We start from the raw sequence: 115,806 nt of genomic DNA, 5'->3' as shown, positions 1-115,806 counted from the left end.
AGTCATGTGACCGTGCTGTAGTTCCTTTATAGCCCAACATTAGCCACCTTTAGCTTAGCGGTGGTGAGGTGAAGTCATGTGACCGTGCTGTAGTTCCTTTATAGCCCAACATTAGCCACCTTTAGCTTAGCGGTGGTGAGGTGAAGTCATGTGACCGGGCTGTAGTTCCTTTATAGCCCAACATTAGCCGCCTTTAGCTTAGCGGTGGTGACGTGAAGTCATGTGACCGTGCTGTAGTTCCTTTATAGCCCAACATTAGCCGCCTTTAGTTTAGCGGTGGTGACGTGAAGTCATGTGACCGTGCTGTAGTTCCTTTATAGAACCAACATTAGCCGCCTTTAGCTTAGCGGTGGAGACGTGAAGTCATGTGACCGTGCTGTAGTTCCAATTTTGTTTTGCAATATACTGAAATCCTATGGGGATATCCATTAGTTTGCGTTGCGAACATTTGGAGCCTACAAAAGTACGTCATTACTGCACCACTCTAATTTGGCGTACACAAAAGGTTATTTAAAATATTTCCTGTACAGTTCACGATGAGGATTCTGCGGTTGGTTAAGTCCACAAACATCTATTTTACAGTACTGCTACTTACCTGTATAAATACTTCGGCCTACACAATAAATACAAGTAAAAAGAAGTGCAATTCGTCATAGCTCAGTCTCTCTTCAGAGAGGGCGACCAACATCCGGTCATTTGTGACACGTATAAAAGAGACTATACACAACACGTGACAGAGTGAATATAAAACAGTCAGAGTGGAAGAACAGAGGAATGATAATTAGTGCTTCTGCTACGGAAACATGCTCCAATGCGAGGTTAAATGTGATCGTTATGAACAGGAATCAATGACACGGTGCGTTTACAGAGTATTTGATCCGATAAGAATAAACATGTGGATATGAAATCAGTTTTGTGGGGTCATGAGGATCTGACTTGTGATGGGATTCAAACAATTGCTATCGTTGAAATCCTTACATGGTTTCCGATACGACTCCTTTCTTACAAAATAAAAACAAATCTGATGAATGAATTTCAGTCTTAGGATGAAACATGATTAAAGTCAGAATTTAACATTTTGAAAAACATGCTCATTTGCTTTCTGGCGGAGTTAGTAGAAAAATAATTGATACCGCGTCCAAGTTTGTCCGCTAAATATGAAGCTACAGCAAAGCTAGCTATTTAGCCTAGCTTAGCATAAAGACTGGAAACAGGGGTTAGCCTTGCTGTACTAAAGATAACACATTCACAGAGGCTTTAAAAAGGTCAAAACTGAGTTTACAAGAAGTAGACTAAAGGTCGTGTCTGGATCAAAAACCCCTCGATTTGTAGAACTTTACCAGAACGTTAGCATGACTCGCTACTTAGCAATTCACCAAACCTTAACCTTCATCTGACTAATTTCAAATCCAGTGAGCATCTATCAGACAGCTTTGACTAAACTCTGCTTTTTGAGGTCAAACTTAACTATCTTGCAAGTTTTTTTAATCGAGGGTTTCCGTAAAGCTGCATCTATCTATTATGAGCCAAAGTCGATGCCAACTACTCTAGAAGCGTTTCCACAAATCAAAGTTTACCATCCAGCCAATGAGATCTTCTAACGTTAGCCATTCGGGGTACAGGCCTAGCCTTCTTGTGATTGCAAATCGAGGTTTACCATATACATACAACCCTTATTTTGCCTGGGGGCCGTGACCTCCTGGAGTGACTTAGTAATCTTGAGAGGTGGTGGTGGGTTGGTTTGTCCCCTTCGTCACAGCACGAGCTAACTGCCTGCACACACAACAGGGTGGTATGATTTACCTTCCTTACTTTTTCTCTGCCAGAAAGCAACTTCTGTAGGAATGTTTCCCACTTAACTGTCCCTTCAGTTGATTTATTCATGTGTTCTTCAGTTGATCAGTTGTCTTCAGTGCTGGGTCTCCACCTCCACCACGGTCCAGTCTCCGGGCGGGGAGCTGCCCCTGCTGTCGGGGGAGAAGCTGCTGACGGAGGTGACGGTCGCTGCAGGAGGAGGGCTGAGCTGCAGGTCAGGCCACATGCTGCTCTCCAGGGGGCTCAAGGTGCCTCCTGTCCCCACGGGGAGGAGCAGGAGGGGAGGGCAGCCTCTGTCTCCGGACAGCATCAGGGTTTGGTTGATGAGCTGCTGCACCATGTCCACCTTCCTGTTCCACTCCAGGTCCTGAGGAGGCACCGGGCGCAGCTGCATCTGGAAATCCTGAGCGACTCCCTGGGCGGCCGGCTGCCTCTTCCTGTTGTGCTCCCCGTCCTCCTCGTCGCTGGTCTCCATGGCCTCATAGATGGTGCAGAGGCCGGAAGACGGGGACAGCATGACTCCGGTGGGGCTCCTCCTCAGCTGCTGCTGCTGCTGGATGTGTTTCTGCTGCATACGGTACTGCTGCTCCAGCTCCAGCTGCCACTGCAGGACCTGCCTGCGGTGTCGGTGCTCCTGCTGCTGCTGCTGGAGCTGCAGCTGGAGGAGCTCCCTGCGCTGCTTCTCCAGCTGCTTCTGCTGCTCCAACCTCAGACGCTCCTCCTCCAGCCACTGCCTCTTCTGCCGCTCCTGCTCCTGACGGTGCTGCATCTCCTTCAGCTTCTCCTGGTGCTGCTCCAGCCTCTTTAGCTGTTCTCCTCCGGCAACTTCTATCAGAGGAGACCTGGGGGCCATGTTGGCGAAATGCGCCGCCACAGTCGGATCGATGGGCCTCCTGTTACCCGGCACCAGAGCCAAGTAGTGACCGTTACCTACGGGATCGTCGTCGCTGTGGTTCTGATTCCAGTTGTCTTCCTGCGAGTACGTTTGCATATCTTCGTCCATGTGTTCGTCCGTCTTCTCGTCTCCTGTGAGACAGTCAAGATCACTTGGTGCATCCGTTAGAGATGCATGCATCAAACAGAACGGGTGGCACGACAACAGGGACCGGGAAGAACAGGGTTCAGGAGAGAGTCGACACGAGGGCGGAGGTGCAACGAAAACCAAAGAATATACGGGGCTCTCAAAATAAAGGGACATCCATGACAGGAGCAAATACAGTTTGTACAAATCATAGAGGTAGCTACCGCATGATGTTTTCTCTCTGAAGTTGCTTCTCTTTGATACGAGCATATTTCCCTTTGGTTGCTTTAGTACTCTGGGCTATATTTCACAGGTATAGCACACTCATATCTGCTGCCCTGTCGCTGATGAGGTCGTAGGTTATCATGCAGGACAGCAGTCACACACAGGACAGACATTTGAAAAGACGAATGACGAGATGGAGGACTTCACCGACACAAAACACCACAGAGGAGTCATGTTTGTTTTCACCGAGTCATGTCAATGATGCTGAAGGCGGCTCATTGGCCTTGTTTCGAATGCCCGTAAGTGATGTAGATTTTCAGAATAAAAGCAGTGGTGTCCCAAAACACAAACCTTGATCAGGACTTTAGAAAACGTTTTTATATGAGGGGGTCGTTTTCCATATCAGGGTTTTGATGAGGAGGAGGAGCGAGCAGGAAAGAGGCACGAAAGGGTTTGGAAGTTCTTCTGGAGTTTCAACATTCGGGTGCATTCAAGGGTACGAAGAAGGGCTGGTTCAGTACGTACGTGTGTGTGTGTGTGTGTGTGTGCGTTTGGGGAACATTCAGGAGGATGCAGACAGACCTGTCACCTATGCTTTTAAATGGGTGTGTTTCCTGGTTAATTTATTTTAGGCACCCTCTGAAGTTCAGTAGTGTTACCCCTATCCGTCTGATTAGGACGGTAACCATCCGTTTGAAGCTTCGTTTATAAGCTGACACTGAACTCCTTAATCCAAATCTTAATATTGATTAATTTGCCTATGACTTTGATTGTTTGGTTCATAAAATATCAGAAAATAATTGTCCATCCCAGTTTGACATAGAGCAAGTTGATGCCTAAGATATATAAGAAAGCAATCTCCATATTTAAGAGGTTAACTGCTTTTTGCAATTAGTTCATTATTGAATGAATCATTCTTCAATAATTGATTGGAGAGAATAATCATTGCAGCTTTGAGGATCTTATGAAGGATGAGGTAAACATTATTAGTAATATACGTATTATTTAATGAGTTATATTGCTCGGGCAGGTTTGGTTTAAGAACGTTGATTTAAAAAAAGGGCTAGCTCATTTAATCTGATTAAATCACTCGACTCAAAATCAGGATCTAGTTAAGGTCTACATATATTTCGACAGACGTCAAAATAAATCTTGAACATTTTTACCAGTCCCCTGATTGGCTGTCGGTGACGATAAAACTCCCAGCAAAATAAGTCATTCACCAACCAAGGCAAAGAAGACTACAATCTAGAGGACATGGACGTAGAAAACCAAAGGATTCCAGTCGTATAATCACCTTATAAAGGGTTCTATGTTATATGACGCTGCTATTAAAACCTACACAGGGCACCTTTAGGTGAGCGACACCTGTTTTATCTGAGGGCATGAACATGCTGGAGAACAGGGCACAGGGACACCATCACCTCTTTGATTCAACCAAAATTCCATTTTGTATACAACACCATTGTACAATGTTGCATCACTTCCTGTTTACCGGTTATTCCCATGGTGGAGAGCAGGAGACGCCCTGGGGAACGGGTTGTGTGGACAGACAGACACAGCGACTCGGACACGAGGACAGTAAGTTCAGCATGCTGGATCCACGGGGAAATAAGAAACAGGAACAGAATGCCTTGTAATGATGTTTTAATGGAATTTTGAAAGATAACCTAGTGTGAACCATTCATTTATGAACATGTCTAGTGTAGAATTGTTTCAAAGTCAAGGTAGTACACAGTCTTTATGTTAGTTAAACATGCAATATACTGTTGAAATAGTAAACCAAACGCTCGCTATGAGTAAAGCTCGGCGGTGATAGCGATGGAGGACAATGCAGGGTCTCATCACAAATAAAAGGCTAGTGTTAGTCTCTTCTGGAACACTTATGATCAGCTAACCGAGGCTGGAAGCTTAGCCACTTAAACCAAACAGCTGAAACACATACTGTACGTGACTGCACGTTATATACCGGAACAACCAATGCAACAGCCTCGTAAAGCACATTTAAAACTTCACCAACTGCTTCTAACACTCCCACACTACCTCAGCCCTGTTAATACCTAGCCTTTATTTTGATAGCTAAAAGTCTTTAAACACAAAGAAGGAGTATGTGACTATCGCTATGGTGCTGTCGAACATGGAGCATGTGTACACAGGGTGGGGGAGACCAGGTTTCAACAGAAAAAATAAACACAAATAAGCAAATACAAAACAAAAACAAATCATCGACATTTGATCGGTAAAAACAGCAGGATAAATACACAGAGTCCATTTCATTCCGTCTGTTTTTTTTCTTTTCTCGGTTTTAAAGGCTCAGTCCCAGCGGACCGATCAGTCAGTCAGTGCCCCGTCGGGGGCTACAGGGTATGCAGTGTTACTGAAAAAGAACATTCTACTAGAAAATGGTAGTAGCTATTGTACAGAGAGGAGCCGTACGCTCATCACCGTCTGAGAGGAGGCGGCATTAGAAACTGCTACAGTCACTCTTACTCCTTCTCCTTTGTTCACTTTTTAAATCTTTTCCTACGATCTTGCTCTCCTTTTTTTTCTCTAAGCCTTCTAACCCAACTGGAGAGAAAACAAACAACAGGTAACTGGGTGTGGGGGGGCGGGTTGCGGGGAAAAGGTGCATTCAGGGGGTGAGAGGAGGGACTTATACGTTACCTGCCAGAACACTATCAGTCTTATCACAAATGGTAGAGTAGTACGGCGGCTGGCTGTCGCCGGGGTCTCCGGACTCCACTGCCCCCCCGAGGTGGTGACGGTGCTCCAGCGGGTCGACCTCTTCCAGGTGGTCCGCTGGCATCTTCCCCCCCAGCATGTACTCATCTAGACTCCCCGGCTGGACGTCTCCCGGGAAGCCGAAAGGCGTCAGGTCCACGGCGGCGGCGGAGGGCAGCGTAAGCTCCTTGATGAGGGAGGGGTCCTTGGCCTCCTCCGGCAGCTGCTCCTCGTTCTCCAGGCTGAAGATGCCGGGGCTCTTCCCGCAGCTCTCGGCCATGGAGTGGGCATTGGAGTTGGACGTGGTGCAGTCAAAGCCGTAAGACGCCACCGAGTTGGCTGACTGCGGGGTGGTGCCGCCTCCGTCCTCCTCGCCCTCCCCGGCGTGAGTCTCCCCTGCCTCCTCGTCCTCCGTCAGAGCGGGCAGACTGCAGGTGGGAGGGGGGCTCTCGAACCGGGCGCTCTCGTCCATCATGGCCGGTGTGTCGGGGTCGTTGATCTGCATCTCGCCCTCCGTGTCGCTGGCCTCGTCTCCTGAGGTGGAGGGGGAGGAGGGAGCGGAGGCAGGAGCGGTCGGGGGTCCCGTTCCTAGGACTTCGTCGGCGGGGAGCGTCTCGGCCTCCTCCTCCTCCCCGTCTCCTTTCTCCAGGTGGATTCCCAGGTCCTGCTCCATGTCGGCCTGGTGGGGGGGCACCGGGGTCTGCTGCTTGTCGGAGCGGGACTCCACCCCTGAGCTGCTGTCATAGTCCCGGAGATCCTCGGGCGTACTGGTCTCGCTGTTGCTCCGGGCGGCGGGGGCCGCGCCGGGCTCACACAGACCTTCTGCTGGGCCGGCAAACAATCCCTGAGCCCCCTCGTCTGCAGAATCCTTCCTCTCCTCGGACCCAGGAGCACGGGAGGGGCCGCTGCGGGCCAAGAAGGCTGGGGACAGGACGGGGGTTTCTGATTCTTCCGCCACATGGTCAGAGAGAGGGCTGGGGGAGGAGCCGGGGGCTGGCTGAGCCCAGGTATCACAGAATGGGTTGGTTTGACCCCAGGAGGAGGTGGGGGGGGTGCAGGGAGGTGCAGCAGAGCGGTTCAGGTTGTCTAAGCGCTCCTCCTCGTTGAAATCGTCTTCATCTACGTTCCCCCCGCTCTCCGTCACTCCCTCACTGTGCATCTCCACATCTTCGTCCTCCTCATCCTCCTCCTCTTCCTCCTCCTGCTGCTGCTGGAACCCTTTGTGATGCTCCTCCACTCTCTCAGAGCTCAGGTCCATGTCGTCGACACGCTCGTCCTCCTCCTCGTTGGCCAGGGTCTCCACGTTGGGGGAGCTCATGATGTTCCCGTCCCCCTCGGACCCCCGCAGGCTGGAGTCCACCAGGGCGTCGGAGCTCTGCGTCCCCTCCAGCAGCGCCGTGTGCTGCGTGCTGCTCAGGTCCGACTCGCCCAGCTGCCGGCTGCTGGTGCAGCTGCTCACGTCCTCCGAGTCCAGCCCGGACAGCAGGTCATCGCCGTGCCAACCCACGGACCCCCCGAAGGCAGAGGGACGCACGGCAAACTCCTCGGAGGGCTGGGACGTGCTCATGTCCGTGCCCAGGGAGGACGGCTGGTGGCCCAGTCGCCTCTGCTCCTCGTCTTCATCGTCCTCCTCCTCATCGTCCTCGTTTATCTCCTCGTCAGCCTTTTCCACCGCCTCCTCCTTCTCATGGGGGGAGAGCAGGTCCCGGGAGGGGAAGTCGTCCGTGTGATGCTGGGCCCCCGCAGATGGAGCTTTGGGGGAAGGCATGAACAGGTTCTCCTCCTCTTCCTCCTCCTCCCTGGTCTGCTGGACCTCAAACTGGTCCTTCTTCTCCTCCTCTGTGTGGACTAGACTCTCGGGAGCAAGGTGAGATGGAGCCATGTCCTGGTTCCGGTCCCAGGGATCCGACAGGACCTGCATGTCCAGCAGAGAGGAGGCGCTCTGTGGTCCTCTGACCGGGGAGACCGGACCCAGGGGAGAAGAAGGGGGAGACATGACGGTGGTCCCCAGGGAGGTGTCTTTAGCAGACTCTGAGAATTTAAAGCGGTCCAGATCCGCCGACAGCTGATCCACGGAGGCTGCTCCGTGGACTGGTTCTGCTCCAAGCTCTGCATCTGACAGGGGTTCTGGGAGGGGCTCTGGAGAGGTTTCTCGCACTTTGAATGATTCTGGTTCTGGTTCAGGCTCTGGTGTTAGTTCCCTCACAGGCTCTGGTGTTAGTTCCCTCACAGGCTCTGGTGTTAGTTCCCTCACAGGCTCTGGTGTGGGTTCTGGAGCTTTTTCTTGGACCACTTCGGCCAGGCTGGACATGAGCTGTGGTTCCTCAGCAGCAGCTAGTTCTGGTACCTCTGGCCCAGCTATGACAGCAGCAGCGGTAGCGATAGCTGCAGCGGCGGCTACAGCCGCGGCTAGTTCCTTCTCCGGCGCTGGTTCAGACACCGCTTTGGGGCCCCGCTTCACTGGAGTGGGGGTGCTGCTGCCCACAGTCTTCTTGGGGGCGGGGGTCTTGGATGCAGATGTTTTAGAGCCAGGAGTCTTGGCAGGAGTGGGCTTACTCTCAGCTTTAGGCCGGGCGGGGGTCTTTGAGTCCTTACTGGCAGCAGGCTTCTTGGCCACGGCGTCTGATTTGGAGGCTGATTTGGGGGTCTCCGGTTTTGCCGACTTTGTGGTGGCGGAGGGGCGGGTGAGGGGGGAGTCAGATGGCTTTTTGGATGCTGACGCAGCAGGTTTGGTAACATCTGGGGGAAACAGAGCACAAGGTTCAGAATGACATCATCTATACAGCTTATTAAAACAGGTGTCAGATCAGAGGCTTAGTCGGCAGCTACCTTTCTTCACAGGCGTTGTGGTTCTGGATGTCTGTGATGCTGGAGGTTTGCCACCAGAGGGGGTGCTGGTGGTTAGTTTGGAGGCCGCCGGCTTGGCGGTGGTGGTGGAAGAAGTTTTCGGGGTGGTAGTTTTGGGTGTAGCTGGGGAGCTCTTGGCTGTGCTGGAGGTGGGGGGCCGGGTTGAGCCGGTGGCAGGGCGGGATGAGGCCGGCGTGCCGACTGAAGGCCTGGAGAAAGAAGAACATAGAAAAAGAAATACTGAAAGAGATCTGGGGAAACATTCATATCTCTGCGGCTGTAATCTGGACCCGTCAGTCAACACTACCCCCTCCACGTTACAGACCTCTTTAATGAGCTTACAAAGATGGTGATTTCCTTATTTACAATTGGAGAGGATTAGGAGTAATTGAAGGTGACTGAAGCTAAGAGCTGTCACGCTATGGCTCAGGGTCTACATCAGGTCCATGAGGCAGGTGGTCCTACCCTCAGAGTGGCCCAGAACGGATGTGACAGGCAGCAGGACCTGGTGGTGTCACTCATTAGTCACTTATAGAGCCATGGGGAACCCTCAGAGGTAGCGCTGACAGGAGCAAGATGTAGACGTAAAAATAACAATACATGCAGGGAGAAAGAGAGGCTGCTCCTAACAGGCGCTGACCTAAATAGCCCTTCACAGATCTGGCACCGGCCCAGATCACTGAAGATTACACCATCAAAAGACACAGCGCAGACCCACAGCCGGATTATTATTGATCTAAACTCAGAGCAGAAGCAGAGAACACATTGGGGTGGCTTTAAAGTCCTGACATCGGTTCCCTGTCAAGTCTGTGGATTGATATAAAACTCAATGTTCTCAAAGCTCCTGCCGATTTGTCTGGCATGCTTGCGATGTATGAACCAGGACCCCCCCTCTGTCCTGCCTGAGTCTTGTAGTTACCAAAGAGCAGCACAGAAAAGTTTAGTAAGACGGCATGTTTTTTAAAGTGTGTCTTCTCTCTCATCTGTTGCATATATTTGAATTGGTTTCAGTATTTCATTTTATTTTAATTGTTGAAATAGGGCAGCACAATTTTGGAGAAATAATCTCAATGCGTTTAATTTGAATGATATTACAAATGTGAAATAATTTGTAATATTGGAGAAGTTAAGATTTGTGCAAAATTATTTTCATCAACGTTTTTGTAAAAATATCATTATGTGTTCTCTAACTACACGTGTACTAAACAAAGATGTTTTCTTGAGTCCAGACATTTCTCACACACATCAAAACTATAGTTAAAGTCCATATTGCGACTTTGATGAAACTTCAATTAATGTGCAGTCTTCGTAAATAGTTTGAAATGCATTCACCTGTATGGTAGGCTAAACAGTTTGAAATGCTTTCCCTTTATCAGTTCTGTCTATGATGTAGCAGCATCCACAGCATCTGAGCCGCAGACCAAGCTCCATCGGCCTGTGACAAACCCCCCTGAGGGTAGAGGAAGTGAAGCAGTCTGGGAGTTGAGTCACTGCGGGCCCCGAGAGGCATCACAGCCCCAGTGGACCCTGTCCCTGATCTCCGTCTAAACTCCAGAGAGTGTGCATCAGCATGGCCCAGAATCGGGCTCCTACGTCATCTCTGAGTGAAGTAACCTACATCCACCCTGACAGCCTGCTTCTAAATAAAGAGCAGAGCGAGTACGGCAGAAAGAGAACAGCGAGTGAGGAAGGGACCGTGTTAATGTTTCATACTGAAAGGAGAACAGAAATAACTTTCTCCATACCCCCCCGCTGGAACCGTGCTGCAGTTTTAAAAGCATTGTGTGAGGGAGGAGGAAGTGGCCGCCAGGCAGATGTAGAGGAGTATATGAATAGAGATTAGAGCAGGGAGCAAACGGGAGGAGAGGCACACAGGGTGCGGCCCGTCGGAAGTTCAGACGGGCTTTCACAGCTGATCCAGAGTTGGCTGCCGGGCAGTGAAAGGTGTTACTCACGCTGGTGTTGTTGGAGCATGTTGATGCAGCATCTCAAAGCCGTACAGATCTGGGTATGGAAAACCCCCAACACACTCACCGGTGACACACTGATTTAGTACGTGAAGAGCCGAGTGTGTCTACTGGAAGCGTGTTGAGTTCTTGTAGCAAAACAAAAGAGATGCTGAATCTGATCCTGACTATCAGCTGGAACGGTGCAGTAATGTGAGCCAGAGAGGCAGGGTGTGGGGAAGCAGTTCCTAACAGGCCAAAATATGAACGTCTTCATTTAGACACACGAGTCTGAGCGACTGCACTCCGTGTTCAATTTCAGTAACAGTTTCTATGACACAAATGTGTGTGTTGTCTTTTTGCACGGGCCATGCTAATCTTCTCTGTATTGTCATGTGCGCTGCCTGCGCAATCTCCCAGTCTCTAATGCAGTTTACATGAACTCGTATTGTGTCATAATCTGCTTAGAGCACCCTATAATTATAGTTCCAAGCACTGATGAATACTCACACTGCTTTATAACAATAATAAATCCTAATAAGACATTATATAGCATTCTATAACTAACAAAAGGTCAGGTATCATAATAATTCAGAATGATTGGTCACTGATTGGAATACATTATACGTTCGGTTAATGCATTATTATGATACTATATTCAGTAAAATCATATCATTCACTGTAGAGCTTGCAAAAAAGGTCAGTAAATGACCATCAATAATGAAGTATTATGAATAAACTGTGCTTTAAGCAAATGATAACACATTGTTTGTTTGCTTATGATTCATTACGGACATTAAGACTACTGCCAAGATATACTCACTACATGATCTAAAGATTCCTGAACTTAAAATAGGAAGCGCTAATAGAGATTTTAAGACTTGAGCCTAAAACTGATGTTAAACGGTGAGGTGAGACTGAGCCTGAACGAGAGGAACAGAGGAGAGGAATTACAGGGAGAATGGGGAGACTTCAGAATCATCAGAGAGGGAATATGCTGAGGAGGGATATTCAGAGAGCCTTCACAATAATCTGTCTGATAACAGGAAAATGGATCATCCAAAATGGCAGGGCTACTTTAGGAAGTGCTGGAAATGAACCCCTGGCACAGAGGAAGACAAAGGAAAAAAGGGAGATAGAGACCAGGAGATGGGACGGAGGGGGCAGATCATATCCATTACACATTATCTGATATCAATGTCTGGCCTAACAGAGGAGGCAGTGTGCACAGAGGAAAGTCTATCACAATACTTAAGAGACCTGCCAGAGGAACATCAGATCTTGTGTGGTGAGATTAGAAGCTGTGGAGCAACACTTGGCCGTGATGACAACGCCTGAACACAAGATGCATGCAGAGGTGCAGGGGTGACGTATGTATGCAGAACCACTGGGACTGGGAGAAATGCTAAATCATTTCAGGGTTTTAGGACTCAATCCAGCTCATTCTGGCATCTAACCAAAAACAACTTAAACCGCTTTGAGAGGATTGAACCATGAAGTGCTAAATGCTGACTCATTTCTGGGTTCGGGACTCATTCCTGCACCACTCTATTAATATATCTGCTATTTTTAGCCTCTAATCACACTCAGCTGAATGGCAGAGGAGCTGTTTGTTAGTCTTTAAAAGATGATCTTTAACTTGTCTTAGCAGGAGGCTCATTGTTCATATTCCCCCGCAGGCTCTGCCAAGAGAAACAGCACCACACATCGGGGTTAGAGCGAATGTTGGACAGAAAGCCCAGAAAAGCACTCAAGCGGAAAACTCTGATCACTGCTAGTCGCTACAGGCACTCAGAAAAATAGTTAAAGTCTGCCCTGTTTGCCTGAGGATCATTCATTACTATCAAGTTGTATTGCTGCTACACACTCCCTCAGTCACCGGCTGAGGAGGCAGGGTGTGTGTGTGAAGCAGTGGCTGCCTTCTGGTATCTCGGCTGAGATTTAAATAATCAGACGCATCATGAAAGAGGCCAATGAGTAAGCAGGAGGCTAAGCAAGCAAGCAAGCAGGCAGACATCTTCCCTCCAGCACTGTGGTGGAGCCCCCCCCCTCCTCTGGAGACGAGCAGCAAATTAAAGATGATGCTGCGTTAATGAAGCAGCAGGAATATGGAGGCAGGTCCTCTCAAGAAGCATGGGACTGAGGGGGACATGTGTACGGTTAAATGAACCCGATCAGAGCCCTCCTCTTGATGAGATTATATATTCACTAATGTTTCTTTACGGGACAATGAGAGTTCACTTTGGAAGCCCTCAGCTCTGCAGCAGCAGAACAGGAAGTGCAGCTCTCGGCTCATTTATAAAGTATGCAACATCTCAGCTGAATCTTGATCTCATTTACTGTAACGCAAAATAACTCCAAAACATAAAACATCTGCTTTACTCGTATAAGATATTCACTTTAATATGACAAAGACAAAGGGAAAGCAGGACAACTCATTATTTAAATACCCCATGTTATATTCTGTAGTAGAATGTGCACATACTTTTTATGTTTATTCAAAATATTTAAATGGTTTTTATCCTTTATTGGACATTTTACTGAAACTATGTTTGAATATTTAGTATTTTATCTTTTTATTCTTACTTAATAAGTTGTTTTATGACGCAGCACTCAGAGTCCAGATCCCTCTTATTTTTCTGCCCCTGATTTTAAGTGACAGAAAACTTGACTAAAGCATAAGGTTTGAATGGGAACTTTACAGCTCTCTGAAAAGGTCCGCTTCATGATGTTTGATATTCAGGTCCATGTAGAAAAGAAGAGAAATCAGGTCACAGTATTTCCATCTCTACAGAATGTACAAAGTGTACAAAAGAGAGAGGAGTGAGGTCACTGCAGCTCTGTTCAATGTTTCATTAAATATCGATGGGCAGATCTCAAACAGGCGATGTTCAAGAGGAACTGCAAAGCACGTCGTTATTGTAGGAATGAAGACAGAACAGCTGATATTTATTCTACATCCATCACATGTCTGTGAACACACCAAACCTTTGTCTCACACTCAAACACACACACACACACCTCCTCTCTCTTTCCCCCTATCCATTTGATAATTGGCTCTGCCAATGCTCCCCCCCCCATAACATCATGGCAGCTGATGACTGCATCACGGAGTCACCTGCCACACCCAGAGCCGGACGGAGGATTTACAGCCTGCGCAACACGTCCACTGCCTCCCATCGGACTGTAGGGTAATGTCTGGGGCGAGGAGCCTGATGCTACACACACACACACACACACAGTAATCTGTGAGATCATAAGGAGGGTTGCAGTAAGAGTGTATTATCCCTGAGGGACCCTCGGTGGGGAGAAGAGCGTGACTAATGTGGGAACAGAGGTTGGCACGGAAGGACGGCGAAAATGGAAAAGCATCTGATCACATGACAGCGAGCGCGTCCCATTTCCTGTCTGTACAATAACAACTCAATACCCTTCCTCTGTCCTCTGATCTATAGGCGACATCACACTCTGCCTCACACAGAAACCCTCTGGTCTCCTCTTTTTTTTTTTTACCTCGGACACACACACACACACACACACACACACACACACACACACACACACACACACACACACACACACACACACACACACACACACACACACACACACACACACACACACACACACACACACACACACACACACACACACACACACACACACACACACACACACACACACACACACACACACACACACACACACACACACACACACACACACACACACACACACACACACACACACACACACCTCTGTATCTCCTGGCAGCAGTGATGGGTTGCTCAGTGGGGACGTATGACTTATTCAGCCGTGCAGCTTCCACACTCCACTGCCTCCATTTTTGTTTCACTTCACTCTGCTGCATCGGCATGAGAAAGCGGCTCGGCGGCACGTGCTCTACCAGCCCCCCCCTCTTTCTACCTCCACATCACACTGAGTAATACACCGGTAAATGAACACATGTTCGGCATTTTAATGACATGCTGCTGCTGCTGCTGCTGCTATGCAGGGTCCATATCAGACCAGTCCAGCAGTGGCTCAGTCAGTAGGGGCTTGGACTGGGAATCGTAGGGTTGCCGGTTCAAGTCCCCGAACAGACCCAGTCCCAGTCACCTCCTAGGCCCTGCTGTGGTGCCCTTGAGCACCGGACACCTCCAACCCCCCCTCCCCATTGCTGCACAATAGCTGCCCACTGCTCCTAGCACTAGGATGGGTTAAATGCAGAGGACCAATTTCACTGTGTGTGCTCTGCTGTGTGCATGTATGTGACTGATAAAGAGGGTTTCATCCTCCGATTCTATCTAAACCTGCACACAGTGAAGGAACACACAGAGGGAATGGTCCGTGCTACACATCAGGAGAGACAAGGCAGAAGTCGGGCATTATGTCAAAAAAAGAACGCCAGCCAATGAACGAGCCATAATAAATAGTTCCTGGCATCAACAACTAAAAGACCTAATTCAATTCCACTAAAACCTCCAGCTTCATCAGATTGATGTCGCTAAGTGAAGCTGCGTCTCTCTGCACTTTTATTTGTCCGCCTGCAGCTGATGGAATTAAATCGATTCTGCCTTAAGAGTAACAGTGAGTGAATTGAGAGGGCCTCTTATGGTTGTGTGTGTGTGTGTGTGTGTGTGTGTGTGTGTGTGTGTGTGTGTGTGTGTGTGTGTGTGTGTGTGTGTGAGACAGCGACAGGGAAAGCAGGGTGTGTGTTTGACGTGGCATTAATGTGTTTCCATCTCCAACACACCACTGATAGCAGGCTGAATTAAGGGATGAGTGAGGTTGGGAAAGGGCAAAATGTAATTAAAGTGGAAATGTATGGCCCTGTCAAAACATATCACACACACATATGCTGACGAGCACACACACACATATGCAGACGAGCACACACACACATATGCAGACGAGCACACGAGCACACAAGCGCACACACACACACACGAACTGTCAGAGGAGCCCATCGTCAGTAATGGCTCTCTGTTGGGGATTCAGAGGCAGATAAATCCTTCTCTGGGCGAAACATCCACCAACACATCTCCCTGACGCACTCCATCGCTGCATAGAAAGAGCGCTCACACGCACTAATAATCCAACCTTAACCTGATTACTGTATTAGCTTCGGCTAGATTTCCGCTTAGTGTTTTGACAAATCTGCTCATAATTCGTTTATTTATTTGAAGGACAGATAACCCTTTTCCACTGGATTGAGTTCAGTTATAGTCTTTGCTGGGTTTAGTTTAGTTCACAGTTGGTCTAACAACTTAAGAACCAGTTTGCTTCTCCACCAATGAGAGCCATAGAAGGTTCGGGTTTAGGGTTGTGGTAATGATAGCAAACGGGTTGTCATTAAAAGTATGGTGAATGGGACTTTTGTATATAATGCGTTGTATGTTCGTTATGTATGTTGTTTCGGCACTAATAACGCTTCAACAACTTTCTACTCCCCCCATAACCTTGCGTTGGCACTCTGTAGGGACTTGGCTTGGAAACCAAAGGGAAGCTGGTTCAAGTCCAAATTGGAGTAGTATTTTAAGAATAACGAGATTAAAAACGGAATTTCGTCTCAGGGATTTATAAATGATGTCTAAATCTTAACCCTTGTTACTAATTACCCCCTGCCTCTGACGTACGCAGCTCACGGTTTTTGGTGCCAGCTGAGGAACTAGTTGGAAGTTCTACCACTAGATTTGCTTCTCTAAAGCCCCGCTGTCTGAAACATATCCAGAGGTAGAGGACGGGTGTGATGGATGTAATGCTTGATAATTTAATGACCAATAGTGTGAGAGTTGATCTAACAGGGTTCGTGTGTGTGTGTGTTAAACCACGTGGCACTGAGCGCTCTGTGCTACAGTGCCACTACCAACGTGCCCTTGTGTAATGCGTCCTAATTAGATGTTTGCACAGCAACCATTTGTGTAAAGCTTTAATCTGAGCATAATCTCAACTGCCAGCCGTGGCACAAGCAGAGTGTGTGTGGGGTCACTTAAGGGATGTCAGGTTTGTCTAATGGCAAGAACAAGTACAGAAGAAGAAAGGCATGTTAGTGATGCCGTCTTTTAATTAAAGCAAAACTACGGTGGCCCACAGGTGCAAACGCGCTCCAACGGACCAATTATGAGATTCCTTCCGATATTATAGCAGATCTGCTGTAAGCTAGCTAGCGTAGCTAACCTGGTCATTTCAAATATACTGAGAAAACAATAATGAAACTTTCTCTGAGTGTGTCCGTTGGCCAACTTTCTAATCCCTGAACGTCAACAAGCGCTCCGGTCCCAGCTGTGTGTGTCACTTTTTACTGTCCCCTGGTTTGCGTTGTGCTTTGATGTTCTTGCAGTGCTTTTGTAATCACAGTGTTTTGTGTTTGCTTTTAGTCAACAGTGCACATGTGATGTCAAGACGTTTTGTATTTGCATGTGTTTTGGCAGACTTTCTATATTTGCATTGTTTTTGAAATTGCAGCGCGTTTCTCCCAATGGATGTTTCAGGCCGTTTCAGCGAGTTTGCACCTGTCGGCCACCGTACCAACAGTCCCAAAAGAATAGTAGACTTACTATCTGAACACATATCCCCAAAATGTCAGACTATTCCTTCAGGCACCTTCCTCGGGTTGCCTGCAGTGTGTAGGGTTACTTCCTGTGTCTATGTGTTATAACAAGTCTGCAACAGAGTTGGTTTGACACAAGAGTTCCTGACGAGACGAGGTTCCTCCTCAGAAACATACCAACACGCTGACAAAACCCGACATACAGTGTGGATGTGATGAAGAAAGAGGCTATTGCTCTAAAACAAAGAAACAAACAACCCAGAGGAGAGGATGATATCTGGAAGGAGGCAGTATCTGATCATCAGTCCCTCACACAAAGAACTCCTTCAGTCCCGAGCCTCCTCCGGACCGACACCATGCTCACAGTGTGACTCAGGTGAGGAACACATGCTGACCCGATTGCACAAACACTTTAAAGACAGTAAACATTAGGTTCTCGCTCACAGTTTAATCCTCTAACAACCCCCTCCCCCCTCTCTTTCCCTAACATAGCTTCATTAATAATTCTGCTGTGTGATGGCTGCTCTGGTGAAACCCTACGAGGCGTTGCTCTCAGGCTTGTTCTGACATTAGCTCCTCGCTGGCCTACTTTACACCCGGCCTCCCTATCCTGTGTGTGGGGGATCATTGTCCCTCGTTCCTCCGGGGTGTTCTTTATTAAACGGGGGCCGTCTTTGAACCTGGAGCCAAGCGAAGCCTTTTGAACCTGCTGCTTCTCGCTTAAACCCAGCAGTTTGTTCAGTTCTGGAGCTGTTCTGAAGGAGGTGTGTGAGTAAACTGGAAAGTGGACTTATAACGGTTTGCAGCTGCCTGTGTTATCTACACACACACACACACACAGAAAGTCTCTGTCAGGGGTGTGTGTGACTGTTCATATGCACAGACACACACTCACTACCTTCTACAGGTCACACCTACCTGGTTGTCTTGGAAACAGGGGGCTTGGTGGGAGTTGCAGAGGCAGTCTTAGGAGCTGGAGGAGAGAAGGAAAGAGGAGAGGGGAGGAGACGAGACAAGGAGAGGTAGAAGGAGAAGACAAAAGAGGAGGAGGAGAGGTTAGAGGAGACGAGCGGAGGCAAGATGATAGGACGTGAGAGAAGAGGAGGAGAAGGTTAAAAGCAGCGTGAAAAAAAAGTCATGAGAAGATGACAGAAGAAAAGGGGAGAGGAGACATCAGAAGAAGAGGCGAGAGGAGAGGACGCAAGATTAGATCAGAGGATAGGTTAAAGCAGATGAGTGGAGTCCACATGAGAGGATACAAGAGAAGAGAAGTCGAGGAGAGATTAAAGGAGAGGCGATAAGAGAAGGAAAGGTTAGAGGAGATGAGAGAAGATGAGTGGAGGCGAGATGAGAGGATACGAGAGAAGAAGAGGAAAACAAAATGTTAAAAGTAGACGACAAAATAGGGCGAGCAGAGGACAGAAGAGAAGTGGAGAGGTGGAAGGAAAGGAAATGAGGAGTAGAGGTATGAGGATTCGAAAAAGAAGAGTGAAGGCAAGATGAGAGGATAAGAGAGGAGAAGAAAGGTTCAAAGTAGAAAATAATAGAGGAGACAATAGAAGGAGAAAAAGTGAAATGACACAAAACGAGAGAAGATAAAAGTATGAGATGAGAGGACACGAGTAGATGATACGTGGAAAAATAGTGGGGAGGAGACATGACAAGAGGAGGACAGGTTAGATCAGATAAGAGGAGACAAGATGGAAGGACAAGAGAGAATAGGAACAGAACGGTTTAAGAGGAGAGGAGACAAGTGAGGAAGAGAGGAGACGAGATAAAGGGGGAGAGACAGAGTAGTCATCATTAGAACAGCGTGACACTACAGTGTAAAACAGTACAGTAACACACAGAGTGATGTAGGTCATGCCACAGGGATGTAGGGCAGCCTCTCCAGATACCCAGCAGCCCCTGCGGCATGTGTGATGTGTGCTGATCCATCAGCTCACACTGCTCATCAGTGCTGTGAAAACACGTCATGCCCCCCCCCATGAGTTATTGTTTTATGGTGACATTTCCAACCAACCTGGGGGCTTCTTAGCGGCGGCTGCGGCAGTGCTGGTTTTGACACCGTTGGTGGTGGCGGGCACCGTCCTCTTGGCGGCGGCTGTTCCGGTCGTTGACTTTGCGCCGTTGGTGGCGGGAGACGCCCCCGTGGGTTTCTTCTCCCCCACTTTGCTCTTCAGGGCCGGGGACGGTGTCGTGCCTGTTGGTTTCTTGGCGGGGGCTGGGGTGGGGGTGGTCTTTTTAACTGCGGCAGGGGCCGGTTTCTTAGCCATGCCGTTAGTCTGGAGCTTATTCGTGCCGTTTGAGAGGCGGCTCTGGGTTGTGTTGGGCTTGGACCCGGTGGTGGTCTTACTTGGGGCCGTGGTGCCGGGTTTTGTCTTGGACGGGGCCTTGTTGGTAGTCTTGGCTTTGGGGTCTCCTGAAGTCTTGTTGCCAGTCTTAGCGGGGGTCTCCTTAGCCTGGTCCGGCTTTGCTTCTCCCGTCTCTTCTATGGTGGGCTGTGGCACCCCCTCCTCTGCCACAGGGCTGGCCGCCTGGTTGGCGTCCTGTCCTGCTGCGTCATTCACCGGGTTGGATTCCAGTGTTTCCATTGGCTCCAGTGCGGCCGTGGCAACCCCATCCGGCTTCATCTCCCCTCTGGTGGTGGTGGTCCGTCTCTGCAAGGCAGGGCCGACGTAAATCTGGCAGGATGGCCACGGGTCTGCAGGCTTTCTGGAGACGGCGAGGTCTGGTCTGCGGAGAGGAGATCAGGAACAGAGTGAGAGAGCAGCGAGACCAGACATGAAGAGAGCGCCAGGAATGCTGACAACGCCGAGAATCAGATAACGAGACGGCTGGGATCTGCTTACAGCTTCAGCATCACTTGCCCACACAGGGTTATTTGCTTTAGGCAGGTTAGGACTTTTTATTGAATAATTTCAAGACCAATTTTACTCTAACCAAAGTTGAGGAAAAATTGCTGTTTCCAGTCGTGCAAAGTTTCTGCACAAACTTAAAGTACTGGATCCCTGACATACAGAGCGTCCAAGTATTAGCAAACTGATTTTAAGACAGTAAAGGAACAGGATGAGCCAGAATACCGCAGATTCTACAGTGGCAGATTCCCAGGAGAGCCTGAAGTCCATGCAGGATATGACGTGATGTTTTATGTCTGAGGGACCACAGGAGGAGGATGAGAGACAACACATCCTACAAATAGTCCTTCATTAATTTCAACGCCAGCCGCAAAGACAAACGCCCCCTCTGAGGGCAGAAAGCTCAGTGACACACTTGGCTGCCACGGTAAAGCTTTTCCTTTTTTTCCTCTGTGCAAAATGGCATTGGACTCACTAGCGTGGAAGACTGGCGTTTTTTCTGGGATAGTACACTTGAGGGAGGACAAAAAGCTTAAGCACGCAAACTGTGAACACACACACGCATGTATACGCCACCTGTAATAATGTCAAGCGTGCAACTTTTCAATGTGCACATTCATGACAAAAGCTAGCCTGCTTCTCACTATGAGGCTAAAAAGAAAAGTCTGGTGAGGTGGGAAAAAAGACTTGGATGTTTTCACTAAGTGGGTCAAGGCGCGTACAATAAACCCAAATGTAGGAGGACAGTTTGACTCATGGGCCACAAACGGAGCAGTCACAGACATGAGGAAGAGGAGGACATGAAACATATGAGGCTGATAGAAGGGCAACCATCTGTAACACGGGCTGTCATGCATTGTCTCCGTCAACGTGAGACAAATGTGTCTTATTTTATTTCCTCCGCTAGTTAAAGTAAGGATGAGGAAACGGATTTAAGAGACGCAGAGGAGGGAAGGAAGGGGGGGAGCAGGAAACAGGCTTGTCCAAATTTACAAACAGGGGCAGGGGGGATGCTAAGTGCTGGGATACACTCAGAGACCAGCCCAGAGGAAGGGGCTTGGCCTGAGGAGCATGGGAACAGACAGACAGAGAAGGAGGGACAGAAGGAGAAAACAAGATGTAGAGTGAGCTCATTATTGGCTGATCTTTGCTGCTTAAATCCAGACAACACCAGTCATCTTACTTTCCACTGACCTAAACACACTCGCTGCCCTATTTCTAGAAGACAGACATCATCTTATGCCGCCGGCCTCTGGAAACAATTCTCGAACACACTCCTCCTCGTCTTTCTTTCCCCTCTTCTGTCATCCTTTACTCATCCTCAGTACTAAATCAAAAAGGCCTTCTTTCATTCTCTTCCTCCAAAACATGTTACCCTCCTCCTCGATATCTTTCCTCCCCTCCACCGCTCCTTCATCCCTCTGTTCTCTGTTTGCCTTTGCACAGATGGCCGGAGCAGCTGAGCAGAGCCGGAGGGGGAGAAGCGGAGGAAAAAATATCTGTGGTGTATCCCGAATAACACATTAGAGCAGATAGACGCACACGGCTAGCGCAACAGGCCGCCACCCAAAAACGACCGGAGAGGCGGAGAGGGAGGCGGCGGGTAGCAACGAGAGGCGGTCACAGGGGGTTTCTAAAGCCAGTGAGGCTATAAATTGTGGACGATTAGCTTAATTATGTTACCAACCACAACCAGTCACTGTTAGAAGAGAGAGTGGTGGAAGAGAAAGCTTTTGCAGACCATTTACACGCACAAAAAAAGAAGCAGCATAATTTGGCCTCTTTAAAAGGCAAGTAGAGAACCATGGGCCAATCAGGTGCTTCTCACACAACGGTATGTCATCACTTGAGTAACAACATTGCAGTGGATATATTGTCTAGGTGACAAATGCATATAGATCTTATGAATGTTAACATGGAATTCCAACCGGTCCACAGTCTTCAATCCAATCATAACACTGAGACCTAATTCGACCAGGCAGTTACCCAGGAAATGGGACCGTCCAATCACCATTCCCTCCTCTTTATGTCAGACTCTTCCCACAGTAAAGCATCTGGCCTGGCGTGTCATTTAAATGCTCTTCTATACCGCCTGTGTGTGTGTGTGTGTGTGTGTGTGTGTGTGTGTGTGTGTGTGTGTGTGTGTGTGTGTGTGTGTGTGTGTGTGTGTGTGTGTGTGTGTGTGTGTGTGAGAGTGAAAGTGTGATGAATCCTGATTGCACGGCCTCAGTCAGAGGGAAGACTCTCCAGACAGCTGTGATATTGCATTTCTCTTTTCGGCTCTATTGCTCACTCACCCGGCATTACATCATCAGGCCCATCAGTCAGCGGTTAGCATAAACAGGCTAGCAACCAGGGCAGGAGCGTGCTTTTGATCTACTCTTCATATGAGGTGAAGGTAGTATTGAAGACCCTCTTTTTGCAGGCAAATGGACAGAAAGGAACATTAAGAATACAAAGTGTGTTTCGCTGCTAAAGTGAATGTCTCATCCTGGTACATTTCCAGTGGCGTCTTCTTACCAATTTCCTTTTCAATTCACATTCGTGCTTCGATAATTGTGACCACCGTAAGATATATTAAGTCATTAATAATAGGGATGTACCGATACATCGGTGAGACATCGGCATTGGCCGATGTTAGTCCTATTTACCACCATTAGCACATCGGTAAAATAAGGGACATCCCCGATGGCAGTCGCCGATGTTTATGTTTTGCTACGTGAACAGGAGAAGTTGCATTAGCGTTGCTGTTTTTAAATCTGACGGACCAAATCTGAAGTCAGGGCATCATTTTAAAGGATTAGAACAGTGACTGTAGGTCTGTAACTTTAAAGTCATTCGGGGGGGGGGGCATCTCCTCTCCTCTGTGAGGAGCTGCTGCTGCACGCTGTGCATGCTGCAGGACTTCTGCCCCGTGTACCGGGATTCTTCAGTGTTCTTGGGAGGCCGTCGTATATATTTGTGACTTGTTATACTTGCTGCTACTCCCGTTAACTTCCAGAAACTTACTATGGCTCGCTCAACCTCTCTCTCGCGCTTACACATGCACACACGTATCCCCCACTCTCTCTCTTAAAGGGATAGACTGCCTTAGTCTGCATTGTGCTACCATTACAGTTTACAAAACATCGGTATCGGCGGACATTTTTGCAATCGGTGCATCCCTAATTAATAAGCTGCAGTGTGTATTGTTCCATCTTTAAGGCTTTGACTTTCATATAATAGTTTCTTCAATTCTGAAACAGCTTCATATTATCTTGAATTGCATCCCTAATTACCGTGGCACTCCCTACTGAAACATCTAACCCGTTAAAGCTATTACAGGTTTTCATTAAACCTAATCAGATTGGAGAGAGTCGTTTCCATGCAAACAGCATGAGTGAGCTACTGGAACACACTGAGTTAAAATATATAAGAGAGACAAAAGAGCTCAACAGTGAGCGACTAGTCTCAGGTTTGAGAAGTGAATATCCCTTTCAATTATTAAACTAATCCAACCAACTCCCGCCAACGCTACAACCTAGGCTGCAGCACACAAGCTGCCATCGGGGCAGGAATTCAATGACCTGATGCATCATGGCTCGTGCATGTTTCCAGCAGCTAATTCCAGACAGATGGCTGTGTCAGCTACATTAGGTCCAATTCAAAATATTTAGGAACAGTGTGTGAAATGTTAAGGACATAAAATGGTTTAATCTGAAGAGAATTGCTGGTCAAGCTACTCCAGACCAAACAGCCGGTCAGCTGTCCTGACCTCATTTGGCCTGAGACAAACACACAATGTAAAATAGCTAAGTAAACAGGCTGCAGTATTTGTCCTCAGAATTCAGATAAAAACACGAGTGGTACTTCAATTATTTATTTTTGTTGGCAAACTCGTCAGTAAGCATCGCAAGATTAGTCTCGATAAAAACTGGGACTTTTCCGTTTGACTTTTGAGTATTGCAGAAAAGACGCTTCAATAAATAACAACTTTAAAATAGCCCAGTACAGTCTCCAGATGAAAGAAGCCTAAACTAGGGTATAAAGGAACTACAGCACGGTCACATGACTTCACCTCACCAGGGCTAAGCTAAAGGCGGCTAATGTTGGGGGTGATGGCTTTTAGCCGTCTCATTTAGACACTTTGTAGCATCCGCCATCTTTAAAGACATGTAAAAGCTTCAGATGTTTACCAGTGAGGTTTTTCCTGAAGCATTTTATGTCATAGACTAAAGCGTAAAAATCTCTTAAGCTCGTTTTAACCACAGAAGTTTTTTCAGGCATCCAACCAAAAAATGTTTCCAAAAAAAACATTGACTTGCGAGGATGGAACGTGGACGTGCCAAACTGCCAACCTCCTGGTTTATGGACTCATTCCTGCACCACTGTATGCCTGGAGACGGGACAAAGTAGTTTGAAAGTGGCGTGGGTCTTTTATACTTTAAATGTCTGAATTTAGTTGACTTAGCAACAATGTGTTAGCTGAACTTCACAATGTGTCCAAATCATGAGGTTTCAAGCAGCGGCCCACTCCAAATTCCCTGCAAGCCTCAGTGATGATGACACAGCTGCGAACAAAGGGAAGCCGCACAAACAACAGCGGTCAGAGCACCGGATCAGGAAAGACAGGAAAGTAAAGTACTCCTCCTCCTCCCCCGCACCCCCCGCCCCCCCCCCCTCCTCCTCCTACACTGTTTACATTCTTTGTATGATAATGAATCAGTCACACACTCGGTCTGCTCATCAACTATGTCTGCTCTATTTTCTTAAGTGCACTTTCTTAGACGGTCTCTACTGTTTGCTGCTGTTTTGTTTCTCATATCTACGTGTTTATCTTCTCCGTGTATGTGCACGCAGTATATAACAGTTGGTGTGGGATTTATCTCATTCTTGGGTGTTTTATAAATATTTTCTTATTCTGCAACTTACTTTTATTTTAGGGATTTTTTCTTCATGTTAAGAACATGAAAAGTTGTATTGTTGGAGAATTACCCTGTAACTATTGTGAATATTACAAATAAAGCCTCTAAATCCTTAGAAATCCTTTTTGAATCATGTCATATTAGCATGGAGTTTTCATTTTTTCATAAAGGGGGTCTTTCTTGTCTTTTATTTACCATTATTAGAACAAGGGTTTTGTATTTTAAGACCTTTTTTATGACATTTCCTTTAAAGGAATGTCTGTAAATGTTATGTTTCAGTTTTGAGCAGGATTATGGAAAAATACTGGCCTGATGTTCCTGTAATTTGGTAGAAGGGGGTTGCATTGCCCGAGGAAGAACCCCAAAACAAGCGTAATCAAATCATGGGGCAGACACACAGATTATTTCACACTTTTGAAACAGTGCGAGAGGCTTTTGGCCTTGGCGCTGAGTGAGTGCCCTTCTGGATTCTCTTTTTGTTGTCATTATTATCATTACACTAAATTGGCCTCAAGCTGTAAGCTTATGATGGCCATCCAGCTCTGCAGGGTGAGACCATCCTCCCAGGCATCATCCCGTCCTAATCCCCACACTGGGAGACAAACAAAATGTGTGTTTTCTCACTTGTGTGTGTATATCTGACCCACAACAGCCGATACTGTCAATAACTGGAAGGCATCCAGCTCCACGGAGGGATCCAAGCTTCTCTGCCTGTCTAGACAAAAAAGATGCTGTGAATAATCAGGTCATCAGCATATTCAAACAGAAAACTGCTACTTTGACCCTGTTCTTTCTGCTTCAAGTACAATCTACTACAGTGTTTGTGCATGTAATTAACATGCCTGTAGTAAGTATATTTCTGAATATTTATGAAGGGAAATGTTGCTACGGGTAGCTGCGGTTCACTAAGCAGATTAAAATGAAGAGGCTGCAGCGCGTGTTACTGAGCTAAATGTTACGTTAATGTCAGATCTGCTCCTGGGCTGTGGTTCTTCCCTTCTCATCCCATCATGAGAAACAAGAGACGGTTCTCCGCACAACAGGGCCGAAAATCAAAGCGCTGGTCCAAGGCAGTGTCTGAATCGCTGGTAGAAAGTCTGCAGAGCTTTCACAGTAAACAACCGTGTACACACATGTGCATTCTGTGAGCCCCCTTCTATCCTCGGGGCCTACTCTAAATAGGACTGAAAGACACGGATTGTGGGGGAAGGAGGCAGCGGCCGTGGGGGTGGGGTGGCGGGAGAAAAGATGCAAAAAAGAAAGTGAGCTTTTGTGGACAATGTCACACTCCGCTAACGAACCAAAGGGGGCTTCATGGAATCATTCAAGACGTAACTAAGGCCTCCGTAAGAGGATTGAGGGTTTGAGGGAGGACAGAGGATGTCAAAGGGGAGGGTTTGGTTTTGGAAGGCATTTTTAACGAGCAGCCGGCGGCCTCTGACCCTGTAATTGAGATGCTTTTATCTATACAAGCAGCAAACGCAAGATAGTGATCTGTGGTGGTTGCTCTCTGACACCGCTCATCAAACATCTTCCTTCCTGTGATGCTGTCCAGGTAAGATGTACAAAGCAAATCAAATCACAACATTTTAATGCCGGATTCTGTTTCTAATAACTAATACTTTATTTACTTTACAATACATGTTATATAGCTTATGCCTTTATCCAGAGCCACCTACATATACTTCTATATCATAGACAAGGAGCAACACAGGTTACCTTCGTCATGTAGACCGCAGGTACTGGGAATCTGAGCTAGCCCCTATGCTGAAGTTGTTTATTTAAATATGAACACATACTTACATACAGTTTATAATGCACTGCTTGAAACAAAGTTTGGCCACTTTTTACACTACTTGTCATATAGGATCCAATTTATTTCAATCAAATCATTCATTGTAAACAAAAGGTTTTACCGGTGCTTTTCACATTAAAATGGCCTTCATAACAGTCTGTAATAAATGTAGTAAGTCTTTGAAGAGTGGTGCAGGAATGAGTCCAAAGAACCCGAAATGAGTAAGCATTTTACAACATCTGAATTCCCTCCTCTCAAAGCCTTAATCTTTTTTTTTCCACAACCCTAAAATATGTCAGTGAATACCCCACTGGTGAATTCAAAAACAGCGGTTGATAACAAGTATCTAAATGAGACGCCTAAACATCATCACACATCTGTTGGACCCTTTAGTCCTCCCTCTCTTGGTCACCACTCCACAGCTCTGCTACATAGCGCTGCTTCAATAATTCACGGCTGTCTTGCGCACGGCACCGATGCACATGGGCTTATGCAAGGCCTTGGATTTGACGCAGTGTTTCTTGTGACTGTGTCCAAACATAACAAAATAGAGCTGGAATGTGAGTGTGTGTTCATGTGTGTGTGTGTGTGTGTGTGTGTCACGCCTCCTCTTTTCAAGGAGGAGAATGTCAGATTCAAGACGCCACATGTTGGCATGGGGCCTGACATTGTCCATTCAACTTCCTCCAAAAACACAACAGTAGTCTCAGTCAACATCTCCACGCCATTTAGGGAACGTGAGCCCCTGTTTCTATAGCATAAAGTAATCCATACAGTTTAATAATGCATTCATTTCTTATAAAAAAACACAAACATTGTCATGTCCCTCATTGTGTGTCATCGCCTGCTGAACCGGCCCCAAAATGAATCTTTAAGTTATAAATAAATTGTTCAATTTATTATTAAATGATGTTTTCTCATTTTCAATGAAACGTCTGGTTCATCTTTCTCCAACGGTAGGAGTTTGATGCCTTTCCTTGTTTTATATTACTGTTAAGTGATGCATTTGATGCGAAAAGTTAGAATCAATACTGTATGCATTGCTACAGGGACCGGGGTAGAGAGATCCATCGACATTTCTTAGAGAACTGAATCAAAGATGTGCAGCAGTGACGGCCAGCTGCTGAATCTTTCATTTACTCTGGGCTGACTCTTGGCAGAACACCAGCTCCAGACTAATGTTAGTCACAGGCATCACTGTTTGAACAGGCCTAAGAAATAAAGAGTTATGTGTCACTGAAGCCGTCTGTCTGAGCTCTCTCTGTGCGGCTCGTCAGAGTTACATAACAGCGGTCCAGGATCACAGCAAAACATTTCAAAGCCATTTCTACCCTACTCTACTTAGTGGGATGGTCTCTCTGTGTGTCACTCCCCTTCCTCAGCCTCTACACACATCATTACGGATCACTGCAGATTTGCAAGGTCACTGAAGCCTCTCAAAGCAGCCCATGACACGGCGCGAACTAAAATAAAATCATTAAAAATAGAAAATGTTTGGTATTTAAACATTATCAATTCAATATGATCACAAATGTTTATTTTGTGGCTGCACAAATAAAAACATTGTAAGGGAATTGCAATATGAAGTATCTAAACTTTTGGCCAAATACGTAAATGTTCTAAAGGTTCTGAAGGTACATGACACCCAGTTCAATCTAGCTGGGGGATACAAGTGCTGCCTTCAAGCTAATCACAGCTCTCACATTCTCCAAACACCCCCGACCTGAGGTCAGGAAACGCCTCTGTCCTGCACACAAATAAACTCCAAACAAAGCCGCCGCTCTGACGGCATTCCCTATGGACTGTGGGAGGGCTGAGCAACCGTGGAGAGTGAGGGAGGAAGCAACAGAGAGGGGGGGGGGAGAATAAAATAAGGTTTCCATCAAATGTTGTGAAAAAAGGTGTGAGTAAAAGAGAGTTTATTCATCCACCAAGTAATGCCCGCAAGGCTCCCGTCAGGCTCCAAACAGCACTATTGATCTTCATCAAAAAAAGGCAGAGCGACTTGTAGCCTGCGCGGCAAAACCCGGGGCTAAAGCACTCCCTGCTAACCTCAGACTGCCGTCAGCATGCGGTGATATTAGAGACAACTAGGATCAATATTTTCTATCATGTCAGATCTTCTCTTCTCTGGGAAACGGTGGCCAAACAGCACTTTGATGAGAGTCATGTCTTCCAAGACACAAATGAAGACATGTGGAAGGTTTGAAGACAAAAGGACGCTGTGAAGAAAAGTATGGCCACTGATGCCATTAATTATCCAGACCTGCCTCTGGCACACAACAGCGCCACAACAAACACACACACCTCCCCCGCTGTTTGGAGTCCTTAAAAAGGTAGCAGTCAATCCTTTCAATCAATCTGCAGCGAGTCAATGAGCTGCAGGGCTGTCCCAAAGACAAACTGAGCCAGAGAGAAAAGGCCCCGCTGGGAGGAAGGACGGAGTCTTTTTGTGTCTCATCTTGTGAGAAAGAGTGGCAGCTTGTGCAACAGACACCTGGATCACAGAAACATGTGACCAGAGAGGCTGGCACTAATCCTAAAGCACTCTGAGGAGAGTCACATTATGATTTGAAAATGTCTTCAATATAAACTCAGCACCAATTAAGGGATTACAAGACTCACTGTAATAAAATAATGCGACCAATCAGCAGAAAAAGGCGAATATGACCACCGCAAATTGGCAGTGAATGCCGATGCGATGGCAGCTTATAGGCTGTACATTGTGCAAGTTTACACCACCCCCCCTCTATCCCACAAACACCAAACAAGCTGACGCACAAAAACACACAAACACCCGGTCCCGTTCTTCCCATGGTGCGACGGGGCTCGGAGAAACTCGGCCCCCCTGGGGACAGCAGATTAACACATGACAGAGCGTGTTAACCCTGGACAAAGAGAGATGCTAATCTTGTACAGTCGGCCGATAACAGTACACACACACACACACACACACACACACACACACACACACACACACACACACACACACACACACACACACACACACACACACACACACACACACACACACACACACACACACACACACACACACACACACACACACACACACACACACACACACACACACACACACACACACACACACACACACACACACACACACACACACACGAAAAGAACGAGCAGCGCTAACACAGGCCTCAGTATGTCCCAGAAACGAGACAATGTACCGTGGGGAGGCAGGGCTAGAGGATCCGTCAGCCACAAAACAAAAAAACAGACAACGGTGAGGGCCCGACTACAGCCTGGCGGAGCTCCACCGCCTGCAGGGCGACCAGCAGGGCAGCGGGAAACTCCACGGTACGGATATTGATCGCTCAGGAGAAAGTGGGGAGTAGCTCCACAGATGGGATGGACAGGGAGAGACGGACAGAGGAAGTGCATTAGTGAGGCAGGTTCCTCTGATGCGGTTAGCTCTCCCCCCTGGGGGATAAGAGAGATACCAGTGACAAAGAGAGGACAATATAAAGAGGAGGGGGGGGGGGTGGACAGAGTATGGGCAAGCAAGACAAGGAGGAGCCGACTGAGAGGCAGCAGAGAAACTGAGGCTAATTTGTAACTTGAAGAGCTTCTGGATCGCCTCCATAATGGGCCGTCTGCCCACAAACCAGCTCCTCTTTGGGGTAAATGAGATCAGGGCCAGCTGGTGGCTCGGATCAATGACACCGAGCACATATAGAGATGGAGGAAGAGGGCAGAACCAAGGCATCTCGACGGGATGGCAGAAACGCGCCTGAGAGGCTCTGGCACTCTCTCGCCCCGGGACGCTCGCATGCACAGTACAAGAGGAACGGCCGTGTCTGTAAGAGGATTATGTGTTTCTGTTTTAAGTGGAACAGCGCACGTTCCAGATGGAATCCGATCCCTCGCAGGAGGGCAGACAGGTTGGCTGGTTGACAGGATCAAAACCTCCTAACTACATCTCTCTAAGAACGAACCATACCCACATCTGGCCACAAAACCACCACATCATCTGCAGACTAACTGACATAAAACCATCATTTACCACATCACAGAGAAGAGGGCAGCAGATGAATACACCGAGGCAGGGCAAAGCAAGATTGAAATGCCAACAGGAGAAATTGATATTACAGGAAAATAATTTGGCCCCTCCAGCTGCTTACAGTAAGGGGATACTATCACTCTGTCAGCGGCAGTGTCTGGCACTAATGCCTATCATTCCACTCGCGGCTTTAGAGTGGTGCAGGAATGAGTCCTAAAACCCAGAGATTTGTCAGCATTTTACCACTTCTGGTACCCTCGTCTCCAGGCAACGTCTTTTGAATGTTTGGTCTAAAAGCCTGAAATAAGCTTTGTGTTTGACACGAGCGTAAGAGTTGCTCTGTTCTTTGTAAAATATGTCAGTTTATACCTGGTCTGAAGCGTCCATGTTGTGACTAAATAAACTACAAAAACTCCGCATGCCAAACATTAGCCAACGTTTAGCTTAGCAATGATGAAGTCATGTGACCAGGATGTAGTTATTTTATAGCCCAGCTTTTTGGATATTATCCTGCTGTGTTTGCCACAAATAGTTTTATTTTACAATATTCCAGCATCCAATAAAAAAATCTCATTGCTTTTTTGTTGAGGCCAAAAGGAATACGGCATCCCTGCACCACTCAATGGTGAGGGTAGCCTCTGCCATCATCTCAGACCACAGCTGACACTGGGCAAGAGCAGGAATTGTCAGCAATCTCAAGGTAAACAGAAACCCACTGACACCAATGTAGTGACTTCAAACCAGGCATCTCTTACCCATTCTGTGCCATGAAAATGAAGTATTGAAGCCTAGCAACAAGACTATGAACCACATCTATTATCCATCCTCCCACCAGAGGAATTCAGAGCGTCCAAACGCAGCAAATTACTGCAGCTGCTGGCAGATACAGCTTCAAAACCACACCAACTGCATGCCCTGACAACTGTGACAGCCAAGGCTGCTCCTGTGACTGTGAGCACAGGCGACAGCGCAGTTTATCTCCGCTTTATCTGCAAATACACTGCAGGGCCAGTGTCCATTTCCTGCACGCCTCAATCAGCCAGAAAACAGAAGGAAGTTCAGCCAAACATGGATCTGTTGGTGTTTTTGATAATCTCCAAACAAGCAGCTATTGTTGCCTTGGATTGAAACAGGGCTTGAAGTGATGGTGGTAATTAAAAAGACTGCAAGAAGTGCAAGGGTCACGGGTTCAGAGAGAATAAAGCCTGATGACCAGAGGCACAGGCTTGCCCTTGTCACAAATGAGAAGTTCGAGCTGTGTGTCTGTGGGGGGGGGTTCAATCTGAGTCAAACCCCCAGAAAACATCAGTCCTAAGGCTAAGGCCAGGCTGACACACAGAGCTATTAATGCCACAATCATCCCCGATATCAAGATGACAGCACGGGTCAAGGGGCCAGCTGGAGGCAAAGAAGGTTATTAGGATTTAAATTGCCCTAAAATACAAGCGTAACCCAAAAAATATTGTGAATGCTTTCTTTGACAATATTTAGGCATGTGCTGCAAAGAATAATCGCTACGAACACACTATTCCATGGTTTAGTGAAGATTGTCTCAGATTCTGATGTTGCTGTATGAACTGCAACTAATTGTGGTTATCAATCAAGTCAGTTTAGAGTCTGATTAACACATGTTTTCGCCATTAATTAATCTGCCAAATGTTTTTTCATTTACTTCAATTATTCGGCCTAAAAAGGTCAGAAACAAGTAAAAAAAACAACATAATAAACCAGAATTCAAGGTGGCATTTTCACGTTGCTTGTTTTACCTGAAAATCCAAACATATTCTATTTTCTATCTCATATGACAAAGAAACACAGCATTGTAAAGGCTGTAACATGGATGTTTGCCATTTCTGCTTTAAAAAACGACTTAAAAAAGAGTATCATCAAAACACTTCCTGATAATATCTCTGTTGATCGATGAGTTGATTCATTGTTTTAACTCTAGCTGAATGAATACATTACTGACTATTCCAAATTCAAAAAAAATATGAAAAACACAAAATGTAAAAAAAGGTACCAGAGCCCCAAAACAAAGACTTATCACAACCAATAAGTAAAAGATATACATCAATCAAAGTTAAACCAGATTTCTTTGCATTAGAGAATGTGTAAGCAGCGATAGGATATCATCGGTTTGTTTTACAATCTACTACAGAACTAATCAAATGTGCTACTCCTCTATAGTTTATACAGCTATTCATTGAATTACTTCAATTACAGTTTCAGCATAAGCAGCTACATGTGTCTGTTCCCTCTGCTTATGGAGGACTGTTTCAGACACAATGGCCTCTGCTTTTTATAGCGATGAGTCTGAGACACCCGTCATTCTGTCTCCAACAGAGCAGATTTGCTGATGACAGGAGACAAGTCAAGCATCCTTTTTTGAAACCCACTAACAATAAAGAATAAAACATGTCACTGCTGCACAATGACAAGGAGATTATTGTAATTTTCGGCTTGTTCACAATCATCGGCCTCGGGCAGTAATCCACATCCAGCATTAATCTCTTTAAGTCCGTCTGAAATAACTTTATAAAAACAGACTGCCTTTTTTAATGGCAGCTAAATGTAATTTCATTTGATTGCATTAGGCCGCCTGCCTGTCCTCCATTTCCCTGCCTCATCTACCAACATTGTGAGTCAGCCATTCTCTCATCCGAAGGAGGGGGGGGGACTAGTTGATGGCTTAGCCCACCTCTGAATTTAAGAGTCTTGGAGTGTCTCCAAGCCGACAAGCCTTAAAAGTGCTCATATTAGTCGCCCCGGGATGCCATTTTACTGAGGATGACATCAATACATCGCACATTACCGGGCCGCCACAAAGCTTGAGACCATTTAGACCTCTGTGTGCAGCCGAGGAGAACAGAGGAGGATGGAGATTTTCAAAGCTTGCATGTTTATTAAATGCTTTTTGCCAGGCTTTGGGAGCTGGCAGTGTTTTTCCTCCTCACCATTGTTCCACGAAAGGGGAGTGTGATCCGTCTTCTCACTCACAGAAAAAGAGGAGCAGCTAAGGGGCCCGACTTCTCTTCACAATAGCTGATCATTTTTTAAGGGGTGACATTAATCACATCTGATCACATGCCATCTTAAATCTTTGAGATATTTTAGCTTGCCTCTGAGAGTCTCAAGGAATCATGCCACAAATGCCCTCTCAGTTATCCGGTTTAATTGACATGAAACCTAAGTGGACATGTGCTAAATTATTAGCCCCTAAATGTGCATGCTTGCCCCCCTGAGGGGACGGAGACATTTCTCAGCACCACTTCTCAGAACAATGGGCATCCGCGATGGAGGATGGAGAAGGAGGGGAGATAAGAACAAAAACTTTAGGGAGGGGGGGAAAGCAGACAAAATGGGTTGACAAGGAGGGATTCAGTAGATGAAAAAGAGGCATAAAGGGAAACATTGTGTGTGTTTTAGGCATGCTTGAGGAGTAACGGATTATGTCATGAGGATACAAAAAAAGGTTAATGTATCCCCTTACAGTTACATGAAATAATCAGATGTTAGATTCTTTTTTAAATGGGGATTACTTGCAGGATTACAATGTTAGTAAAAATGTAAAAAGAGCATATTTAGTTTGTTGTAAAAGTATCAGATTGAATTTCTTCTTTGTAAACGGTACTGTTCTGTATATTAGCTGGGAATATTTCAGCTTTTTAAATGTACTGCCTGAATATGCTTAATGAAAGGCAAGTTTTCCTACAAATAAAATCATTTTAATCCTAATTATCTTCTTCTTTTCTGAGGTTACATTGTTCTGTCTTACATAATGCACTTACTAAATAATATTGATATTCATTCTCTCTTGGACTTAATTGCATTGGATATTGAGGTAATCCAAAAGAAAGTAATCAGGTTACGTTACTATATGTTGATACTTAAATTACAGTTTTTGTAAAGGTAACTAGTAATTGTAATGGATTACATGTTTAAAGTAACCCTCCCAACCCTGGTTTTAGGTTAGCCTAAACGAGCTGTTGTGTTGAGACACCGCCCCATCGACCCCTTTTACCGGGAAGGAAAAAGAGCAACAAAAAGCACATTTTAGATATTTTTAAGATAGATATACATCCACACAAAGACGCAACGGACTCCATATGCGTTGTTAAGTGTTAAAGCATGGTAACGGTTGGTACAGCTCAACGGTTATTAACCGTCGACACATATAACGTTCATTTTAAATAACCGTTAATTAGCCGTTTTAAACACTGAAGTTAGCTTGTTAGCTCCAAATGCTAAGACAAATCTCGCCTTTTACTTACCAGTCAGTGCAGAGGCGAGCTAGCACACAATCCTCTCCAGCTACGCCCAGTGTTAGCAGGCAGCACACCCCGGCTGATTCCTCCGGAAAGTGGAGGATGAAGGGAGGAATAAAAACCGGGAGAAACAGTGGGATTTTAGCCGGAGAGTGAAGCTGAATTAAGCCTTAGGAGTAGTAGAAACTTCGGGGTGTTTCTTCAGGGCGCCGCTGCTCACAAGTGATGAGCGTTCAGTGAAAGGAAGAAAGGAGGAGAATGACGCTCGCTCACACACACACGACACACACACACACACACACACACACACACACACACACACACACACACACACACACACACACACACACACACACACACACACTCGATAGTAGAGCGGTGATGGACAGGCGGAGGAGAGGAGAAGGCTGCCTTCAGGTGCAAGCAGGGAATATCGGAAAAATGAACCGTTTACATATTAACGACGTCACCTTCCACACAAATATACCTGGCTGACTCAGTTTGAGAGTAAATAAATTCATTTGTTGACCTTAATTCAAACAAGCTCATCAATATTTAATATTTATATTTATTTCATACTTGTAATATAAGATATTAGCAACACTTTTTGGGGAAATAACATTTCACTTTCTTGATGAAAGTTATTCCCAGTTTTGAGATTGATACCATTAACTGTTCGGTAACTAGCATTAAGCTAAACAATGAGCTAACGTTATATCCGTAGACTGTGTAAGGTTTATATCCTACAGCTGGTTAGCTTAGCCTAGCATTATAACATTCTCAGTCTAATAGAGGTAACGAAATCGACTTACCAGCAGCTTTTAAGTTTGATAATTGATACGGTTTTCTTTTCTACTCCTCAATAACACTTTTAACAGAAGGTTTTTGTGCCAGAGTGACTTGGTTTAGAACAGTTGCCAGGCAACAACCGTTGACTACAGCGAGTTTGGCAACGAATAATTGTTTCCGTTATTATTTGTGTTTTATCAATCAATCAACCATTTTTTATGTGTTAATTTGACTATAAACACAAGACATTTAATGCCTGTTTATAGATCAAACCATTAACTGCTACACATGTACAGAATCAACCCTAATCAGTGCCCTTTTTAACGCAAATGTGTTTAGAAATAGGCTATATACACCATTTACACAAGTCAAGTATTATTAATTATAGACAGGAATAACTTGTATTTTAAATGGGCCCTATTATGCAAATGTAAAGGTTAATATGTGTGTCATGTGCCTTAACTGTGAGCCTTTAATGTTTAAAAAGGTCTTTCATTTTCTCATTTAGTCTTTGCAGATCATTTACATGCACAAAAACCCAAATAACACACTAAAGGAAACGGAAAACCCCAATGCATAATAGGGCCTCTTTAAGCTCAATGCTAAATATGCCATGTGATAACATACAGTGTGGAAGGACAGGGTGTTAATCATTTGGGCCGTAGCAGTTTAATTGCAGCCATGCACACAGGTACTGGCACACCTACAATTAATGTAGTGGTTGTTGCAAGTTATCATTTACACCTGTTTGACAAGTCTACATTTCTTACATCACAGACGTCTCTGTATAGAGTCATGATCCACCCTGCCAAGTGTCCTGGGTGTGACAAGAATACAATTAAATCAAAATAAACGCAAAATAAAATGTTTGGTCCCTTCCAATGGGCTCTTATTCCCCTAATATTCATAACGTTTAAAGTTCTACTGAACCCACATTACAAGAAATAAACAGAAACACAGAATTTTGTAAATAATTTTAAAAATACACTTAATACCAACAAAAGTCAATGAAACCCTTTGTACGATTCTGCTGGTCCTTGAAGGCAGCATTCACCCTGAAACTGAAAGGGAGGAATAGCGAATAGCAGGGGAACTCTCCTTTCCAAATGTAGCCAATCCGCTCCTAGCCCGGGGGATTATTCAAATCAAGGATGATGTCACCTCTTGCAAGTCACCATGCTCCCTCACCCCTGTTCCTCCCCGGCTGTCTGTTGTCCTCCCTCCCTCCCTCCTATAGGCCCAGGCACCCCTTTTCTCTCCTCTTCAGACCCCTTTTCTTCGTCTCTCCATGCCCCAATGCACACACACACACACACACACACACACACACACACACACACACACACACACACACACACACACACACACACACACACACACACACACACACACACACACACACACACACACACACACACACTCTTTAACGGTGCATTACTGCTGCCCCACATGCATCAAGTTGCAGGCATTGTCTGCCTCAGTGTGACTGTTGCATCACAGAATTTAAAATCTGGGAACACATTTCAAACCTGTTGATTGAAGCTAAATGTAATTCCAAATGTGTACTATTTGGAGGTCTTGCTTATTTTTGTTAATCTTTTACAGTTGTATAATGTATGTACAGTACCATCTGTTTGTATCTTTAGGTTTATTACAGCATATTCTAATTTATTCTGTACATTTTACAGGTATTCTGTAGATATATGGATTTGATATGGTTTATAATTATTTGTTTCCTTCACTATCACACTTGCAAAACGTATGAATACTCTGTGATATGTTTATATTTTTTGCAGTATGTTCAGTATTTGAACCTATTTTTTTATATATAACAAATTGTACATAACATTTATATATTAGCATAAGTTTAACTCATGTAATGCTTTGTTCTTCTCTAACAAATCAATTTAAATCATTATTCAATGAATTAGGTACGTTGATATTAATCAAATATAATCTAGGAGTGATGTTCCTGCAGCAGCAGACCTTAGAGAGTGGATGCAGTTCAACACGTGCACCTGCTGCCAGTTCAGTCCTCTACAAGCTGAGTAAACAGAGATGATATTGAGAGAAACGGATTAAAAAGGTTGAGCTCGCCAACACGAGACGAAGACAGCAGCAGACATCGAGCTTCTTTCAGGGGAATTGTGTGTTTTCCCTCAGTCACAGTGAGGCATTGAAGGGAGCATTGTTTCATGGCTCACAAGCTTTTGTTTCTGCAGGCTTTTCATCAGAGACAGTCTGGGTGGGCATGCTGTCTGACTGTCTGTGTATCTGTATCAGTGTGTGTGTGTGTGTGTGTCTGTCTGTCTGTCTGTCTGTCTGTATGTCTGTCTGCTGTCTGGAGATGGGAGATTTGTTTGAGCTTCGAGGGGAAATTGCTTGCACAAAACCCCAAAACATGCAGAGCAGATGCACACCATTGCATAAATGCATGTTGGTCCCTCATTTTCTTTCTCAGTCAAATTTAAAGAGGAAGTTTTGTTTGTGTTCCTCTGAAGTGGATCATCTTATTAATGCTCAGTGATAGTCGATGCTCTCCACGCTGTAAAACATCCATATAAATACATTTGATTGATTCATTGATTGGTAGATAAACCATTAATATAGGCAGGATTAATCAAGCAAACAGTTGAATAGACCAAATTGAATGTGTCTTTCCCTTCATTGTGTGAACACATGGTCATACTGAGTGTATGCAGGTGTGTGTTCGAGTGTGTGAAAGATGTGGAAGGAGACCAGGAAGAGGGTGGGACTTGGGCGGGGGGGGGGTGATGGACGTATTGGCATGGTCGACCAGCCGCAACAAAGAGAAGAAGGTCGTCTGTAGCTTTTCCTAGTTTATTATCATATTTAAGTAGATCTCTTGTGTTTTTAATACAGTTAAAGGTGTCCCCCTGGGCCTTTGAGAAACTTGGATGACAATATTTTTGAACAACCTATTAAAGATAAAAAAATAAGGAGCAGATTGTTTCATGAAAATAATTGTAGGTGGGGCCTCTTATGAATCATAAAAAATAAATACATGCAGGACTCATCAGATTATTAAAAGAGTTGAACAGAAAAGTCATAACTGAAGCTCTGTGTCTCACCCTTCATTGTGTGATCACATGCAGGTGTGTGTTCAAGTGTGTGAAAGACGTGGAAGGAGACCAGGAAGAGGGTGGGGACTCCGGAGGTGGTAAGGGGGGGTGATGGACGTATTGGCATGGTCGACCAGCCGCAACAAAGAGAGGAAGGTGTTTGTTTTTCACACAGGCGGTGGTGTGCGGCCGGCAGTGGAGACAGGAAGAGGCAGGGCTGGGTGCTGCAGTCCCCTGTTATTTTTCTCATTGTACCCCCCACCATACAATCCAGCTGGGGGCAGCCATGGCACAAAAAGGCTGGCACACAGTCAAGATGCCCCCAAAACATGGCTCCCAGTCAGGGGTCTGCCACCTCTTGAAAAACACATTAGTTATTTAATAAGTGGCAGATACAGGCATGCTCTCATGGTGCTCCATGTTTTCCAGCATGTAGAGACTGAGTTTGCGCCTGCTAGCGAGCCAAACCACACAAGAAAGCAGATGCCAGGCACACCCATCACATCAGCAACTGACAGCATGTGGTACATTATTAGCGTGGTGCAGAAATAACTCCTAAAACACAGAAATTAGTCAGCATTTTAGCACAACTTAGTTCCCTCGTCTTGAAATCAGTGTTTTTTTTTGTATGTGTTTCTGTTAGCTACCTAAAATAAGTCATGTGGTTAACACAAGCTACCCCAATGGTGGATTTAAAACAGCAGTTACTAATAAGAGTCCAAATGAGACGACTACACGTCATCACGCCCAACATTAGCCTCCTTTAGCTTAGCGGTGGTGGCGTGGGGTCATGTGACGGTGCTGTAGTTCCTTTATAGCCTTTTTACTTTATAAAACATTAATTGGTGTTAATATGTGGGAATTACCTTGCTGAACAAAACGTGTTAGTATCATAAACGCATGTTGGCCACAGTTGCAATATTCTGAATTCCATACTTCATTACTGCACCTCTCTATAGAAACCCTGTGACCACAATTGGCATCAACATGCATTAAAATGTTTACTTTGCATACCACTTCACACACTAAAACCACAAATATTATACATCAATTATATTATAAATAGGGTGTGTGGCAGTAAATGGAAAAAGGAAGAGGAAACAGTCTTAGGTGCAGTCGATGCTTCTGCACAGCATGGCTTCCCTGAAGAGCAGAACATGCCAGCACAGCCCGTCATTAACATGCAGAAAGCTGCAGCAGTCCCAACAGGGAACACGTGAAGAGGAACGACTTACCATACAAGAGCACAGGTGAATCTCATAAATAAACAACCATTATCAGTGTCTCATGCATTTTTTTTCTGTAGGGAATATGATGGTCTGAATGAAAATACAGATAAAACCCCTGCTGATATTTTCTCTCGTTATGTGCCCAAATTGTGTGGAGACGGTTATGGAACGCAGCTTGTTTCGTGGTAACATTGTTCTTGGTGCCTGAGGCTGAGGAAGAAAGGGAGCTCATCAAAACAGAAGCAAAAAATAAAACTACTGTTGAGTTTGCCTCTTTTTTAAACACACAGGAAGTCAGTGGAACACTTTTATTTTTCCTTAGGTGATAGTGATAGTATCGGACGTTTTATTGTGAAGGGCCAACTCCAATTTTCTATGTTGGAAGTAGTATAGTATTCAGATGTTCTTAAGTAAAAGTAGTAACACAGTGTAGACGTACTACAAGTAAGCAAGTTAAACCATCTCAGAAGTACAGTATGCTACAACAGCTTCTCTTTTCAGTGTCCCCTCTTTCCCTTCTGTTTTGAATTCTTGCCTTTCGTTTATGCAACGCTTTCACATGTTGTGTCAAGTTGGTGAAGATGTTTCTTCATTTGCGTGTTTTTATATTTGCATCGCTTTTGAAGCTGCAGCACGTTTTTTCAAATGGATATGTTTTGGGTTGTGTCAGTCACCTTACATAGGAGCATTCAAATACACTTAAAGTACCAAAAGTAAACCTTACAGACACATAATGCAGAACCACTCATTTTAGAATCATATAAGCCCACTATATACTGAATAATGATTACAGATGCCTTCAATACATTTTGGGCTGGTAAGGGTGCAGCTACATTACTTTATATAGGATGGATGAGTTGCATGTGACTGCAGTTAACTAGGAAACTGCCTGACTGTATGTTTTTTCTCTAAGGGACTTTTTAATCAGCTTTACCTTGAAGGCTGCCCACTTCCTGTCAGTCTGATTGTAAGTGCTTCGCCCCTGGCACCATCCTGGAGTAAATAATTCATGCAGGTACAGAGGATATTGGACAGCCGGGCTACAGCACTCCTCCGCACTGAGAGGAGTGAGTCTGCACATCTGCCTTCATCTTCCTCTCTTATTCCCTCTCATTTTGCCCTATTTGCATCTTTTTCTCCATCTGACTCGTTAACCTTGAAAAGCAGTTTGTGATAATGGTTGACTTGAAGGTGAAGCACTTAACTTAGTCAGCGTTATTCATCTTTAATGAAGGCACCGCTCCCTTTCTGTCTCGCCCCTCCTCTCCTCCTCATAATGTTTTAGCTTCTACAGCAGCATTTCCTCAGACCTGGCTCAGGATTGTATTGATTTCCTGTGATTGGCTGGTTAGTGTCTGCAGACAGAGGCTGCTTTCTCCCTCTAGTGGTGACTGCTACAACACACTGAGAGCTCATGCATTATAAGCTTTAGTGGTGCAGGAATGAGTCCTAAAACTATGAAAGGAACCAGCATTTTAGCACTTTGTGTTCCCTTGCTTGAAGGCAATGTTTTTTTTAAATGTGTATTTGGTTAGACTCCTCAATTAAGGTCTGTTGTTAACACAAGATGAAGAGTTTTAAATTTAAAAACAGTAGTTGCTAAGTGTCTAAAGGAGACGACTAAACGCCATCACGCCCAACATTAGCCTCCTTTAGCTTAGCGGTGGAGACGTGAAGTCATGTGACCGTGCTGTAGTTCCTTTATAGCCCAACATTAGCCACCTTTAGCTTAGCGGTGGTGAGGTGAAGTCATGTGACCGTGCTGTAGTTCCTTTATAGCCCAACATTAGCCGCCTTTAGCTTAGCGGTGGTGAGGTGAAGTCATGTGACCATGCTGTAGTTCCTTTATAGCCCAACATTAGCCGCCTTTAGCTTAGCGGTGGTGACGTGCAGTCATGTGACCGTGCTGTAGTTCCTTTATAGCCAAACGTTTACCACAAAAGTTTATGTTTGGTTGATGGTCAGGAAATGTTAATTATTGCTGTATTGACTTTTTTTTGCACACGTTATTTTTAAAATGCTCTTAGATTGTAACAGTTAGCAGACGTTCACATAGGGTCAGGGGTTTGTTAAGAAGAAACTAATCTGGGATACAAAGCTTCTCTCTGTTTTAGTCTTCTATGATACGAGGCAACCAAAATACTGGTAGCAAATATCAATGTGTGTTAAAACTGTGAAGCATTTGAATAAATCATGTTTGTAGCGTCCACTTTTTTTTTACTTTAAACTCTGTGGTTGTTCCCAGGTTAGGACTTAAAGCTCACAAACACACTGAAGTATCAGGATCCACTTTGCAATTCAGGAGAGAGGACAATCTGAAGAGAATGCAGCACGTTATCTCCATAGCACGGTGACATGACATTTCAGTGAGCATCTGACTTTTAAAACGGACACACAATGTGTCTGCTGTGATAAAGAAAAGCAAAACTGCAGCATTTTGACACAATGTTGGAGTCTTTCCAGTTTATTTAACATGAAATGGATTTTCATTCCGATGGCAACAGCTTTACGGGAAATCATTAATAAAAATGATCGTTAAAAAATGCCTTCCATACAGAAACTAATACTAAAATAATAACAGTAAAAAATAATTAAGACAGCATATAGGAAAATACTTTAAATAAAACACTGTTAACCTAAAATCAGAGTGACATTTTAATCAAGTCAATCAGCTTTAATAAGGTGCAAATAAGTAAACGTTGATTAATATTCATAAAGCGTAAACAGCTGTTGTGATTGTAAACAAAATTCATTCATATAAGTTACATCCATAACAATTCAAAAGTGCCCTTCAGTCCTGAAATGTTGCGCAGCGAAAGTCCCTTCTTCCATTAAACAGCACCCTTCATGTGCGTGAATCAAATCAGTCTGCTCGTGTTAGAGGATATTCTGAATATTATTAGTTCTTTAAAAAAGGTTCAATGAAGAATTGCTGGTTTGCAGAAATACCCTTTTTCATTTACTGAAAATGTAAAAAGCTATTAAGCTTTCAAACTGGCTTCAAGGTCAGGGAAGTCTGACACATTATGTAAAATATCACTCCTAACATGCCATAGCTTCACCCTACAAAGCCTAAACACATACTTGGTAAAAAATTGACTAAAGGGGATATTTCACCGACAAAATGATCATTATCTATCAATTCATTACCTTGAAATCTAACAAAAAAGGTTGCTTTTCTTCGATTGCTCCAAGATGAACAAATAATCCAAATACATCTTAATTAATCGATCTAAAACGAGGCTGATTTTACAGTAAAACTATTAAAACAGTTGACTTTGTATGCAAACCTCTTCACAAACACATGACTTTTGATTAAAACCTCTAGAAGGAGGCGTAGCATGACTCAGCAAGTCTGGTCGGTTTATGCGGAGGGGTTTTAAATAGTAATATTCTAGACAGAAATTATGTATTTCTTAAGTAACGAGCATAGGAATAGATAAATACTACGGGGATTAAACTCCACAGATGGATGTTTTGATATCATTTTCCTGTTTTTAAATGCATTTTCTTCACTGAACCAAGAAATGTCTAAGTATTTTGGATTCATTGTTCATTGTGGAGCAAACTGTGAGAGAAATGGATATAGAAATGGTCTTGTTGTGAATGAAGTTTCCCTTTAAACTACTCGAGCATTGGTTAAAAGTGACAAGGCAGCTGCAGAAAAACACATTTTGTTTCGATACATTTCCTGCACACTATCAAAAGCTGTTTTTTAAACAAGGTTTAACAACTTCTTTATATTTAAATAGACAGAACAAGAGCTTTAAATAATTGAAACCCTCAACTCTCGATGTGCAGCTCACTGACAATCTGTTTAAATGCAGATTTTCTAAAGGAATATTATTTTGCAGCCTTGAACGCAGCACTAAAGAGTGTCTCAGTGCTTAGTCACCTGGCTCTTTACAGCAATAACACTTCATACATGTTGATGATAACTAGTCCTTCCTCGAGAAACCATCCTCTTCCTCCAGCCAGAGGAGGACGTGAATAGAGCAAATAATTTAAAAAAAGAGGAGTGGAGGAACAACCTTGAAACTGAAATCGTTGGAGAGGCTAAAATCACAGCGGTTAATAATCCCTATGAAAATTTGAACACATATTTAAATATTCAAGAGGCGTGTGAACACTGAAAGGATGATGTGTGTTGGAGTGAAGGTGTGCCTCCACTCTACAGCGACAAATATGTTTACTGGCATTATTCTTGTAGTCATCAAAGCTCTGACAAACTGACATTTCACAAAGAGACCATACATTATTCATACAGTACAAAAGCCCGAGCAGGTAATTGGGCTTTTGGGGTGCGTTCAGGCGTTCCTGGACAAATCTAAATGCTAAAAAAATTCAGACAGCAGAGGACAGAGTGTTCAAGGTCAAGATATCCTCTCTATGGAAGCATTCAGAGTCCCTGCTGGGTGTTTGAAGCTGTCACTGGAAATATAGTGCTTTTAAGAGAGAGAGAGAGACACACACACACACTGCTTACTCACTTTGTACCTCCTCCTCCTCCTCCTCACCACTCGCAGCAGCAGAGGAAGGAGCATGAAGGTCCTTCGGGTCCGCGGAACTTCCCGGAGCATGGCGTGTCGGTGCACTCTGCGATGAACTCGTGCAGAGCGGAGACTCGGACCTGCTCCTTCGTCTGAGCCTGCAGGAAGACGACGTGGAGATGAAATATTTCTACGTACTATTTTAGTAGTTAGTTATTCAGAGGAGCGTCAATATGGAGGAAGACGTTTTTTGTTTGTACTCTATTTCGAGTTCAACTATTTACGCTAATGCTTGTTAGCTAGATTTATTCTCAAAAGATAGAAACTTTTGTTTTCACATTTTGTCTTTTTTTCCTGATGTTTTGACTTTATTCTAGAAATGCTATTTTTAATCTATTGTTATTTTATTATTTTTCACAATTTTCTGACTAATATTTCAAATAATCCACAATATTCTGACTGTTTGATTTATTCTGGTAATTTAGATTTTATTCTCAACGTTATCATTTTATTCAAAAAATGTTTTTTCAACTTTATTTTCAACGTTCAAGTTTATTCACAATAAATCGACTTGTTTTTCACTTTATTCCCTAAATTGTATCTCGACATCTTCATTGTCAAAAGCTTTTCTTTCGAATCTAATCTCCACATATTGACTTTATCGTTAATCGTTTGAGATCGTTCCTAAAATAAAATTGTCTTCCTTTATTTTCCACAACATTTTCCCTTAATTCTCAACATTTCTTTGTTAATTATTTCCACAATATTATAAGATTTCACTTTCATTCTATAGACATTAACTTCGTTCTTCCTTCCATTTTTTTTATTTCCTTCTGGTACTGGTACTGGCACCTTACCTTAGATTTATGATCATGTATTCTGTACGAGACTAACTGGTTTTTCCACGGGCCTTAAATGCACGGGAACGAGAGAGTAACCGAGAGAAAGCATACCATGATGGTGTCGTAGGCTCCGGTGATGAGAGCAATGAAGAGCGACAGCACCATGTAGATGAAGAGCGAGATGAAAGTGTAGAGGTAGACCTGGCTGAAGATCCACACCAGAGTGCCGCTCTGCTCCGTCGCAGCGAACGTCACAAACATGTCGTCTCCGTTGATCAGAGAGAAGAGGCACTCTGACACCGTGGACAGGGAGCGGAACTGCAACAGGAGAGCCGTGTTAATGCATTGTTTAACTGGCCTTTGGTTCTAAAAAACAGCTGTGTATGTGTATCATCTCTATTGTTGCAGAGGTTAAGTTTCATTCTTTCTCATGGTAAGGTGGTTGGGTTGCTCCATTTCTTCCAGAAGAACAAACTGCAAGCTAAAACCATCACACGTTACCATGACTCATTTTTAATAAATGTCAATAGTCCCCACTCACTAATTATACAGAGCTATAAAAACCACAAGCTGGAGGCCATACATGGGAATTAAGCCATTGTGACTTTCTGATAGTTTGAATGACTCATGCTTGCTCATTCCTGCGGGGTGTGTGTGTGTGTGTGTGTGTGTGTGTGTGTGTGTTTGTGTTTGTGTGTGTATGTGTGTGTGTGTGTTTATGTAAAGTACCTTGGCATGATAGGGCCCCAGCACAATCCATCCACAGAAGCAGTAGCCCATATAGATGGCTGCTGCACAGCAACAGAAGCGGATAACGTTAGGAAACGCAGCTCTGAGAGTCACGATCAGGATCTGTGACAAAAAGAGAAAGTGAAAGTGAAAGAATACACAGTATTTAGCCTCCAAATAAAAGGCAAACATACTTTTATGATACGTACACCTTTTGTACAGCAGGATAATCTTTACATATTAGCACCACTGTAGGATTTTAGTGAAGTAAAAAGCCAGTGTTACTCTCTAAAGGATCTACACCTGACTTCATGTCACCCCCGCTAAGCTAAAGGCGGCTAATGTTGGGCTATAAAGGAACTACAGCACGGTCACATGACTTCACGTCACCCCCGCTAAGCTAAAGGCGGCTAATGTTGGGCTATAAAGGAACTACAGCACGGTCACATGACTTCACATCACCCCCGCTAAGCTAAAGGTGGCTAATGTTGGGCTATAAAGGAACTACAGCACGGTCACATGACTTCACGTCACCCCCGCTAAGCTAAAGGTGGCTAATGTTGGGCTATAAAGGAACTACAGCACGGTCACATGACTTCACGTCACCCCCGCTAAGCTAAAGGTGGCTAATGTTGGGCTATAAAGGAACTACAGCACGGTCACATGACTTCACGTCACCACCGCTAAGCTAAAGGTGGCTAATGTTGGGCTATAAAGGAACTACAGCACGGTCACATGACTTCACGTCACCCCCGCTAAGCTAAAGGTGGCTAATGTTGGGCTATAAAGGAACTACAGCACGGTCACATGACTTCACGTCACCACCGCTAAGCTAAAGGTGGCTAATGTTGGGCTATAAAGGAACTACAGCACGATCACATGACTTCACGTCACCACCGCTAAGCTAAAGGCGGCTAATGTTGGGCTATAAAGGAACTACAGCACGGTCACATGACTTCACGTCTCCACTGCTAAGCTAAAGGAGGCTTATGTTGGGCTATAAAGGAACTACAGCACGGTCACATGACTTCACGTCTCCACTGCTAAGCTAAAGGAGGCTAATGTTGGGCTATAAAGGAACTACAGCACGGTCACATGACTTCACGTCACCACCGCTAAGCTAAAGGAGGCTAATGTTGGGCTATAAAGGAACTACAGCACGGTCACATGACTTCACGTCACCACCGCTAAGCTAAAGGAGGCTAATGTTGGGCTATAAAGGAACTACAGCACGGTCACATGACTTCACGTCACCACCGCTAAGCTAAAGGAGGCTAATGTTGGGCTATAAAGGAACTACAGCACGGTCACATGACTTCACGTCACCACCGCTAAGCTAAAGGTGGCTAATGTTGGGCGTGATGACGTCTCGTCGTCTCCATTAGACACTTGTTAGCAACCGCTGTCTTTAAGAAACCTAGAAGCTTCAGAGTATTGAGTATAGGGTATTTATCGACCTAATTGATGTCGTAATAGACCTTATATCATGCATCTTACCAACATCTAAACCTAATTTAAAAAGCTACTGACTTTCGAGATGAGGGAACAGAAAAGTGCTAAAATGCTGAGTCATTTCTGGGTTTTAGGACTTCCTGCACAATCTAAAGCACTGAAGCAAGAAATATTAAACAAATATGATCTTTATTAGTGTGTGTGTCTTTCACCTACATTGTATTTCTGGAAGAAGCTGAAGTAGCGGATGACTCCAACCCACACCAGCAGAGTGGAGGTTCCCAGCAGGATCCCACACATGTCGTACGAGGATGAGTTCTGCAGAACAGTGACGTCATTAGTTACCAGACACTGAGCACCGTGCTGCAGCGCTGAAGGAATAGAGATATTAATGTCTCTGTGAGGACGTTACCTTGGACTCGATGCTGATTTTGATGAAACTGCCGATGATGATGAAGGTGTCGCTGATGATGAGGAGGAGGTACCAGCCGTTGATGAACTCCATCCGGTCTCCCCAGCTCACACTGCGGATCAGTCTGTGTTTGAAGAACTGCACGTACTCCTGGAGAGGGAAGAGGATGAAGAAGATGAAGAGCTGTTTTTACAGAAGGTTTTAAGTGATACAAATGTGCATCCAACGCTCATGCTAATACTCATGCTAATGGGGATCCTCATATAGACATAAGGACATACGTGTTGCAGCAGGATGCCTCTGAGGACGGAGCGTCCGCACAGCAAAAGGGACAGCAGACACACGAAGGCCACCAACACGTCGAAAAACTCCAGAGCGTAACTCTCCGCTGTAGGCAAATGATCAGAGACAACATAAAGAAAACGGTCTGAGTGTTTCTGCGAGAGTCACGAGCCAGTGAACTCACCGTGTCCGGACACGTTGGGGTCTCTGCATTCCTTGATGGACGCCTCGTTCTGCAGGTGGATCTTCACTTTGCCGCTGTGAGCCTTGTTATCCATGATGATCTGGAGTGAGTAGACAAACAACCCCTTTCATCAGTTCAACTGAAAATTCTACATTATTGTTGTGTTCCAACAAGAACCCTTAGATCCTCCTCTGCCCTGCTTTTAGAAATCCCAGGGATATCACACAAGAGATCTGGGGCGGCTGCATTCTGTTTTAGCGGCCCTAAACTATGGAACCCCGTGGATCTTAGAACAGGAAACCCCCTTAATCTTTTTAACGTGGCTTCTATTTGGGTTAACTTGGGTCATTCTCCCTGGTATCGTCGTTCATGTTTTACTTGATTTTTTCTGCTTTTATTTCACATTTTTTATTTTATTTTTTAAATTGTTTTACTTCAACCTATTTTAATTTCTTGTGGGACTTTGATTAGGATCACTGTTGATGTTTGAGATTGTGCTCTGTTTATTTTTAATGTTGTTGTTTTCTTCTTTGCTCTGTAAAGCACGTCGGGCAGCTTTGTGCATGAACAGTGCTATGCAAATGAAGTGAATTATATTCAATTCTATTAATAATGTAAACAAACAACGTGCAAAATCTGATGAATACCTACCTACCTTTTGGAAAGTAAAAGTACATTTAATAGATGGAGTTTGTATTGAAAGAGTGTCTGAATGTAGGTTCTTGGGTGACAAATTGACATGGAAATCACATATAGCACAAAAAAAGTGTTAGATTACAAGGCAATGAGAATTCTGTACTGCTCACTGCTTCTGCCATAGTTTAGCTATTGTGTGGAAGTGTGGGGCAACAGGTGCATGAGTAATATAAATCCATTGTTTATGTTACAGAAAAGAGCAGTACGAATTATTCATGAAGTGGACTTCAGAGAACACACAGATAGTCTGTTCATCAAGTCAGGACTTTTGAAACTTAAGGATTTAGTGGAGTTCCAGACACTACTAGTTATATTCAGGGCAAAAAGCAAAGTATTCCCAGAACATTTACACAACCTGTTTGTTTTTAGTTCAGAGGATGAGGAGCGAAGAAGGACATTTCATTTCAAGCATCAGTATGCACGGACCGCTTTGAAGCAGATGTGTCTTTCAGTGGTTGGAGTCAAACTGTGGAATTATCTACAGAATGATGTAAAGGGTTGTATAAATATTTCTCAGTTCAAGAAGATGTATAAAGAAAGAGTCACTACACTTTATGAAGCGGCAGGTAATCTGTTTCCTTAGTTGATTGTGAATCAGTGTGTGTGTCGCTTGTTTCTTCTCTCACGTTACTCTAAGTGTTTGTGGTGAGTATCTATAATTGACAGACCATCTATTTCGATTGTTTACTTATGTTTTGAGTAAGGGGCAGGCACAACCACATGTATTCTTCTCCCTGCTCCTTTTCGCTCATGGACTGTGTAAATAGAGTTGTGTTTTGAATGTGAATTAATTTTCTTTTCTTTTTGTTCTTGTGTTGTGCACCATCATGAGCGGAACAAATCAAAATGAAATGCTGTACTGTACGAACGGATCTTTTTCAGGTACTTGTGCTTTAGTTTATAAACATCTTTCACTACTTAATAACTCCAGGCCAATACATCTCAGAGGGAAACATTGTACCGTTTACTCAGTCATTACACACACTTGTAGTTACTATTCACACATGCACTGCCTGGCCAAAAAAAAGGTCACACACTCTAATACTCGTTGGACCGCCTTTAGCTTTGATCACGGCACGCATTCGCTGTGGCATCGTTTCCACGAGCTTCTGCAACGTCACAACATTTATTTCTGTCTTGCATAAATTTTTCGCCAAGATCTCGTATTGATGACGGGAGATTCAGACCACTGATCAAAGTCTCTCCAGCACATCCCAAAGACTCTCCATCGGGTTCAGGTCTGGACTCTGTGGGGGCCAATCCATGTGTGAACCATGCTCCCTGACCACTCTTCACAATTTGAGCCCGATGGATCCTGGCATTGTCCTCTTGGAACATGCCCGTGCCATCAGGGAAGAAGAAACCCATGGATGGAATAACCTGGTCCTTCAGTATATTCAGGGAGTCAGCTGACCTCGTTCTTTGGGCACGTTGCTGAACCTAGACCAGACCAACTGCAGCAACCCCAGATCATAGCACTGCCCCCCACAGGCTTGTGAGCTTTTTTTCGGCCGGGCCGTGTATAACATATGTTTGTATGATTTATGTTATACTAATCTACCCATTTGTACACAAAATTGGCCCCACATGAACAAATTGCAAACACTTGTATTTCTATTATTTAGCATTCAAACTGAATATCATAACATTCAATAGCAAAACAACAATTTTAAAAGACCCATTCTGCATAATAGGTTATTTTTAAATATTGCTCATTGCACTGTTTTACCTTTACTTAACCTTCCTGTTGTCCTCGGGTCAAATTCGACCTGTTTTACAATGTTTTTATGTCTGGATATCTAAGAATTTAGGTTTGATTTTGTGTAAATGAGGTCTATTGATCTTACATTTCAAAAAGAAGAGTGAATATTGTGGTCATAAGTAGGAATAAAGTGGCCTTAAAAGGTGTCTTTGGGTGATTATTTTGCTTTATACACAAACTGGGAGGATAAATGTTGATAGGTACACAACACAAAGGTTAAGTGTGGACTCAAAACATTTCCTTGTACTTGTACTTAGATGTAGATAGTTTACCGTGATAGCAAAGGTGTAGCAGTCGGGGATTTCATTGTTTATTATGGTCTGAATGTTGATGGCCTTCAGCTGGAAGTCAATTGTGACATTGATCAGCCTGGAGAGAGACAACATAAGAAAAAAGTTGCATAAAAATACAACTTTTATTTATTTTTGAATGGTAAAAAAAGCTGAATATTATCTCACTTGTAAAACTTGAGAGTGAAATTCCTGTAGTCAATGTTTCCTCTACTGGTCAGTGGATTCAGTCCAATACATTCTGGGAAAACAATTATCAGAAAATAGCATTAGAGGAAGTTAGAGGGGAAGTATTCCTCCTCACGTAAAGCACAAACCACTTTTCTACACTTCCTCACAGCATTCAAACGCAGGACTAACATTATTTTGAATCTCTCTTTTATTCCACTAGAACTATCATGCATTGCCAAAAGTCATCTGTGCCAAATCAGCAGGTGATTCAAATAACTCCACTCCCAAGGCATGGAAACTGGGTGGATAAGTACATGGAAAAAAGAGATTCTGTGTTGCAACTTTTTGGGTAGGAACTATTTAAAGCGTCTGAGAGTGGGGCAACTCTTGACATATGTGGAGCAGCAAGAGAATGACTCACTGTCACCATGTCCTTAAGGGGAGAGAAATGACTGGACGGAGTAAAAAGCTACTGGTTTTATAGAGTGCTGGGATGATGTATTTTTTTAGGTCGACCTTAAAGTTAGCTTGTCCTTGGTTCCCTCCTTAAAAAGACAATGGGATTTTTATTTTGGAATATAGCAGAAAATAACCAGTTCATGATGCTTACATGTTTTGTTCAGCAGGACAATCTGCACTATGATTTCTGAAGTAAAAAGCTAATGTTGGGCTATAAAGGAACTACAGCACGGTCACATGACTTCACGTCACCACCGCTAAGCTAAAGGCGGCTAATGTTGGGCTATAAAGGAACTACAGCACGGTCACATGACTTCACGTCACCACCGCTAAGCTAAAGGAGGCTAATGTTGGGCTATAAAGGAACTACAGCATTCACATGACTTCACGTCACCACCGCTAAGCTAAAGGTGGCTAATGTTGGGCTATAAAGGAACTACAGCACGGTCACATGACTTCACGTCACCAACGCTAAGCTAAAGGAGGCTAATGTTGGGCTATAAAGGAACTACAGCACGGTCACATGACTTCACGTCACCACCGCTAAGCTAAAGGCGGCTAATGTTGGGCTATAAAGGAACTACAGCACGGTCACATGACTTCACGTCACCACCGCTAAGCTAAAGGAGGCTAATGTTAGGCTATAAAGGAACTACAGCACAGTCACATGACTTCACGTCTCCACCGCTAAGCTAAAGGAGGCTAATGTTAGGCTATAAAGGAACTACAGCACAGTCACATGACTTCACGTCTCCACCGCTAAGCTAAAGGCGGCTAATGTTGGGCTATAAAGGAACTAGAGCACGGTCACATGACTTCACGTCTCCACCGCTAAGCTAAAGGCGGCTAATGTTGGGCTATAAAGGAACTACAGCACGGTCACATGACTTCACGTCTCCACTGCTAAGCTAAAGGAGGCTAATGTTAGGCGTGATGATGTTTAGTCGTCTCATTTAGACACTTTGACACTTTAAATCCACCAGTGGGGTATTTACTGACATATTTTTTGTCGTAGAACAAAAACTCTTCAGCTTGTGTTAACCACATACCTTATTTCAGGCTTACGACCAAAATTAACTCCTACCGGTGTCCACATTGGGATCGATGTCGAAGGTGTCGTTGGATGGGTCGATGGTTCCCTTCCTGTAGAACCTCTGGCAGAGGGAGAGCGCACTTCCATTTTCCCCGGTGCCCATAACATATGCATACTGCCCAAGTGAGATCTCAGGGAGAGCCATGTACTGAAGGAGGAAAGAGAGAAGAGAATTAAAAGGGAAGAGACCTGGAAATGAGTTAGCATTTCCTGTTCCCTTATCATTGAGTAAATGTTTTTTGAAACTTATTTTTGAGAGGCCTGAAATAAGGTCTGTGGTTAACACAAGCTGAAGAGATATGAACGTTTTGTTCTACGACATAAAATAACTAAGTAAGTACCCCACTGGTGAATTTAAAAAGGGTCTAAATGAGACGACTAAACATCATCACGCACAACATTAGCCGCCTTTAGCTTAGCGGTGGTGACCTGAAGTCATGTGACCGTGCTGTAGTTCCTTTATAGCCCAACATTAGCCGCCTTTAGCTTAGCGGTGGAGACGTGAAGTCATGTGACCGTGCTGTAGTTCCTTTATAGCCCAACATTAGCCGCCTTTAGCTTAGCGGTGGTGACGTGAAATCATGTGACCGTGCTGTAGTTCCTTTATAGCCCAACATTAGCCGCCTTTAGCTTAGCAGTGGTGACCTGAAGTCATGTGACCGTGCTGTAGTTCCTTTATAGCCAAACATTAGCCTCCTTTAGCTTAGCGGTGGTGACGTGAAGTCATGTGACCGTGCTGTAGTTCCTTTATAGCCTAACGAGTTGAGTCTGCTCTGATTGATTAGCTGGTCGGCTCTGTTGTGATTGGTCAACCACTTACAGATGTCCCACCCCTTATCATGTACAACAGCCAATAGAAGCGCAAAGGCTACGTAGTTATGCCATGGAAGTAAACAAAGGAGTCCAATGGAGCTGTTTAATTACATTCCCCAACTAATTGACACATATTTACAGTGTATTTATGTAATGATGAGTCTACCTGCTCGACAACATAGTGAATGCGGCTGTACAGCTCCGTCTGCGTGTGGACGGCCTGAGCAGCTCCGTCCTGATAACCCTTCAGGAAAAGGTGTTTGAACGCCGCCGTGTTCTCCTCCTTAAACGTCACCACCATCTGGTTACTCAGTCCAAACAGCACCAGCTGAGAAGAAAAATAGCTTTAACAACAGGCAACTGCAGAATTACAGATCAGACCTTTGTGTATTCCATTGATTATGAAGCTACAGTGAAGGTACAAGATTTGTTGTTGGTAACCAATTACATCGTTTTTGGTCAAAGATTTCAAAACTTATGTCAAAAAAACGACAAACTTTATGCTAAAAAAGTTTCAAACATATACATTTCAAGTCTCAATACCTGTACAGGGGTTGAAATGATAATACAATACCAGAAACTGAATATAAAGAATATTAATGTCCTATAATAACGCTATAAAATGAGTCTTGAAGCTGTGTACCTGCACGGTGACGATGATGATCTTCAGCAGCTGCAGGCCCAATTTGAACGGCTTGCGTCCCTTGGCGTGATATTTGTCACACGGGCTCATGAAGAAGTACTTGAGCTTCCTCCTCAGCGCCTCCTCCTCCTCTTCCTCCTCCTCCTCCTCCTCTCCCTCCTGCTTCTGAGGGGACTCGGAGCCCAGTAGAGAGGAGGGGCGAGGGGCCTCAAGGAGGTCCCGGGACCCATAGCCGGCAAACTGGGAGAGGAGCCGGTCCTTCTCTAAGAGATATTCAATCATAGATCCAATCTTTTTTATTTATTAAACTAAGTCTAATTTAAATACTACTACTGTAGGAAATATTTAAGGTACTTGTTCACTACCTGAGTATTTACATTTTAAGCTTCTTTATATTTTTACTCTAAACTTCAGAAGCCATTATGGTACTTTTGACTCCATGACATTTATGTGACAGCTTTAGTAACTAGTTGATTTTCTAATTGTACAGAGGGTTGCATAAAAAACAGAACAGAAAGGTATAAAATATGATGTATTTTTGTTATAAAATTATAATATTGTGTCTGTACAAGGCAAGCTGGGTGCAATATTCAACTATGCAATTGAATGATGATGAAATGGCATCTTTAAACATAAGAAATAATAACAATAATATTCGAATTTATTTTGTGTTTATTTTAATCTATTTATTTAGATTTTTTTCCAGCTATTTTTTTGCTTAAACGTTTCACATTTTTTACTATATTTTCATGATAACTCTTACCTATTCCTTCCTAGGTAACATTTCCAATGCAGTTCTTGTCACGGAGTATTTTTACAGAGTGGATCTGAATACTCCTTCCACAGTAGGGCTGTTTCCCATCCTAGGTAACTGCATGCACATTGCACTTTAATAAAAACCCTTGAGTTTGTGACTAGAATATACATCTTCTTTATCTGTCAGGAAACTGGGATGCAGAACGTTTATCCAACATAGATGTTAAGCATCCCTCATAACACCCGATATGCATCACATCTGTGCAGCCGTGTTTGATTTGACCTGATGCATGTGCAGTATTTAGAGCAGCCAAGAAATAAAGAGACAGAAAACACACATTATTGTCGCCTTATGGCAGAAACATGAACACAGACCGACCTGTGGAGCTGTCCTGTTTGCAGCTGTAGCTGGAGGACGCCATGATGATCAGTCTTTGATGAAGGAGGAGGACATCATCAGCTCAATGAGCAGCCCTGAGAGGGTTCATACTGTTTAACAGAGTCTGATTCTGCAAACAAAAAGGATGCTGCTGTCGTGAATGGAAACACTGAGAGGTAAACAGAGCGCAGCTTCCTGGTAACCACGTGACTCAACAACCACGTGACTGCTGTTGCCGCAATGGATGTGGTTGTTGCTAGGGGAAATAAATGAACATCAGATCATACATTAAACACACACAACCCTGTTCACCAATAAGTGAAGAAAAAAAAAGAGAAAAGTCTTATTTTAAAACAAAAGTATTTGAGAAATGTTGCATATTTTTATTGCCTTCATATAAATGTGTTTATAGTGGTGCCATTCATGTCCTTCAAAAAGTACAAATAGTATGGTCTTAAAATACTTCACTACAAGTCAAAGTCCTGAATGCAAGTGGATTGTATTAGTGCCAAATCTTACTGAGAGTACTGAAAGGAAAAGTACTCACACTGCACACCGGCCCATTTCAGAGTAATATAAAGGACAGAATGATCAGCTACGTGCTTCAGGTTACAGCACAGTACTGCAGTATATCAGCACATCATGTGTTGTATATGTACAAAGTAGTAATGACATTTAAAAAGGAACAATATTTTCCTCTGAAATGAAGTGAAGTAAAAGCACAAAGCAGTATTATATCTAAATACTCAAGTTAAGTATAAATATGTCAAGAAAGTACTGTAGTACAACACTCCAACACTCGCTGTAGTTTTTAGTAAACGTGTCAGAAACTTCTTAAGGATGTGGAATGTTCCCTTAATTCAAATGAACTACAAAAAAAACCCAAAGTATTTCTTTCTTCCAACCTTTAAAATATATCAAAATATCTGTATGTGTTATTGTTCTGAGTCTGTCCGTGTATCTTCGTTTCATTTCAGTTTCCTTCTTAAACCAGTAAACAGAAACGTGACTGGTGTATTTTTAATAATATCCCTTTGTATTTATGTAGATGACTGTTCAATTCTACTTTCTGTAAATAACCCAACATGTCGGTCATTAATGCGGCCAGAAGTAAAATAAAAGGGGAAGAATTGCTGATCCCTTTTTTCATTTTTAGTTAACTTGCCAAAAATGCAGAGTCTGAAGATGTAAGAGACCGCTTCTAAAACATCATGAGTACATTTAGTTTTCTTCTTTATTACCTCCACAGTAACACACACACACACACACACACACACACACATTACACAAAACAAAGATGCTGCGTTTAAGACCTCGTCAACGATAGCTACAGCCCTGATCATATGAAGCTGGAGTCAAACTGGAATGAGACTGAAGCTGTGAGAGACCATCTCTGGACCTCTGTCTGTTACAGGACACTTTTTGTACTGGTTTTGCAACCCTCACTTTCACATGGTATGAACCGGGGATGGGATTAGGTATTTGGCTGTTTAATATGTTGTTTCACCTTCTTCATATGGGTCAAAATCCCAATTTACTTCACAATCTGTTGACAGGTTTATTGTCAATATGAAATATACAAATTGTGTTATAGGGCCAAAACGATGTGAAGCAGCAAATTAAAAATGATTTTCAGAAAAAAAAACTGGGTCACTGAATAAGGAGTAACAGGAGTGAGATGATCCACAAACACATGGAGGATTGAACCAACGCGCTGCACGTTTCCTGCTCTAGGCGTGGCTCAGTATGCTGCAATCATCCATGAATCCATCCATAATTCTCATAAGTTACCACAACAAAAACTCAGTGACGAACAAACACTAGCCCGGATGATCGAAACCTCATCCCGTATCTATAAACACCCCCACGGACTCGCTGCAGTCCTCTCTATCTGCCATCCAGAGCCTTGTCCCTGGCGATGACCGTGTCGTTGAACTTGATCATGAGCGTGGTGCCCTTGTGCCAGTGAGCGGTGACCTTGGCGGGGAATCCGCTGTGTGTGAGGACGGCTTCCACGATGCCGGCGGTGAAGGCGGCGCAGTTTAAGCTGCTGTTCTCTTTGGGCACGGAGATGTAGGCGTTGATGAGCGGCTCCTTCTCGATGATGTAATACGTCTTGTCGTCGTCGTTGGCCTGCTCCAGTTTGTCGGCTTCCTTCCCAAACAAAGACTTCCAGACGTTAACCTGAGGGCAAGCAAAGAGTTGATTTAGAAGTGAATCAGCTCTAAAACCATCAGAGGTTTTTCCTGCTTTTGGATTTAAAACATATAATGATTCTGTGTATACCGTTTTGAAATAAGTCTTTATTAAAAACACACAAGTATTTATAGACAAAGCAAGTCAATAAATAAATCAGAGAACTATGCATTGAAGTTGCCTTACATGCAAAATCATTTTTTTATGTAAAGAAAAGAATGAATAAATGAATTACAAAACATTTAAAAATCATATGAATAATATTAATATTAAAAGTGACTATAATTGATATAAATGCAGTTTGTTTTTGTGAAGAGAAAAAAATTATAAATAATAAAACTTCAAGAAAATTAAATTAAAAAAGTATAAAAATTCATATAAATAATAATGATAAAAAAAGGGATTATGTTCAGAAAATAAAGACACTGACTTCAGATTCAGTTTGTTTCATCAGCTGTATTCTACATGCACTAATGTCTCTAAGAGCACCAGGAACAGCGCAGTATGAATACCATCTGTTATTATTACTAACCTTGATGAACAGCAGCATATTCAGCACTTTGGTCTCCCTCTTCCCGTTCTTCTCCCTCAGCACCAACACATCCAGCATGCTGGCTCCGACGCTCTGACCCATATCAGCCAGACGGGTCTGCAGCTCCGTCACGGAGTAAACCCGGCTCTGACAGTACTGCACCATCTCCGAGAACAGCAGGGCGAAGGCGCTCACGCTGACCTCCGTCTTCGGGCGCGTTAGAGGACGCTCCAAGATGTTGGATTTCCCTCGAGTGAACCGCGTGTCCATTTTCTGTTGGAGAGGACATGTTGTTGTTGTTGTTGTTGTTGTTGTTTTATTAACCATTGTCTTTATTATTTTCCACATTGAAAGAAAAAATAATAACATTAAAGGAGATTATAAACATTAAAACACTAACAGATTAAGCGTCTGATTCGTCAGCTGTGTTGTTGTTTTACATTTTCTATTTATTGGCTTATCTTTTTCATACATGTGCTTTGTTCAAAATGCAAATCTCATTGTTTGCATACGGTATAAATCACACAAAACAGGGAAACATGCTTATCATGTGCCCGAAATAGAAAGACCAAAAAAGTTAAACATATAAAAGAGAAAAGCAGCTGAAGACTCAAGGACCTTATTTTGACAAATTATTCAAACAACGTATCTTTCGTCAAAGTTATTGTCCATTTTATTGATAAACTAATCAATCAGCTTAGTAATTGTACATAAAATGACATTATTATGGAGACATTTATCCAATTAGCTGTTTCCTTTTCTAGAGTTCCCCCTACATCAAATGTACCTGCCTTTTTTCATAAGTACACACTATACTAGCTTTTACTAAAGCTACTATACACACTATGCTCTGTGCTTCCTTATTGTAAGTCGCTTTGGATAAAAGTGTCAGCTAAATGTAATGTAATATAAAGATCAGATTAATTCAACCACAACAAACAGCTGATCAGTAGCTGTTAGCAACCTAGCATAACATGCTAATTGACACTTCCGGTTGAGATTCTAAAGAAGAGCCTTCCACTTCCAGCGGTAGAAAGAGAAGCAAAACACAAACATATAGTAAATACTCAGAGAGTAAGTATACTATTTTACTTGTACATAAACAGACCTTTGTTGGAGAAAAGACGAGCGACTGTCTTCTTCTTCTGTTGGTTTACTGACTTCTTCTTCTACGGTTTGAATGGCTGACTAGAAACCACCGTTGAAGACGCATTACCGCCCCCTCCTGTATCGGAGTGTGTACTGGCATCGCAAAGGAGAAAGAGACAACCATGCAGGTTAACCCCCCTCAAACATCCTGTAAAAGTATTTAACGTAGAAGTACCTTCTGCAAAATATATTTAAGATCCTAATGACAGTTTATTTTCTCTTTAATAAAAGTTTTTCTTGTACACAAACATAATCCTACTTGTTAAGTAACTTTAGATGTTACATGCATTGAGTAAAACGTTTCACTTTAAAGTGTAATGGAGCAGAAGTACAACATGGCATAAAAAATTATGCCCACATACTTCAAATGTAATGCATTTAGGTACATGTCATGAAGATCTTTGAGAGACTGATCCCGCAGCATCTCAAACCCCTTGTGTGTGACTCCCTGGACCCTGTACCAGGCCAACATCGGTGTAGAGGACGCCCTCATCTACATGCTGCGCAGAGCCAACTCCCACCTGGAGAAGCCGCACAGCTCACTAAGAATCCTGTTGTTCGACTTCTCCAGCGCCTTCAACACCATCCAACCACACCTGCTCGCTCAGAAGCTTTCACTGATGCAGGTGGATCACAGCTTGGTGGCCTGGATCACTGACTACCTCACCAGCAGACCTCAGTATGTCAGACTGCAGGGCAGCGTGTCTGTTGTGCTGGTGAGCAACACTGGAGCCCCCCAAGGAACTGTGCTGTCACCATTCCTGTTCACCCTCTACACCTCTGACTTCCGCTTCAGCTCCGGCTCATGCCACCTCCAGAAGTTCTCCGATGACTCCTCCATCATCAGCTGCATCACAGACGACAACGAAGAGGAGTACAGGGCCCTGCTGGAGAACTTCGTAGGCTGGTGTGACAACAACCACCTCCAGCTCAACATCAGCAAGACTAAGGAGCTGGTGGTGGACTTCAGGTGGAGCACGAAGAGGTCTCTAACCCCCATCACCACCAGGGGGGAGGAGGTGGAGGTGGTGAACACCTACCAGTTCCTGGGAGTGCACCTGAACAATAAACTGGACTGGAGTGACAACACTGATGCTCTCTGCAGGAAGGGACAGAGCAAGCTGTTCTTCCTGAAGAGGCTCAGGTCCTTCAACGTGTGCACGAGGCTGCTGCAGACGCTCTACCAGTCTGTGGGGGCCAGTGTGCTCTTCTTTGCCGTGGTGTGCTGGGGGGGAGACACCAGCAAATAAAGACTTGAATTTCCCCAACGGGATTAATAAAGGTACATCTTATTTTCTCTTATCTTATATTACACCACTGCACAGAATTATGAGATCTCAATAATCAGAGAGAAAGATGGAGGTGAAAGACCCCCTGAAGTATAACTCTACTTCCTAAACAAGCACTTTTGCTTTGATCTTGCTAACCTGATAAACGTGCTAGCATCTCAGCATGAATTCATGTTTTCACAGTTTGAATTGTTCAGGCCAGTTAACTTTGCAGAGCAACACGGATCCATAGTTTGTTGAGTGATTTTATAGTAAGATAAGGTGGAACTGACCGTTTAATTCATGAACATCAGTTTATCTTTATTGATGTTCATTCATTTCCCTCTAACTGGCACTTATCTATCAGATTACCATAATACAACCTTAATCTTTGACCTTTTGTTTGCATGACAGACCTTCTACAATGAACATTCCAGTTCACCCACAGATTTCATGCACTTCCTGGTCTCCTCATCACATGACTGCAGTTTTTCACCTTTTCACAGCTGCATTAACAACATAAACCGGACAGAAAATCACTGATCAATAAATGTGTGATCAGACATATCTTTCTGCCTTCGACATGATTCATGGCTCTGGGGTTTCCTCAGTTTTGCATCTTGATTTTGTGTTTTCAGGAACACATTGCCTCAGAGAGGACTGCCGATGATTTGCACAGTTTTTTAAGAGTTTTTCTCCGATTGCTTTTATTACGGGGTTTGTTTCACAAGCACCGGACACATTAACGACAAGAATACTTTTTTACAGAAGTAAGGAATTTCTCCAAAAGGTCCGCCCCCGTGTGGGAAAACTTTGAGCCGTGAGAACCAGGGTTAATGAACCTACAATTCTGAGGTATTTTACTTGAGTATATATAGTGTTATGCTACTTTATACTTCTATTTAAAAGTCCATTTTAACATTTAACTGGCAGGTTCATATTTATAATATGAAATATTCATCAAATAATAATTGTTTATGTTTTATTTTGAAATAAGAAACTAGCAAGTCTCTCAACTTAGCTCAACTTTTACCAGCTGCAACATTAAAATGATTTACACACATTGTTATTTCGTGATATAGAAGCATTATTCTGAAAATGCATGCATATGATTGCTAAACACTTCTCTAATGGGTACTTTATTTTCTGCTACTTTAAGTCTATATTCATCTTTTTATCATTCAGATTTTATTCAACATTTTCAAAGACAAACATAACAAGAAAAACAGCTAGATAAGTACAAGAAGAATGCTCAAACACAGAAGAAAAACCCCGGAAAATAAATAAAGACACCAGAATAAAGTGTGTTCTATTTACCAGGTAACACATGCATGCACATGGTCTCGCATCAGTACATGTGGTCTTTGAATGCAGGACATTTCCTTCCTAGTATTTCTCCAACATGGCATATCTTCATTTACACTACTCTGTACTTCCTCTGCCTCTTTGTCAGGTTTCCACACCGACCACAGGGCAGGTGTCAGTTTCCCACATTGCTCAGTGGGCGACGCCAACAGAGTGAAACTATAAGCGTATCTCTGTGTGCATCTACACTGTCAACAGTTACACAACCGCCCACTGAACTTGTATAAAGGTGGGAGGCGACAGACAGGTGGCAGACATTTGGATGTGTTCAGGATGGATAAAGGCAGCTGGAAACACACCGTGCTGCTGGCTGTGGTGTTCGCCATCACGTATGCCGAAGGTAAGGATGTTTGTTTGTCGGGATGTGATGGCAATTTATAGATTGTTTGGATTCTAAGCAGAACTTTAATTCATTTCCTAAATACATATACAACCTTTCACACTTATTGTACTTATTCACTCTTACATCCTTTATATTTGTATATGTATTATTTTCTGTACATTTTTGTCCAAATTGTATATTTTTTACTTTCTTTTTAAATGCTATTTCATTTTATTGTAATTACATTGCATTATTTTTATGCTGCTGCAACGAAAACATTTCCAAAATGGGGATCAATAAAGTAATTCTATCTATCCATCTAGCCAGCTTTCTCGCTCTCTCGCTCTCTCGCTCTCTCTATCTATTTAATATACATATACATATGATATGTATATATAAACATACACTGTCCGGCCAAAAAATCAAAGGCCACAGCCTGTGGGGGGGCAGTGCTCTGATCTGGGGTTGCTGCAGTTGGTCTGGTGTAGGTTCAGCAATGTGCCCAAAAATGAGGTCAGCTGACTCCCTGAATATACTGAAGGACCAGGTTATTCCATCCATGGATTTTTTTTTCTTCCCGGATGGCACGGGCATGTTTCAAGAGGGCAATGCCAGGATCCATCGGGCTCAAACTGTGAAAGAGTGGTTCAGGCATAGGCGGCGCGTGAGGCTGAGGTTTGGAAAGGCTAACCAACTTCTTTACCTGACGCTGCCCGGAGGACGACGTTATTATGAAGGCTACACACGCACAGACACACAGACACACACACACACACACACACACACACACACACACACATATATAACTGAAATGCTCGCTCGATGTCTAGCGACAATCTAACTGTGTTTTAGTCATGAATAAATTAAATGCATACAAAAAGTGTTAAAGTCTACAAGCAGAAACATCACAATCCAACAATGTTGTAGCTGTTGCCATTGGCAGCGCGTGCATAATGAGACGTTTGGGGAACATCGGTAACTTGTTGTGTCAATGGGATGTCCTAATCAATCGGTATTCATCTTTCAGAGGGGATTGACACAAACATGCCTGCGCAGGTGCTTGCACACCGTCAGGTCAATAGTATGTCCCTGCAATAGAGGAGGCTGCATAGCAGTTGTCAAAGACACATACATTATACATTATTTTAAATTAACCAGGATGGTCCGAATCTCCCGTCATCAAGACAAGAGCTTAGCAAAAAAATGAATGCAAGGCAGGAATAAATGTTGAGACATTGCAGAAGCTTGTGGAAACGATGCCACATCGAATTCTTGCCGTAATCAAAGCTAAAGGCGGTCCAACGAATATTCCAGGCAGTGTATTTACATGAGTATATAATACACTGCCTGACCAGGAAATGCAGGGAATTCATCTCCCTCTTTGAACTGCTTTGTGGTTGATAACACTTGTTTTCAGCTGGAAAAAGTCACATATATTCTTAGAAATTACCTTTCTGAAAATCTGGCAAGCCTATCTCAATAACACTAGTCACACAGGGTGTTATATGTAGCAGGAGGACCTCTTCAAAGAGAACAACACAAGGTTTTTTACTTCAATTCGGATTGTATTGGAAGGGAATGGGTGTTTCTTCAGTGTATTGGGATATGTTCTTTGTGGTTAATAAGCTACTCAAATATTTGGTGTCACCGACTGTATTCTTTGTTGTTGCATTTCATTTGCAACAGTCGCGGTTGAATGTTGAATGTGTTATGTACAAACTGCAGTCTCTATGAAGTGTATATTAGGGCGTGGGTGTTTGTTTTCATTTGTGTTTATGTAGTCAGGGATAAGAACTGAGTTTAAATTATAACGCTGGGCAGGGCTGGATTTCCTATTCCATTACTCCATTATTTAGCTTTTATGTCAAGCAACTTCTATACCGTAGAAATGCCAAGAGAAGTATCTAAATAACAAGGACACTTTTGGGAAATGGACTGCATTTATCTAGTGCTTTTCCAGGCTTTACAATCCCTTGATAGAAGACTACACTCCTTCAAAGCCAATCCACCCTGAGCCGTGACCGCCCCAGAAAGATCTCAAAGGCATTCATGTATTTTCTGTCCTCCCCCTTAGCTTCATTTTCCTGCCACATGAATGACTTCATCAAGGCAGTGAAGCAGGTGGAGGATGGGGTCCCAGGGTCGGGGCCTCTACTCGTGTTGAGGCGTCTACGCCGGGCAGCCGGACTCAACGACGCCTTCATCCAACACTTCCTCAGTGAAGCAGACTCTGGTGGTCCCGAAATGGACGCAAGCCTCTTAGCTTACGTCACCAAGGCTGTGCAACACAGGGTGAAGGAGGAGAATCAGGAGGAAGGCGTGGTTCTGACGCCTGATGGCACCACGGTCGCATTAGCACCGCTCCTTCTGGGCCTCGAGGCAGGCTTCCTATCCAGGGCTAGGGGTCGTGTTCACGGACTGTACCAACTCACCATAGCCAAAAACCTGGAGAGCCATCCTTTCAGCCGACATCTCGGACCAGACGGCTGCTGGGACAGCGTCACCTCTCCTCAGGTCTTCACCCTCCTGGACCGACCCTCCGTCCTCACCATCGCTCAGATCAATGGAGGCATGGACGGCTTGATTCTGGGGTTGGAGGTTGGATGTTTGTTTATGTATTAACACATTTTGCACAAATACACTCTGAGTGACAAGGAGTTACTCTCTCCCTAAATGAAAATGAATTCCTTTTAATAATCAACATTTCTCAGACACTGTTAGGCATTAGGTTTGAGGTTTTTATACATTTCAAGCCGAAAAAAAAGGTCAAACCTTTCTATTTCTGCTCAAGGTGGCGTTAGCTTCACGACCCAGAGGTCCTCTGAAGCTCAGTGGCCTTCTGACTGAGTATTACTGCTACAACCTGGAGATCGAAGGGATGGACGTCGCCCCCCGACTCATCAGCCGACGGCGCAGGGAAAATTTCAGGAAACTGGTGAACCCGTCGCTGATTGCCCGAGAGTTGGTGAAATCTGTGCAGCTGCAGCGGAGACTGACGGGCCGTGTAAAGATGGATGGGAAGACAAAGTCGAAGGTCAAAGCTTTGGCGACGAAGGGGGTGAAGGAGTTTGTCCAGGAGTACATGGGTGAGTGTGGGATGAAAGAACTTGTTTGAGGTCATTCAAGATGACATTAATAAAGGGAGATTGTTATCTGATCACTTAAAGCCGGGGAAAGGCCATCCTAGGGTTTACAGTTTTCCTGATAAGGAAAAAATTAAACTGACAAAATGGGAAAATGCAGCCGTCCTCCAAGCCCCCAGAAACTGTGTGTCTGTTTGAGATGACATAATGTGGTTTGAAGGAGATAAAGCTAAAATGTTGCTACTAGTTTAGCATGCTAACACTAGCTTTCACAGTTTTCCTCATCTGTTAGTTCATGCTCAAGATTAGAAAAATTTGTAGAGATATTGTCGCTTTGTAAAGAATTATGGTTTTGCCTTCTTCACCTGTAAGCCGTTACCCTTTGTGTACGGTTAGCTGAAGCCTAAACATTTTCTTGCCATCGCTGAAATGCTTTGCCAATATTGAAGCTAGCTAAAGCCTCATAGTGTGTCAGAATCTTGTTTGTAGTTCTTTTTCGGGTTACAGTTGGCACTGTAAACAGTTGTTGGCCAATTTTGGGAAAGCTTATCCTGCAAGATAAGTCTCCAGTCACACTCTAGATCCTACTTGTAACTTGTTGATTACTTGAAAAACAAGTCAGAACTGACACAAATGATATAGTGGGCATTGCCCCGCCCAATGCCGGTTAGAAAAAGATGCCTTTCATTTCATTCAATTGACTTACCAGCTCTATTTGATCTGTTTCAGAGTGCCCGCCCATCATCCCTCGCTGTATGTGGGGGGCAAAGCCTTACAGAGGGACGCCCACCAACCTCACCCTCCCTCTCCCCTTCCTGTATATCCACCACACTTCCACCCCCAGCGACCCCTGCCTCACCTTCGAGCAGTGCTCTGCAGACATGAGATCCATGCAGCGCTTCCACCAGGTCGACCGGGGCTGGGACGACATCGGATACAGGTACAGGGAGGGGTCAGAGGTCAAATATACTCCATGTGGTGGAGTGTTAGGAAGTACATTTACTCAAGTCTTTTTGTTAAGTTTGATTTTGAGCTGATTTACCTGCATATTTTCCATTTCATATTATGCATTTTAGAAGACAACACAGGGATTTTAGTCTTTGCAGACCTTTGACATGCACACAAACGTATGTAAACCCACCACAGGAAAGACTTGATATGAGGAATTTAGCACCTAACTGTCTGCCGTTTTCCTAAAGCTTCGTCGCAGGCTCAGACGGGAACATCTACGAGGGCCGAGGCTGGCACCGGCAGGGGGCCCACACCCTGGGTCATAACTCTGTCGGATACGGGGTTTCCTTCATTGGAGACTACAGCACCATGCTGCCCTCCCAGCATGCCATGGTGCTGGTTAGGGATCGGCTGGCTTCCTGCGCCGTGGGTGGAGGACGCCTGAAGGCCAACTTCACCCTGCAGGGCCACAGACAGGTGGTGGGCACCTCCTGTCCCGGAGACGCTCTCTACTACGAGATCACAGGCTGGGAGCACTTCGGGGTGAGTACAGAGGGGGGAGGAAGAAGTTCTCAGATGGTATATAAAAGTCATGCATTTTAAAATCAGCTGAGTAAACAAATCTCCACCACAAAAGTGATGTAGTTGCTCTCAAATACACACAATGCCCCGATGCAAGACCTTGTGGCATCCCTCATCACCAGGGCATTTTAAAAATAATTAATAGACAACAATCTACACGTACTGAGTCACTCATTTATCCCATATCTTCTTCATTCCAGGAGGTCAAGGAATGAAAACAATCCGAGTGGCAAGACGAAGAGTCTAAGTAAAATAAAAGTCAACACAATAAAAACCAGTGCTTCTTCATTCTTCAACAGCTCTACAAGTCAGAGGGAAATGTTCAAGCTTTAACTCCACGACAGCTTGTGTTGCTAGATTGATTTCAGGTTAAGAGTGTCTCTAAATACATTTAAATACCTTTTCCTGATGATACTTTTTAGGTGTAGAGTTTTAAATTGGGGACTTTCATTTTCACTTGTGTTGAAGTGCCTTTTTTACACAAAGACAATTTGACCTACATAGTATAATGTTCCTTGAGCTTTTAGTTATTGTTTAACAAACTGAAGGACTTGAATTTTATATCAAAGGTTCAAAGGTTTTATTTGTCATATGCACAGCAGATACAGCGTATATGCTGGCAAGGAACTTTTTATACCCCAGGCTCCTCCTACAACTCAACATTCACTGTGCAAATAAGATAAATAAAGCAGTGCAAAAAAGAGACAAGAATGTACCAGTGCAATCTCGTAAGACGCAATAACAACAATAAAGATGTAAAGATGTAGAATATATAGAAAGTATTAAAATACTTTACACTGTTGTATGAGGAGGTATGGACAGATGCATTTATTACATATAAACAGATATTTATGGCAGACACATATACACATATATATATATATATGTATATATATATATATATGTATATATATATATATGTATATATGTATATATATGTATGTGTGTACTAGGAACAGATGTGAGTACACATTCACAGAGCTCAGGAGTTCAGCAGTCTTATAGCCTGTGGTATAAAACTGTCTCTGAGTCTGGTGGTCTTGGTCCGGATGCTGCGGTACCGTCTGCCAGACGGCAGCAGACAGAACAGATTGTTGCTGGGGTGATGGGGGTCCTTTAATATCCTACCGGCCTTCTTCCTACACCGCTGGGTGTAGAGGTCCTCCATGGATGGCAGCTCCGTCCTGGTGATGTGCTGAGCAGTTTTCACCACCCTCTGTAGAGTCTTACGGTTGAGGGCGGTGCAACTGCCAAACCAGGCGGTGATGCAGCCAGTCAGGATACTCTCAATGGTGCACCTGTAGAAGTTGCAGAGTATCCTGGAGTCCATGTTGAACTTCCGCAGCCTGCGGAGGAAGAAGAGCCGCTGTCGAGCCGTCTTGGATATGACCCTGGTGTGATGTGTCCATGTCAGGTCCTCACTGATGTTTACCCCGAGGAACCTGAAGCTGCTGACTCTCTCCACAGGAGTCCCGTCGATGGTGATGGGTGTGTGTGCCTCTCTCTGCCTCTTCCTGTAGACCACAATCAGCTTGAGATGGAGGTTGTTGTCCTGGCACCAAGATGTCACTGCACTGCCTGGGATCTGCCCGTCAGGAAGCTCAGGATCCAGTCACAGAGGGCGCTGTTGAGCCCAAGGTCCCTGAGCTTAATGATGAGCTTGGAGGGCACAATGGTGTTGAATGCTGAACTGTAGTCAATGAACAGCATTCTCACATAAGTGTTCCTCTGGTCCAGGTGGGAGAGGGCAGTGTGGAGGGTGAGGGAGATGGCATCATCCGTGGATCTGTTTGCTCTGTAGGTAAACTGCAGGGGGTCCAGTGAGTCAGGGAGGGAGGAGGTGATAAAAGTTTTGACTAACCGCTCAAAGCACTTCATGATGATGGAGGTGAGTGCAACTGGGCGGTAGTCATTGAGGCAGATGGGTTTTGTCTTTTTGGGGACAGGGACAATGATGGACTCTTTAAAACATGTGGGGACTACAGACTGGAGCAGGGACCTATTGAAAATGTCTGTGAACACATCTGCCAGCTGAACTGCACACACCTTGAGAGCACGGCCAGGGATGCCATCAGGTCCAGGAGCCCTGTGTGTGTTGATCCTTTCCAGAGATCTACACACATCTGCACTGGTTACAACCAGTGAGCAGGGATCCTGGAAATGTAGTTTAAAAAGAAACTTGAAGTGATTTAAATATATATATATATTGTAAACAAAATGTTTGTACAGTTAATACATGTATAAGATATTCAAGACCACCATCAGGTAATAATTTGTATTATTAGTATTAATTAGTATAAATAATACTGATTAATAGGCCTACTTGAAAAAACCCAGTTCCACCTGAGACCAGTAGAGGGCGCCAGATGACTGTGCAATAACCAGTAGTAAGGCTTTTACTGATTTCCAATATATAGGAACAATTATTACACAAACTAATGACAAACTTAATCCAGCTATCCTTCAAATATAGTGACATACATATAATATGATTATACAAATGTTATAAACTACTGAAATGGAAATGTGGACAAAACTGCTAAAAAACTAAAACGAAATCACCTCAATTAACAATTAATACTTCGCCTGTGTCCATAAAACAACGTCTTCCATCATACAATATTATCTGTTCGAGATGTTAAGAGTATTGAGTGTGTATTTCCTGCAGAATGAAGGAGTGTCGACGATGTTAAAACGCGTTACAGCAGAAAGCCATAATGCACATAGCGTCACCGTACGATAATAAGAATAAAAGCTATAAAGTTAAACTTATAAAACTTGTCTCAGTGTTTCCTCTCTTCTTCTCGTCACCACGTTACGTACGCAGCGTGCCTGCAGCCAAATAACATGGAGTCCTCCGCCTGGCATCTTCCAGGGATCCCTGCGAAAACCTGAGCTCCGATCACAGGGAGCAAGTTTGTGCATTCACAGCCGGCCGGAGAGCATCGTCCCCGGCTGCAACCAAGCTCCAGCCCCCGGCCTGAAACTATGCCGAGCGGTGCATAAAGCTGCCTCCCTCTGCGACCCGCAAACCAGGCCGATTTCAGTGAGTATTTGCACTAAAAAAAATCCTGCAGCTCATGGGCGTTTTTGGGGTTTAGAAGGCGTTGTGTGCATTGTTGTTTTAGTCACCTGACAGCATGGATCGATTATTCCTCTGAGGCTCCAGAGGCCAAACCCGTGGGACAGCTTCTTGTGCCCGGGCATTTTCCTGCCTGTCAGAGGGGCAGCAGGAGAGGACATGGGCCTGAGAGGAAAGGCCACTTATTTATGTAACCATTAGTCCGACCTGGTTCTGTCTTTAGGACCAGACATAAGGTGGAAATAGGTCAGAAACCTGCACCTGGTGAAACATACTGAGGACAGCCAAAACACTACAGACTCCTCACTTTATACAGTCTGATATGCTGTCTGATTCTTCCTTACAATGGGCTGGGTGTCATTAAAACATACAGTAAGTAGAATATGTGGGACCAAGTTATTGTTTTACATGTCTAAAGTCCAAAAACTTTGAGTTTCAAGTCCTAAACAAGTCAGAAAGTGTCTCTGTTGGTAGTTTTTCGGTTGTGTTTTCTTCCTACCACGTTCTGTTTTTTGGTGACCACTGCATGTTTTGTCTTGGTATATTTTTCCAACTTGCGTTCCCATTCTGCATGCTAGTTCTTCATGGTTCTCTGCTGGATCTTGATCAGATCCTGTTCAAAAAGAGTGTATGGACTTAAATTGATTAAGTGGGGACTTGATGGTGTTAAAGTTGATTTCCAAAGCGTGGCAGTTTTTAAATAACATACGTTGAGAGATATTTGCGTTTAAGTCCAAGTTGAGAAGTCATTCAAAGGTCATAAAATGTTGGATTAATTAAGTGTTTACTTGGAACGATCAGCGTCATTTTAGATTTTCTTTAATTAAATACATGTTATTCCAGGATTTGGAGATAAAGATGTAAATCATTTTCAATCCAAAGGCTAAAGTCCAAGCTAAGTCACGTGTCTTAAGAGTTAAAGTACAACTCATGTCTCGAGTTTTTCTGAAGTCATGATATTTTTTCCTCAGGTCTGAATATAGTCCAAGTCATACATTTTTCCCCCAACAAGCACTAATAACATAACGTTGGATATCTCCTGGCTCGAATTGGATCAATTCAGTTGTCGACTTGATTGGGAGAATAGCGTTAAGGTTGGTTGATCAGAAAGTGTCACATTTTGATTGACATACTTTTATTCTTTGGGCTTGTAGGAAGTGATCAAGTCATTTTCAAGTCAAATTCGAGTTGCAAGTCTTTCTCAAGTCATTAAATATATGTCTTGGTCTGACTGGAGTCCAAGTCATGTTAGACCTAAGTAATGGTGAGATGAATTAAGTATAAAGTGTGAAACTCAAAAGCCGTGTTCATGTTTGTAGGAGCAGAGGAGGCTGCACAATGTAGGAGGTCTGGTCACCAGCGGGACTCCATACTGTTCTCTGGGGGGTGGGGGGGACCATGGAGCAAGAACACCCGACCCCAGGGACCAGCTATGGGCCCCCATCCTCCAACACAGCACAAAACCCCCCCACCTTCCTCAACTGCACCATACAGGTATGAAAACATCAAAGTAATCATCAGCATGGCACTGCAGGGTGATGTGAAGTCATGTGACCGTGCTGTAGTTCCTTTATAGCCCAACATTAGCCACCTTTAGCTTAGCGGTGCTGATGTGAAGTCATGTGACCGTGCTGTAGTTCCTTTATAGCCCAACGTTAGCCTCCTTTAGCTTAGCGGTGGTGAAGTGAAGTCATGTGACCGTGCTGTAGTTCCTTTATAGCCCAACGTTAGCCTCCTTTAGCTTAGCGGTGATGACGTGGAGTCATGTGACCATGCTGTAGTTCCTTTATAGCCCAACGTTAGCCGCCTTTAGCTTAGCGGTGGTGACGTGAAGTCATGTGACCGTGCTGTAGTTCCTTTATAGCCCAACGTTAGCCTCCTTTAGCTTAGCGGTGATGACGTGGAGTCATGTGACCATGCTGTAGTTCCTTTATAGCCCAACATTAGCCGCCTTTAGCTTAGCGGTGGTGACATGAAGTCATGTGACCGTGCTGTAGTTCCTTTATAGCCCAACATTAGCCGCCTTTAGCTTAGCGGTGATGACGTGGAGTCATGTGACCATGCTGTAGTTCCTTTATAGCCCAACATTAGCCGCCTTTAGCTTAGTGGTGATGACCTGAAGTCATGTGACCGTGCTGTAGTTCCTTTATAGCCCAACATTAGCCGCCTTTAGCTTAGCGGTGATGACGTGGAGTCATGTGACCATGCTGTAGTTCCTTTATAGCCCAACATTAGCCGCCTTTAGCTTAGCGGTGATGACGTGGAGTCATGTGACCATGCTGTAGTTCCTTTATAGCCCAACATTAGCCGCCTTTAGCTTAGCGGTGATGACCTGAAGTCATGTGACCGTGCTGTAGTTCCTTTATAGCCCAACATTAGCCGCCTTTAGCTTAGCGGTGGTGTGGTAAAGTCATGTGACCGTGCTGTAGTTCCTTTATAGCCCAACATTAGCCTCCTTTAGCTTAGCGGTGATGACGTGGAGTCATGTGACCATGCTGTAGTTCCTTTATAGCCCAACATTAGCCGCCTTTAGCTTAGCGGTGATGACCTGAAGTCATGTGACCGTGCTGTAGTTCCTTTATAGCCCAACATTAGCCGCCTTTAGCTTAGCGGTGGTGTGGTAAAGTCATGTGACCGTGCTGTAGTTCCTTTATAGCCCAACATTAGCCTCCTGTAGCTTAGCGGTGGTGACGTGAAGTCATGTGACCGTGCTGTAGATCCTCTGTAGCCCAACATTACCCGTGAAGTCATGTCATCTTTCGACGTATCAAGTTACGCATGTATCTGACAATACCACTTGTATGTTTTTACATCTAGTCCTCATGTTCTCCAAATGTGAGAGACGGCCTAATGTCTGCCAAATGCTTGAAGGGCCAGGCTGAAGATGAGGGCCTTGAGGCGGGGAGGATCTCACAGAGGAGGCCCTCAGCCTTCCCTTCCTCCCTCAGCTGGGACTCGGACTCTGAGAGGGAAACACTGGATGGTAAAACATGAATCAATATCTATTACAAACCTGTTGTACTGAATCTAGCTAATATACAATGTACCTCAGTGCTGGGATGTAACCTCTATGTAGCACATGTACTCAAGGTCTGTACTTTTATTCACATTTGAGGTGATTTTACTTGCAACAGAGTTTATTTACACCATAATATTGCTCCACTACAGTACAATATGTGGGTACTTCTTCCATGCCTGTGTACCTGTCATCGTTGTCTCTTATTGTTTTTGGATGTGATTCAGTGTGCATGTGGTCAGCGGTCTCTCAGTTTTCCCCTGTTGATCTGTGGAGTGATGTTGCTGTGGTTGTGTGTTTTGTGTTGTGTGTCAGAGGAAGAGCTCCAGCACTTCTCTAACCCTCACGGTCTGGCTGCTCAAAGCCCGGGATCTCCTTCTGCCGGACTCAGGTGAGGAGGAGGAGGAGCAGGTGGGGAGGAGGAGGAAGGGGAGAGTTTCGTTTAAGAAGATAAGATATACTTTATGGATCCCAAATTGGGGCATTTTTTCGTTACAGTAGCATTTTAAAACAAAGCACTGCACATAATTGGAAAATAAATACAAAAATACAAAAATAGAAACATCTCAAAATAGTAAATAAAACATACATACAAGTTGAACATGAAAGATAAAGATCTGTACACAAAAACACTATGAAGGGCCAAAATTACAGCTCACTTAAAGGTAGGATATTATTTACATTAAGTGAGCATCTCTTGAGGTCACTTGAGGACACGAGTCATGGTGCTCTCAGTGCTAACTACTAAGCAGTAATAAATGAAGTGTACTTTCCAAAAGGTCTACTCAACTCTATTTGTCCTTCCAAAGTCCAAATATATAGTTTCTTGAATCCAGACTCATAAAATATAGCATTTTGATTTCCCAACTTCCAGCGCTGACATCGTTGGGGGGAATACAGTTGTATGAGTTACTTATTCATTGTCGGTGTAACGAGTGGTGCTTTTAATGAGTCCTAAAACCAGGAAAGACTTAGCACTTTTCCACGTCCACGCTAAGCTAATTAATGACTGCTGTAGTTGGGGATATAGAACAGGAAAGCATTTTTTGAATCATCTTTTAAAAGGGTGAGAATGGATTCAGCAGAAGGACACACGGGTAAATTAGTGTGTGTCTTGTGTTTGCATATATAACTGCTTCAGTTCTCCGTTGGATTGGCTCTCTGACAGCGAGATAAAGAAGATCAAATATTCTAAATATAGTAATATAGTACACTCAAATGATATTGATTGTCTGCAGCCCATTGCTCCCATGCTTCAACTCATGTCTGTTTCTCCAAACTAGTGGCGTACCAAATGTTATCTATTGTAGGTTACAGACTTACTGTGTAGAAGCAGCTCATCTTTTCCTTGAATCCTGTCTTTCTCTAAATCAACAAACACTCAGCATGAAAGAGCTTGAGAATAAGAAATAAGAGCGTGCGAATGATATGTAATTCTGAGTGGATTCAAGCAGAGATCCTCCTTTTACTTGTAATGCATCTAAACCAATGTGTTTCCTTTCTAATGCTGTCCAGACTTGACAGTGAAGACGACCAACAACCTGGAAAAGTGCAGCACTTGCATACCAAGCCTGACTCATCTCCCCCTGTGGAGGGGCACGGTGACAACAGCGAGAGCACAAAGGCAGGCGAGCCAAATACATCCCAGCTCGGCCAAACAGACTGTGAGCACCATATGGAGGAAACCAAATCTGCCCGCACACTTGATATCTCTTTCTTTGTATCTTAAGGGCTCCTTCCATTCATAATCCCCTCTGTTTTCTCTCTTCACAGACACAGAAGTGTGGAATGTGTCTGAGGAGCCGTTTCTTTCCAAAGTAAAACCAAAGGAAGGTTGCCAAATGGAAGAGGACGCGGATAATAGCGAGGCAGAGAAGAGGCCCAAGGGAAAGGAAACCAAGGAGCCCGAGAGAGATGTGTACACCTTCCCGGGAGACTCTGACCCCGAGAGTCCCCCTCCCGCCCCATGGGCCCATTGCACATTTATTCAGCGATGCAGAAAGAAGAGGGTGTTGCTCAGGCCCTTCTCTGGACTTGGCACTTTGAAATGCACATTGCCCGAGCCTGGCAGTCCTGGAGAATCAAACACCACCGAGGCGAATCGAGGTGGAGGGTTGTATGGTTTTGAGGAGGTAGCAGAGGACGAACAGAAAGGAGACGAAGAAGAGGCAGAAAAGGCGGGTAAAGATATCTTCACCTGTGTGGAATGTAGCATCTACTTCAAGAAGCAAGTCCACCTGCAGGAGCATATAGTGGAGCACTGTCAGAGCGGCAGGCGTTCAGGAAAGGGCGGACGTTTCCGGTGTGCCGAGTGCGGCTGGAACCTGGCCAATCGGCTCGCACTGGCGGACCACCACAGGAGGCACCAGGAGTCCCGTCTAAAGATCCTGGGGGAGATTGAGAAACTGAATGAGAATGGGAAGGCGAAAGAGATTCTGGACAGTAAGACGGTGAAGCGTGTGAGCTCAGCTGTTGCGCAAGGGGCAAGCCCGGCCTCGATTCCAGGGAAAATGTCAGACCCAGAAATAGTCGCGTCTCCACCTCTTTCCCCAGTTTCAACACCACGGGCAGACTCAGCAACTCCTACGAGTCCTCGAGCTCAGGCCCGCCGCCGCTTCGTCTGCACCACATGTAACTTCAGCACAAGAACCCCCCAAGCACTGGCTAATCACGCCAAGACCCACAACCGAAAGAAAGCCGCTCTCCTGGCCGTCTCGCCGTCTCCCGGTTCGCCTTCATGTCTGGCGTCCGCTTCCCTGACCTCCAGTCAAACTGTCATGAGGGAACACCAGAAGCTTGTTCACCCCGGAGACAAAACTAGAACTTCAAACCCCAGATTAGACCCTGGCCTCTTCTCTGGGTCTGGGTCGCCCGATGCAAGTCAAGGAGAAAGCCCGGAGGGAGTCCCCGCCTCCGAGGACAGCATATTGCCTAACTCGTCTCCAAGCCGGGTTGTTTTTAGACGCGGCGGGAATCGGAGCTACAGCAAAGGAGGGAAATGTTGGACCGATCTTGCCAAGTTCCTGGATGACGACAAGTTGACCGGGAGTGAAGAAGAGTGGGAAGAAGAGCAGAGCACAGAGCTCGATGGGGAGAGATCCAAACGAGACTCTAATTTACTTATTGGAGGGAAAAGGCTAACCAGAGCACAATCCATCACAGGTAGATGGATGGATGGATGGATAGACAGACAGACAGACAGACAGACAGACACAGAGACAGACACACAGACAGACATACACAGACAGACAGACACACAGACAGACACACAGACAGACAGACAGACAGACACACAGACAGACAGACAGACAGACACACAGACACACAGACACACAGACAGACAGACGTACACACAGACACACAGACAGACAGACATACACACAGACAGACAGACAGACACACAGACACACAGACACACAGACAGACAGACACACAGACAGACACACAGACAGACAGACAGACACACAGACAGACAGACAGACAGACACACAGACACACAGACAGACAGACACACAGACAGACACACAGACACACAGACACACAGACACACAGACAGACATACACAGACAGACAGACACACAGACAGACACACAGACACACAGACACACAGACAGACAGATTTATTGATCCCAATTTCGGAAATGTTTTGGTTGCAGCAGCATAAAAACAAGGCAATGTAATTACACTAAAATAAAATAGCAAAAACAAAATATAAAGCAGGATATGATATGTACAATAGCTGTGGAATATTAAATAAAATAAATATAGAAAGTACAGTATGGTTTGGTTTGAGTCCAGTTAACACAGGTGAGGCTCAACGTTAGACTACAGGCTCCAATGCTAATGCTAATGCTAAGTGACCCTGACACAAGTTATCCAATGACAAATGAACTTGTCTAAAGGTTTTAATTAAGTCACAATCAAGAAGCTAATGTGATTATTATTAATAGGAATGATGTGGTTATTGGTCAAAACTACAAACCTAAAAGGCACCACTTTACAGTGGAGGGGTTAGTTTGTAATTCATTTATTAATTAGGTTGTGATCACTTTATAAATCATGAATAAGCTTTTATAAGACAGGAGATAAACAGGGCACCTGTGACCAGTGGTTGCCAAATAGTGAGCCCAAGTTTATCTGTACTGCTAAGCACAAGCTTATTGGCTAAGTACTCCTCATCTTCACTAGCTCTGCATGGAGGGGGTGGGAGGGGTTATCCAGGATACTGTCCAGTTTCTTCCTCGTCCTCCCCTCAGCCACCTCCTCCAGATTGTCCAGTTTAACTCCAACTACAGAGCTAGCCTTCCTCACGAGCTTGTTCAGCCTGTCAGCATCCCTTTTGCTGGTGTCTCCCCCCCAGCACACCACGGCAAAGAAGAGCACACTGGCCCCCACAGACTGGTAGAGCGTCTGCAGCAGCCTCGTGCACACGTTGAAGGACCTGAGCCTCTTCAGGAAGAACAGCTTGCTCTGTCCCTTCCTGCAGAGAGCATCAGTGTTGTCACTCCAGTCCAGTTTATTGTTCAGGTGCACTCCCAGGAACTTGTAGGTTTTCACCACCTCCACCTCCTCCCCCCTGGTGGTGATGGGGGTTAGAGACCTCTTCGTGCTCCACCTGAAGTCCACCACCAGCTCCTTAGTCTTGCTGATGTTGAGCTGGAGGTGATTGTTGTCACAACAGCCTACGAAGTTCTCCAGCAGGGCCCTATACTCCTCTTCGTTGTCGTCTATGATGCAGCTGACGATGGAGGAGTCATCGGAGAACTTCTGGAGGTGGCATGAGCCGGAGCTGAAGCGGAAGTCAGAGGTGTAGAGGGTGAACAGGAATGGTGACAGCACAGTTCCTTGGGGGGCTCCAGTGTTGCTCACCAGCACAACAGACACGCTGCCCTGCAGTCTGACATACTGAGGTCTTCTGGTGAGGTAGTCAGTGATCCAGGCCACCAAGCTGTGATCCACCTGCATCAGTGACAGCTTCTGAGCGAGCAGGTGTGGCTGGATGGTGTTGAAGGCGCTGGAGAAGTCGAACAACAGGATTCTTAGTGAGCTGTGCGGCTTCTCCAGGTGGGAGTTGGCTCTGTGCAGCATGTAGATGAGGGCGTCCTCTACACCGATGTTGGCCTGGTAGGCAAACTTTAGAGGGTCCAGGGAGTCACACACAAGGGGATCAACTCAGTGACAACGGATACCAAGGATGCTGGATGATGAAGAAGAGGAAGGAAGCTAGTATAAGGCTTAGTCATCTTGCCTAATAGTGAGCCTGTGTTGATGTATGGAAACTATGTTAGAACTGGTTTATAACTGGTTCTTAATGGTTAATAAAGTGTTTATGAACTAATTAATAACCTAATTATAAACCCTTTATGAATCCTTTATAAGGGTAGTCTTATTGTAAAGTGGTACCATTAACCCCTACATTTTGATAAACCAGAAATATCCTTGAAACTGCGGTGGTCTTCTGTCTGTTGGTTCAGAATCTGTCTTCTCCTTTCTAGAGGATTGCTCAGCACAGACCGCCACCCTATCCCTCCCTCTGAAGAAGTGTGTGAAGGACGACGACGACCTGGAAGTGGAGAAAGATGGACAGCTTTTCTTTTTGAGGAGAAGCCACCGGGTTCCCGCCACTCCGGCAGAAATCGACAGCGATGACGACGACGACGACGACATCATCGACGAAGAACGCGTGCGGCGTTTCCTGTCCAAGGGAATCTTGTACGTAGACTCGGACGAGATGGACGAGGACTCGGAGGTGCTCAGGAGCGTGGAGAGGAAGTGCCCCTACTGCCCCGATCGGTTTCACAACGGCATCGGGCTGGCCAATCACGTGAGAGGTCACCTGAACAGAGTGGGCGTCAGCTACAACGTCCGTCACTTCATTTCCCCCGAGGAAGTCAACGCCATTGAGAGGAAGTTCTCCTATCAGAAGAAGAAGAAGAAAGGTCAGCAGCTCGTTTGGTTTATTCCTTTAGGACGTGTCGATGTTGGCCGAGCGGATTCTGAAGCCCCGACCTGTTACTTCTCATGATTTCAGCCACAGAGTTTCTAAAATTTGTTGGATAACAGCTGATGAATCTGAATATGAACTGCGTGGTGTTTGGCACATTAAGCAAAGGAAGGTCAAAACATAAATCTGAAGGGCCTGCAAGAGTGCTGTATCAGCTCCATCAGAGTTTAGCAGGTATTTAGTCGTAAACCAAAGACATCTAGAAAAAGATTTAAGGGGTCATTTAGTCGAGACATTTGACCGAAAATCAGCTTATTTATGAGGCCATATCAGTGGTTATTGCTGCTATTCTCATGTGTCAGATGGGCCAAACTGCACTTTCTACGTTGAACTGAAACTGAAAAAGACGTAGAACTTTGAACACAAACAAAGAACTTCTTTTTAGCTTTAAGCATGTGAGAGTCATGTGTTCCTGGAAATAAATCTACTAGTTTGTGTCAAATGGCCCTTTTCAACCTACACCTGTAAGCATGATAGTGTTATTTAACAGACTGATAACATTTGAATAGTTGTCAGAAAGATTTCATCCTCTTGGGACCACGACAGTCTGTACGAAATTGCACGGAAAACCAAATTGGTAAAATTGGTGTATCGATCAAACACATGGCTTTGATTCAGAATCAGAATTACAGCAGAAGTGACATAGCAGGGTAAAAAGGCAGACCATAATAGAGAGTGGCTAACGTGTTGAATGTAGGGAAAAAGCATGGATTGGTAACTCAATAAAGACTGATAAATAATTAACTAAAAACGAGTTCAATGGATTACAAGCACTATGTTTGGATAAGCAGACTTAACCTCCACTTCTTCGGCCTCTCCTCTCCACAGTTGCCAACTTTGACCCGGACACGTTCAGCGTGATGCACTGCGAGTTCTGCAGCGCCGGCTTCGACACTCGGGCCGGCCTGTCCAGCCACGCCCGGGCTCACCTCAGAGACTTCGGCATCACCAACTGGGACGTCACCATCTCTCCGATCCACATCCTGAGGGAGCTGTTCCTCAGCAGGCCCGATCTGGTAATCCCCACCGATCCCCCTCGGAGTCATGCCTCTTCACAGGAGGAGGAGGAGGAGGAGGAGGAGGAGGAGGAGGAAGATCAAGAGGACGAAGAGAAGGAGAGGAGAAGAGGGGAGGGGGTCGTTAAGGTGAAGCTGGAGGGGGAGACGGAGAGTGACAGGACGCTGAGAGCTGATGTTTCTGATGCACTGCCTTCAGGATCTCCTCAACGGTGCAAGAAGGAGGACGGTGAAGAAGAGAGCGAAGGTACATTTCATTATTGATCCGTCCTTAAAAGGACTAATGCACCTTACTTTGTGGTTTCTTTTTGTAGCTAATCAATTGATTGCTTAATCATTTATTGCCTCAAAACTCACCTGTTCAGATTAGCATACTCACTCAGGAGACAGCTGGTTTGCTCATTTAAATACCACTGTCATGTCCATCCCTACCTGTCTGGTTTTTCATTTGTTGTCTATTGTTCTGTCTGGACTGTATATATATTTAGAGTATTTATTATTCATTGTTACACTACCTTCGGTGCGTTGGAAGGCAACTTGAAGAATAGAAATTAAATGTATAAATAGTCAAATGTCAGACAATAGTGTACCATGTCCATCTGAGTATGTGATATACGATATAAAGCAGAGAGAAGCAGTAAACAACCATCAAAGAGATGCTGAAAACGTCCTTTCCTACCACTGTGCATGAATAACTACTGGAACAATTATCAAAATATTAGTAGGCCATTTTTATGACGACGACCTATCAATTATTCGACTGATTTTAGCAGCTTTTTAGTTATATATGTGACTTAAAGTGGTCACAGAGTACCTGTACACCTCAGTAATGTTGCATTGAGGGATGAAGAAGACTGTCTGTATGCATAACGCGGTGAAACATGTGAGTTAGATTCTGCTACTGTTGTTTTAAGTGCCTGTGTATGCGTTTTACTGAGTAAACACGGGACTGTCTGACCTGGGTGACACCGCCGTAGGCTACAGTGTGTGTGAAGTGTCTGAATCAGGATTGTGTCTGTGCAGAAAATTCGCCTTTAGGAGAGTGGGAGTGTGTGTGTATTGTGTATAAGAGAGAGAGAGTGAAAGAGAGAGAGAGAGAGAGAGAGAGCGAGAGAGAGCGAGAGAGAGAGAGAGAGAGAGAGAGAGAGAGAGACTGATGCCCGGTGGTTATGTGGCACTCGGTGCATTTACCCAACCTCCGCCTCCACTCGATTGGTCACGCCTTAGCTTAGCGGTGCATATGGGGGCAAAATGGCTGCTTCCACCTCCCCGTAGACCCAAACAATAGCGGAGAAAACTGTCTGGTTTTCGGCTGAGTCCGATGCACTGCGGACCGGTGAGTACCGCGCATTCACGTGCGTAATCTCCCCGCGCATCTTTTATTGTGTCACGTTGTAGTCCGACAACAGCCATTAAACAAAAAGTCTTCATCATGTGAGAGTATGTGGAAAAGAATCAATGTTGCAGGACATGCATGTTAAAGCTCATAAAGCGGGTCAGTGAGTGTGTGTTGATTTTGTCTCTTTGTGATCTGTGTGTGTGTGTGTGTGTGTGTGTGTGTGTGTGTGTGTGTGTGTGTCTGGGATGACGTCCAGTATTTTTCACTGCTGCAGGATCTCTAAAAATTACCTACAGTTGCCCAATCCTCGCCATTTTTACTGTGCTTTGATTTTTTTCTGTCAGAGGACACGCTGTGCTTTCATGTGCAGTCATTTGTGCATATTTTCACATCGTAAACTCAGGAGTGGGAATGCCATAAAACGTGCTAACTTTGTGCACTGATCCCCGGGTAATCCTATTACAACTTCACCGGAGTATAATGGAAGTATCACTTTTACTTCGGGAGGTGTCACTCTCCCCTGAACGCACACAAAGTCAAGTTTAGTTGCGGTTTTCTAAATAAACACCCGGCTGATTACGCATTGTCTCCGTTATAATAGATGGTGTAATAACGCTGCGCGAGGTGTCACATCTCTTACAGTCCACAGATGAAGTGACACGCGCAGATCCGCCCACCAGACAGAAAGCATTGTCTGTCTCCACGTCGCTTTTGATTTACCGATTTGTCGCAGAAAAAATGGCACTTTTGTTCCAGGAATGCCTGACTGCGGGGAACCGGAGAGACTGCCATGTTTGTTTCATACAGTAGTGCAGTTATTACTGAGTGTGTGTGTGTGTGTGTGTGTGTGTGTGTGTGTGTGTGTGTGTGACAGGAGGTGATTTATATCCATGTGCATCACACAGAAGATGTTTTTATTCGCTGTTCAATTTGATTCTTTATCAAAGATGATTTTTTTTTTGTTGTTGTTGCTTTGAACAGCTGACTTATTTTAGGTGCATTCAAAACCAAATCTGATTGATTTGTCAGATATTTTCAGAGGATTCATTATCACTTCATGGACCTAATTAGCATGGCATTTCTACAGTACGGCAGCCATCGACTAAAGAAATGAATAGTCCTTTGACACTTATTAGTTGGTCGACTTATCGATTAGTCGATTTAATCAATAGAGCAAAACATCACTTAATTTATAGATGGGTTATTTATCTAATTATGCTCATTTGTGGGGCATTTCTACACAGTAACTCTCCTCTACGGACAATATTCTTATTTGACTAACACCAATTATCTTTTATCGACTAATTGATCAGGTGATTTAATCAACATGTGTATAAAATTCAGTATTTCACTTAAAACATCACTTTTATTGCATGGCATTTCTACACTAGGGCTGCCATCAACTTAAAACAACGCTTTGTCTTTTGACACTTCTTTCTTTGTCGACTAATTGATTAGTTCATTTAATGAATACTTCTCTAAAATCCTTTTAGAGTCCCTCCACAATAAGTCATGTGATTGATTATCACTTATCTGGCTTAATTAGCATTGCATTTCTACACAAGGGCTGTCGTCGACTAAAAGATTTCTTGGACGTTTAACATTTTGTTGACTCTTCAATTAGTAGAACTATTTAATACATCTGGTAAACGAAGTTTCTCCACTGAAATCTGGGGAAACAGTTCTTTAAATATAGTACTTCATGAGACGTGTTGATAATTGTCCGTATTGTGATATGCACTATAGCTCCCCCAACAATGCCATATAGTTAACATCAATAGAAAGAGGACTTATAATGATGCAACCGACATGATGGTGCAGGAATATGAAGAATATATAGGAGAGGATAAGAGTCAAATGAAACACCGTACTGTAGATATAAATGTGAGATATCCATGGGGAGGTTCCACAGAGCTCACAGCCACATTCTGCTCTTTATAAAGTGCCGCTTGTCGTGTTACAGGTGAAGATGAGGAAGCAGCTGAGGACGAGGAGCAGCTCCAGCTTCCAGCTCCGGAGTGTCTGAGCTCCGGGGAAACCGGGCAGCGCGGCTTGGACTCGGAAAGCCTCTCTCCCGGGGAGGATGCAGACTCCAAGGGTGAGGCAGGAGAGCGCTGACCCCCACAGTGTTGTGACCGGAATGGATTTGCTACAGCTAGAGCCTTATCGTGGGCTGTCAGTGGGGAAATTGTAAAGAGTGACCTCGGGTCGGCATTGAGGAGTCGGAGGCACTGCATCAGCGAGGGTGGGCTCCCCGGGGGGGAAACCCTCAGAGGTAGACAAATGTGTTTAGAAGCTAATTTGGCAAGTGTTCCCGCTGAGTGGGTGAGGATGTGGACAGGAAGTGTAAGTGAGGTGACATTTCCTCTGGGATTTCTGTGGCCCCTGAAAGAACCTGGGACACCTGCTGTTGCTCGGCAGAATGTCAACGGAGACGGATACTTTAAATATTAATGCAGTGTATAAAATAATGCGCATTACCCTCCGGTTTTATATTGAAGGCTGCACACTTTGGAAAAGAAATTGCTATTATTTTGACTGATGTGATTTACCATATAAGATGATATTAAAATGATCATAGTGTGACTTTCTGGGAGTTATTCCGACACATATTCAGAGTACTTTATAATTTGACGCACAGAACTGCATTTTGGATATTCCACTAGTCCATATTGCGATTTCAAAACAGTTTCAAATAACTGTGCGGCTCTATTTATACTGTCTCACCCAGATATGCACTGACTGATCGGCCAGCTGTCACTCACATGTGTGTCTTGGTCTTTTTAACTCCTATGAGCTGCATTTAGCCACACACACAGACACACACACACACACACACACACACACACACACACACACACACACACACACACACACACACACACACACAGTGTCTGTTTGGCAGATCTTCAGCTCAAATGAAGAAGACATAAAGCTTGTGATTTCAAGGAACCAGTTTGTACAGTTAATCAGACCGGTTAAAAACACACCACTCCTGTTCAGTCTTACCTTGTTAGGTTGTTGTTACATGGTTGGAGTCAGAGACAGTTTATTATTAGTGTTTAAACAGGTTTTCCTACAATCTTTTGAGCAGATTTTCAGTTATAGTCCTTAGAAACACCCACAATCAGTAGGTTAAAAAGGTAAGTTAGGGATATTGCACTCCCTCTCTCACACCAGCTGTTCTCTCTCGCCCCTGCAGTGCACTCCTTGAAGTGTGAGGTGTGTGGATCTCAGTTTGCCACGAAGCGGGGTCTCTCCATTCACGCCCGCTCTCACCTACGCCGGCTGGGCATCAGCGCCTCCGAGAATCGGGGTGCGTCCATCGACATCCTCCGCCAGATCTCCAAGCGGCGAGACGCGGACCACCAAAACAGCTCCTCTGTGCCGGAGCCCCTTTCAGTCAAGAACTCCTCCTCCTCCTCCCCGTCTGATCCTCGGGAAGATGAGGCGCTAGAAGACATGGACTTAGACGAGAAACCCATCCCTCTCTCCCTCCTGGCCAAAGCAGCGAAAGCAGTGCCGCCCTGCTCCTCTTCCCTCACCCCGGCGCCGTCTCCGGTCGCCTCTCCGGCTCCTCTTCGCTCTGGATCCCCTTCCTCGGTGGTGAGGAAAGCCCCCATCTCCTCTCTGCTGCCGGTGTCTTCCCCCTTACGTTCCCCGGAGCACAAAGCCGGGGGAATGAAAGGCTTAACCTCCAGCCTCTCCTCCAACATCTCTACCAAACCCATCTGGGCGCCGCAGGAGAATGACGCTCCGCTCAACCTCAGTAAGTGTCTCTGAGGATATACCTGTTAACAAACATCCCGTGTCTTTCTCTTAAAAACGTTCGACTTCGAAGCAACTTTATTTATAAGATTACCTCCTATGTCTCCTATCCACCCTTCTTTGACCTCTGATCAAAAACAGCAGAAGATTATGTAGGATAAAGGCTGCAGTGCTGAAGAATTTGACTCCACATGCTAGGCTATGGATGTTGGTTATTCAAAAGCAACTTTATTTATAACAGCAGTACAATCCTGTCCAAAACAGAATCCAAAGAAGAGGATTTAATCTAATATATATAGGGAACAGATGAATAGCATCTGGGGGGGGGGGGTGTATTTGACGGCTGATTGGTGCATGCTGCAGGAATTTAGGATCTCCTTTCCTCTGGTGAAGGATGGTCCTGTGTTAAAGGAGATGAGAAAGGAAGGGAAGCATCTGAAGAATTCCACCATTTCTACCCAATTCTTCTGGGTAGTTTGACACATTTCTAAACCTTCCTAAGCCAAAAAAAGACTATTCCACCGCAGTGTTACTTAACTTATTTCTTCCTCCTGTGCAGCGCTGGAGGTGGACCCCAACAAGGACATCGTCTGCCAGCTGTGCGGCGCCTGGTTTGAGACTCGGAAAGGTTTATCCAGCCACGCTCGAGCCCACCTGCGTCACTTTGGGGTGGAGTACTCTGAATCCAAGGGCTCTCCCATCGACCTCCTGCACCAGCTCATCGACACCGACGACTTCAAGCACAAAGCCGGTGCGATGCACCTCGACCACGAGGATCCACGGTCCCCCTCCCTGCTGAGCCTCTCCTCCTCCTCCTCTTCATCCCTCCTCTACAAGGTGACCACAGCGCGGGGCGGGTCGACATCCAAAGCTACCTCTGCCTCATCGTTACTCGGCCCGCCTGCCAAGCGCCTCAAGTCCTCTTCCATGCGGGTCTTCCGCCTGAGCAGCGGGGAGCTCATGGCCCTGCCGCACAGTGAGTGTTGTTTTACAGGATTTATGGTTGAATAATTAGCATGAAGTGGGCTCTAAAGGTCAGAATTATACCTGTCATGATCTTGTTTTATTTTGTATTTTTTAAAACCTCTCTCCTTGTGTCATGTCTGGTTTTGCAGCCAGTCTTTGTGTTTTCCCGCCTTTTTGTGATGGTATGCCCCGCCCTGATTTGTGTTGCCTCTGCTGCACTTTGCTGTATCTCAACTGGCATACTTCTGTACTTACATTTGCTATTTTAAGAGAATCCAAATGTGAAGTATTGTAAAATGCACTGAGTACCCGTATGTTGCACTCTTAACGGTCAAAAAGCACCTCAAAACATTTCTCTGTCCTTTGATCCCTAACCCCCACTCCCCTTTTCTCCTCCTATTTGTAAAGCGACCTTGGGTACCATGAAAGGCGCTACATAAGTTTAAGTTACTATTATTATATTTTCTACATGGTGGAAGTTGCAGGACAAGCCAACATTGCTGTTGCTTCAGTGAAGATCACAGTTATACAGTATGTGTTTGCTTTTCAATATTCATTTATCATACCAGTATACTGCTGGGAAAATGAGCCACCATTAATTTTATTGGGTTAATTGAGCCGTCTCTGATCATTTGCGTCTGTTGCTAGCTGTGAGCTTGCTATTGTCATATGTATACCAATTGAGACACAGCACTCATTCCCCAGCTGTGTCTTGTTGATGTGAGCCAGTTTTCCCCCAGTGTTCTCTGTCAGTTTGTTGATGGGATCAGTCTGTCTGTATTCGTCCCCTGAATATTCCTCGCGTTCCCTTGTGCATTTGCAACGCTTGATTAGTCTTTCGCTGCTTTTCCTTTTGTTTTGATTTCCTGCTTCCTCAGTTTTGTGGCTACTAGCTTTTTGTTGTGAGTTTTGTAAAGCGGTTATTTATTCTTTCTTTCCTTTTGGGTCCAGCGCCTGCTAAAACCATGAAACCAAACATGACTCAAAGAGAGTGTGTTTAGAAAATGAAACCCCACTGTTTTCTCTCTCTGTTGAACACGTGTCTCATGCATTAGGCGAACCTCCGAAGGAAATAGGCTGCGAGTTCTGCGGGGAATACTTCGAGAACCGTAAAGGCCTCTCCAGCCACGCCCGCTCCCACCTGCGCCAGATGGGCATTACCGAGTGGTCCGTCAACGGCTCGCCCATCGACACCCTGAGAGAAATCATCACCCGACGGGGCCTGCCTTGCGCTCTTCCTCTGAAACCTCTCAAATCTCCACCTCCGTCCTCTCCGGGACCCCCTCGCTCCCCTCTGCCGACCTCCTCCTCTCCTTCCTCGACGCTCCTCGGCCGTCTGCCCTTCGCCTTCGCCCGGCCCGCCAGCCCTCTCCAGTCGGCGGCGTCTAAATCCAGCTCTGCTCCACCGACGTCCTGTAGCGGGCTGATCCTCAATCTGAAGCCCGAGCCGGTGCAGATGGAGGTCACGGCGCCTGGGTCTGTTGGAAGGACTTCGGGATTCTCCGGTGACGCTCTGAACTGCAGCTGGAGCAGCTCCGACAGCGTGTTCCCCCTCAACCTGGGTAATATACATGTTATTTTATTGCTATTTATTAGTTTTCAACCACTGTTCCTTGAGAGATACAGAAAATATCCAATTAAACTTAATTGATCTAAGAAGCTCTTATGTTGTTGCTGCAAATAATGGGCCTTTGTTGAGCTGTGTGTGGGTAAAAGTTATCCAACAGTGCCTTGGTCCCCAGGAAGCTTAAACCAAAAAAAAACACGCATGACTTCGAACCGAGAACACAGCCTATTTTGTTGGCCTATGTAAACAAACTTAGCTCTCCAAGCTAGCTACTGAGAAGCTGAACTCGTAGCCAAATCAAACCGTGGCAGAGACATTAAAACGACCTGCCTGCCATTTCGAACGAGATTCTCCGCCTTGAGGAGTCAACCAATAAGCTAAAGTCCCTCTTTCAGATAATGTTGGGCTATAAAAGAACTACAGCACGGTCACATGACTTCACCTCACCACCGCTAAGCTAAAGGTGGCTAATGTTGGGCTATAAAGGAACTACAGCACGGTCACATGACTTCACGTCACCACCGCTAAGCTAAAGGCGGCTAATGTTAGGCTATAAAGGAACTACAGCACGGTCACATGACTTCACCTCACCACCGCTAAGCTAAAGGCGGCTAATGTTGGGCTATATAGGAACTACAGCATGGTCACATGACTTCACGTCATCACCGCTAAGCTAAAGGAGGCTAATGTTGGGCTATATAGGAACTACAGCATGGTCACATGACTTCACGTCACCACCGCTAAGCTAATACAATGCCAGACCCTCCATTGACTTCCTCCCTCTGCTTTTCCCATAGCCATGTCCCATGAGGTGGAGCCCACGAGGGATATCCGCTGCGAGTTCTGCGGGGAATACTTTGAGAACCGTAAAGGCCTCTCCAGCCACGCCCGCTCCCACCTGCGCCAGATGGGCATCACCGAGTGGTCTGTCAACGGCTCGCCCATCGACACCCTGCGGGAGGTCATGCACAAACGAGGGGGGGGTTCGTCCTCCCGTTCGGACCAGGGAGTGAAGAAGGAGTCGAGCCCGGGTGCCAGCAGCCCCTTATGGGACAACACAGAGGGTTTGGGCGTTTCTGGATACCAGTCCTCCAAGTACCGGAAGTCCCCGCTGAGTTTGTTGCAATCGGGGTCGAGGTTCCACAAGCAGGGCCTGGGGTCCGCATCCGTTACCCCACCTGCAGGGAAGTTCTTCAGGGTGTCTCCACTGGGAAAAAGGCCTCTGTCTGAAGAGGGCCAATCAGTGGAGACCACCCATTCCCTAAAGACTTTCTCACCACTATCACATGACTTCTCCTACAAAAGAAAACCCTCCCCCGACAAGCATGGACACCAGGGTGAGTCGTAGGGATGTCTTTGTTATATTGTGTTGAATTTTGTACTGATTATCCATGGCTCAGGAGGTAGGGTGGTCATCCAGCCATCAGAGGGTCAACCATGGTGCTGTGGGAGTTCTACTGCACTTTTTACTTGTGTAGTTTGGACCGCAACTTCACATTTAACACATTGGGGACAAGGAAAGACTCAAAACTGTACAATATAAGTCTGGTTTCTTGTTCCAGAGGTAAAAAATTCTGGAAAATCCCAATGCAGTCCATTTACCCTGTATTTCTCAGATCCCAGCTGCGAGCTGTGTGGCTTCTACTTTGAGAACCGTAAGGCTCTGGCCAGCCACGCTCGGGCCCACCTGAGGCAGTTTGGAGTTACTGAGTGGTGTGTGAACGGATCTCCCATCGAGACGCTCAGCGCCTGGATACGCAGCCGGCCGCAGAAGGTGTTGGAGATGCATCGCAGCTACATGCAGGGAAACCGCACCACCCTCAAGAAGGTGAGGAGAGGCTGTTGTTGGTAATTAAGTGGTACATGAATGATGTATGTATGATGTATTTCAACCTGAAAGGCATTGCAAGGATAATATCCACATATTAAAACCACTTTAATAGTAGTTGAAGCGTAAATCCAATCTCCAGAAGTAAAAAGCTAAAGTTGGGCTATAAAGGAACTACAGCACGGTCACATGACTTCACATCTCCACCGCTAAGCTAAAGGAGGCTAATGTTGGGCTATAAAGGAAATACAGCACGGTCACATGACTTCACGTCTCCACCGCTAAGCTAAAGGAGGCTAATGTTGGGCTATAAAGGAACTACAGCACGGTCACATGACTTCACGTCTCCACCGCTAAGCTTAAGGAGGCTAATGTTGGGCTATAAAGGAACTACAGCACGGTCACATGACTTCACGTCACCACCGCTAAGCTAAAGGCGGCTAATGTTGGGCTATAAAGGAACTACAGCACGGTCACATGACTTCACGTCTCCACCGCTAAGCTAAAGGCGGCTAATGTTGGGCTATAAAGGAACTACAGCACGGTCACATGACTTCACGTCACCACCGCTAAGCTAAAGGAGGCTAACGTTGGGCGTGATGACGTTTAATCATCTCGTTTTAGACACTTGTTGGCAAACGCCGTTTTTTAATTCACCAGTGGGGAAATTACTGACCTTATCTCCGGTTTCTCAGCAAGAACACATTTAAAAAAACCTTGACTCGAGACAGTGAAATGTGCTAAAAGGCTAACCTCGTTTCTGGGTTTTGGGACTCATGCCTGGACAACCCCATTAATGTTAGTCTAAGGTCAATGTGTGTTTTTACGACTAAACTCGGTTTTATCTTGTTATCCAGAGAGGTCTGTTGTTGCCAATCTGACTGAGTGTCTTATCTCAGAGAGGGAAAGAGCTATGGGTAGAATAACTTGTGCCTCCCACAAATCTCAGCAGCTACCCAACACAGGATCATAACCTACTGTGCTACTTTCCCGACATGCTCTCTTTCCTCCCGGTGTCTCCAAATAGGCGTCACGCTCGGAGATGAGACACTCCTCAGCCGGTGGCTCGACAGACATTTTGTGTCTTGGAACGCTTCAGAGACATGTTGTCGAACAGCTTTGAGCCTTACTGTAGATACTGTGTCTTAACACCCAGAAATCACTGTGGGGACACATGCCAGAGCAACTCGGCTATTGACTTGATAGTTTCCATAGTAACCAGGGAGCCTGGCAGCTTATGTTTCATCCTCGAATAAATTGTTGCATGCTGTTGATGGAAGAAAAACGTACGTTTGTTCTCTCCCTCCTGAATTAGTTTCTGGTGCATATGCGTCACTGTCGCACCTTTTCCTCGAGCTGTGATGTGACACACATACAGAGCGGATCATCTTTTATCGTCCTTGCTTTCATTTTTTCACGGTTTTCTTTGCATTCTGGGGAAATGAAGGAATCCAACTGCGTGTATTTCATTGTTCTGTAATAGACTTACCATATAGATCATTAATTGATTACATAATAGACTAATGCTAGGTGTGATTAACCATTTTTACAGGCAAGTATCATGTTAAACTCTATGTTTTGGGGGGTTTTAACAGATAAACACATTGGAAAGCAGCATATAGGAAATAGTGATGGTCATTTTCTATTGTCTGAATGATTAAAGGGGTGACATTGTGCTAATTTCCCCGTTCATATTTGGTGTTATGTGCCTCTACTGTATGTCTCCATGCTTTAATGTTCAGAAAGCTCTTTATGTTTCTCATACTGCCTGTGCTGCAGCACCTCTTTTCACCCTCTGTCTGAAACCATAGCCCAGTCTGCTCTGATTGGTTAGCTGGGCCGGCTCTGTTGTGATTGGTCAAATGCTGAGAGATGTCCCGCCCCTTAGACTATCATGTGTTGGAGTGCTAGCCAATAGCAGCACAAGTGTTATGTAGTGATGTCATTATGGTACAGAAGTAAAAAAGGCAGTCCAGTGGAGGTGTTTCAGGGGGGAATTTTAGCCTCTGCAGACCATTTACATGCACTAAAACCTTTATAACACACTACAGGAAAGGGAAAACCCCCCAAAGTATAATAGGGCCTCTTTTAATTGAGAAAACCTTTGGAAGATTAATCGACATTGAAAATAACAATGAGCTATTAAAAGTTGTAGGTCTGCAATTAAATGTCATGAAGCATTTCCATCATAATTTCCCAGGAGGTCGTTCCTATGTTGCCCCGGTTTTAACTGGCAAATAAAGGGAACATGAAAGAGGATCCCATGTTGCCTGCTCTTTATAAAACCTTTTCAAAAGCTTACGAGATGATTAAACTGGGGAACAAGGACACAGTCAGTCCATTGATGGAGAACAATCCAAAGCCAAAGACATTTCATCTGAAACCAAATCATCCTACCTGTTGGTGGACATATTGTGAGCTGCAGCCTTCCACCAGTGGACGTTTGACAAGATGAGTCAGTGAACAGAGCAGTACTTTAAGAGGTTCCCTTCTGTTTATGTAGATGTTTATTGATTGTATAAGCCACAGAACACCGCTCACAGGTGTTGTTAATTGCATTGTTGATTAGAGATGCCCATCAGGTTCAGATAAAAGCTAATCAGGAAACAAGTAACAACACCTGTGTGGACTGTTCATATGTAGCTGTGTGAAGACATTACCTTTTAGTCCTCAACATAACATGTTTTGCTTCTTATGGATAGAATTCATTTGAATGTAAGGTCAAAGGTAGCTTTCTTTGGAGCTTTCAGATGCATCCAATGGTTTCCCAATAAAAAAAGATACAGATACAGACGTACAGCTGCTCATACGTACAAAACTTAATCCTATATATTTATAAACATGCACGCACACATACTTACATACAGTGGGGCAAAAAAGTATTTAGTCAGCCACCAATTGTGCAAGTTCTCCCATTTAAAAAGATGAGAGAGGCCTGTAATTTTCATCATAGGTACACTTCAACTATGAGAGACAGAATGGGGGAAACAGTCCAGGAAATCACATTGTAGGATTTTTAATGAATTAATTGGTAAATTCCTCGATAAAATAAGTATTTGGTCACCTACAAACAAGCAAGACTTCTGGCTCTCACAGACCTGTAACTTCTTCTTTAAGAGGCTCCTCTGTCCTCCACTCGTTACCTGTATTAATGGCACCTTTTTGAACTCGTTATCAGTATAAAAGACACCTGTCCACCACCTCAAACAGTCATACTCCAAACTCCACTATGGCCAAGACCAAAGAGCTGTCAAAGGAGACCAGAGACAAAATTGTAGACCTGTAACCGGCTGGGAAAACTGAATCTGCAATAGGTAAGCAGCTTGGTGTGAAGAAATCAACTGTGGGAGCAATTATTAGAAAATGGAAGACATACAAGACCACTGCTAATCTCCCTCGATCTGGGACTCCACGCAAGATCTCACCCCGTGGGGTCAAAATGATCACAAGAACGGTGAGCAAAAATCCCAGAACCACACGGGGGGACCTAGTGAATGACCTGCAGAGAGCTGGGACCAAAGTAACAGAGGCTACCATCAGTAACACACTACGCCGCCAGGGACTTCAATCCTGCAGTTCCAGACGTGTCCCCCTGCTTAAGCCAGTTCATGTCAGGCCCGTCTGAAGTTTGCTAGAGGGCATTTGGATGATCCAGAAGAGGATTGGGAGAATGTCATATGGTCAGATGAAACCAAAATAGAACTTTTTGGTAAAAACTCAACTCGTCGTGTTTGGAGGAGAAAGAATGCAGAGTTGCATCAAAGAACACCATACCTACTGTGAAGCATGGGGGGGGAAACATCATGCTTTGGGGCTGTTTTTCTGCAAAGGGACCAGGACGACTGATCCGTGTAAAGGAAAGAATGAATGGGGCCATGTATCGTGAGATTTTGAGGGAAAACCTCCTTCCATCAGCAAGGGCACTGAAGATGAAGCGTGGCTGGGTCTTTCAGCATGACAATGATCCCAAACACATCGCCAGGGCAACGAAGGAGTGGCTTCGTAAGAAGCATTTCAAGGTCCTGGAGTGGCCTAGCCAGTCTCCTGATCTCAACCCCATAGAAAATCTTTGGAGGGAGTTGAAAGTCCGTGTTGCCCAGCGACAGCCCCAAAACATCAGTGCTTTAGAGGAGATCTGCATGGAGGAATGGGCCAAAATACCAGCAACAGTGTGTGAAACCTTGTGAAGACTACAGAAAACGTTTGACCTCTGTCATTGCCAACAAAGGGTCTATAACAAAGTATTGAGATGAACTTTTGTTATTGACCAAATACTTATTTTCCACAATCATTTGAAATTAATTCATTAAAAATCCTACAATGTGATTTCCTGGATTTTCTTTCTCATTCTGTCTCTCATAGTTGAGGTATACCTATGATACAAATTACAGGCCTCTCTCATCTTTCTAAATGGGAGAACTTGCACAATTGGTGGCTGACTAAATTCTTCTTTGCCCCACTGTATGCACACACACACGCACACACATACACACAATCTAAGTGTGTTCAGTACCCTTATTTCCCTCCCTGGTGAGTGATCTTCAGCCCCCTCCCCTTCCCCTCGGTCAACCCCCTTCTTCTGGCAAGAGATTTAACGGCTAGAAGAGCTTCTGATCAAGACTCTATAGTCTTTCCCTTGGCACCATGAGACAATAGAGAGCTCTAGAGTCACAATATCTAACAGCAGGTGCCACCAATGTTCCAGTGACAGTGATTTCCACCGTACTACCAGGATTTACTTTGCAGCAGTTAGGCCGGAAAGCCACATTCTTTTTTCATGTACAGACATAGGGACCTGAGAATTGTCATTTAAGAAGGCATACTAAGGGGCAACATGGAATCTCCTTATGGAGAATTTCTGATAAAGATTCAGTGACTTGTACCCAAAAGGACTGTTCCTCAGAGCACTCCCAAAACACATGTGTAAAAGTACCTATGCAACCTTGTGAACATATTTGGCAAAGAGAAGATGGCACTAACTTGATCCGGTGTCTAAATACAGGTGTTGTATAAGTCCTATGTACAAATGTGAAGTGCATGGTTGGATGATCAGGATTCTTTGAAGCTTGTTTTATGTTATTCCAAATAGTTTTCCAATCTATTTCGAGAGAAAGCGAGCTATATATTCATTTTGCCAAGATGTTTGAATTTTAATTGGTTTATAGGAGCTTTGCATTATTTGGGAATACATTGTTGATAGAGTTTGCTTTGTGTTGTTAGTATTGTGCAGTTGTTTTGTAAGGTCATATTTAGGAAGTACAGAATTCCATGGGATGCTTTCAGGGCGGAACGGAGCTGCAAGTGTAGAAAAAAGGAAAACCCTGGTTTAAATCTTCTTAAAGCAGTTTTAACGGAATATTTCTAACCGTTATTGTCATGTTTTTACTTCTTGACGAGAGTTAAATGAAAAGATGATACCACTTTCATGACTGTACGATACATATAAAGCTTCAACCAGTTAGCTTAGCTTAGCATGAACAGTCACTGCGCTAGGCTAGAAATGTGCTGTTTCTCGACTTCTAGGACACTTTCATGTGAACATTATTTACGTACTTGCTGAGTGTGTGTATTTCAACATGGTATTGTTGTTGTAAATCGTACACAGCTGTTGTGAAATACAAATAACGATTGCTGCTGTTAGTTAGCAAGCGAGCTAACCAGCTAGCCTTCGTTATTGTTTGCTGCACCAGATCATTTCAGATTGCTGCTGGGAGCATGATTTGGCTTCATAATGACATCATTACGGGGACAAAGCGCTCCTCGACTGTCCGCGCACAGGGGGAGTCAACGAGGAGGGAGGAAGTGATGTTTTGTGTTTGCCGTATCTTTGATTAATATTATTAAAATAACAACGCAGCTCAAGGCTCTCTTGTTGATTTAATGCTGATTAGGAAACTCATCTCTGTCCCTCTTCCAGAAGAGCAGCTCACCTCTCACTGCTTCGACGGATTCTGATCATATCCTCCCCATCTCATCGCAGAAGACCTCCTCTTCCTCCTCCTCCTCCTCCTCTTCCTCCTCTCAGTGGTCTTCTTCTTTCGCTGTGAGCCTGGTGCGGCCTCTGACCCGGGAAGTCGGCCAGGGTTCTTCCAAGACGGCCGATGGGGAATCCGGCACCGACCTGAACTCTCCATTCAGGCCCGGTCGTGGCAGCCCCAGCCCGTCGCGGCTCACCGGCCTCCCGCTCCAAGCACAGGTGGCACGAAGCGAGCTGAACGTCCGCCTGCCCAGAGGTACGTCAGGGTACAGCTCATTGCTCTCGTGCACTTGGTATTTAAACTCCACCTTTCAGCTGTAATACCTCCAATGTTTCCTCTTCCTCTTGTTAAGGTTTCGAGCGCCGACCCTTAAAGCACCCGTCTTGCCCCGATGGAACGGAGAGTCCTCCTAAACCCCCCCGCACAGGCACCGTCCCCGCCCTGGTGCCCAAACCCCCGTCCTACCCATTGGTCAAACTGGTGGGCAAGTTCTACACCCTGAAGTGCCGGTGAGAGATAATCAGACGAGCCTTGCAGCGTTAACACAACTGTCTGGCTAGGTTTTTTTAAATAGTCCTGTAATCCCTGAACAGCACCTCTGCCCCCTGCTGAGCAGTACTCCACTATATTGAGCAGACTGAATCATTTGGGATTTTTCGAGGAAACACGAAAGAGTGCTTAAGTTCTGACACCACTGCAGTACAAACGTTAAACAGAATCGTCTGCTCCTCAGGGAGCCACTGAGTTTAACACAGTCAGTTGGTGTTTTATGTCCCTGTGTGAAAGGCTTTGCTGCAGCCACAGAATATGGAGATTGGGAGCATTATTTTTGCATAACTCTAAGCTGTAGTTGATAGCTTTTCTAACACTGACTTTTTATTTGCACTCTCCATCCTGACAGTGCTGGATGAAACAAATATTCTGTAGAGTCCTCTCCCAATCATCCTAATAGTGTTTCAAGTTTTCCACCCTGCCCAAAGGAAAGCAACCAATCAAGAGCCAATCGCATTTTGCTGCATGTATTACATTTAAATCAAGTTTCTGTTCCTGCATGACCTATTTCTCGCCTCAAATGTTTCCAGAAACATATTTCAGCGTGATATTCAGCTGTAAAATGAGAAAATGTCCTCTTGTCGCTTGGCACTGCTTGGTTAGGTCTTGATTGTTTTCAACATTGGGCTTCATTTGACAGCCACACAGTAAACTAAAGTATGGTGAAACATCAAAGACAAACTAAAGAAGGTGCAGACGCATAATCTGACGCATATTCGATAAAAGCCACCTAGTTTGACAGTTTGATCGGATTTCAGAAGCATTGATTTGCACTGATTTAAGAGTCCTTGGCTCTTATTGGTTTTCTTTTAGGCAAATAATCCAAAAGCCAACAACAGCATATTTACATTAAAACAATATCTATCCAAAGGTCTTGGCACGTCTCCTTTATCCAGTCGTATGCTCACTACTTCTCATGTATTTTCAATTAAACTTGACCTTGTTTAGTAACCCTACCCGTCCGTTATGTTTCCAACAGTCAGGTTTTTGTGAAAATGCTTGTGTTTGGGAGGTGTTGAGCTAATAAAGAGGACTTGGATTATATTTTAAGAGTCGTACACAGATGTTTCGATATAGTTTTGCTGTTGAATGCAGACCTCATTTAATTCAGTTAGTCAAGAATTTTCCCCATTTTTAGATTTTTCGTTCATCTTTTGAGGCATATTTAGTAAAAACAAAATCAGGAAATTAGTGAAAACAGCTGTGGGTGGACTGTACGTCTATTAAGACATTTCTCTGTTAAATTATATTTATATAACATAACATGTGTTGCCTCTTATGGATACAAATAATATTTACTTGTGGTGAAATAGAAAGCTTTCAAATCCATCAAATGGTTTAAAAAATAATAATAGAAGCTAGTAAAACCTTATAAATGCACGTGCTGTTAAAAGAGCTCATTAGCAATATTTCTGTGCTAATAACTGCAGTTGAAATCTATTGAAAGCAGTGTGTAAGGACACTACGTCAGAACAAGGACAGTGCAGACGCCTAATCTTCATTCATATTCGATCAAAGCCTCATTGGTTTCTTTTGAAATGTTGAACGAATAATCCCAAAAACAACGACAGCATTTAATTCAGTTAGTCAAGACTTTGTATTCCTCTTTCACCCTTGAGGCGTGTTTCTTTTTCTAGACTTTAGGTTGGGTTTTTAAGTTTCCCTCTAAAGTTTCCCCGTCTGCTTCAGGTTCTGCGAGGTGGAGTTCCACGGCCCGCTGTCGGTGCAGGAGGACTGGATCCGACACCTCCAGCAGCACATCCTCAAGATGAACTACACCAAGCCTGCCGCGCCCAAAACCCCTTCCGCCGAACCCCCGGTGGATGAGCCCGCCCCGGTCCAGGCCTCCACCTCTACCTCCAGTACCACCGCCACACCGACGCCGACCCGCACCACGGCTCCGAACAGCCGATCCTCAACGCCTCCTCTGGCCGGGTGTGCTCCGCCTGCCACAGAGACCCTAAAGGTCTCAGAGGAGCAGCCCACCCTCTCTCCAACTCCCATCCCCCTCCCTACACAGACCGTGTAAAATCATCCCCTTTTTATGTTTTTTCCTGCCTTTTTTTATAGCATCTTTTCGTCCATCTTTCCTTTGGCCTTCACAAAGTGTTGTTGCGGAGGAGTGTGTACCCTCCAAAGAGCCCAGAGCACCTTTTAGAAGCAGACTGTTACCGAGTCCCGTTACGGGGACAAAGCGCTCCTCGACTGTCCGCGCACAGGGGGAGTCAACGAGGAGGGAGGAAGTGATGTTTTGTGTTTGCCTTGTTTGTATTGAATGTCCAGGTGTTAACGTGGACCGTTGCTGTATTCCCCCCCTGTAGAGTGGTGCAGGAATGAGTCCTTGAACCCGGACAGAAGTTAGCATTTTGGCACTTCCTGTTTAGCTCGTCTCAAAGTCAGTCGTTATGGTTGGATGCCTGAAGGGAAGTCCGTGGGCAACACAAGCTAAAGATATATCCTGCTGCCAAAAATACGTCAGTTTATACTCCACTCGTGAATGTCTGAAGATTTTACGTCATCTTAAAAACTTGCTGACAAGATGACACGACTAATCGGCATCACGTCGAACATTAGCCGCCTTTAGCTTAGCGGTTGCGACCGTGATGTAGTTCTTTTATAGGGTAACATTTTACTTCTGGTAACATGATTTAAAAAAGAGTCAATATGTGGATGTTATCCTGCTAAATACAACCTGTAAGTATCATAAAAGTGTGTTCGCCACAGATTGCTATAGATCCAATATCCAAAGCATAAACAGCTTTGACTTTTTGCCGTGGGAGCAATGCTAACTTCCGGTTCGGCCTAAAAAAAAACATCGTGCACCACTCTATCAAATGGGAGATTTCGGGGTTAATGAAGCCCCTCCATTCCTCTCCCTTTTAAGAATGATGAGACGTTTATCCTTTTCTATTCGCCCAAAGGTCCCGACTGAGATTTATAATTAAGCTAGTCTCGCGGTGGAGACGTCAAACATTGTGAAAACAGGCACTTTTTTAATGTTTTTGTCACTTAGCACTTATTGAAACGTCCGTTATAAATGGGCAAAATACAACTAATTCCAATTGGTTAAAATAGCCAGTAGTGGAAGCACACCCAAAAAGGGAGCCTTGTAAACTTTATAATGGAACTCACCCCCCCCCCCCCCCAAAAAAAAGCATACATGTTGCTTGAATGTAGCTTAAAGCACCTATTAAGACCTTATATGCACACATTTGTACGCAATCAATGCCCCGTGTTGCGATACCATTGATAGATTGTGACAGAGCTGCTGTTTGTTAATCTCCCGTTCTGAATGGGAGACGCAGGGCCATCAAAATGTTACTCTTTCCATTGACCGCGTTGCCATTTTTCTTCCTGCCTTCTTTTTCCTCAGCTCTACCCAAGTTTCTATTTATTTATTATCATGCAGCTGAATGTGGTGAGCTAGGTCATTTTAAAAGCTTAAGTAGAACTTTGGAATGTTTGAAAATAGGTCAGCTGTGTGTGTGTGTGTGTGTGTGTGTGTGTGTGTGTGTGTGTGTGTGTGTGTGTGTGTGTGTGTGTGTGTGTGTGTGTGTTTTTGTAAAAACATAGCTAACGTGCATTGGTTTCCCAATCGAGAGAGGAGGACGGAAGTAAACCTACTGATGGGAAGCATCTCCTTAGCTCAGAGCAGACTAAACCTGGGTCTGTTTGGACTTAAATGCATCCGGCGTCATGTTAAGGTGTGCCAAAGAGTCCGTTTACTTCCCGGTCTTGCCTCTGTAACAAAAGCTGTTTACATTGGACCTGAAGGTGGAGGAAACTCTGCACAGATATCGAGTTCCCGCTTAAAAAACGGACCGATCTGCATCCACTACATGCACAGCAGAAAGAGCAGAAGACTTGGCCTTCACGGGCCTCCTGTTATTATTCCAATTGAACGTGGAAGACAAACCAAACTTGCTTTCGATCGGGGCTCGCCTTGGATCCAAACCCAGTTCTTCTTTCCACCCTGCTTCAGAGTGCGTTTATATATCAACCCACGGCTGAAGCGAACACTAAAGGCTCCTCGTTTGAAACATGACTGTTCGATCCAAACCTTTTACGAAGTATAGATACATACTATATAACTACATGTACTTTAAGAAGCTGTTGATGCTAGTAGAGCTATCGGCAGTTCTATTAGCGAGGTAGTTAAAAGAAAAAAAAAAGAAGTGATCTTAATTCCTCTATCGTGATTTTATTTCAACCTATGTATTTTTTATTGCTCTGTGCATTTCTGTATTTGCAGTCCAGCAAAAGGTGAATCTTTAGAGTATTTTTTATTTCTTAGTCTCTCCAAGGTGCTGGTGAGAATGTCGCAGGTCAGGTTGGCGAATGACTGAACGTGAGGAAGACATTTCAATGTGATTGTCACGTCCCGGTATGACCAGGACTCTAAAACGCAGGCCTTTTAAAGGGGAACACTTGTAGAGATATGATCCTATTCGGCTGCAGCTTTGTGGCTGACTGCTGTGGAAATACAGGCGTAAGAGTTCCCTTTAAGAGTACCTGAACACAGCTGGTGTAACGGCTGCTTAGTGTGTTTGTATGTGTGTGTATGAGTGTAAAAAACCCAGTGAGATGACTCTAAGCGGAAGAAGAGGTAGAAGCAGTAAAGGATAGAACCGTACTGTACACAAAGGGTTAAGTTAAACTCCAGAACAAACAATAAATGTGATTTCAATTACACTGTCTGACTCATCGCCTTTTATTGTCAGTCTCCATCACCCAGCCTTGACTTCTGGGCCACTTGGGTGTTAAATGTTCTGTGGAAAACTCTTCGGTTGTAATGGTTTTCCGCCACTAGGGGACAGTACACTATCAGCTTTATGATGATGGTTGGTTAGACGGTTAACTCCAAGCAGAGCTGAGTTGAATTCACCCGTAGAAAGATGGGAAAACCAGATGTTAATTGGGTATTTAATTGACCAAATTGTCTTTGGCTTAACCACATGTCATACACATAAAACTAAACAGTACAGTTAATGGAGGAAAGTCCTTTTGAACAAAGCAAAACCACACTATGAACTCCAGAAACAGAGGTTGACCAAAGAGAGCACATTTACCTTTACAAGCTTCAATTCAAATCCAAAGTACAATCCATAAATGTAAAGCATCTGCTGGACGTTTCTGGCTATAAATAAGGTGAAATCCCCATCATGATGTTTGGTCTTAGAGGATGTAACTGTATCTTACACCAGCTGTTTTGATCTTAGCTAAACTCTTGGCAAAAATATGCAAAGATTAGCTATATAACTGTACTTCTGCGGGACGGAAAGATGCTTAATGAGCTCTGAAGGACTAATGGGAATTTGGTAATGATTCTTTATGGGTTTGTCTTTACAATACCACACAAACAACAAATACAAATATTGATTATGGAGCTTTAAGTACATATTTAATTTGGCAGAACGAATGGGAAGCCAATTAAACCGGCATGACAAAAGACTTTAATTTCTTGACTTAATGTTTACGACAACAATCTATTTCCCGGATCAATTCTCGTTATCCTGTCTGGTGTCTCAAAGTAAAAGCAATCATTTTGACCAACGTTAAAGGTAATGAGACCTGCTTAATTGGCTCCATGGTGTGGTGTGTTTAAAGACCCTGGAACTTATTGATTGATGCTTCAATAAAGTGGCTTTATTTTCTGATGAAACACTCTTAAATCTAGAGTCTCATTACTGCTTTTTCCCATCGTAACTTTTTATTCAGGATAGAAAACATCCAATCTTTTTATAACAGAACTAGTTTGTAAACTAGGGTTAGGGTTAGGGTTGTAGTCCCTATCCTATCTCAGCCTTTCTACCTTTATATTAACTTCTAAATCCTACAATACTTTAAATCAAGAAGGCCTCTCCACCCCCAATGAAGCAACGGTATCCCCCAAAGAACCAGTAGAGTGGATAATGGGACCTCAAGAGCTTTGCATATATTGTTTTTCTTGGACATGGCGCTCCCACACACACACACACACACCCCAAGTAGACAATGCTTTCTCTTGGTCCTGAAAACATCTGTGCGGATCTGATTGTTTTTATTCCCTTTAGTGCATTCAGGCAGGAATGGGAAACCATACAGAAATAACAACACGACGGGAAGAGACTCCGCACAAGAACTGAGTTCAAGACCTGAACTTCAGAAACATCTGCCTGGTCCCCTGCTGCAACATCTGTACCAAGAACAAAAGGTTTTGACCTGAAAGTTCTTCAGTATGCTCCTAGGATTACCATTCATCTTACTTCATGCAAAACATAAAACATATTCCTCTCATTTAATGTATTTATTCTTACTCTGCTGTCTAGCTTTGACTGTTGTTGTCCAAAGCAAGTCCCATTAGATACAGATTAAATAAATCCCTGGGGGCGGGATTATTGGACATGTTTCATAAATACATTTCAAAGGTCAGTCATGCTCTAATGAGTTGTTTAGTTTGGACTTAAACAAAAAAGGAGGAAGATTGCACCATGCTGCACCGACCGTCTGCCAACACACAAACACCTCCAGTACACAAATCAAGTGGTGCAATCCAAATAAGAAACAAGACAGCAAGAAAGAGAGTTAAATCAAATCAAATTACCGCATTACCAAGAGTTATTTGTTGTGTAAATAAATAACGAGCTGGTTTTTCCAATCGGAGGAACCGGAATTATGTATCAAAAATGGAATGCGAAGAAGCATGAGTGTAACATTTATCTGTTGACATCTGACACGTGCTGTAAACATTCACAAACAGCACCAAATGATTGAATAAACAACTGTTATCTCCAAGCCTTTTGGGGATTCTAAATTCACAGTCAATGGCAAAAACCAAGAGGAAGATGCTTAAGTTTCATCAGAAGATTCCCTGCTTTTTGGACCGCTGCTTCCTCCATTATCGTGATGTTAATCGAAGAGAAATTCCTCTTTCCATTCCCAGCAAGCAACATATTGATATCACCGTTGACATAGAAACCAGACCTATCCTGGTATGAGGTTGAAAATAAAGCAAAACCTGTTAGGGGACTGAGTTTCAGGAAATGTTTTTGCTTCCAAACAAAGCCATATAAATAGACACCGCTGTCATCACCTCTTTCTGTCGGCCGCCTGCTGCTGCAATAACACGGCGCAGGTGTTTTCCTCTTGTCTGTCGGACAGCCTGGTGTTTACCTGCTGCTCTGCTCTTTGCAATCCCTGCAGGAGATGTGTATTGATCACTAAGGCGCACTCATCTAGGCTTGTATAAGATTGGCAAGACTCAGCATTTTGACGCCAATATAATCGCTCTTGACCTTCTTCCCAAAAGCATCGAGATACTTGGAATCAAATATTTATATTCTTCTTACTGCTGATTCAACACTTACTGTACAAAACTAGAAAGCTGTGGATCAACCTTCATCTGAAAGTGCAGAGCCCCAAACATCTTTTCAGATCATAAAAACTAAGGTTGATTGACATGGAAAGTGGAACAGGAAGGAGCGAAATGAAAGGGACAGTAAGTTTGAACAAACCTTCACTTGAAGCTTGTTTAAGACAAAACAAAAAGAACAGAACTTCCTGATACAAGACATACAAGGATCTGACGATGACTGAAGAGAAAACCAGGACATAAATAGAAGTTGAACTGATGAGGGGATGAAGTGCAGGTGTGCAGGAGGAAAGGTGGAACTAAAAAGGCCAGAACAGAGTATCAAAAAAAGCGGGAAATCACACAAAGACAGGAAGTTAAAAACAGATATCACTAAAACTTCAAAATAAAATAGATAAACTGCTGTGTCTCGATTCTGAAGCTCTCCTTAGCACCTGGAACACACATTTTTATTAAATGTGTAATGTAGCGTCTCAAATTGCATGGGGCTACCTTCACCCGAAGTGACACTGTTAGCTATCTAGCTTGCTAGCTAGGAATGATGAGACACGGTACTGCTTAACTACCCTATAAAAATAAACGGTGGCTTCTTTTCGGCAGTATAGTGAAATGGGAAATAGGGAAAGTAAAAGGATGTGTTTAACTTTTATTAACGCTGTGTTCTCCTAAGCAACCTCTACTGCGGCTGTTACCATAACCATAACAACCGGCAGAGACTGAAGAGGGACTAACGTGTGACGAGGACAGCGGCGGTGATTTGAATGAGCACAGGAATTCCAGGTATGCACTCCTGAGAGCTATTAGCAGTGCTAAAAGACAATACAGGGACAAGGTGGAGTCTAACTACAAGGGCTCCAACGCCAGAAACATGTGGTCTGGACTAAAAACAATAACAGACTACAAAAGGACAACGAGTGGTGCTGAGGAAGTGTCTGCATCTCTCCCAGATGAACTGAACACATTTTATGCACGCTTTGAGAAGCCCCCGGCTGTGGAGGCACAGAAGGCCCAGGATCCCTGCTCACTGGTTGTAACCAGTGCAGATGTGTGTAGATCTCAAGAAAGGATCAACACACACAGGGCTCCTGGACCTGATGGCATCCCTGGCCGTGCTCTCAAGGTGTGTGCAGTTCAGCTGGCAGATGTGTTCACAGACATTTTCAATAGGTCCCTGATCCAGTCTGTAGTCCCCACATGTTTTAAAGAGTCCATCATTGTCCCTGTCCCCAAAAAGACAAAACCCATCTGCCTCAATGACTACCGCCCAGTTGCACTCACCTCCATCATCATGAAGTGCTTTGAGCGGTTAGTCAAACCTTTATCACCTCCTGCCTCCCTGACTCACTGGACCCCCTGCAGTTTGCCTACAGAGCAAACAGGTCCACGGATGATGCCATCTCCCTCACCCTCCACACTGCCCTCTCCCACCTGGACCAGAGGAACACTTATGTGAGAATGCTGTTCATTGACTACAGTTCAGCATTCAACACCATTGTGCCCTCCAAGCTCATCATTAAGCTCAGGGACCTCGGGCTCAACAGTGCCCTCTGTGACTGGATCATGAGCTTCCTGACGGGCAGATCTCAGGCAGTGCGGATGGGGAACATCACATCCTCCACCTTGACCCTCAACACCGGAGCCCCTCAGGGTTGTGTGCTCAGCCCTCTCCTCTACTCCGTGTTCACGCACGACTGCGTGGCCACACACAGCTCCAACACCATCATCAAATTTGCTGACGACACGACCGTCATCGGCCTGATCACAGACGGCGAAGAGACGGCGTACAGAGAGGAGGTCAGAGCCCTGACATCTTGGTGCCAGGACAACAACGTCAGCATAACAAAGGAGCTGATTGTGGACTACAGGAAGAGGCAGAGAGAGGCACACACACCCATCACCATCGACGGGACTCCTGTGGAGAGAGTCAGCAGCTTCAGGTTCCTCGGGGTAAACATCAGTGAGGACCTGACATGGACACATCACACCAGGGTCATATCCAAGACGGCTCGACAGCGGCTCTTCTTCCTCCGCAGGCTGCGGAAGTTCAACATGGACTCCAGGATACTCTGCAACTTCTACAGGTGCACCATCGAGAGTATCCTGACTGGCTGCATCACCGCCTGGTATGGCAGTTGCACCGCCCTCAACCGTAAGACTCTACAGAGGGTGGTGAAAACTGCTCAGCACATCACCAGGATGGAGCTGCCATCCATGGAGGACCTCTACACCCAGCGGTGTAGGAAGAAGGCCGGTCGATATTAAAGGACCCCCATCACCCCAGCAACAATCTGTTCGGTCTGCTGCCGTCTGGCAGACGGAACCGCAGCATCCGGACCAAGACCACCAGACTCAGAGACAGTTTTATACCACAGGCTATAAGACTGCTGAACTCCTGAGCTCTGTGAATGTGTACTCATACTGTATCTATATATTATACACTTTGCATTATTTTATTTATCTTATTCGCACTATGTATGCTGAGTTGTTGGAGGAGCCTGGGATATAAGATTGTCATTGCCAACATATACGCTGTATCTGCTGTATAACTTCCACTACGTAGCCAAGGTGGCAGTCGTTGGGTGGGAGAAGTGTCAAGCATTCCTCACTGAACTTTTGGACAGTTATGAATGCACCATCCTGTACTTGTAGTTAATTTTGGGGTATTGGGACACACTCAAAACAGCGATTATAAGTACAGAAATACTGTTCTGTGCTGGTGCTCGGATGCTGTTCTTTCCCGAGCTGAATACAACTCCTAGTCTCGTCCGTGTGTCACAAAGCTAATTCTTCTTCCCAGAGGAAAAATACCGAAGCTAGAGCTATAAACCAAAATAAGCAATGTAGGAAAACAGATCCTGAAAGAGCCCCCCCTAAATGTTACGAGACTGACTGGGCGTTGGCTCTTTATCAGTGTCTAGGCTCTGGTCTCACACATAAAGAAGTGTTGGTGGTGTGTAAAAGTAATGACTTCAGGAAAGACATCGAAGGTTTGCAGTGGGTTGTGTGTTATGGGACCGCAACAACGCTAAGGTTTGTTTATTTTTACAGCACATGTCAGACACAAAGGCAATTCAAGTGAAAATGAGTCTTTCACACAGTGTGCTGAAGACGCAATGTGATGAAAGGATCTTCTAAAGTAGTCATTGTCTTCCTCCTCTTCCTCGTAACACCGCATGGAGTTATTTTTAACCTTAAAAACACTGCCCACATGAGACCCTCCCTCTCATCCAAGCCTTCATTACATCCTGACTGGATTACTCAACAGCATCCTCTCTGGTTCACCTGCATGCATCCTCAATGGAGCGGCCAAAATCATATCAAAATATACAGATAATTAACTTAAAGTAAAACTTCCGCTGAGGCACCAGTTAGAGAATCTTACGCAGGGCGACGATGCGAGTCCAGACAAGAATCTCTGTTTTGTCCATTTATTTCCATGATCCAATATACAATGAATACAGTTTCCTATTGATTTGATTCTTAAGGCTTTCCTGTGGCTTATTATTATTATTATCATTATGCTGAAGTGGTCTCTTAATTTTTTATCTTATCATTATCATTATCATTATTATTATTATTATTATTATTATTATTATTATTATTATTATTATTATTATTATTATTATTATTATTATTATTATTATCATTATTATTATTATTATTATTATTATTATTATTATTATTATTATTATTATTATTATCATCATTATTATTATTATAATTAGTATTATTATTATTACCATTATTATTATTATTATCATCATTATTATTATTATTATTATTATTATTATTATTATTATTATTATTATTATTATTATCATCATTATTATTATTATCATTATTATTATTATTATTATTATCATTATTATTATTATTATTATTATTATTATTATCCTTATTATTATTATTATTATTATTATTATTATTATCCTTATTATTATTATTATTATTATTATTATTATTATTATTATTATTATTATTATTATTATTATTATTATCCTTATGAGTGATCCACTGACTACAATCCCTTTTCATAAACTGAACTGTTGATTATTGGTCTTTTTAAAGTCTTTGAATCACAGTTTATATAATAACAACAATGATAATAATAATAAGGTAAAAACACATACGTGGTTTGATAGAGGTTCAGGTTATTTATTTGTACCCAAAGGTAGATTTAGTTTGCAGATAAAAAGACAAGGCATCCATCCTGACACACTCCACAAACAAACACAAACACATCTCTAATGAAAGTACACCCTGCTCCGTCACATCTCCAAACATTTGCAAAGAAAAACACGAGTACAAACATGAATAAATAAATACGCATCTGTGTGGCGCTTTGCCATAATGTTCTAGATCTAACTGGATTCAGGGCTTTTTAGTTGCATCAACTTCTGGGAAAAACAAGTAGTAATGTAACTCACTTAAAAAAAAAATTACATCCATTTTTGGTGCAAGAGTGAGAGATAATCCTCCCTTTAGATGTTCACAGGAATTGAAGGGAACAGCATTTTAATATCTCCACAGACTGTTGTTTTGGATCTTCAGACTCTGATACAGGACAGGCCACTGGGAAACAGGACAGGCTCATAGCTCTCTGTTGAGATTAGATCCTTGGACCCCTGAGGTGCCACATGGATGTCCCAAAGTAGACCTATTGTTATCCCACGCACAAACAACCATTGGCAGGGACAAACAGTTGAGCCGAGGGCAGGAAACATCAGTATTTTGGAGAGTTTTGTCAACGTAAACTGACTGCAGAAGCACAACAATGTACTGGTCGGACAATCCCCCCAAAAACATTGACCTTAGCTTAGTTTTCCCTTCACACAGAAAACATAAATCTGCATTTGTTTAACAAGACGCGCCTCGTTTGTTGAAAATCCATCAGCTCACATGTCGGGTCAAAGCCTCGTCCGTGACTTTATGAGGCCTTGTTGACGGACGAAGGGGACGGATAATGGAGGAGGCACAGTGTCGTCTCGGACCACCCGGAGTCTGAGAGATCGGAGGCATGTTTAGCACACCCTGAAATCTGACATGAGCTGAGATTCATCGTTCATCCTGAATATTATGGGTATTAAAGACTTAGCCTTGGAACTCATATTCTAGGGGGTTATTAGCCATGCTAACCCCCTTGTTTATAGATGGAGAATCCTACTTCATCCTTTGAATATGGAGTTTTAGTGTGTATATTATACAAGGTTTTCACAAGTGAATGAGTTAGTGTAGGAAGTGTGCTTTTATTCGAAGTCCAGGAGTCGATTTAAAAGAAAACGAAGTGAAGCTCCTCATATAAGTTTTAAAAAGGAGTATTTAATAAAAGGATGCAGCGGTAGGTTTTACAAAAGTTTCACAGATGTGGCTCAAGTAGTTCCTGTCTGGCTGTCCGGAACAAAAGAGAGATCGATTTCACAATACCAACATGATTTATAGAACCACCCCTTTCCGGCCATACAATAAACAGCTTCGAAATAAGACGAGCTCCGTTCTCGTCCTCTCGTTGGTTGGTAGCAGGGGGCTGGATCCTGTTGGCCGCTTGTTGTCATGTGGGGTTCTCCGGACTCTTCTATTGGCTGACGTTGTCGGGGACGGGTCCTCCTATGACGTCACCGTCGCCATCTTGTAAGCGTAGTTATGAAGCTTCTACAATACAATGCAATCCTTCTGAGGTTTATCAGTTATTAAACACGCAATAGTATCATTGCAGCATCACCGAGTGAGAGGTAGAGGCGGTGTGTTTAGTATGTAACTCCAGGCGTCCTTCTCTCTCTACTCATATACAATACAATATTAGCTACATGCTAGCTGAGGCTAAGAACAACATCCGGATACATCTTACGTCTTGTTCTTTTACCATTTTTATTGGTGAACTCTTCAACGCATCTCCCAATTTGTTGTTGGGGTGAGAAAAAATCCAATTAAACAGCATTTAGAATATTTAATTGCACCAAAACTCACTCCTCTTATTTGTAGATAGCCGACCATAAATGTAAACTACCTTTTGGCCACCGTAGTGTTGCGCTACACTGGTACCGCCCACTTCCGCATTCCATTCATTTAAACAGCTGACACCTGATAGTTCTGTCCCGTTTCAGGTAAGTCTCCACAATCATCGAGGTAGTGGCACGTTAGGCTCTGGATGTTGACTTGTATACCTTCCTCCAGCAGACTGTAGCGTTGTCCGTGACGGTAACAAGACCAGCCGTACTGTGTGGGTTAGTTTGGGGCTGCGTTGTCCAAGATCCATACGGTAGGAGCGCTCATAGGTTCTGTGAGGTTAAGGTTTATGGCGGCGTTTCTGTAACGTGTGCTTTGTCCTTTCATAGATTGTCCGCCACTGCTGTTTTGTTTCCCTGGTTTTGATTTGTTAAAATAGTTAGTTTTTGATGCCTTTGTTTATATTGTTGTTCCAATTTCTAATCTCCAAAGAGTAGTGGTGTTTTTATTATCTGTATACATCTGGATCCAATGAGCTGTTTTGTGTCTTTAACGAGGGACCCAGTCCCCTGACGGCAGCCTTGGGAGTTGGGATTCAGCGGTGTTAGGCCCTCACGTGCACTCCACTGGATTCGCTGGATACCATTTTAAATAATTTTCTTGTTGTTGATGAATTCCTCTTACATTGTGATCCTTTTTGTTGACTGCCAACTGTATCGTGTTTCTAATTGAATCTGAGGAGTTTTGCTGTGTGATAGATTTGAGAAAAAGGGCAAATTGGATCAGTAGAACACGGCCGCGGATATACATGCCGTTTCAAGCACCTATGTTGTGAATATATGACCTCTTTCATTTAACATCTATTGCACATCTGATCCCTCCCTCTTAGTCAGTAGGGACTTGGGCTGGGAATCGTAGGGGTCGCCGGTTCAAGTCCCCGAACAGACTTGAAATATGGAAAGTGGACTGCTACTTGGAGAGGTCCCAGATCACCTCCTAGGCCCTGCTGAGGTGCCTTTGATCAAGGCACCGGACACCTCCAATCCCCCCTCCCCATTGCTCCCCGGGCGCTGAACAATAGCTGCCCACTGCTGCTAGTACTAGGATGGGTTAAAAGCAGAGGACCAATTTCACTGTGTGTGCTCTGCTGTGTGCATGTGTGTGACAATAAAGAGGGTTTCATCCTCTGATTCTATCTATCTGTCTATCCTCTGTTGCTCTCCCCGAGGTTTCTTCCATTTCCCCCTAATAACTGAGGGGTTTCTTTGGAAGTTGTCTGGAGCGGAGGGGGTCGTATTCTGTACACACTGTAAAGACAGATGTGACATCGGGCTTTCTAAATGGACTTTTATTGACTTAACTATACTTTAAGAGTGTTCCACTATCCAGAGTGGGTAGAATAACAAACTCTGAAACATATAATAAAACATATTCAAAGTATTTACACTGGCTTACACGTGTTGACCGTGCATACAGATCTTTGGAACTCACATCAGAAGCTTGGCCTAACATGTGGTCTGCTCCCCAGTTTCTGAGTCTCTTTCTTCTGCTGACTCGGCCTCAGAGCATTGTTAAATACATTCCAAGTGGACACACGTTATGATGCATTTCATCACCCACTCACTGCACGCTTCATTTTGGTCGTCTATAAACACATTTCATACCGGTGATGCAGTTTGGAAGTTGAAGAAAATAACTCTTTTTGCTCGACTCTTTTCTTGAATTATTAAATCCTCTTGTAAAAAGGAGTCTGATTCAACTGTGTGCCAGGTTTGAAGAATGTCTAAACATTTGCGCACCACATGTTTGGTACTTTAGTCTGCTGGGAACACATGTTTTTGTTGTTTTGGGATATAGTTTAAAGATAATCAACCATGCAGGTTATTATGTGCATGTGTGGTAATGGGAGGCTGTGGCTCGGTGGGATAGTGCGTTGATCTTCGGATCAGGGGAGCACAACTTCGATCCCCACTGCAGTCAGCATGTTGTCTACTTGGGCGAGACACTTCACCCCAAATTGCTCCTGTGGGGATTTGTGTGTATGAGTCGCTTTGGATAAAAGTGTCTGGAACATGTAATGTAATCTACACAGCTCCCTGGTTTGAATACAGATCCACTCCCACCAGTTCACTGCCTTTGTCTAGAGCCTTCCAGGATTTAATACCATAGCCTGCCAGTACCTGACTTCCCTTGGACTACGAGTTATTTTAGCCTGCCAGGATGTTTGTGTCTGTGCTCCATCTTAAAACTAAAGACTCACACCTGCCTTTGCTGAGTCTTTACTTTGTATTCTTTTTTATCCTTTAATTGTGACTACACTTTGTCTTTAGTCCATGCAACAAAATAGTCCGGTACTCAACTGATGTAAACGTCATTGAAAATGTGCAGGAAATCAGTCGAGTGGGGTCAATGAGTTCAATCAGTCTTAATTTGAGTGCAACTACGTAACTCGGGAGAATGAATAGCTATTTTTGCTCTTTTTAGCCCCTTGCTTTGACCTGATTTGTCATCTTTTAAATGTAAGAACTCGGAGGATAGACACTGAGCAGAGAGGGGTTCAACAGTCTGGCACCGTTCCCTGTCTTGACGCCTCCAGGATATCATTCATCACTGTGAGTGGACTGAAGACTGACAGCTCCCTGCTTTCTGTCACATTTATAAAGCACGACTTCTTGCAATATCCATGTTTATATGCACACGGATTGAACACCAAGCCGGTATTTCTTATCTCCAAATGTATATCCTACACTTTTTCTATGAAGTTGTTTATTTTGGCACTGTGATGCATTTTGACGGATGGCAAAAACACCACAGAGAAACAGGCTACTGTGAGATGTTTGTATTTGCCGTCCCTCGGGAGCAGAGATGTTTATAGTGGATTATTTTTGGTGTTTTAAACAGACTTGACCGAGAAAAGCAGCTCTGAATTTACGCACATCATTTCCTCCTGACTTTGTCGAGATTCTCGTGTAAACAAAGCAATCCGTTCTGCGGACGAGTCTCCGGTTGCAGGTGCCTTTTTTATTTTGTTGCAGGCTCCCAGAGGATGTTGTGCGGAAATGAATTTCTTTGGGAAACTTGTATTTTAACTGTATTTTGAGGAATTGTCTAAACACATTTGACCGCGGATTATCCTATGATTATTTCAGAGGAATAAAAGAGTAAACAAGTATATATTTTTCGGCCAAAGGAAATGCATTATTCAACAAGAGGTTGACATGTGAAAATTACATCTGAGCTAAATTGAAGTTGCTGTGTTCAAAGTCAAAGTCCACCTTATTGTCAACATTTCCACATGTGTTATACATACAGAACATTGAAGTAGCCTACTGTTTCTTGCAGTCCCACACGAGTACAACCATGGGCATTCAAAAGTCCTAAATAAATACATGAATAAATAAATAGGCATGTGTGTGACGCTCCTACGATTTGTTAATCTGTGCAATAGCTGCTGGGATAAAGCTGTTTTTATTCCGCTTGGTTCTACTCTTTGGGACAACTAACCTCCGACCGGGAGGAAGAAGCTTGAATTCTGAGTGCAGAGGGTGGGAGTCATCGTCTGATATGGACTGAGAGAGTTTCTGCTCTTTAAAGTCAGGTTAACGAACCGTAGCATTAATGAAAAGGACAGAACTGACTCGATAAAAGCACGCTAAGACATAGTCATCATGGTTTTGTCAAAGTGAAGTCCAGTTTCATTAGACAGTACAAATGCTGTTGCACACAGCTTCACAGTTTGGTTCAGAGCTCAATTTTGAGTCAATAATTGTCCCGAGATATTTGCATGAGTGCACAAATTCTACACTTCCCTGCAGCAAGGGGAGAAATGAAACCACTCGATTAAATGCTGTTCCACACAGATGCAAATCTACTTATGATGCAAATGTGACAGGACTGCAGCACTGTCACATCTCAGCTCCTATAGAGCGTTGCAGGCCCGAGTCCTAAAACCCGGGAGTGAGTTAGCATCTTACCACTTCCGGTTCCCTCGTCTCAGAGTCAGTGGGATTTCTCTGTAGGGATTTGGAAAATAGCTGGAAACAAGGTCTGTGGTTGACACAAATTTAAGAGACGGATCACGTTGCTTCTGGCGATTAGATTTATGATTCGAAAGTTACAAAAGTAGCGTAGACGTGTGGAGATTATCCGGCTGAACAAAACATGCATTTATCAAACGGGTTCAGTTTCCACAGATCTTATTTTTTACAATATTCCAAAGGAGAAATCGCATTGCTTTGTGCGCAGATTACTTCAGGGTCGGCCTACAAAGATACGTCATCCCTGCACCACTCTACAGATGAACGATGTCCCCCTTTTGTTGAGTGTCTCTGCAGAGGTAATAACCGCCATCCGGAGACGCTGATTGACCGCAACCTCTAAAGATCCGAAACCTATGATCCCTGGAGCAGAAAAAACACAGAAACTCATTAGCATCTCATCGCCTGCTCTTTAATGGCTCTGTTAATGTCACTCGTTCCAAAGACAGCATTAAGGGTTGCAAAGATTTCTCGTAACACTGAGTCACCATGTGGCCCCTTGCCCCTATGAAAGGTCGTTTGGAGGGGACAATTTCGCTATTCAAAGCCCTGTACAACTTTCTGGATACAGGTTGGGAAATTTCGAGTCATCAACTGCCTGTTTGCCCAGCTGACTTTCACTAGAAATGCTTATAGTTTCCAGTATATTTTGATTCTTTTTTCCTGCAGTGTTTGCTTGACTGATTACCATATGATATTTAGTAGATCTTAACAAAGGGTCAACATTTCAAACTCAAATCAGATGGTCCAAATAATCAGTAGGCGTCATGCCAATTAGCCCGGGGCTCTGACATTTTAAAAATGATGCCTATTGGACTCCAAGACGCTGTAATTAAGGGCACTGCTAGAGAAATAACGTGGAAACTAAGGAGAGGTTGTTGTTCTTAATAATGATAAGCCTCCATAATTTTTAAGATGCACACGTAGCACTGAGCTCATAAAGGGTTTATAACATAACAACTTCCATAAAAAGAGATGCTGCGATGAACCACACCAGCGCTTAGTTTTATCATCTCCTAAAAATAGAAAATTCTATGGAAGGTTCCTACAAATCTTGCCTGTTTTTCTTCCTAACTTACTGGAGGTAAGTATGAAACTTGCTGTTGATTTCCTGCAATACTATAAAGGGTTTTCACAGACAAAGTAGAACCTGTCCTGTTTCAGTTTGGCTGAAATGAGTGGTGGGATGAAAGCCTTTTTCTGTGTTATTTACAGACCGGTATCCAACAACAAGCTTTCAGCACTGCAGGCCTGTATCGATCTGTGTTGATGCTCTTTAAAGTCTGGGAATGCATTAATAATAACCCACAGGCACTTTACGGATGAAAAGCAAATACAGTGAAAGGCCTCAGACCATAAGGGAGAAAAGAGATTGTAGGTTCATCCGTTTCTGTGTGCATACTGTAAGTGACTCTCAGCTTTTTTTATTATGAATTCTATTGTGCCATCCTCCTGAAACTAAGGGCCTCTTACTACTAAGAACAATGCATCATTTATATATAATTGTCTGTTGCATGGCTAACATTGTGGAACCAAAAACAGACACTATCAACCACTGATTTTTGTTACAAAAAATCAGGTTTTTATCTTATTTTGCTATCATTTCCTGGTTTATGATACCTTTGTTTACTAGCACATATAGACTGAGATGTGGGAACAGGGCCACATCCCTAAAGCGTAATCCACTTCTGATAGCCCTCCCGAATCCACCGCCACTGCTCCTCCAAGTCTCTCCGTCGTCATCCCATCAGCTCCGGTCTGCAGCTCCGCAGAATTGGGAGCAGCCTCGATGGCTTGCATAGCTTTAGCTTTCTTTGAGCGACTCCCTTGCAGATCGGATGCAGGGCGATCAGACAACAACGAAATTGAGTGCCAACCAGTCAGTGCATCCATTACAACAACAGGCTGTATTATATCATACAAAATAAACTGAATGTGTTAAAACAGTATATGGGGGATGTCGGATTAGGGGGATGTCGTTGTAGGGGGATGTCATTATAGGGGGATGTCGTTATAGGGGGAAGTCGGAATAGGGGTATGTCATTATAGGGGGATGTCGGAATAGGGGGATGTCGTTGTAGGGGGATGTCGTTGTAGGGGGATGTCAGAATAGGGGGATGTCGGATTAAGGGTATGTCGTTATAGGGGGATGTCGGAATAGGGGGATGTCGGATTAGGGGATGTCGTTGTAGGGTTATGTCGGAATAGGGGGATGTCGGAATAGGGGCATGTCCTTATAGGGGATGTCGGATTAGGGGGATGTCGTTGTAGGGTTATGTCGGAATAGGGGGATGTCGTTATAGGGGGATGTCGGAATAGTGGGGATGTCGGAATAGGGGTATATCATTATAGGGGGATGTCAGAATAGGGGGATGTC

The 115,806-nt window shown here is 44.2% G+C and overlaps 5 protein-coding genes across 7 annotated transcripts; 2 read left to right on the top strand and 3 right to left on the bottom strand.

Moving 5' to 3' along the window:
* Positions 1-4,691: 4,691 nt before the first annotated feature.
* Positions 4,692-35,255, bottom strand: prr36b (proline rich 36b). Its single transcript, XM_063904835.1, has 5 exons — positions 34,987-35,255; positions 19,152-19,864; positions 18,047-18,101; positions 8,612-8,838; positions 4,692-8,521 (listed from the first exon to the last, which is right to left on the bottom strand). Exons 2-5 carry the CDS (start codon positions 19,759-19,761, stop codon positions 5,715-5,717), a joined length of 3,699 nt encoding a protein of 1,232 aa, XP_063760905.1. The 5' UTR covers positions 19,762-19,864; positions 34,987-35,255; the 3' UTR covers positions 4,692-5,714.
* Positions 35,256-42,516: 7,261 nt separating this feature from the next.
* On the bottom strand, positions 42,517-55,731 carry LOC134877447 (mucolipin-1-like). Its single transcript, XM_063902940.1, has 13 exons — positions 55,535-55,731; positions 54,400-54,662; positions 53,923-54,084; positions 52,935-53,091; positions 51,389-51,461; positions 51,203-51,299; positions 48,473-48,572; positions 48,288-48,394; positions 48,007-48,156; positions 47,811-47,912; positions 46,143-46,265; positions 45,525-45,731; positions 42,517-44,729 (listed from the first exon to the last, which is right to left on the bottom strand). The coding sequence occupies exons 1-13, from the start codon at positions 55,575-55,577 to the stop codon at positions 44,595-44,597; spliced, it is 1,719 nt and encodes a 572-aa protein (XP_063759010.1). The 5' UTR covers positions 55,578-55,731; the 3' UTR covers positions 42,517-44,594.
* Positions 55,732-56,750: 1,019 nt separating this feature from the next.
* Positions 56,751-59,504, bottom strand: trappc5 (trafficking protein particle complex subunit 5). The gene is made up of 3 exons (XM_063902942.1): positions 59,371-59,504; positions 58,263-58,535; positions 56,751-57,718 (listed from the first exon to the last, which is right to left on the bottom strand). The coding sequence occupies exons 2-3, from the start codon at positions 58,530-58,532 to the stop codon at positions 57,422-57,424; spliced, it is 567 nt and encodes a 188-aa protein (XP_063759012.1). The 5' UTR covers positions 58,533-58,535; positions 59,371-59,504; the 3' UTR covers positions 56,751-57,421.
* A 2,628-nt stretch (positions 59,505-62,132) lies between these two features.
* On the top strand, positions 62,133-67,256 carry pglyrp6 (peptidoglycan recognition protein 6). The gene is made up of 6 exons (XM_063902941.1): positions 62,133-62,384; positions 64,441-64,964; positions 65,158-65,452; positions 66,179-66,389; positions 66,649-66,943; positions 67,183-67,256. Exons 1-6 carry the CDS (start codon positions 62,318-62,320, stop codon positions 67,195-67,197), a joined length of 1,407 nt encoding a protein of 468 aa, XP_063759011.1. The 5' UTR covers positions 62,133-62,317; the 3' UTR covers positions 67,198-67,256.
* Positions 67,257-68,058: 802 nt separating this feature from the next.
* wizb (WIZ zinc finger b) lies at positions 68,059-100,791 on the top strand. Of its 3 annotated transcripts, none has more exons than XM_063902939.1 (17): positions 68,059-70,028; positions 71,384-71,558; positions 72,882-73,047; positions 73,396-73,471; positions 74,596-74,744; positions 74,854-76,242; positions 78,576-79,019; positions 79,913-80,347; positions 83,403-83,537; positions 84,642-85,208; positions 85,767-86,183; positions 87,229-87,735; positions 88,538-89,077; positions 89,357-89,568; positions 95,552-95,801; positions 95,899-96,055; positions 97,788-100,791. In XM_063902939.1, exons 2-17 carry the CDS (start codon positions 71,463-71,465, stop codon positions 98,125-98,127), a joined length of 5,880 nt encoding a protein of 1,959 aa, XP_063759009.1. In that variant the 5' UTR covers positions 68,059-70,028; positions 71,384-71,462; the 3' UTR covers positions 98,128-100,791. The 3 variants fall into 3 exon arrangements, with proteins under 3 accessions (XP_063759009.1, XP_063759008.1, XP_063759006.1); XM_063902938.1 differs by having other exon boundaries at positions 95,549-95,801; XM_063902936.1 differs by having other exon boundaries at positions 95,486-95,801.
* The last annotated feature ends 15,015 nt before the right edge of the window (positions 100,792-115,806 follow it).

Source organism: Eleginops maclovinus, chromosome 16 (assembly GCF_036324505.1).
Source record: "Eleginops maclovinus isolate JMC-PN-2008 ecotype Puerto Natales chromosome 16, JC_Emac_rtc_rv5, whole genome shotgun sequence".
Taxonomy (NCBI): Eukaryota; Metazoa; Chordata; class Actinopteri; order Perciformes; family Eleginopidae; genus Eleginops; species Eleginops maclovinus.
Note: the sequence above shows the minus strand (reverse complement) of the source record. Positions and strands in the feature narration are given on the sequence as shown.

Bases quoted from the DNA above. Each gene is read 5' to 3' on its own strand.
- prr36b (XM_063904835.1), bottom strand. From the start codon at position 19,761: ATGAAGCCGGATGGGGTTGCCACGGCCGCACTGGAGCCAATGGAAACA. The intron at 8,839-18,046 runs GTAGGTGTGACC...TTCTTTCTCCAG, and splicing joins CCTGTTTCCAAGACAACCAG to GCCTTCAGTCGGCACGCCGG. The intron at 8,522-8,611 runs GTAGCTGCCGAC...TGTTTCCCCCAG, and splicing joins CACAACGCCTGTGAAGAAAG to ATGTTACCAAACCTGCTGCG.
- LOC134877447 (XM_063902940.1), bottom strand. From the start codon at position 55,577: ATGGCGTCCTCCAGCTACAGCTGCAAACAGGACAGCTCCACAG. The intron at 48,157-48,287 runs GTATGTCCTTAT...TTCCCTCTCCAG, and splicing joins GAGGCATCCTGCTGCAACAC to GAGTACGTGCAGTTCTTCAA. The intron at 46,266-47,810 runs GTAGGTGAAAGA...TTTTTGTCACAG, and splicing joins GCTTCTTCCAGAAATACAAT to ATCCTGATCGTGACTCTCAG.
- trappc5 (XM_063902942.1), bottom strand. From the start codon at position 58,532: ATGGACACGCGGTTCACTCGAGGGAAATCCAACATCTTGGAGCGTCCT. The intron at 57,719-58,262 runs GTTAGTAATAAT...GCTTGCCCTCAG, and splicing joins ATATGCTGCTGTTCATCAAG to GTTAACGTCTGGAAGTCTTT.
- pglyrp6 (XM_063902941.1), top strand. From the start codon at position 62,318: ATGGATAAAGGCAGCTGGAAACACACCGTGCTGCTGGCTGTGGTGTTC. The intron at 65,453-66,178 runs GTGAGTGTGGGA...GATCTGTTTCAG, and splicing joins GTTTGTCCAGGAGTACATGG to AGTGCCCGCCCATCATCCCT. The intron at 66,390-66,648 runs GTACAGGGAGGG...GTTTTCCTAAAG, and splicing joins TGGGACGACATCGGATACAG to CTTCGTCGCAGGCTCAGACG.
- wizb (XM_063902936.1), top strand. From the start codon at position 71,463: ATGGAGCAAGAACACCCGACCCCAGGGACCAGCTATGGGCCCCCATCC. The intron at 76,243-78,575 runs GTAGATGGATGG...TCTCCTTTCTAG, and splicing joins CAGAGCACAATCCATCACAG to AGGATTGCTCAGCACAGACC. The intron at 87,736-88,537 runs GTAATATACATG...CTTTTCCCATAG, and splicing joins CGTGTTCCCCCTCAACCTGG to CCATGTCCCATGAGGTGGAG.